The following is a 144,179-nucleotide window of genomic DNA, read 5'->3' as shown; positions in this document are numbered from 1 at the left end:
GCATTTTTCTTATAACTGTTAGATGCCGTTTTCATGACATTGAGTGCTATTGTATTTATGTTTGTTTTCAATATTGGCTTATTAATTCTGCTTCTTATTTTTCTTTCCTCATTATATTTGTTTTATGTGGTGTTTGTCTGTTCCTTGATGCAATTTAGTGTGAGTGAGGGCTCCAGCTTCAGACAGAGGGGACAATTCTTAAGGTACAAGTTAGCTTTTCCCCTTGGAGAGGCTTACATTCAGGGCTTGCTAGGGTAACACCCTGTGTGAATTGGAGGAATTCAGCACAACTTAATTTTTCCATATTTAATAATGCCTGATACACCCCAGCATTAAGTTTCTTTTTTTCTAGCATTGTCTTCTACTTGGAGGTTATGCTACAGTCAGCACCAATCATTACTTTAATAAACCCTGATGACCACGCTACATTAATGAGTGTTAACTACACAATATTCTCAAATCCATTTAATCTAATTAAAGCTTGTGAGTGTCCGCACCCTATTGCAGCAACTGCATCATTCACAAGGCTGGAACTTCCACCAAGGGATATGTCTGTAATAGTAGGGTGTTATACGGTGTTAGCAGTTATGGATGCAAAGAGAATTTCATCCTGCCTGAAGTAAAGGCCTTAGCTCTCCTTGAAAGCTTACATGTTGTAAACTGTTCAGTTAGCCAATAAAAGGTGTCATTTTGCTTGAGTTCACATTGCAGCAAGAGATATTAAATGGTTGCATTGGGCAGAAAAAGAGATTACCAACATTGCACTGGTGCAAGCATTGCATGCAGATGGGTCATGTAATCACAGAAAAATAAATGAAGAGAATTAATTTAAACTAAGAGTATTTATGTTTTTACCTAAAATGTAATGCTAATTCATTTGCTACAACTACTTTTTCAATTATATGGTGTAAGGGTCAGCTAGGAAATAGAAGGATGCTTCTTTAGGGCACTGCTTCCCCCAAGCTTCCTTCCCCCCAATGCTAGATGGCAGCTCCCCTGGATTGCAGCAGTGCCCCAGATTCCCACAGGACACCATGGGACATGGAGTTCTATATCTCAGCCTTGTTGGGTACCATGGGTGCCACCAGGGGGTGCTGTGAGAATGCTTGCAGATCACTTGGGCGGAGGAGCAGAAGCATGTCCGGGGTGGCCAATATAAAAGGATTTGCCAGCCTCACAGGAACATGCCAGAGTCGGGAGGTGGAGGACGAAGCTTGCAGGGAGGAGCGGAGGAGGCAAAGACCAGCTTGTGTTGTACTTGTGGCTGTGTTGGTGGGAAACACTTTATGAAGAGTTTTTCTCAAAATAAAAAGGCCCTTTTGTGTTTTAACTGGTGCCTTGTGTCTGTTTTGTCGGGTTTAAGGGAGTTGGAATGCCTCCTAGTGTCCACAATGGTCATGTGTAATAGTCTTCATTTATTTTTAGTTCCTAACTCATAATCAAATCAGTAACCAATGTAGGTGGCATTAAGTAGCATTCCACAACAAACACACATTCATAGCTGAGAATGTGCAAATAGAAGAAAAGTGAAAATTCAGATACAGTATACCGTTTTTATTACTTCATCTGTATGTAAAAAATCTGGAGACTATGGATTCAGGCAATGTAGGCAACATCCACAACTAAAATAATCCATTTTAATAATTGCAATTATTAGGTGTACGTTATCCACCAAATAGCTTGCAGGCACAACACAGTACTTTCTGATAATTATAGCAGTCAGATTGATTGAACATTAAAACACTTTTTTCTATAGCACCTTTAATTTTATTTCAGTTACATTAGCATCATGATATTGGTTGTGTGTGTATTTTCAGTCATTTAATCTGTCTATTTTGGAAAGGAAGGTGATAGCCTGTTAATTTTTGACTTGAGGTAGCTTATCTAATGCACATTCCTTCCTTGGTTAAAATGTTACACAAATATAATGTTGTGTTTTGCCTTCTCAGTGTTTCAAATCTTCCAGACACAACTGTTCTTTATTTATCAGTTGTCTTTCTCATTTCTGCAGGGCCTGTGAAAAAAAGAAACTCTTTCACATTTTAACTGTTTAAAATCTGCTCATGAACAAAGCTTGATTTTTTTTAAATCCTTTATATTGAATATGTTCATTTTTTTCATGAACATTTTATATTACAATCATTGAGATATATATATATATATATATATATATATATATATATATATATATATATATATATATATATATATATATATATATATATATATAATTTAGTCTCCTTTTACTTTTGCACTGACTTATTCAAACTTATTTACATTTTTTTGTTGCCATGTCATGTATTTATTTATTTATTTGTTCCTTTTTTTTCTTGCACCAGTTTCAAAACCATATCTAAATCTTAATAGTTGAAGCTGTGGGATTTAAATTTAGTGGTAATTTGAATTGACTGTGAAACCATCAGAACTTGAGGATTTCTGGATCTTTTTTTGGCCTATAAAAGGTTCCCAGTTTTACTTCATTTACAGAAATGTGAGCTTTTCTGCACTAAATGGACTGACATTTTAGTAACTAAAAACATGGGAAAGAAATCTAGGACATGTTTATTGCAATTGAATGGTGATGGGATATTTGGATGCTAACAAAATGGACTCCATATACTTTCCCAAATCGTGCATTTAAAGGAGGGTGTTAGCCTTTTTGCACTGTGCTCTTTTTCCCATTCTCATACAGTCTCCAATCACCACATGTTTTGTCTTGGTTAAGTATCATATTACTCTATTTTCCCCTTTTGTATTATTAATATGTAGCCTTTCTCAGAATGCCTCAAATCTCACTCTCCTCATCTTCCCTTCTACATCTAGAGTGGTGTGAAAAACTATTTGCCCCCTTCCTGATTTCTTATTCTTTTGCATGTTTGTCACACAAAATGTTTCTGATCATCAAGCACATTTAACCATTAGTCAAATATAACACAAGTCAACACAAAATGCAGTTTTTAAATGATGGTTTTTATTATTTAGGGAGAAAAAATCCAAACCTACATGGCCCTGTGTGAAAAAGTAATTACCCCCTTGTTAAAAAATAACCTAACTGTGGTGTATCACACCTGAGTTCAATTTTCGTAGCCACCCCCAGGCCTGATTACTGCCACACCTGTTTCAATCAAGAAATCACTTAAATAGGAGCTGCCTGACACAGAGAAGTAGACCAAAAGCACCTCAAAAGCTAGACATCATGCCAAGATCCAAAGAAATTCAGGAACAAATGAGCACAGAAGTAATTGAGATCTATCAGTCTGGTAAAGGTTATAAAGCCATTTCTAAAGCTTTGGGACTCCAGTGAACCACAGTGAGAGCCATTATCCACAAATGGCAAAAACGTGGAGCAGTGGTGAATGGAGTAGCCGGCCGACCAAAATTACCCCAAGAGCGCAGAGACGACTCATCCGAGAGGTCACAAAAGACTCCAGGACAACGTCTAAAGAACTGCAGGCCTCACTTGCCTCAATTAAGGTCAGTGTTCACGACTCCACCATAAGAAAGAGACTGGGCAAAAACAGCCTGCATGGCAGATTTCCAAGACGCAAACCACTGTTAAGCAAAAAGAACATTAGGGCTCGTCTCAATTTTGCTAAGAAACATCTCAATGATTGCCAAGACTTTTGGGAAAATACCTTGTGGACTGATGAGATAAAAGTTGAACTTTTTGGAAGGCAAATGTCCCGTTACATCTGGCGAAAAGGAACACAGCATTTCAGAAAAAGAACATCATACCAACAGTAAAATATGGTGGTAGTAGTGTGATGGTCTGGGGTTGTTTTGCTGCTTCAGGACCTGGAAGGCTTGCTGTGATAGATGGAACCATGAATTCTACTGTCTACCAAAAAATCCTGAAGGAGAATGTCCGGCCATCTGTTCGTCAACTCAAGCTGAAGCGATCTTGGGTGCTGCAACAGAACAATGACCCAAAACACACCAGCAAATCCACCACTGAATGGCTGAAGAAAAACAAAATGAAGACTTTGGAGTGGCCTAGTCAAAGTCCTGACCTGAATCCAATTGAGATGCTATGGCATGACCTTAAAAGGCGGTTCATGCTAGAAAACCTTCAAATAAAGCTGAATTACAACAATTCTGCAAAGATGAGTGGGCCAAAATTCCTCCAGAGCGCTGTAAAAGACTCATTGCAAGTTATCGCAAGCGCTTGATTGCAGTTATTGCTGCTAAGGGTGGCCCAACCAGTTATTAGGTTCAGGGGCAATTACTTTTTCACACAGGGCCATGTAGGTTTGGATTTTTTCTCCCTAAATAATAAAAACCATCATTTAAAAACTGCATTTTGTGTTTACTTGTGTTATATTTGACTAATGGTTAAATGTGTTTGATGATCAGAAACATTTTGTGTGACAAACATGCAAAAGAATAAGAAATCAGGAAGGGGGCAAATAGTTTTTCACACCACTGTATAACCTCAGGCAATTAGGTGTAGTAAAAGACAAGCAGGAGTTAAGTTACAATTTAAATAATATATTATTGATAATATTCATAAATAATAACAATATGCAAAATACATTTGAATATTGGCAACCATACAACCTGATAAATGGTGAAGTGTATTTTCAGGCAGCACACAGACTTGTTAGTTACTTAAAATGTCTCTAGTTAAGGCATCATTTTGTGGTCAGCTTTCTTCAGAACAGGCCACATGCCTGTTTCAATATGGCTGCTGAGCTGTGCTCTTCATTGTGTTGTCCTTTTCAGTCCATGGTGTGTGAGATGGTCTTTCATCAGTTTGGTAAGAGAGAGAGAGAGAGGGTGAGGTAAAGCAAGCAAATTTATAGGTTTTCTTTCCAACCTGCACAGCCAATAGGGTGTCATGGTACTTAAAGGCTTCTGATGCAAACCAGTTCCAAACAGCCATACTTCAGACCAATAGGGCAGAGAATACCTTCACACCTGCCCTCCAAACCTTATGTTAAGGTAAAGCTTGGCAGTTAGGCAGGCTGGCTTTCCTGTGGGGGTTGACTGAGAGACTTCAGCAGAGAAATATTAGCCAAACTTGTTTGAGGCACTTCCCAAAACCCAGTTGTAAAATTACAAAGAGACTCATTCCTAAAAGGGGGGTAAATATGAATGCTTCTCACTAATGTAACACTAATATAACATTGCTTTGCCTATGTTACAAATAAAGACGTACAAAATATTTTTCAACTTGTATGCAAAATTTCACATCACAACACCAAATTTTGACACAAATTTGGCATGCGGCTCTTGACTACTCCATACTGTGTCAGATGTCAGGCACACAGCACTATACAATAAGTATGTGACCTAAACCACAAAGACAATGATGCTTGTTTTAAAAGCCATGCTCACCTCCTTCTTAAAAATCACTTCAGCCTGTTTGTGAATCATAAGGGGAACTCAGCAGCAGACTCAGGCAGGTGGTGGAGATCAGGACCTGACAGAACTCCTCTACAATGTGATGCTTTAGGTTAATCTTGAAAAATGAATGTAAATCTGTCAGCTATGTATCATAGTACATTATTTTTTAATGTAGCACAAGGCTTTTAAGAGATGTACCAAAAAAACTAGTCAGACAGGAGAAGTTCAAAAGAAAAACAAAATGCTAAAATCATCACAGTGTCCAAAAGAGAATTAGTTTGATCTGCCTAGCTTTTAAAAACTTAACACTGAGGCTTAGCCTACAGAAATAGGCTTCAAAGCTCCAATGAGGCCTGTTGGTGAGGGGAGCCTCACCCTAAACTCCAGACACAGGTTTCTGGCTTGTGTATGCCCAATTAAAATGGGTAGACTATTTAAAGTAAAAAAAAAATCTGAAGCAGAAGAGGAGAACCACCAAAAATCCTTGCAAAACCATTTTATATTTAAAGACTTTATTTTCAAAAAGATGTTTATGTCAAAATGTCAACCGAAACCAAGTCCAAAATACAAATAGCAAATTCGTAATCAGGAACAGGTAATAAAAAAAAATAGTAAAAAGCAAATACACAAAATTTTCCAAATCCAGAAACAAGAACAGAAGCTAATAACAGAAGTATTACCTGATGCAATAACACAAATCTTATTGTTATGTTTCAGACAGAGTTTATTACCAGGCTTATGTGTATTCCCTGTTTTAGTATTGTTTCAGGTATTTTTTGTTTATTTTTATGTTTCTGAATCAGTTTTGTTATGTTTATTTATCAATAAAGAAACACTCATTTCATTTATTCTCACTCTGAAGAAAAACTAGGGTGGTGCAGTGGCCATGATGAGACTTTGCTAGAGCAGTAGGATGCCTTCTGTCTGTCATTAGGTCATTGGAAGATTTATATTATTACAAGACTACATAATGTACAGATGATTTTATGTAATTTCTGCTGCATTTTCCAGTTACTGCAGTTACTAAATGTTTGTCTTTTAATACCCTTGTGCTCACCTTAGTTCCTGTCTTATAAAAGGACATCTGTCAGAATGTAATTTCAGTTATTCCAATGGTTTCTGTCTGTAGAGTAACATATAGTTGATGGCATTCTCCTCTCGTTGAATCAAAGCGGTGTATGTCCATACACTTAAAACAAATTTATAAAAATGGACGATGTGTTTAGCTTAGATTTATTTATAAGTTTAAGTCCCAATTTTAGCTTCCTTAGCTAAACAGAATAAGCTACTTGTCTTTCCCCACTGTATGAGGGCTGCTCAGAGTGCAGTTGCAGGTCTGAATAGAAAAAAACACTACCTTGTACTTAATACAACAAGAAGCTATTACATTGGTTCTAAAAATGATGTTCTTTACCACAATGTGCAATTTATTCAAGAGAGAGTGGTACAGAGTTTTGGCTAAACATTTCATCAGTTCAGGAGGGTGACATCCACACTGAACAAGGTGAACAGCATCTTGTGGTCTGCAGGAACCTTCTCTGAGCCCTGCATGATAAATTATTTGTATTTACATTTCTCCCCAGAACTGGGAACTACCTTTGAGTAGCTTTAAGGGCTCATTTATACTTCACGCTCAGAACGCGTACACGTCCGCATCATGGCTGCCACGCGTCCCAGCGCTCATTTCATGCGCCCTCTGAGCAGGTCCTCAGAAATTAACGCGACGCTGCACGAAGTTGCAGTACCAGCAAAAGTCGGGGCGCAGTGTGCTAAAAGTCGGAACGTGACGTCAGAGTCTCTGTTTACTATCTACATGTGACAGCAAGCCTCTATGGAGATCCTTCGGGGATCGATGTGCGCGCTTTGCTGTTTGATGAATGGTTCAAAGTGTTGAAGCAAAATGTTGAAGCAAAGCATTTTGCTTCACCACATCGAAGCATCCATCCCGTAGGATCGGCATAGAGGCTTTCTGTCACATGTAGATAGTTCCCGAATGTAATGACACGATACATTTTAAAAGACTCACATACCATCTTTTGTGTCGCCTTTTTTAATTTTTTTATTCAGAAAAGCCAAACATGTTCTCACCACGATAATATCTCACACTGCCACCTGGTGGATTCCTCCAGATTTACGTAAAGAACGCGCGCAAGTATAAACACTACAACGCTTGCGTAGCAGGAGCGTCCGCTGCAGCATGCGTCGCGTGAAGTATAAATGAGCCCTTAGTCTTACTGAAGAGAAAAATGTTTTCCTCTGAACATTGTAAAATAAGCATACAAACACCATATACTGTAGAGCAGTTGAAAAGTAATAACGTCTTTACAAACTTGAGTTCAAAAAAGAACTGAGAAAAATGACAAAATGGTGGTTGTATATATAGTCAGCGGCAGGAAGTGATGTCATGGATGAATGGCATTCTGGAACAGGAAGTAACATCAAGATGGGGGCTGGGTCTTGAGGACTGGAACCGGAAGTGATGTTGTTTAAGGGCTGGAAGGGCTAGTTAAGCTGTGAATTCATTGGTTGTTCTGCAGCGAGAGAGGAGAAGTTAGAGGGCAGCACCAACTACTGGTTCCGTGGGTAAGTGCAACTATTTGAGCCCATAAACTGTCTCCCAAATGCACATGTGTGACAACATCAAACAATTTCAATAACATTCTCAAACCTACTTTATCAAGTTTAGGATTGCAGAGTTCAAGCTTCTCCAAACACCATCATTTTGTAAGGAAGGCATTATCCTTGAAGAAGGTTCCATCCCAATCATGAACACATCCGCACACAAATAGGTCTTATTTGGAACAGCTAGTTAATCTAACCAGCATGTCTTGGAGGGTGTGCAAGGAAAACCCACACAGACAAGAAGAGAATGTGAAAACTTCAGAGAGATATCAACATGAAGTGGAATTCAAACACAGGCTGCTAGACCCAGAATGCAGCAGAGCTAACCACTGTGCAAACTCGCCACTCAACTTTTTACAGCATGTTCATATATTTTGTTAATTTGCATGAGAGGTAGAAAAAAACTGGAACCCAACTTCTTGTACTTAGCAGCTGGACAAAGACTCTACTGGATAGAGGCTGAAAGAGCCACTGAGAGAATCTTAGATTCTTGATTTATGACAATCTACAATATTATTAGAACCTTAATTGTATTTTAGTTAAATTATTTGCATTTCATTTCACCTTTCTAAGAAGGTTTGGTAATATTAATTCACTCAGGCTTGCAGCAACTGCTAGTCTTACACTTGTAACCATACAACAGAGCAGGCATCCATTCCAGTACACTTAAAGACAAATTTCATTCATCATATCTGGCCTATGCACCACATTGGCCAGTTTGAAATGACAGAAAAAGGGCCAAATGGAGCAGGCAGGTAGCACATAGATAGGAACTTTCATAAAACACATCAAAGCTAACTATATGTAGCAAGTGCTTTCATTTCATATTTAGAATTCAGGCCTAGTGTGCCTGAGTCAATCCTACTCATGTTTGTCACCTAGATGGCACTGCACCTGATCCTTACTCTTTACCTTATGAATAGTTAGCTCAAATGACAGATCAGTGCATTTTTTTCAGGCATGGTTATGCTGCTTGTCAACCAAACCCTCACTGGTGAACAACCACTTCCAGGATGGAGTTCCAGAGTCCCTATTCAGGATGAAGCTCTATTTGATTTAATTATAGCATTCATAAGGTTCAGTTATGGATTGTTGTTTGCCTCATTCCCTTTTATTTATTTAGGGTAACTATATAGGTGCAAATATCTAAAGACAACAAAGCCCAAAGGAACAATGATGAGCACAAGCCCTGAACCCTGCCAAGATACTTTACATACACAGGGCTGCTTTGTCTGGATGCCATAGGAGTACAATCTGTGCTTCTTCTGCTGGAGTAGAGCTAGCTGAGGTGGCTTTTATAAAGTATGTAGTTAAGATGTTCCTTGCATTCCGATTATAAGTTTGTGTACAAGGTACCGACAATTTATAAAAGACTAATGTTCAGATCCAGGACATGCTGAAAGGTGGGGTTATAAGTTTTCACTGTCCTGGGCATTTTACAAAGGAAGTTGATAAGGATAGGGAGGCCTAGTCAGCTCAGCTTAGTGTGTTGCCACTGTGACCCTTACCAGAAAAACCAGAAAGAAGACGGTCATAACATATATTAAGCATTCAAAGCAAACACCACTGATTGATTTCATAATGATTTGAAATCATCCATTCTTTAAGTTGGGGATATTGTATAAGATTTAAGATTAAACAAAAAAAAAATAAAATAAAACAAGAATAAAGTGCACAAACATATTTCAGTAACAGAAAGTTAAAAACTCGTAAAATCCATACAAATTCCATGGAGTACTGCTGCCTTGATCTTGGAATTTAAAGCACTTTGGAGTTTGTGAAGTGTAAAGGCCATTCGAGGGCTAGACATTCTCGAGACTAGACAGGTATTCTAACATGAGGCATCTCAATAACAATTAAAGAATTTAGAAAAACAATCCTGTATTGACTTCCATGAGCACTTTGCACAAGGGCTGTGCAGTAGTCATAATGTGCTAAAAATGTAAAGAAAATTGGGGAAAGAATGAAAGGAAAAAATGGTATATTGTCGTTTCTCTTTGAAAACTCAGGCAAGAACATGGCTTTGTAAATGCAGCAGACTTTATCATGGATATCAATTTTCTAAAGTGTCAAAGTTAGGTTTTTCCACTTGTCTAAAAATGCACTGATACATTATAGCTCCTTGTAGACATGATTTCAAAAAAGTAGGTTTCAGGAAAAGAATGGACATGTGGGTTATGACAGAATGCAAAGTTAACTCACATCAAATATCAGCATCAAAATAAGTAACGCTAGACTCCATACACGGCGACACAGTGGCGCAGTGGTAGTGCTGCTGCCTTGCAGTAAGGAGACCTGGGTTCACTTCCTGGGTCCTCCCTGTGTGGAGTTTGCATGCTCTCACCGTGTCTGTGTGGGTTTCCTCCGGGTGCTCTGGTTTCTTCTCACAGTCCAAAGACATGCTGGTTAGGTGCATTGGCAATCCTAAATTGTCCCTAGTGTGTGCTTGGTGTATATGGGTGTGTGTGGGCTGGCGCCCTGCCCGGGGATTGTTCCTGCCTTGCGCCCTGTGCTGCCTGGGATTGGCTGCAGCAGACCCCGTGACCCTGTGTTAGGATATAGCGGGTTGGATGGATAGATAGACAGCTCTATATGAATTCCACCAATTCCAATATAGCCCTTGCAATTCACAATGAGTAGGGGCATAGGACCCCATGAATGCAAAAATCTGTGAATATGTTTTGGGCCTCCCGCCTCACCTCCTAATACTGTATTGTTAACCACAAGCCATACCAATAACATACAGCCGATTATTTAACACATTCTTGACAATACAGCACAGTTGTACATATAACATCAAAAGAAAAGCACAATATGTAATTATTGTACTATATATTGAATTCTACTGCAACAGTAACAAACAGTCTCTTTATGGCTTTCCTGCTCTATTTTATTGATATACCTTACTATCAACTTGTTAAAAAATTACTTAACTCAAGAACAATATTTTTTTAGAGTTTATTTAACCTATGTAGTTTGTAGTAGTGGCTGAGAAAAAATGTTAATGTCATCTTTAAATAAAGAAACTACATTTTGAAAATGCAAACTCAATAGTGCCTGGTTATGATTCTAGACAATGGAAAACATTGTGAAAAAATTCTCAAGTAGCTTCTGTTGCATAATTCACATGTCTAATATGCATTCGTATTGTCAAAACCTGCAAAATGGGTGTATTTGTGGCTAAATTATTATTAAAAATTACTTCCACAGTAAATAGGAAAGATGTCATTACAGCAATGCTGCACGTTTGACTTAAACATTTGCCTGTCCTCCTTATTCACTGGTCAGTCCTGTCTTTAATTCAAAGGTTCAGTATTATGGAAATAACATCTTTCCTGTTAACTACTTGCAAATGTGCATAATAATTTCCATTTAATTAGCAATAACAAACCCAAGAATAGGCAGATCCATGATTAATAAACTTGTGAAGGACCGACTGTAGATATATTTGAGAGATATATGTGAAGTAATAAGCATGTACAAATTATTAATAAATAAATTCCTGGCAATACCGAAATTCATGGCAATCTTCAAAGAAGTTCCATCTATCTTCTCATACCTGAATAATAAATGATTTCACAGTGTTTAGTTCTGAGCATAAAGCTTAGTCCAGAACAATGTTCTGTGTTAAAATTTCTTTTCAAGGAGGACTTCTTTGCAGCTGACCTTCACATACTTCAAGATGGATATGGAAATTCCTGAATAGTTGCTAGCAGTGTCAGATGAAGGGCAAACTCTTTAAAGACTGGGACACAGACTTTGCCGATCTCCCCAAGAATTGTTCTTTGGAAGGGAACAACAAAAAAAACTTATATGGTCTTCTGAGAGTATCAATAAGTGAAAAGCTTCTCAAAAGCTAGTCTTATTATACTTACTAAGTAGTATGGTCTGTCAAAGAAAGGAGGTGGTTCTAGGATCTGTGAGTTGCTATTTACACACAGATGGAACTCATTCATTTAGAAGGGCATTTTCAGAGTCCTAAAATAGTGGTAATGATTAAGATATGGATTTTGTAGAGAAATAAACAAAAGATATGTAATGATTTCCTATTTGCATCTTTATCATTTAACTTTCAATAAACCTTTCTGTTGTGCATCACAGTAGAAGATCAGGTCAGGTTGGGGAGCATGCACTGGTACAGCACCTTGCTGCACCCACCACATGACGGAACAGCTCAGGATCCTGGTTGGCAACCCCTCAAGCAGACACGTGGTCCAGTCCCACCCCCCAGAAATGACCTTCTATCTGCACCAGCCAGGTGTTACATGGGCGTCCCCTTGGCCTGGTCCAGCCACTCGGGTCCTCAACAATAAGGATCCTGCGAGCCGGATCACCCTTGGAGTACCGTAACTGATGCTCCCTCACAATGCAGGTAATGTGCCTAATTCGGAACTCCATAAGGAATCGCTCTTTCGACACAAAGTCAAACTAGCAGTATCCAAGGATTCTCCAAAGAGACACAGTACCAAAGGAGTCCAGTCTTCATCTCAGGTCACTGGATAACATCCATGTCTCAAAACCATATAGGAAGACAGGAAGCACCAGGGGCCTCATGTATAACGCCGTGCGTAGAACTCGCACTATAACATGGCGTAAGCACAGAAAAATCCAGATGCAGGAATCTGTGCGTACTCCAACTTCCACGTTCTTCTGCTACATAAATCCTGATCAGCGTGAAAACTAACGCCGTGCACGCCAAGATTATGTAACGCCCCAAATCCTCCCAGAATTACGCCTATTTGAATATGCAAATCAATATAAATCGCCTTTAAGCGCAGCCTTCTGTGAAAAGACAATGGGAAAAGCATGGGGAAAATATAAGAATTTCAGCGAATACCAAGTGGAGGCAAAGGAAAAACATACTATTTGTTCAAATAAGCTGTGGTATAATCAACAAAAGGAAGTTGATCGAGTGGCATAGCGTGTTGGAGAAACTTGAAAGCTCACATCCACAAAATCGCATAGTGCCGGAAATAAAAAAGAAGTCACATATCAAAGTCGCCGTGGAAAGCTGAGTTGTAAGCCCACTGTCTGAGTGTCATATGAAAACTTATTAGGGTACAGAGAAAAAAGCCACACGGTGGGGAAAAAGCACGAAATGTCCACTTCAATCTCGACATTTCCACTTTAATCACGTAGTTTATTTTGTCATTAAAGTAGAACATCATAAAATTCATCTTAAAATTGTTTAATTAACCAGTTTCTAAAATCACATCGTAATTAAAGTAGCACGTTAAATGCTTTGTTTTGTATTTGATTTTCTATGTGCTCTATGTGTGTGAATCACTACTTGCTTCTTGAACCGGCTCTCTTCCTCCAACTGGACACAGAGTCCATTAAATTCGTGATATTACAGCTCTCTGAATAACTAAAATACTGAGATGTATACGTGATGTCATTTTTATGATGATAGGAGTTAAAGAACGTTTGTGCTCATGACACAAGCATTTAACTTTTGCCGAAATTTGTCGCATGCTTTTAGCTGTGTTGTTATTTTATCTTTCTGTTTTATATTCAATATATATTGGCGTAGCCGCCACTGCAGTCAGTGCTTTTCTTTCCCAAGTAACCGACGCCATACAATCAGCTCTGTAATAGACGCGTTAAGCCATCTGTAAGCTTAGCCGATTCTTCAAAATGTTTAAAGAACATTGAAATATCTTCGTAGTACATGTTTAATTATTCTATCCTTAAAGACACTCCCAGTGAAGAATATAGATTATTTAAATGAAGTTAAAGTTTTATCTGTATAATTTAACAAACATATTTTGCTGCATTTCACCTTAAAAATGATATCGTCATCATATGTAAATACGCGCTTTACAAAGTGGCTCAGGTTGTGCGATATTATAACTATAGTGCAAGTTTACAGTGGGGTGATTGTACTTATAAGTACAAACAGTTCTACAAGGAGCACTTGACTGGCTGCATTTAAAGTACTTGGGATTAAACTGTTTTGAACCGCGAGGTCCGTACAGGAAAGGCTTTGAAATGTTTTGCCGTGGCAGAGACAGCGTGTGCTTAATGCCGTATACCGATAATTCTCTTTCCGATCAGCTGCTGCTGTGATTCACACTCAGATACAGTGATATAAATACTCCGAGTGGTGCAGTGAGAGAAATATGGAAAAAGATGATCCGCTGTGGCAACTCCTAACGGGAGGAGCTGAAAGAAGAAGAAGAAGAAGGAGAAGTGAGAGTAACAACACTAAAGCAGTTATGGCATTTGGAATACTATGGCTGTTCCCTGGACCATTATATTGTTACGAGTTAATTACAATCAGATGCATTACACTAATAAACAATATGCGGTTAGTTTCTGTGTATTTATAAAGCCGCGTCATGAATATAATGAGTAATCACACAAGTACAGTACCATTGCTTTGACGCTGGGTGTTGCCAGTTTGCAAAACCGAGCGGAGAACTTGCGTACGACAAGGCATGAGGTACCGTGGAAAAGTACTTACGCAACATTTCTGTGCGTATGCACCATTTATACATGAGGCCCCTGGACTCTAAAGACTTGGAGCACCACACACCAAAGTTATTATAGTTAACGAAAACTAAAATCAAAACTGAAACTATTATTAAAAAAACATTTTCGCAAACTGAAATAAAATAATTAACAAAACCGAAATGAAAAACTAAAACTAAATGAAACTATTAAAGTAGCTGGAAAGACTAACTGAAATAAAATAATAATTTACTAAAATATTTTTAGTTTTCGTTTTTAAATGAACATTCTTGCCGTTAGTCTTTAACCCTTGTAAGTTTTAACTCTAAAACAGAAAGTCATCCACCACGAGCCGCCTGTATATACTGTATTCATCCAGTGAAAGGAAGCTGGTGTTGGAGGGCGACTGTTCACACAGCATTTGCGGTGACAGAGCAAGCTGAGTGCAGGTGCGTAAAGCGTGAGAAATAGAAAGCGATTTGTGTGCTGCCTTTCTTAGTGCTTGTTGTATATCAAGATGTAATTCAAACGGCTGAATTCAGAATGTGCTGGTCAACAAAACATTTACCATATGGACAGAAAAATCACAAGTGAGTAACGTTTCAGTTTATTTCTCAGGTGTCTGCTTTTTGTTGACAGCAATTCACCTGCCACTTCGCACAGGGGACATTGTTTTTACTTTCTCATATAAGACGTATAGAGAAAGTATAGTAATCATAAAAAAATCCGACCTCGATATTTTGATGAATCTTGACGTTATAGACTAACCAGTGTCTGACAATACTGTTTTTTGGAATTGTGTGTGTACGCGGGCGCCTGTGTGTGTGTAAACACGATAACTCAAAAACGCAACTAGATAGATGGATGAAATTCGGCATGTGGTTGTTACACCACAATTATAGATCTGTATTAACTTTTGGGCCAAATCTATCACCCGGAAGTGGTACTTTATCTGAACACATACTCGATTTTTTTTTTTATTTATACAGCTGCAGGGTCCGATTTATTTAACTTTACTTTTATAATAATTGTTCAATATATTATTAATTAGATTTGTTGTTGATGGTTCCTTAATGAACATAATATAAAAATATAATCATTGTCTTGCGGTTTACTCCTCAAACATCCATCCTCATATCTGAGTATACAAGAAAGTCAAGGGGAGACCACTCCCATCCATCCATTTTCTAACCCGCTGAATCCGAACACAGGGTCATGGGGGTCTGCTGGAGCCAATCCCAGCCAACACAGGGCACAAGGCAGGAACCAATCCTGGGCAGGGTGCCAACCCACCGCAGGACACACACAAACACACCCACACACCAAGCACACACTAGGGCCAATTTAGAACCGCCAATCCACCTAACCTGCATGTCTTTGGATTGTGGGAGGAAACCGGAGTGCCCGGAGGAAACCCACGCGGGAGAACATGCAAACTCCACGCAGGGAGGACCCGGGAAGCGAACCCGGGTCTCCTAATTGCGAGGCAGCAGCGATACCACTGCGCCACCCTAGACCACTCCCAGTTTTTGAAAATAAAAAGGCACTGATCGAGAGACTGACTTGGTCTTCATACAAGATCAACATATTGTTTCTGACCAATCACTTTTGCTTTAAAAACATCATTTAACAATGAAGCGATACAAATAAAGGTAGAAGAGTCTGACAAGTGATGAAAAACTAAACATACTGGGCTTTTGTATTTATTCCATATTTATTAATTTATCTTTTTTAGTTCATATTCACAACTCAGAATAACTGCTATTATGAAAGTAATCCATTAACAGAATTATATTTTAACATATTTGTCTCCCTTTTTTCAATGTTTTTCTCACTCTCTCAAAATAGATAGTTGAAATATCATATTCTTTTTATTCTTGACATCAGCCTTATCATACATATTGCATACCAGGGATTTTTCCTGCCTTGCAACCAAACCTGCTGCAGTAGGCTCCAGGTTACCTGCGATCCTGCTCTGGATAAACAGGTTTAGATAATGTATATGTTGTTCTTAATCTCAGACGCTGTCTCTGTTGTTTGTGCCTGTCCATACTCTTATTACCTGCACTTGCCCTTCTCATTATGAGTTTACTGTTCTTATGGTGGGCTATTCAAGTCTTGACACTACATGCTTGTTGTTCTTTGTTTCCCTCAATACAGCGAGGTGGGGTCTGCACACCGATTCAAGTCTAAGAGTCCTGTTCTTCCTAAGCCTCTGTGATTTTCATGAGAAAATATTTTAAAAATTATAAACTTGTGTAAAATTATTCATATTCATTGTCTAGTTTTGATTATGCTTGTTTTGATCAGAAAAAAACAAAACCAGATGGTAAACCAGGCAGTGTAGTAAGCTTCCACTAACATTAAACTCATATCAAAATCTGTTAAGTATACAATTCTGTCTGATTGTGACACAAAACTAACTCCGTAGGCGCTCCACGCAATAATCACTAAAAATAAAACTGAAACTAATATATATATAAAAACTAAACTAAAACTAAACATACACGATGAAGGAAAACTAAAACTAAACTGAATTTCCAAGTAAGGTCAGAAGAAATATAGAAATAAAAACTAATATTAAAAGGCAAAAGTATAATAACCTTGCCACTCACCCATTTTCAGTGATCTCATGAGCCCCCATGCTCTCTCAATCCATCTATTGACTTCATAGAAAGAGTCACCAGAGACATGAATGTCACTGCCAAGGTAAGTAAACCTCCCGACAAGGTCAACACTCGCTCCACTGACAGACACACTGCTGATGACTGTGCCTAAGAGGTCATTAAAGGCCTAGATCTTGTTTTTTATCCAGGACACTCAGACTCCTCGCTTAGTCTCTCAAGAGCTCCTATCAGAGCCTCCATTGACTCCACGAAGATCACAGCATCATCTGGAAAGTCAAGATCAGTTAATCTTTCTTTACCAACAGATACCCCACAGCTGCTGGACCCCACAACCTTGCCTTCCTAGATAGACTAATTCACTGAATACTTAATAACATTTTCCAGCGTCTCCTGGTAAAATCCCAGATATTCATAGATCATTTAAGAGAAAATCTCTCCATTGCAGTTTGGGTTTGCCCTGGGTCTCTTCTCAATGGGCCTTGTGTTGTACATCTCCATTGGAGGCACCCTCAGGTCATTCCAACCATATACCCAGACTACTTCAATTGTCTACTCTTAAACTAGGAAACTAGAGCTTGTACTTCAGTGTACTTCGGTACTGCTAAACTCCTCACCTTATCATATAGAGTGAGCCGAGCAATCCTATGCATTTTGTCAAGTTTTACTGCTGATCTGATTCTTTCAGTCATAACTTAGTGTACTGACTCAAAGAAGAGAAGAATTTCTTTGAGAAATGACCAGGAGGTAGATGTAAGTCAAACTTTTGTGCCAGGTTCATTAACAGAAGAACAAAATGATTTTTGACAAAACTCAAAACTGACCTGAAAATCAAACAAAAAGTAAACAATGTTTGTCTTTTCCCACAAATGCTATAAAATTACACTCACACCGAAAGTAGTTTTATCCCCTTAAACTTCGATGATTATGGAGTGCTTGGCCTGACATTTAATCCATTTGAATAATAACGTCACTGAAGACACATTTTGGGGTTGGTTGCTTAGCAACATGGTGTCAACAGCTCAACATAATATGTAACCTTTAAAAACCAATATGGAATAGGAATGATGCAAAAATTATTCAGTTATAGTAAATATATGTTTCTTAAAGAAACTTTTAAGAAATTAAAAATGGCCATTTTCCAAAACAAAAAGTATCCCAAAACCAGAAAATGAATAAAATTACTTTAAAATCATATCATAACACCTGGAGGTTGTGGCCATAAGTGAGAAATAGATTCTAAACTGACTTCTAAATGAGATTTTTGCCACAGGACTCAACTCCTACTTCACCAACACGATTTGGTAGAACATCTGCAAAGCTGTAGCCATTGCATTGGTTCATCTGTTGATCACATGATCAAAATTCAATTTTCATGTGGGGCAGGTGTGCTCAACCATTAGTTATAGGGAACAAACCACTTGTGTCCTCAAATTTGGAAGTGGTAATTTTCATCCCAGCTGCATCCAAATCAGTTGTGGACTCGTCCAGGAACAGAAGAAATAATTTTCTGATAAGGATAAGAAGATAAGATCATCTGCAAACAGCAGAGATGGAACCCTATCATTCTAAAACTGGACATTATCCAAGCCCGGACTGCCCCCTGATATCCTATCTATGATAATCACAAACAGTATAGGAGACAAGACACAGTCAAACCTCCTCAATAAGTGGACTTAACACCAAACAACCATGAGAAACAACTCTTGCTCTTCGAAAACAGGGACTAATTGACATACCCTGGTTGCATCCTTCATAAGATACCACAGGATACACAGTCTCAAGCTTGTTTCCTGGTCCACAAAGAGCAACTCCAGAAAAGCAGCAAACTTTTATGACACCTAAAATATATTTGCAAGAGCTAGCCTTTGTTTTACTGCTACAGAGGGAATCTGCACTGGGGTCTCTGTTGCAGTATCCTAACATAAAACGAGAAGTGTCATTCCTCAGTAACTAGAATACACCCTCATATCTTTCTTTTTAAAATTTGTGTTTTTATGCTCGCTGCTTTTGGTGCCACCATCATATACTGTATGTATGTTTTGTATGCGGTTTCTGTTAGTGACTCAGTCAGGATCACATTGTTAATTAGTGGAATCAGAGCTACAACCTAGTGGTGCACAGTCCCACATTTTGGTCACTAGGTCACCTTATCTAAACCAGTCCTGCACTGATATTATTATTATTATTTGAAAAATACCCATGCATCTTGCATATTGTGACTCAGAAACAAAAATACATAGAAAGTCTTTGACCTGGAATTAATTACTGAAGCACTTACTAGTTAGGGGCAAAATAAAACCGAATAATCAAAGCTTGTAAAGTTGAAAGCTTCCAGTTTACTATACTATTTCAATTTTTTCTCAGATTTGCAGCCATTGGGCTTAGAACGCAATATGGCATGAATTCTTTGGAAACAGCTTCACATGAATACAATAACACCATTTAATCCACAGAGAGATTAAATCTGAGTGCTTCTAGTCAGACTTTTCCTTTCATTGAATGCAAACAATGAAATCTTTCCACTAAGCTGCTTCCTGCCCAACTTAAACATGGAATTCAGTTCTCACTAATTCCTTTTCATTTTGCACAGAACACGGAAACCTAAAACTGCAACGTATTTTTAGTCGCAGAACTACGTGTGCCTTTCCTACCTAATGTACCTCACTTTATATCATTTTTTTTTAAACTTTTTGGATACCAGCTGTCATTTATAAGGCACAAGGCAAAAGAGGCCACAAACAGGGAATAATTCCCAGAGTTATTGTGGTTTAATGAAGAGCCCTCTTACCTTTTAGGCACTGGCAGCATTGTGTGTTCTTTCAAAAAAAAGAATACGTAAAAATGCTGCTTGCTCTTCATTCAATAAACTTTAGTGCCTTTACTACATCAAATTGATTTTGGACCTAGGGTCTTTTTAAAAAAAAAAAACAGCTTGCCACAGAGAATACTTGAAATGCGGAAAAAAAGGTCTTTTCCCTGCTGTGCAGGAGCCTCCAGATGAAACTGAAGGCATTATGAAAGCCTTCACTTGAGCTGCTTTGTTTTGCAGGAAACAGATTGCTCTGTTCAAAGGGTGGGGTCTCTGTTTCTATAAACAGATTTGAAGGAAGAAAAAATACAGTTGCCAGAAAACCATATTAACCCTCAAGGTTTCCCCTGAGACATCTACTATGACGCTGCAAGTAGCCAATGGCAAAACTGTTGAAAGCTTTAAATGATGCCTTTAGAACACAACAAGTCAAAACACAAAACACAGACTAAATGGTGGAGGAGTTTGGCTTTGGGCTATTGCAGCATTTTAGGTCATCAGCCAGTCCTCTGTTTATTAGAGTCTAAAGTCACTAGCGGCTTAAAAAAACAACTGTCTAGGGAAGTGAAAAACCTAAATACTTTAGCATAATGTTTAATTCTGTATGAGCCATGGCTCTGTATGGGTTGCTGACGAGAACAGAAGGCAAAAGTAGCAGGACAAGTATTGCTCCTTAGCAGTGGTGTCTTGTTCGTGAATTAAAATGAGGTGTTAAAAAGATACAAAGCAAGCCTGGAGGGTAAAGTCTATGATGGTGGGAGGGTGTGATGTCAAGAATAATGTAGCCTAGTCTTTTAGCAGATAATATGATCTTACTGGTTTCATCAGGCTGTGACCTTAGTCACGCACTGGAGTGGTTTATAGCCATGTGTAAGGTGGCCAGAATGAGGATCAACACCTCAAAGTCCGAGATCATGGTTCTCAGCTGGAAAAGGGTGGAGTATCTTCTCTTGGTATGGTACAGGTTTCAGATGAGGAATTTAAATATCTCAGGGACTTCTTCACATATGTGGGAAGAAGGCAGTGGGAGATAGACAGATGGATCAGAGCAGCATCCGCATTCATGTGGAATGTGTACTGGTCATTTGTGGTGTTGATCTACCTCATCTATGGTCATGAGCTGTGGGCAGTGGCCAAAAGAACTAGTTCATGAATACAAATATTGGGAATAAAATTTCCTTTTGCATGGTGTCTGGGCTCAGTCTTAGAGGTAGGTATGAGGGGCAAAGACATTTAGTTGGAGATCAGAGTAGAGCTGCTGCCCCTCCACATTAAAAGGAATCAGCTGAGGTGGTTCAGCTTCTGATTTGGATTCCTCCTGGATGCTACCCTGGGGAGGAGTTTCAGGCATATCCATTCTGGAGGAGAACTCGGGGCAGGTCCTGGACACACTGGAGAGATTATGTCACTCAGTCTTCTTATATTTTACTAGGTAGTGTGCTCTTTCAAAGAAAGGAAGTGGTTCCAGGCAGCTGTGAGATGCTGAGAGATTATGCCAAGATTGGTAAAGCTTCAGCATCCCCCAGGAGGAATGGCAGGGAAAAGGGATGTCTGTGTGTCTTTGCTTAGACTGCTGCCCCCTCAGCCCAGACCTGGATAAGTAGCCAAAAATGAAGGGATGGATAGTGTAGCCTACTCACTAAGCAATATGACTGCAAAGTGTTCCATCATTGATTAAACACTACAACCATTCAGCCTCTTCCTGATTACTTACACAAGGAAATAATTTCAGGTTGAGGTACTGAACAGCTGGTCTAGTTAATGATTTTTGGTTAAAAGTGCACAAAAATATAAGGAAACAGATGCAGACTTACAAGTAAATTTCATTACATAGAGAACCATGGTATATGTTACCAAGTAGTGTGGTAAGCAGCAAAGATTTTAGGGACCTTCAAAACCCAAACTGAAGCTATAAGGACCGACAGTTTTGTAGACCTGAATGGCCAGTTCTTCTCAAAATTGTTTTAATGGTCTGCATCAATAGATTATAAGGGACTACAACATGAATGGTGTCACAGTGTTTTGTGGTGGCAGCAGGGAATAGTCCATCCATTATCCAACCTGTTATATCCTAACTACAGAGCCACGGGGGTCTGCTGGAGCCAATCCCAGCCAACACAGGGCACAAGGCAGGAAACAAACTCCGGGCAGGGAGCCAGCCCAATGCAGGGCGCACACACACACACACACACATACAGAAACACCTACCACACACTAGAGACAATTTAGAATCACCAATGCACCTAACCTGCATGTCTTTGGACTGTGGGAGGAAACCGGAGCCCCCGGAGGAAACCCACGCAGACACGGGAAGAACATGCAAACTCCATGCAGGGAGGACCCGGGATGCGAATGCAGGTCTCCTAACTGCGAGGCAGCAGCGCTACCCACTGCGCCACCATGCCACCCCACAGGGAATAGTGTTGAGGGGTTAAACAACTAACTAACTATCTAATGCTGATGATGCTATCAGTACATTTGGTAGTATCATTTTCTACTTTGCTTTTAACCTTTCCAATGAAATGAACTTTTCAAAAATCTCTTTAAAAAATGGACTATCTGCCAGAAAGACTACAGTTTGTGATGCTCAAGGACTGTCTCCAATAGGAAAGTGAGCAACCCTGGAACACCACAAGAAACAATCATGTCTCCTTTCCTCTTCATTCTGTACAGTATACCTCAGAGTATAAATACAACACCACGTCATGCCACTTGCATCTCATATAATTCTGCACAATTGGGTGTTTTGACAAATGGGATGAGGCAAACTATAGTAGTCAGGTTGAGAACTGGTGGAAAAAGAAGAGGCCCTCTGGATCAACAAGCTAATTAAGAAGGCACACTCAGTTATGGGATGTACTCTGGGCCCCCTGAAGGTTGTAGCAAAGGAGAGAATGAAAAGAAAACTGAGTGCGATTATGAACAATGTCACACATCCTCTCTCTGACACACTAACACTGAGTACTTTCAGCCAATGAATTATTCAGCAGAGGTGTGTCAGGAAACGATACAGGGGCAACTTTAAACCAACGGCAATATGCCTGCGTAGTATCTAATTGTAAGTGCCGAGTGAGATGTTTTCTCTCTTTTTAATCATTCTGGTGTGTATTTGAGAAATATTTGTTTGCTATTTATCATGATACAATATTTAAAATAAATTTGTTGTTAAGCTTTTGTAAAAAAGTCAAATTTCCCTCTGGGGGCAAGTCAAGTTCTATCTATCTATCTATCTATCTATCTATCTATCGTCACGCATGCGCGAGTAGGAGGCCGCGGACGGACCCGAAATCGCTTCGAAGGACGTTCGCCGGTAGGGAATGGCGGGGTGCTAACCTTTCTGCTCTCTCTTCCAGGAAAAAAGACGCTCCGCCATCCTAACCTGACCGCAGCACGTTCACTTCCGCCTTCCTCCGCCATCTTCCCTGACGCCAGGAATCCCGTCATCCCTCACGCCTCCTTCCCAGCATTCCTCCACTTCCGGCTCCTCCTATATAAAAATGGCCGCCAACGCATGTGAAGGCGTCGCGCATATGAACATTTGTTGTTTTTGTTTGTAAAAGTTGACCTTTGTTGAATACTTCTTTACAGTATACGGGGCCAGAAACCCCAACCCTTTACGCTGTCTTTTGTCCTTATTTTACAGTGGCGTAGTCGGCAGGATTTACTGCACCGAAGAAACAAGTATGACTGAAAGGCAGGACCTCAACACCGTGCTGCAGGGCATGAACGCCCAGATTCAGTCCCTGCAGCAAGCCCAGGCCACTACTACCCGGGAACTGGAGGCCGCGAAAGCGAAGCTCGCGGACGCCGAGAGGGTAAGGGCCGACCCGCCTCGTCCAAAACCTCCGTCCCTTGTCCCGATGACAGAGGCGGACGACATTGAATCCTATTTGGGGATCTTCGAGAGGACGGCCACCCGGAACGAGTGGCAGCGGTCCGAGTGGGCGTCCCTTCTGGCGCCCTACCTAAAGGGGCCAGCGCAGCCTATTATGACCTCCCTGAGGAGGAAGCCGCGGACTATAAGCTCCTGAAACAAGAGATCCTGGCACGCTACGGCATCACGCCGAGCCAGCAGGCGAGTGAATGGCGGAGTTGGCAGTTTGACCCCGAGAAGTCGGCCCGAGCACAGGCCTTCGACTTCTGTGGAAAAATGGAGCGCTGGCTGCGGCCCAAGGGCCCCCAAGCCCGGAAGGTCGTGGAACAGGTGGCCTGTGAGGGCCTGGTCAATGCACTGACCGGCTGCCTCGCCCAGCAGGTTCGGCGCCACCCCTATACGGACATGCCAGGACTCCTGGAAGTCCTGGAGCGCCAGCTCGCGGTTTTCCGAGCTGGGGGGACAGAAAGGCAAGTTCGGGAACCGGCCGGGACGGGCGGCCACCCCCGAGCCCTCTCGACACGCTGCGGAAGCGCCTCCCAGACCCCGTGAAAAGCCGGCCTCTCCGCGCTGTTACAAGTGCGGAGAGACCGGCCACCTGCTACCAACCTGTCCACTGTACCACCCCCATGGAGCCGATGCACCTGGGCCTCGACGGAAAGGTACTGTACTCCGCCGCACCCCTTGGCGAGTCCAAACACGGGAGTGGTGTTGGTTAACGGGCACTCAGTGGTGGCTCTCTTTGACTTCGGCAGCAACATAACCATTGTCGCTCGCCGTTATGTCTTACCGCGACAGTGGCTAAACAAACATTTACGAGTCACTTGTGTACACGGAGAGACCAGGGCTTACCGTTCCGCAGCATGCTATCTTTCCTGGAGGGGGGAATTGTCCAAAATGTTGGTCGCGGTGTTGCCCAAACTCCTTTCCAGTGATCCTGGGACAAGACTGGTCACAAAGAAAAAGCGGTAAGGCACGCACCGCTCCTGGGGCCTCACTGGGTCTGGTTATGGAAGGACAAGGCACCCTTCCCGCGGTCTCCACGCCATGCACTGAGGCAAGCCACAATGGCGGAGGCACAATGGGGGAGGTTTCTCAGGCGACGGACTCTGAACCGGGATCTCCCTCCGGCGAAGGGACGAGCCAAGGAACACCACCCCCCAACCTCTCACTAGATCCCCTGAGCAGCTTGGACCACCAATTTCGCTCCAGGCCCGCCTCATTTAAGAGAGAACAATGGAATGACGATTCCCTGCGGTTTGCCAGGAATGCGATTCCATGCCACGCGGGCCCTTCTTTGTCTTGGAGAATAATCTGTTGTATTGGGTGGCAAATCACGAGGGCGAGGTGCGGAAGTTGCTTCTAGTGCCGCGTACCTTCCGGCGGGAGGTATGCAAGCTAGCTCACGCACACCTCCTAGGCGCCCACCTCGGGGCCGAAAACATTGGAGAGAATCAAGCTCCGCTTTTACCAACGAGGAGGTCCGGCGCTTCTGTCAGTCCTGTCCGGACTGCCAGATTCGCCAGATTCCTAGGAGGGACCGTGCTCCTCTCGTCCCGATACCCCTGATAGATGTACCCTTTGACCGGATAGGGGTCGACTTAGTAGGACCCCTGGAACCCTCAAACCGTGGCCATAAGTATATATTGGTCATGGTTGATTATGCAACCCGGTACCCAGAGGCGGTTCCCTTGCGCTCTGCTACCACCAAAAACATCGCACGGGAACTGGTCAACCTCTTTTCAAGAGTGTTTATCCCTAAAGAAGTCCTCACGGACCAGGGTACTCCCTTCACTTCAGAAACGTTCAGGGAGGTTGCCAAATTACTGAGAATAAAGCACCTGAAGACGTCTGTCTACCACCCCCAAACAGACGGTCTGGTAGAACGCTTTAACCAGACGCTTAAACAGATGCTTCGCAAGGTAGTCAGCGCTGACGGCAGGAATTGGGACCAGCTCCTACCGCTCGTGCTCTTTGCCTACCGGGAGGTGCCCCAGGCCTCTACAGGCTTCTCCCCTTTTGAATTATTATATGGGCGACAGCCTCGGGGACTTTTGGACATTCTAAAAGAAGGCTGGGAGGCCGAGGCCCCCTCCTCCAATATATTGGAGTATGTAGCGCAACTGCGCGACAGGCTCACCAAAGTCAGGCCACTCCTCAAAGACCACGTGACTCGTGCGCAGGCCCGGTGTTACAACCGCAACTCTGTCCTCCGGGAGTTCCACCCGGGGGATCGAGTGATGGTACTCGTTCCCACCTCCCACTCCAAGCTACTAGCTCACTGGCTGGGGCCATACGAGGTTAAGGAAAGAAAGGGGCTCGTCGACTATTTAGTCAAGCAACCTAATCGTCGGCCGAGCGAGAGGATCTATCACGTTAATTTGTTAAATCCATGGAAGGACAGGGAGGAGACTCCCAAGACACATAGATCCCTCTCCCTATTCGCTAGCACGGCTGCCCTTAACCTCGGCGACGAGCTAACACCCGTACAGCGGCGGGAGATTACCCAATCTATCTACGCCATCCCCGAAGTGGTGAGCAAGTCACCAGGCCAGACCTCGCTGATTGCCCACGATATAGTCACGGAACCCGGAGTAGTCGTCCGGGAGAGGCCCTACAGACTCCCGGAGGCAAAACGTGCCGAAGTGGAACTGGAGGTACAGCGGATGCTGGACGCGGACATTATCGAGGAGAGTCATAGTCCCTGGTCCAGTCCGATTGTCCTCGTTCCTAAGCCGGACAGGCCCTGGAGATTCTGTAATGACTTTAGACGTCTAAACCAGGTCTCCAAGTTCGATGCCTACCCGATGCCCCGCATTGACGACTTGCTCGAGCGGCTGGGTGCGGCTCGATATCTGACTACTCTTAATATGACAAAAGGGTATTGGCAAATTCCCTTAACAGCATCTGCAAAAGAAAAAACTGCCTTTAGCACCCCTAGTGGACATTGGCAATACAAAGTCCTCCCATTTGGGCTGCACGGGGCCCCTGCAACCTTTCAACGTCTGGTGGATAGAGTGCTGAAGCCCCACCAGTCCTATTGTGCCACCTACCTGGATGACGTCGTCATCTATTCCGGCACCTGGGAGGAGCATCTATTGCAGCTCTCTGCTGTCCTCGCGACACTGGCTATAGCCGGTCTCCGCATTAACCCCCGTAAGTGTTTTTTTGGCTTGAAGGAGACCAAGTATTTAGGCTACCTTGTGGGACGAGGACAGGTGAGACCCCAATGTTCCAAAGTCAAAGACATCCTGGAATGGCCCCGTCCGAATACCAAGAGACAGGTGCAGGCTTTCTTGGGGCTAGCAGGGTACTACCGCCGGTTCGTACCCCTTTTCTCCGAAAGGGCAGCACCCTTGACTCGGCACCTGTATTACGGACCCCTGATTTTGGGCTACCCTTTATCCTCCAGACCGACGCTTCGGACACAGGCCTGGGCGCCGTGTTAAGCCAAAGCGTTGATGGTGTCGAGCACCCCGTGATGTACCTAAGCCGGAAACTGCTGGACTGGGAGGCCAGGTACGCGGCGGTGGAGAGGGAGGCCCTGGCCATTAAGTGGGCCGTGACTTATCTCCGGTATTACCTGTTGGGCCGCGAATTCACTCTGGTGACTGATCACGCTGCACTTCAGTGGATGTCCCTCCACAAAGAGTCGAATCCGCGGGTCACCAGGTGGTTCCTGGACTTGCAGCCCTATAAGTTCACGGTTACTTATCGCCGCGGCGGCCTTCAGGCCAACGCCGATGCCCTCTCTCGCGTCCACGACCTCTCGGTTAGGTCCGCCCGACTGGACGGTCACGTGTCACGCATGCGCGAGTAGGAGGCCGCGGACGGACCCGAAATCGCTTCGAAGGACGTTTGCCGGTAGGGAATGGCGGGGTACTAACCTTTCTGCTCTCTTCCAGGAAAAAAGACGCTCCGCCATCCTAACCTGACCGCAGCACGTTCACTTCCGCCCTTCCTCCGCCATCTTCCCTGACATCAGGAATCCCGTCTTCCCTCACGCCTCCTTTTCAGCATTCCTCCACTTCCGGCTCCTCCTATATAAAAATGGCCGCTGACGCATGTGAAGGCTTCGCGCATATGAACAATTGTTGTTTTTGTTTGTAAAAGTTGACCTTTGTTGAATACTTCTTTACAGTATACGGGGCTGGAAACCCCAACCCTTTACGCTGTCTTTTGTCCTTATTTTACACTATCTATCTATCTATCTATCTATCTATCTATCTATCTATCTATCTATCTATCTATCTATCTATCTATCTATTTGTTTTACTTAGCTTAGTATTTATTTGTACTAAACCCAAGACAGGCAACATAACATGGCTGTACAAGTGCTATATTTGCATCTTCCCTCTTTCTACTTTCTTTTCATTCTCTCTCTTCCACTATTGTAATTTGTTCCTATTTCTACTTCTAAATGTTTTCCCCACCTCACTTTTTATTTAATTATTTTAATGATGTGCATTCTTCAATTACTTGAAACTTGCAACTGATGACATAGTTAGCACAGGAAAAACGTCCCTGCAGTTTTGAATAATGCATCTACACTCCCACTAATATTAGATTTTATCATGTGTAAAAATAAAAGTTTTGCGTGTCACTTTTCAAAAATATTTGAACATATACTGTACTTATTCATATATTTTTATGTTGCGAAAGAATTAGACTCAACACACTTAAAAGGTTTGGGGCAGCCACCCATATAATTTCCCTGGCTGCAAAAAGGGTTTGAAAGTAGCCCTGCTGTGCATGTATTGGAGTCCATAACTGAACTGAGGATGCTTGTAAAAGATGGCGGTTTTAAATTTCCAGACAGGAAGTGGCATAGTGAACCCGGAAGTGATGTTCTTCTGGGGTTGCCACCGGAAGTGACATACTTCTGGGTGTTGGAACCTGAAAGTGAAGTGCTTCTGGGCACCTAAACTGGAAGTGACGTGCTTCTGGGCACCAGAACTGGGAGTGATGTCTTCAGAGTTGGACCAGACAGGTTTTCCCATTTTTTGTCTGCAGAGACAACAGAAGAAAGGTTAGCACAACCTGCCACCCCCTGGCCTGGCATTGAATTACCCTCAGTTGGTACTATATAGTTCTCTCCTATTCGCTCATAATGTATATGTGAAGAGGGATTGCAGATTGTAGACTGGAGTGGGAATGGAGGCTGGCCAGTGAGGGGTTCAACAAAACACAAGGCTCAGGATGGCTGCCAGTTTTGCAGACCCCCTTTAGATAGCTCTGACATCACATTTCAAGGGTGTACAAAAGGACTCTTAACAAGTTTTGCACAAAAGTGGGAGAGTTCATTGACAAAGCATCACTATAGCATGCAGCTCACTTTCGTAGCTACAGTATTGTTAACGATAATTCAGATAAACTTAGTAAAGTCTCTGGCAATGTGAAATGCTACATGTTTGAAGCAATGAGATAAATGATGGTTGAATTAATGAGATACTGAATAGAAGATGCAGCTCTACAAGAGGTGAAGTGGCAAGGAATAGGGTTTTGAATTTGTGATGCTTTATGACAGTGGAAAAAATAAATTAAAGTGTTTGGAATGGGTTTCATAATAGAAGGAATCATTAAATTGGCTGATATTGGCTTTGAACCAATAAGTAAGCAAGTGTCCACACTTAGACCGAGGGCACGTCCTAAAAAGACATAGCAACACTAGCAAAAGTCCAGAGAAGAGCAACTAGGCTGATTCTGGGACTAAGAGGTATGAGCTATGAGGAGAGATTGAAAGAGTTGAACTTTGTCAATTTAAGCAAACAAAGAAAAAGAGGGAGCATAATTGAATTACCGATTTTTTTTAACAGCCCACTCTTTCCTTTCTACTTTTGGTACATGTTTCCTTCCTTTCTTTCATTTATCATATGTTTTGAACTATATAAGCACTTTGTTTTTAAAGCTGTTTTGTAGAGCTGGCAGTGGCAGCTGTGCTGAAAGTTGTAGAATGTTTGCCAAAAATAACAGTGAAAGGGAAAGCATGCAAGAAAAGCTGGCTTCTCCAGCCAACTGTACAGACCTCCACGCCTGACAGAAAATACTGAGGTCTTTTCAATGACAGGTTTCATACCACATCATAGTTCTTGTGCCTGTCCAACCATACAAGGCACAGTTACACAGTCACTTAAGAAGCTTTCAGAAAGCATGGCAACTTTGCATAGGTCTTTGGAAGCAATTTAATTTGTGCTATGAACGTATACAGTTGTACAGTGGGAGCACAGTAAGTCACTGAAGTCAATCAAACCTAAAGTGCTGGACCTTCAGATCTGAACATTTAATATCAATCGACTGCAGGAACAGTAATAAGACAATTAAGAGTATATTTTCACAAAACATTATTCAGCTTAAAAATTGTATAGCAGTGCTGTAGATGTGGTGATTTTAAAGTATTAGTAGTAATAGAAGAAGGAGTAGTTAATATAGTCACATGTATGGAGTACATGTTTTTAAATAGATAATCAGCTTATCTTAGAGTGTTTGTGTAGGTGTTCTCAGTACATCTCCTCTGAAACCTTTGCTCTTTTTGCAGGTATGGGGCCAAGAACATTAGAAGTGAAAAGAAATTATTAGGACCAGAAATAATTATTGTTGTTATGTCTTTTATAGATATGTATACTGTTTCTTCTCCACAATGCACTTACACAGGGTATTCAAGAACCAATGACTTCATTTACATCTGCTGTTTTGTCTGAAGGATAGAGACTTTGTCTGTTGCATAAAGGTTTGTAGAAACAAATATTGTGGAAGCTTCTTACCTAGTTTTCTTTGCCTGAGGTTGCTTAGGGCTGCTGCCTCATTGCTGTCAAGAACTGGGTGGTGTGGCGAGTGGCTGGGGCTGCTACCCAGCCGGGACACCCAGGAGGACCAGAGAAGGGCTTGCGCCTCCTCCAGACCATGAGGGGGCGTCCCTGGTGGCTTTGGGGACTGAAGCTCAGCCCTGTACGGGCCAGTGGTCACTGCCAGGGGGTGCCCCACTGCCTTTGGAGCCCTGGACCTCAGTACTTCCACTACACCCGGAAGTGCTGGGGGGAAGAGGACCTGGGAAACCCAGAATGCTTCCGGGTGTGCAGCCTGCACTTCCGCCACACTGGGGAGTGCCAGAGGAAGATTGTTGGAATGCACATGGAGCACATACGGGTGATTATAAAGGGGGCCGCCTCCCTCCATACAATGGCTGGAGTTGGGAGAGAAGGAGACAAGGTCTTGGATGAGGCAAGGAGGCGGCCTGAAGAAGAAAAGGCATTTGTGTAATTGGCCTGGACTTGTGGGGACTTTTGGGGTTTGTGTGCACTTTTGTAAATAGCTGGAATGTATAATAAACGTGTTGTGGGTGAACCACGATGTCCGCCTGTCTGTGTTCGGGTCGGCTTCCACAATGGCATCCCAGATGGGACTTTCCGCCTGTTCCAAGACGGGGACCCGTCACAAATAATTTGGTGCGCACACACACGTGCCATGGAAGCAGTGTGCACACAGCCCCGAGAGAGAGAGACTTACCCCATGGACCCCCACCGGTCCACAGAAGGCTCTTTTTCTCCTGGTGCTGGAGAAAGACAACGGGTAGTGCAAGAGTGCAGCGGGCTCCTACGAGCACGCTGTCGCTAGAGGAACCCAGGATGTTATGTCGCCTACCAAGGCCACTCCAAGGAGGTCTCCTCAGATAGACAGGACCTGGGAGGTAAGTTCCCTACATGCCGGCAACCGGCCCTGGGAGGCCGCGTGTGTTTTGTGTTTCGCAGGCAGGGGCTGCCCAGATCCTCGTCGGTGGCAGGCTCTTGCCGGTCTGCAGGGCCTCAACAGTGTAGCGGCAGCAGGAGACGCTGTGAAGGAGGGGACGCTGCAGCTTAAAACAACACGAGCACGGCGTCCCACCAGGAAGAAGGAAAACAAAATGGCCGTGGACCGGAAGTCCCTCCCTGAGACAGGTACGGGATTGGAAGGTGTGTCTTGATTGGATGGAGGCGGGACCAAGGAATGTTTGTCTCGTGTCGGGGAAGGACCCTATTGGGCCAGACGAAAGGGCCTACAGGAAGCAGCCGGTGTGTGTCGCTGACGGACAGGTAAGCCCACCGTCGGCTGACTTTCTGTTCTTGCCAGCAGCTTTGCATGAGCTGGAGGTCTGCCTACAGCCCGCAGAGTAGAATTCGCAGGTGCTATATGCCCTCTGTGCAGAGTTGCAGCAGCTGGAGGGGAAGGCAGTTGCGTCACTGCAGGCGCTGTGTGCATCAACAGAATGGCGTGACACTGGATCCTTTGGCACTTCTGTAAATAGTTGGAATGTATAATAAACGTGTTGTGGGTGAACCAATGATGTCCGCCTGTCTGTGTCCAGGTCGGCTTCCACAGTGGTAAACATTGCCTTCCCGCTATCTATTTGAAGTCAGTTTTATGCTTGGGTCATGTTTCTTTTTGAATGCTTTCTGAATTCTGAGCCCATATTTATCAAACATCAGGAAATTACTCTTAGGAACTGAACTAAAAATCAGACTTGGATAAGAATTTGTCCTATGCAAGAAATGAATGTGAGAAGTTTTGAAGCAAACTACTCCCTGTCCCAGAAAGGTGTATAAGGCCGTGTCTGAAAATGAATATTCTCACCATTTTATGACACCATTTGCCATAAATTGCCACTCTTGATGATGTTTTGTAATTTTGTTATACTAATGCTAAGGACTTATCACAAATAACAATAATAATAGTAATAATAATAATAATAATAATATTCAAAGTTTAAGGACAAGAAGAAGAATAAAATATAATAAGGTAGGATACTGCGTAAACTGCTTTTGCCACACTAAAATAATGATCTTGTGAGTGTAGCAGGCTCACCACTTTTATGGGAACCCCTGCAGCTGGCACAAAAGCTGCTCATTTGAATAATGGAATTCCAGCTCATATTGCTGCTAATCCAGCAGTGATGTCATTCTCATTCCTACTTTTCATTTACTTATTTGGCTGACACCTTTATCCAAGGAAACTTACAACATTTATGATACAATTGAGTACAGAAAAGGCAGGACACGTGACTTGCTCATGGTCACACACTGTCAGCACCAGGATTTGAACCAACAAGTCCAAACTCTTAACTACTACACTACACAGTATTTCCTGACTAATGAAAGAATCAATGCCATTACAATATTTTCATCCAATGTATTGAGCTTTTAAACGATTAACAGGAAACATTTTAGTCTTTTGCACTAATTTGCAAGGCCTTTACTTTTTTCATACATTGCATTTTATCACACTTGATGTTTTATTATTATGTTGTGTCGTTTTGAAGACCACACTTACAGAGCAACTTAAATTCATGTTAATAGCAAAAGTTAAAGTGTTCTCCTTCCGAGAACAACCATTACAGCAGTGTACAATTCAGGAATGAAATGCTAAAAAACTGGGTATTGAGTGCTAATTGTGGCCAGCCACGCATTGATTGGAGGATAGTTCCAAGTGGCATATCTGCAGACCTTTTTAGTTCTTCTTATTTACTTCTCCTATGCCAAGCTACTGCTCCCCACACCAACATTATTATCCTTAACATTTTAAGGCAATTCTTCAGTTGTTTCTTACAGATCCTAGCCTATTCCTATACCATGAAAGAACAAACAGAATCTGACAAATTAAAGGAAACAATTCAGTCCATGAAGCTTGTTGATTCAGCTAATAACTGAGAGCTCCCATTTCTCATCCAGTTATTTTTTAACAAATTGTCAGCAGTTTAACATTAGCTGAATGACTCACTAATATGCGCTCAATTCCCACAACCTGCCTTAAATATTCTTCTCCTTAATATCCACCATCATCATCAAGTATGTGATTTACTATTTGAAGACATGGCTGAAATCCCACCAAAAACATCTATATTTCTTTAAGTGTGCCAGCTTTTCTGGTTGCAGTCTTACCCTGTATATCTGCACAAAGTTGTTATAAATAGCAGCAGAGTTGCCCAGATAAGTAACTTTAAGCTCTGGTCCTTTTGTCTGCTAGTATGGCTTCATGCTGTTCTGGTGTTCCACTTGCTCTGGACATCAGTCACACAGGTCAGCCACTAGGTGGCATTGTCCTTAAGACTAATTGTATAGGGTGGTCCAGATCTAATTATGCAATTTTCATTACGCTACAACTTATTAAGTTTATTATATAGAAAATCTCCCGAAAAATCAATTACCCATTGTAAAGTGTGCGAACTGACGAAATGAAGAATCATCTTCATGCCGAACTGGAATCGTCTCCACATAACTCAAAGTCATCCAGACGATTTGGATCTGCATAATTAGATCTGGACCACCCTGTAGTGAAAAGGAAAAGAAAAACAAGGTTACAAATGCGGGTTCCAAAGTAGTCTAGTATCTCCTTCTGACAAAGTAGGAAAGGTGTGCAAAATGTTGTTGAGATTGGACCAAGGGTGTGGGATTGTATAAAGAACACATACACACACATTGGGCTTTATACTGTATATAAGATTACCATACCAAATGTTCTTCAAGGGAGTAGTGTTCTGTGTTTTTAGCAAAGCCTTGCCAAGAAAATGAACTTTCTGTACTGTAAAGAGTATGAACTAGTAGAGGTAAACCTTTGTACTCTTCCTGTGTTTCAGACACTACATGGACTGTATGTGAAATGTTTGTGTTGAGCATAGCAATAAAACTTTAAAAATCAGGTTGCTAGAGAAGTAGAATTAACAGGCTGATTCAAGTCAATTCAGTTTATTTTCATATAGTGCGCTTCACTGAGTGTAGGCTCAGAGAACTAAAGCAAAATTACAAGTAAAACACAATTATAAGCTTTACAACTGATGAATTACACAATGCACATACGTAAAGGTGCAGATTAAACACACAGTGAAAAAGGCATTTTCAAAATGACATGAAAGAATACGTATGGACAGTTGACAGCAGAGGAGAAGAAAGCAAAAATTCCAGTCAGCAATGTCCCTTTTGATTGTTGATTATGAGAGATGCAAATTCAAAAATCAGGCATAGTTATGGTTTAGAAAACCTACAATAGGCCAGCTGGCTTCTCACTTTCACCTGAGCATTGTACAGTTTATGCCAGACAGTCTTAATAAAATGAATGGATCCTTGGATACTAATTATCCCAATATCTTTGGTGTCTTCCCCAGAGACTGGTGTAACTAAAAGACACAAGAGATCATAAAGAGTTGGGGCACCAGGTGGCGAGACCTGTATAATTGTTGGCAAAAAAACAAAGACGAATTACTAGCAATCACAATAACGTCTTCCTGGACACAAGTCCAAAACTGAATTGATGCAAGATGGCAGTGGAAGGGGTTATAAAACAGTGTGGCAGGAAGAGGCAGGCTCAGGTGGCTGCAAAGTGGAAGTGATATCAGAGGTCTTTGGGCCATCAATCTTCTGGCCTGTAGACAGGAGAAGAGGAGAGGCATTAAAAGGCAGCACCAACACTTTACTCAGGATGGGATTACCCTTTGATGAGCCCTGAACTTGTCTCTCACTCGCACATGAGTGACACAGGAAACAGCTTGTAAGTAGAGTAGTGCCACCAAGCACCTCAGTAGGATAACGAGAAAAGGAAAAGAATAGAAGAAGGTTAGCATCAATTCTTACTTATTGTAATACATTTTTTTAGAAATGACTAATAAACAGAGATGTGATAGCCATAGTTGTTCAGCAATGCTAAATCAAGGTATGCTAAGGTGGGATTTAAAGGAGCATCTCTAGATCATTCCACAGCTTGGGAGCCTTTGACTCTTTAGTAGACCTGCATCTTGAGATCTTAATGAATGCTCTGGTTTGTATGTAATGATAAGTTCAGAGTAAGATCATAGGTAAGTAGAGACTTGGCCTTTTATGACTCTGTTTGTAAGAAGGAGGCCTTTGAAATCAGCCCTAAACTTAACTGGACACCAGTGTAAAGACATAAGGCTAGGAGTTATGATGTCTTACTTTCTAGTCCTAGAAGTAATTCTAGCAGTAGCATTTTCAAGTAAGTGAAAGCTGCATATAGAAGGGTTTGAACAGTTCATGAATAATGTATTGCAGTAGTCAATGATACTTGAAATGAATGAAAAAATGTCTTTGTGTTTATCATATATAAAAACTGTCTTCATTTTCAAATATTTTTAAGATAGAACACAGGTTTAGATAGTGATCTTTCATCTATAAATACCTTCTTTATCACATATGCCTCATATGGAATTTTTGTGTTATCCATCTCATGTATTGTATCTTATAAGTTATTCCATTGTTGCTTTGGATGATTTGACTCATTTGATATTTTGTGAGGATTATTTTGACTGAATAAAATCACAGAGACTGCAACACAGTTATTTGCCGCATATAATACAGATGTTCACGTGCATTGTATTAATTATGACGATTATGAGAAGCTAACTTGCAACATACTATATTCCATATCTGAAGAGCAATTTACTAAAAGTAAAAATGCAGCAAACTGTGCATAAAAATAACATTCTCTGTATCTCACACATTGAAATCATTTGACGGTTCATCTAAACTAAAGTGTGCCCTTCATTGTTTATGTCAATTTTCCTTCTCATTTCATTGATAAGGGGTGGCTTATTGGCACAGTGGTTAGTGTTGCTGCCTCAGTGCCTTTTGTGTACAGTGTGCATATTCTCATTGTTTTTGCTAGGGTTTTCTTTTGTTTTCCTCCCTCATCCTAAAAGACTCATAATTTATGTTGAATGGCTACTGTAGGTAAGTCCAGTACGTGTTTAGTATGTGAAAAGCACCTTATTCAGGGTTGATGTACCCAAGAGAGATGGGATAGGCCACATCTGCTTGTAACTCAGTAATGGATATATATGGCTACCATAAATAATTGCTATTATTGTGACAATTCTGGGCTAGGGCCAATATTCAAAAATGTAAATTATTTTGATTGACACCAATTTTACATTTGCATTAATACTGCATAAGCTGCTGAAATATTTTATGGAGAATAAAATTCCTCTTTATGAATTGATTAAGTCAGTTTAAGAATGTATGTATGAACACATAACAATTAATAATATGAACTGCATAAAAAGGTTGCAGATCTAAATGCAGTATTATATGCTAAGAAATTACAACCAAATTTGACATGGATAATGAAAAAAATCTGTTTAGGCTTAGCAAGTGTGATCAGTAGGCCGCAATGGTGAATTAAGTGGGAATTTTTGCCAAAAGGTTTATTTCATTAACATTGGCTTATTTTAAGAGAAGAAACACCAGCATGTAATTCAGGGGACAGTTATGCTTGCAAATATCTACTGCATTTAATTAATAGAACATAATTACTGCACTTTAGCGGAATAAAAATATAAACAATTAAATTAACTGTGTTAAATGGCTGTATAATCCCATAGGATGTGCTTCCAGCTGTTAGGGGAAATTTGGCAAAAGCTGACTTCATGAAAAGAGGCACCGGTGGTAAGTGGATTGTACTGAAGTAGTTTCTTATGAGTTTCTTTTCTTGGTTCAAGTATGGTTAGAAAAGAGCTTTGTAAATGGACAGACACTGTAGGCACAATACTTTAGAATGAACTTATGTGTTTTCTTTTTACATACATTTTGATTCAAATGCCATTCAAATTTGATTGTTAGGGTGTTTATTTAATTTGCTTCCTGATATTTACCTAAAATATTTGGTGTTTTAGAGCTATGCCATTCAAGGTTGCCAGTTATGTTATGTCTTGTGTGTTTTATAAGTACTGAAAGAAATTGCAGTAATATTGTACCCCATACCCAGTGCCAGTGCTATGAAGGTTAAGTAGCCTTCCAATTACAGCCATGCAGATTTATTTATTTCAATTAGATTTTAAGGGTTAAAAGAGTAGGAATGTTTTAATAAACTTTATTTTAACAGGAAACAGGTCCATTGCAGAGCTCAGAGGGTAGGTAATAACATTAAAACCCCTGTCATGTAAATGGTATATTCTTAAAAGAAAAAGGGGCACATGTGTCTGGATTCGTTCTCAGTTCTGTAATGGTCACTGTGAGGTTAGGATTTTTTTTTCTTTTGGCCTCATTTTATTAATAATAAATATTGTTTTAAGATTTAAATGTAAATATATTTTGTATTACAGAGAATGCAGGTGATAAGACCCTCTAAATTTTTGTGTTGCAGGTTTGTCGTATTTAATGTTTTATAACTTTCTTTAAAAAAACTGTATTGGCTGCTGTGAGGGTATGCAGATTATCACACCCCATACATAATTCGTATTTTAGCGAAATTATAGACATGTTGGATGAACCCCTTTTTGTGACCTCTGTCTGAACATAAGCCACAACGCAGTGGGGAGTCTGAGACAGAAGTTACACTGGAACCACACAATATATTTTAATATTTAAAGGTATTCTCATATGTTATGTGTATCTTGAGCAATGCCATTCAAATTTGACTGCTTTGTCAAGGTATGAGGTTACAGAAATATTATTGAAAGAAAGTGCCACACACTACTCAATGGTGCACACCTAAAGTACAAGGCAAGTGGACTCTAATCATGGCAAAGAGGTCTCTGGTGTAAAATATCTGAGCTGTCTCAGGACACAAGACACTGCTTTGTCCCCAGGAAAGTCTTCAACGATGTCAAACTGTTTTTAGAAAGAGTCCATTCACAACAGTGCCACCAAAATTTGGCAGTTTCCACATTGTGTATTTTAAGTCTGACTAAGCATTTGTCATTGCCAAATCTGAGATTACACCTGTCACACACGAGCGAATAGGAGGCAGCTAAAGGGCTTAAATATTGGTAATACCATATCAGACCAGGGGGCGGCTGAGTGTACTGACTGTCTTTTTTCACTTCCTTGCAGACCGTTCCCAGGAAATCCCACCAGGTTCTGGTGCCATTGATGACATCACTTCAGGGCCTTTTGATGTTGTCATTTTTGGTCCCGACCCGATGACGTCACTTCCGGTTATGGCCCTTCTGATGATGTCACTTCCTCTCTGGGCCTTTAAAGCCGCCATCTTACCTCCACCTCTTCAGTTCTATTTTGGACTCAGTTGTGTGAACATCTCTGATCAAACTTTTGCAAACTTTTACCAATCTTTTATAATGTCTGAAGTCTTGTCTTTGTCATACACCATAAACCATTTCTATACCCTTGCCTGAATGCTGAAGCTTGGTGGACTGATGAAGGTACTTTAGCAATTTAGCATACAGAAATCTGTACTACTTACACCTTACTAATACATTATCTTCTTCTATTCAAAGTCAGTTGTACTCAACATTATCAAATCTCTCTATTATAAAAAAAAATCTTGGAAGCAGACAAGTCGTGATTGTCTCAGAGACACTTTTACATCCCGTGAGACGAGTCTTTGTGCTAAGCAATGTAACCACAGCTGGGGCCGAAAGCCCCGCGAAACAAAAGCTTATGCAAAGAGATTTGGAAAAGTCCTGCCTGGTTATGCCAGACACATTTCTTGTAGAGAGAAAGAAACAATATTCACTCACAGGCAGTTATATGTTGTGTTGTCACAATGTAATTCCAATCACAGAATCAAAATTCAATGCGATATTGATGAAAAGGTAAAAGCAAAAAGAGACTGAAAAGAGTTATATGAAAAAAGTTTGGGAACCCCTCTCAACCTGCATAATAATTTACTCTACTTTCAACCAGAAAGATAACAGTAGTATGTCTTCCATTTCCTAAGAACATCTGAGTACTAGGGTTTTTTCCGAACAAAGATTTTTAGTAAAGCAGTATTTAGTTGTATGAAATTAAATCAAATTTGAAAAACTGGCTATGCAAAAATGTGGGTCCCCTTGTAATTTTGCTGATCTGAATTAATGTAACTGCTCAATACTGATTACTTGCAACACCAAATTGGTTGGATCATTAAGCCTTGAACTTCATAGTCAGTTGTGTTCAATCATGAGTAAAGGTATTTAAGGTGGTCAATTGCAAGTTGTGCTTCCCTTTGACTCTCCTCTGAAGAGAGACAGCATGGGATCCTCAAAGCAACTATCAAAAGATCTGAAAACAAAGATTGTTCAGTATCATGGTTTAGGGGAATGCTACAAAAAGCTATCTCAGAGGTTTAAACTGTCAGTTTCAATTGTAAGGAATGTAATCAGGAAATGGAAGGCCGCAGGCACAGTTGCTGTTAAACCCAGCAGGTCTGGCAGGCCAAGAAAAATACAGGAGCGGCATATGTGCAGGATTGTGGGAATGGTTACAGATAACCCACAGATCACCTCCAAACACCTGGAAGAACATCTTGCTGCAGATGGTGTATCTGTACATCGTTCTACAATTCAGCGCAATTTGCACAAAGAACATCTGTATGGCAGGGTGATGAGAAAGAAGCCCTTTCTGCACTTACGCCACAAACAGAGTTGCTTGTATGCAAATGCTCATTAAGACAAGCCAGATTCATTTTGGAACAAAGTGCTTTGGACTGATGAGAAAAAAAATGAGTTATTTGGCCATAACAAAAAGCTCTTTGCATGGCGGAAGAAGAACACTGCATTCCAAGAAAAACACCTGCTACCTACTGTCAACTTTGGTAGAGGTTCCATCATGCTATGGGGCTGTGTGGATAGTTCAGGGACTGAGGCTCTTGTTAAAGTCAAGGGTCAGATGAATTCAACCCAATATCAACAAATTCTTCAGGATAATGTTCAAGCATCAGTCACAAAGTTGAAGTTATTCAGGGGTTGGATAGTCCAACAAGAAAATGAACCAAAACACAGTTAGAAATGTACAAATGCATCCATGCAGAGGGAGAAGTACAAGGTTCTGGAATGGTCATCACAGTCCCCTGATTTGAATATCATCGAAAATCTATGGGATGATTTGAAGCAGGCTGTCCATGCTCAGCAGCCATCACATTTAAATGAACTGGAGAAATTTTCTATGGAAAAATGGTCAAAAAAAACCTCCATCCAGAATCCAGACACTCATCAAAGGCTATAAGAAGCATCTAGAGGCTGTTATATTTGCAAAAGGAGGCTCAACTAAGTATTGATGTAATATCTCTGTTGGGGTGCCCAAATTTAGGCACCTGTCTAATTTTGTTATGATGCATATTGCATATTTTCTGTTAATCCAATAAACTTAATGTCACTGCTGAAATACCACTGTTTCCATAAGGCATGTCATATATTAAAAGAAAGCTGCTACTTTGAAAGCTCAGCCAATGATAAACAAAAATCCAAAGAATTAAGAGGGGGGTTCCCAGACTTTTTCACATGACCATATATGTACTGAGGTAATATGACAAAAGTTTGCCGCACAAAATGCAGATCACGTGGCACGGCAGCAGCAGCAAGCAAGCCAGCAGCTGACTGAGAAAAGAGGAGGTAAAAAAAAAAACTGTATGTGTTTCCCATTGTATCACCATTTTAGAGGGGGTGTCAGAGGAGCAAACACATCACATTGGGGTGCGTTCAGCCCCCCTCTTCACAACACATTGCAGAGACACAAAGTGGTTGGCGCGTAGCACGGTCAGGGCGGGAGAAGAGCAAAGTGAGCAGGGGGCAAAGCCCTCTAGTATTTTTATAAAACTTTTTATCAGTAGTTTGATATCTTAATTCAGACCAGGTTATAATGATCAAAGTTGTCTTACTGAGTTTAATTACATGCATCATTTCAGTACAAATGAGTTAGATAATAAAATCGGTAAGATGAAGCCAAGTTTTATTATTCACTAGCAAAATACCCGCGCTTTGCAGCGGAGAAGTAGTGTGTTAAAGAAGCAATGAAAAAGAAAAGGAAACATTTTGAAAATAACGTAACATGATTGTCAATGTAATTGTTTTGTCACTGTTGTGAGTGATGAGTGTTGTTGTCATATATATATATTTACACACACACATAAACATATATATATATACATATCTATACATATACACATATATATACACATATATACATACATATATACATACATACACACACACATATATAAACATATATATACATATACATACATATCTACATATATACACACACAGCTATTTCGTATCAGTGCAATACGCTGCTTGTTAAAATGGATAACTCCCGCTCTTACGTGCAAGTCTGCGTGGATATTATGAACTATCGTATTTGTTCAAGTTCTATTTAAATTTTAAATAGAAGGAATTTTTATTTAGTCGACAGAAATATCTTTGGTAGGAATGGTAAAAACAGACAGGAATATTATTCCTGAATAAATCAACTCAAACCTTAAACAACTTATAATATTTTGCTCTCCATAAAAATATATCCTGTCTAAATTATACAAGTTAGAAATAAAGTAAACATTAAAAGAACAAACATTCAAATTTCTTTACTCTTATGTAATTTTATATAAAAATAAACTTAGATTTTAAATATCCCAAAAGATTTTGCTCTCCATAAAAATATATCCTGTCAAAATTATACAAATTCAAATATGAACATGCTGCATAACAAAACCTGGAAATATAAATAAAATGTGTTCCTTTCAGCAATAACAAATCAAATCATTCAGTTGTCTTTGCTCATATGTCATTTTAGAGCTGGACGCCTGGCATCTTTTTGGCACAGGTTCGTTTCTGTTTGGTGTGAGGTTCTGTGTTGTGGAGATTCTCAGGATGGATTGCAGGTGCTCATCAGTGAGGCGACTCCTGTGTGCTGTTTTGTTAGTCTTTATCACTGAGAAGAGCTTCTCACACAGATATGTGCTACCAAACATGCACAAGGTTCGAGCCGCATGTAGACGGACTTTTTTTGTTCTTCAAAGTCACCAAAGCGCCGTGCAAACTCAGTGCGCTCAGTTTATCAGCAAAGTGCGTATTTGGGAACACCGTAGTGACGACTTGGTTTAACATTACTTGGCAACAGGGAAAGTGGGGAAAGTTGCACTGGTGCATTTGTGTCTCCCATAAAAGCAGCTTCACTTGAAATCACTTTGTGATTGTGCACGGGTAAAAACGTCCGCTGAAGTGTCAGATTCTTATTTAATTATTCTGCTTTCTGTATCTTCTGCATTGCATTCAGGTTACCCTGATGTTTTGTCTCATAGTGCCGTCTTAGATTAAATTCTGTAATTACAGCCACATTAGCTCCACAAATGAGACACACGGGTTCAGTAAACATATACTCAGCCTCCCATCGGTTTTAAAGGCTCTATTTTCAGAATCAACTTTTCTCTCAGCATCGCGTGAGCTAGCTTCGCAATAACTTGCAGCATCATAAGTAGACTTGATTAACGGTAAGTGTTCGCAAGGCAGCTGAAGCGCTGCATTATGGGATCTGTAGTTTATTGTGTTACCAGCGCTTCATATACCTGGGCCATTAATAACAATAATACAGTATATAAAATGATCTCGCGGGCGGATATAATTACGCCGGGCGGATGTGGCCCGGCCCTTGAGTTTGACACATATGGACTAAATAGAACTTGAAAAGATATATTTTTCAAATGTGATCGCGCAATTCAGATAGAGTTGACGCACTACAGCCTGCATGCCTCAATAAGTCATCCTCCCCTCGCTCTTACTTTTTACCGTTCATCTAATGAATACACTGAGTATGGCTTTACCAAAACAATCATTGATGGCGAATAAAGTATCCATTATTCGAGTATGTAGATCGGATATATATATACATATATATATATATACCCGTATCGCAGCGAGAAGTAGTGTGTTAAAAAGCTAGAAAAGAAAAGGGAACATTTTAAAAATAACGTAACATGACTGTCAATATACAGTATTTGTTTTGTGAGTGTTACTGAGTGTTGCTGTCATCAAGGATTTGATTATCATTATTTCTTTCAATCAGGTTCGTATTTGTAGGATGTGTTGTGTTCAAGTTACATTCCGTGTTTGTCAATCGTTGTAAAGATGACAGGTTTCATTCATCGATTCGTTTCTTACTGCATCAATAAACAGCTCGTCTTCTTCTTTATCTGAGACCTGACACACTGCATGCACGGTTTTTTACACTGTCTTCCTTTAGCGGGACATTGACTTTTTCCACGTGTGCTTTGTTTCCGCAGTAGCTGGATTTATGAATATGCTTATCAGGCGCTTCATATTTTTGCTGCCTTTTCAATTGTGTAATTGGTTTTGTTCAGCTCTTTGGAACTGTTGCTTTTTATCTGTGCACTGCGTCAGTTCACGTGAGCCGCTCGGTGTACATGCATCGAAGGTTCCCAGCTGTGCTGGTGCCATCTCGTGCTATGTCCATGGCTGTATTTAATGTTACCTTAGTCCTGGCACTTAAAACTTTCTCTCGCAGTTTCGCTGAGTTTGTGTCAAACACCACCCTGACCATCTCATCTTCCTCTCCATAAGCACAGTCCTTCACCCGTGAATATTTAGTGGAGTTTGCTATTGGATTGCGCTGACGGACGGCCTTATATGGGCAGGCACTAAATTACAAACGCCAGCGGCAGCCTGTCTATGAACTTAATTTAAAGCGTAGGTTTACATCGTGCTTTGTTTCAGTAGCAGAACTCATGAATATGGTTGTATATGTCACTTTCGCTTCGCTTCTTATTGTTTAGCTGCCTTCTCAATTATATAATGCATGTTTTCTTCAGCGCTTTTGGAGGTCTTCCTGGTTTTCTATGTACTGCGTGATTACGGGAGGCGTGATGATGTCACACGAAACTCCCCCCACGGCGTTCAAGCTCATCTCCATTACAGTAAATGGAGAAAAACAGCTTCCAGTTATGACCATTACGCGTAGAATTTCGATATAAAACCTGCCCAACTTTTGTAAGGAAGCTGTAAGGAATGAACCTGCCAAATTTCAGCCTTCCACCCACACGGGAAGTTGGAGAATTAGTGATGAGTCAGTGAGTGAGTGAGTGAGTGAGTGAGTGAGTGAGTGAGTGAGTGAGTGAGGGCTTTGCCTTTTATTAGTATAGATTCTGTGTGAACAAAATAAGACAACATAAAACAAGCTACCTCATTCCAGAAGGGAGAACAAAATTAAAGAGTACAGAGAAATATATCTATTACACAGTTTGTTTTATATACTTATTTCTCTTTCATGCATTTATAAGAATGATTTTTATTAGTTCAGAATAACCAGAATAATTGAAAGACTGTGCCTACTCAGAATTTAAAGTTGCAAATAACAATCAAATTCACAATGACAGGGAGCAAGTGAAATTTGTAACTATTGCCATATTTACTTTTTGCTTATTATGCACCATTTTGTGCTGTAACATACTTTATTTGAGCTTGTCACATCTGATTCTGCTTAAATACTGTTTTCCCTGACTACTTGGAACTGTTAATATCTTGTTCATTGAAAAATGTAATGGTTCTCAGTTCTTTGTTATTTTATGTTCAAGAGAACTTTATAAATAACTAAACAAGCTCAATTTCTTTATTTAGCAACCTTTCAACTGACAGACTCAGAATGAGCATTGTATTCTTTTAGAAATATTATTAAAATAAAACACAAAACATCATGATATATTATTTATACTGTATGTATTTATTATTCCTATTGTTGGAGAAAAACACTTAGAGACAAAGAAATGGTTGGAGAGACACCCACTTCTCATTTTTTTTAAACAGTTGACTTTAAGCAGGGTAACGTACATCGGTGTTGAACTAACTCTAGCGCTCTTATGGACAGCTATGTTTGATTGATAGCTATGACAATGAAGCCAGTTAACGCATCAATGTATCCTCTTGCCACCTTCTCTTCTGTCACTTTTTCCCTACCTCTATCTCTTTCAAGTCAGACAACATTCTAGTCATTCTTGACTTTTTTTAGAAGGCCCAGGGGTTGCATTTATGCATTTTTCCATAGTTGGGGATGATCTTCAATATTTTTTCACTGTGGAGAAACCAGACATGTGTGACAGATGGCCAGGCCATTACCCGGCTGGGACACCAGCTGGGTGGGAGGACCGAGGGAGACGCACGTTTGGGGCATTATCTTCCCTGGGACACTAGAGGCCAGCCCCCAGGTTGCTGCAGCACCATCATGCTGTGAGTTGAAGTTTGGAGCAGCCCTATTAGGTTTCGTGGGTGCCGCCAGGGGATGCTGCAGGTATGGCTGACTGCTTCTGCCATACCTGGAAGTGATGGCGGAAGAAGGTCGTGGAGCACTTGGGACGCTTCTGTGTGCCTATAAAAGGAGCCAGCTGCCACTACTCAAGGACCCAAAGTCAGGAGAATGTAGACAAAGCTTGCTGGAGGAAGAGTGGAGGCAAAGAGAGAAAGGAAAGACTGTGTATTGTGTTTGCTGCTTTGTGCTGTGCTGCTGTGGGGAGCAAGGAAAAGTGCTTCCCCAACATAATAAACGTGTAATGTGCTTGAAATTGTGTTTCTGCCTGTCTGTGTTGGGGTTGGGGTGACTGGAGCACCCCTGCTTTAAGTAATAATGCCCTTATGAACACAACTATTACAAGGCATATATTTTTATATAATACTAGCGACAGTACCTGTCAAAGACAACTAATAGGATCACACTAAGTATCATAGTTCACTTGCGGTACCGATTTATTCATGCAAATCCAACAGAGTGGCTGCAGGCCTAGAGGATGGGGAAGCGGGCAGGGCCCTCCTCATTTACGCGCCAGCCTCCATTCAAGTCGCTGTACCTCTCACCACGTGTTGGAGCGCACCTTGCCTCCGCTAAGCTAGCAATACCTGTTTGTTAAACAGACATTATCATCTACAGATTGTTAAGGAGTAACGTTTGACGTTTTTGAGAGTGAGATCAGAGTTACGTGTGTTTTAGAGGATAGCTGTTGATTGCCACAGATATCACAGCCACGTATTTTTCTCCCCACGCTGGTGACGCTCTCCCGTCAGAGCTGAACACGATCAGATACAGTGCCAACGTTTGACGTTAGAGGATACCTACCTTCCGCTTCACCACAATAGCCAGTTATTTATAAATGTATAACAGTTGTGGCAGGTGAACGGGTCCCATGCCCGGCCAGGACTTCCTTTCTGCATATGTTCCAGGAAAGCAGCCATGGACTCCTCATTACCGCCACCGGGACACTTGGTGGCAGCCTCCCTGGGTGACAATGGCGCCTCAGTTTCCCACAGGGCTCCATGGGAGATGGAGTTCTCCACAACCCTGTGGGGATCTGGCCGCCAGGGGGTGCTGCATGGATCCTGTATGGACACCTCTACAGCCCCGCCCGGAAGTGCAGTTAGCCACAGGTGATCAAGCACCTGGTGCACTTCTGGGTGGGCTATAAAAAGGGCCAGCATCCACCACTAACGAGCCAGAATCGGGAGGAAGAGGACGAGGTTGCCTGGGAGGAGTGGTAGTGTAAGTTGGAGAGTTGTTGGTGTTGTATTTACGTGCTTTTGCGACTGTGTATTGCCTGTGGGGTTCACGGAGAAGACGTGCACCGCAGGTGAAGAAAAATAAAAAGTGTACTTGTTTTTACACATGCCTCCGCATCAGTCTGTGCTGGGTCGAGCGCTATACAGCGCCTTTTACACAGTCTATAAGAGAAAAGGTGCAAATCTGATTACTGTCTGTGTAGAGTTTCTCTTCATACTCTCCATAAATCTCCAACATCCTAAAGACATGCAGGTCAGGTTGACCAGTAACTCTAAACTGGCCCAATGTTTATGTCATAGAATTGTGCCTTTTACTGGAATGTTTGCTACCTTGCATCAGATGTTGCTGGTGTTGGCTCAAACAGTCCAAATGCTGAACAAATCACACAGGATGAACAGATGGATGGATAAATGGATGGGTCATAACACAATACCCATGTCAGCTCAAATAAAAAAATAATGAAACATATGACTAAGCATGAACCAAACTATGCCTTATTCTGCCTCTTGAAATCCTGGAATAAAAGCAGGCAGAGACTGTAAACATCACATGCTTCCTCTTAAACAAAAAGCCTGTACACAAGGAAGTAGCTGCTGACATGCCACTGTATCACACGTTATTGGCCCCTGCATCAGGCATTGTAAAAAAAAAAAAAATCTGGAGGAGACTAAAAGTCTCTTATTTATCATATTTCCTCAGCTAATTCCGCTTCTGCAAGCAAACATCACATGACAGTAAAACAGCAAAAGGCCGATTAAAATGAGTAATTGTCTAAGTGCCAGCTTGCTCTGCACTCTCACTTTTTTCATTATTCCTCAAATGCAAAAATACGAGGTGACAGAAGATGCATTGAGTCAATGCCAACACCTGCCACCATTGCAAAAATGTGTCAGTGCCGAGTTCCGCGAGCTGTGTTTGGCTGCTCAGCTTTCATCTGTAAACTTCCTCCAGATGGTCCAGTGGAAAGTAAACTCTTGTTTCTTGTACATCCATCAGAGGCACAATTGCAGATAACACAGGGTAGGTGGACCTTTAAGGTATAAACGATAACAATAAACATTATTAAAAAAGAACTCATAAGTTATGCTTGCTGCACACTTTTAACATACTTAAAGCCATCTGGACAATTGGCCAGCTTACTCCACTGTAGTCCAGCTACATTATGTTTAGCATTGTTACAAATTTACTTCAGCAACATTCAATTTAGGAGCAGCATGGAGGCACAGTGATTAGTGCTGCTGCATCAAAGCTTCAGGAGACTAGTTCAAATCAGTTTGTGGGGGGGTTTGCATGTTCTTCCTATTATCTGCATGTGGTATAGCGGGTCCACAGCTCTGATCGATAAGGCCAGTTTTTAAATAGATAATCGCCGCACTCACGGTTTAAAGAGGGGGTGTGGTATTTTGGACGGAGGGGTTCCCAGGTCTTTCATGATATGGGCGTTCCTCGCTTATGTGCACAGGTGAGGAGTTGTCCGCATCCGTATTTGATGCCAGGAACTGCTAATCGCCACACCTGAACCACGTTCCCATTATAAATACTAGGAGCATGAGTGCGGAAAAGGAATAAAAGAAAAAGAAAGTGAACAGAGGTTAAAGGAGAAGAACAGGAAGGAGGTAGGAAGGAGAAAGCTGCTGCATGAGTGAGCAAAGGCACGCTCGCTGTCGAGAAGAGAAGGCAGCTGAGCAGTGAGCCCTAGCAGGGTGTTTGGCAGGCACCCGGTGGCAGTCAGTAGTGGTCACTCCCGTTGAGTGTTAGTGAGGAGTGGGAGTAATCGGAAGGAGGATGGCTCGCTCCAAAAGGCTGAGAAGGCAGCGGGAGTCTGAGACATGGGAAGTGAAAGCCCCTGGTCGCTGGGGAGCCCAAGTCATGGTCCGGTGGAGCCCACCAGAGCCGGGGAGACCAGCAAAAGGCAGAGAAGGTCAGCTGCAGGTAGGGTGACTCCCCTGGTGCATAGCCTGGATTGGAGAAGCAGGAGAGTCGCCAGTAGTAGAAGGCAACGGGCTTTGTTTTTAAAAGGACTGCTTCCAGCCATTGTTTTTAACCTCGTTTTAATGGAATTATTTATTGGATTTTAACCTCCACATTTTTCACTAGGTTTTAATGGATTATTTATTTAATGACTGTTTGCGACACTGCACTATTTATTTGGATACTGTTGATTTTGTTGTTGTAAATAAAAGCACCATTTTGCACCATCCCCTTGCTTCGTCATTGATGTCTTCATTGTCCAGCTCATCCGGTTACATTACCGAAGGTGTCGGGTTCAAGAGCTCCCAAACTGGAGACGGGAGCTTGGAGCAGAACCCGCATTTTCACACTGCATGGATCTTTCTCCTAAAGATATGTGGGTTAGTTTACCTTGTGTCTCTAAATTGGCCCATTGCGACTTTACATGCACCCTGCCTACATTAGGCCCAACACTTACCGAAGCTATAACGGTGTGACACAAGTGGTCAGTAAATAGATGCACAGTTCTAAAAGTTTGAGGTTGAGTAAGAAATCGAGGTGAAGCATTCATTTATTTTCTAGCTTGGTCAATTCAATGTGAGGTCACAGTGAGGTTGTAGCCTATCTTGTTAGGAGCTATCCCCCTACTACAGGACACACTTATTCATTCAGCCACAGTGGGCACAAGGAGAACGTACATAGTCTACACGTGACCAGAATTTGATCCCAGAACAGTGAGGCAACACCAAGAGCTAAACAGAGTTCACTAGTTCTCGTTCTGCACCTCCCTATTGTGATGCCCCATGAAGCTTGCAGATTGAGCAGACATTCTAGATGGCAGTGATATTTAGATGAAATGAGTCCAAGCCAACAAACAGACTGCGGTAAAGCTGAGTGGCATCCTTTCATAAGGCTGCATGCCACCACCACCCTAACAACTCCCCCAACACGACGTGTTTGCTGAACTTTTGGCTGTAAAATGGCACTATTGATTTCATCTCTTTTTCTTTTTTTTTTTTGAAGAAAACATTCATCAAAAGTGTTTTTGTTTTCATTTCTTTGCACTTATCTCTGACGAAAACAAGAGGTAGAATTACTTGACAAACTAGACGTGTAGTTAACTTCAAGAAATTCTGTGATAAATAAGTTAGACAAAACCTGGAGGAAAGGATTTCAGAAAATGATCTGAAATAGAGATCTGATATCAGTATCAGTCCAATTATATGAGAGGTACAGTCCTTCTACTAGCAATCCTGGGAAAAGACACAGCAGCCTTTGAGAGAAGCCTTGTATACCTGGAGAGCACAAGTAAGATCACAAGAATGGTAGAGTTTCTATATCTATGACCTACAGGAGCACTAATACTTTCTTTTCTCTTGCATTAACACATAATTCCCTTGTAAGTTGCTAGATAAAAAAATTAATTCAAAACTATGTTCTTTATTTAATCTTGCAAAGTAATATATTTTAAGAAGCATCCTACTGCTGCCGTATAATATTTCAGTTTGATTTAGCTTCAGTTTAACTGGTTATCACAGTGATGTAGTGATGGTGCTGCCTTGGGTTTAAATCCCATGCCCATTTGCTGTGTGTGTGGCATTTCCATGCTCTCTTCATGCTTGCATATTTTAATGTCTGTGGTCCATGGCTGGCTTTTTATCCCGGCCATGACCCCCAGACCGCCAGAGGCAGCCATCCCTACAACATGGAGATGCTTCAGATTCCAGCAGGGCATCATGGACTATGGAGTTTTCCTGTAAAACCCTGCTGGATAACATCAGGACCACCAGGGGTCGCTCCAAGGAGAACCAGGGACTGCAATTTGCCCTACGCCCCGGAAATACGTCCGAGTCATATGGACGGAAGGAATGACGTACTTCCGGGGTGAAGAAAAGGACTTTTTATCTGTCCCAGAAGTGATAAGGAAGTGATAAGGAATCATGGACTGAAGGATGAGAAACACTTCTGGGTCAGGGACTATATAAGAACTTTGGGAACTCCCAAAGGTAGGTGTCTGGGAGTGGTGGAGAGTTTATTGATTGTGTATTGTGATTGATCAATGAGTATTGTGGAGAGGAGGGTGCTTTGTGCACTGGGCAGAATTAATAAAGTCTACTTCTGGACTTTTATCTGGTGTTTGGCGTGGCACCTGAGGGTTCAAGGGAGCTGTAGCGCCCCCTACTGTCACAGTCACAAGTCCTAAATTGCGTGTGCTACTTGGGAGTGGGTGTATGCATGAAGAGGCCTTGCCCTGGATTAGTGACTCACTGACGATTAGTTTCAAATCCAGTCTTACTCTTTCCACTGTTCATCTGAACTGTGTTAATTGAATCTGAAGATGTTAGGCTTTCGACTATCACATAAGATTAATTATTAAGCTATTTCCACTTTCTAGGTGAAGTGCTTTTCAATGAAGCTCATTGTTTAGCATTCGGAATATGCTGTAAACTGTTTAACTCATGAATGGCCTTTCATCCTTTATTTTATAGATGTTTTCATTATTACACCACAACTGATTTATAACACATGTCAAAGATGAACCAAAAGAGTCACACAAAGGTTTGGTTTAATTTTTCCTGGCTACAAAAGTGTTGAGTAAAGAGTATATATGTGTACAGATTCAAGTTAAAAACAGAACTGACTTGAATAGGCAAAGATGGCAGCTTTAAGGGAGATTAGAGGAAGTGAGGTCATCAGGGCCAGAACCAGAAGTGAGGTCTTCAGGCCAGGAACCGGAAGTAAGGGCATCAGGCCCGAAAACAGAAGTGAGGTCATCAGGGCCAGAGCCAGAAGGGATGTCATCAGGAGCAGGCAGAATTTCCCGTAATCGGTCTGCAGTGGAAAAAGAGAAAGGATCAGTACACTCCGCCACCCCCTGGTCTGGCATGAAATTACGCTCTTTCGGGCCCTCCAGTGGGCTTCCTCCCATGTGCACGTGTGTGACAAACATTATCACAGAGGTACAGTGTCTTCACATTTTGTTATGATTCAATTGAAAATTGTTTACATTGTTTTTTCTGTAAAGCAAGCAACACCCAATACCCCAGAAAGACAAAAAAACAGGTATTTAGGATTTTTAGCAAATTAAAAATAAATTAATTATATCATATTGTCACAAGTATTCAGACCCTTTGCTATGACACTTGAAATTTGGCTCAGCTGCATCACATTCTCTTGATCATTGTTGAGGTGTTTGGAGTCCACGTGTGGTCAATTCAACTGATTGCATATGACTAGGAAAGTCAAACACCAGTCTATAGAAGGTTCCACAGGTGACAATGTGTATGAGAGTAAAAAAACAAGCCATGAGGTTGAAGGAATTGCCTGCAGAGCTTATATACAGGCCAGCAAAAATTCTGCAGCATTGAATATTCACAAGAACTTAAATGGAAGATGTTTGGACTATTCCTAGAGGTGCCAACCCAGCCAACCTGAGCGATCATGGGTTAAGAGCCATGGAAAGAGAGGTGATGAAGAACCAGATAATCACACAGCATGAGCTCCAGAGAACCTTTGTGGAAATGTGATAAACTTCCAGAAGGACAAACAACACTGCAACACTCCATCAATCTAGGCTTTATGACAAAATGGCAGCAAATGACACATGGAGTCCACTAGGATTCTACAAAAAGGCAACTAAAAGGATTGCAGACTGTGAGAAACAATACAATTTCAATGGTGAAACCAGGATGATGGCAGTAACATGTTGTGGGGTTGTTTTTCAGCAGGAACTGGGAGACTAGACAGAGTTGAGGGAAAGCTGAATGGAGCAAAGTACAAAGATATCCTTAATGAAAACCTGCTCCAAAGCACTGTGGCCCATAGACTAGGCTAAAGGTTCACCCTCCAACAGGACAATGACTCTAAGCACCAAGTAAAGACAACACAGGAGTGGCTAAGAGGCAACTCTGGGAAGGCCCTTGAGTTGCCCAGCCAGAGCCTGGATTTGAACCCAACCAACTCCAGGGAGACCTGAAAATAGCTGTCCAATAGCCTGACAGAGCTTGAGAGGATCTGCAGAGTAGAATGGCAGAAAATACCCAAATCCAGGTATGAGAAGTTTGTCAAACCCAAAAGATTCCAGGGTGTAATCACTCACAAAAGGGCTTTGACGAAGTACAGAGTTAAGGCCCTGAATACTTTTTTTTTTATTTTTAAGAAACTTTAAGAACAAAATTGTCTTCCTGGGGTATTGGGTTTTGTTTGATGAAGGAAAGAAATAAATAAATGATTTTGGCATAAGGCTGCAACATGACAGAATGTGTAAAATGTGAAGGGATCTGAATAGTGAATCTGAACTGAAGACACTCATTTTGAATCTGGATGGTTAAAAGTCCTTAATCACATACAGTAGTGTTTGAAACTTAAAACCTTTCCAGTTGACCTCTTTTACCAATAGGCCACATGACTTCCAGCTCAGACAATTAAAACTGAAAGTTAAAATTTGTTGTGTCAATTTATCATAAAGGCGGCACGGTGGCACAGTGGGTAGCGCTGCTGCCTCGCAGTTAGGAGACCCGGGTTTGCTTCCCGGGAGTTTGCATGTTCTCCCCATGTCTGCGTGGGTTTTTTCCGGGTGCGCCGGTTTCCACCCGCAGTCCAAAAACATGCAGGTTAGGTGCATTGGCAATTCTAAATTGTCCTTGGTGTGTGTGTGTGCGCCCTGTGGTGGGCTGGCGCCCTGCCTGGGGTTTGTTTCCTGCCATGTGTTGGCTGGGATTGGCTCCAGCAGACCCCCGTGATCCTTTAGTTAGGACATAGCAGGTTGGATGATGGATGGATGGAATTTATCATAAATGACCTAGTCTACACTTGTTAATATAAACTGCATCTTCAGTCAAATGTCTATTGGAGCAATATAATTTTTATACTGGAGTGACGAGAGAGTTTTTGGAGCTTTATTTTAATAAGGAAGTAACAATGGAGCATTAGGCATTTCCTGTGTTAGGTACTTTGTTATAGCTTATCCATAGGGGACAAAACATACAGTATCGTCAATTTTATCTGATACACCTCTCTTCAGTAGTACATGGCAAGACACTTTTTTTGCGTCCAGAAAAAAAAAATTCTATCAGATATGACATGCTAGTAACTGTCACTTATGATTTTGCCTCAATAACATTATACAGTTTCCCACACATTTTAACAACAAACTGTCAAGACTCCACTCTTTCCAAATGTTTTCTATAGGATTCAGAAGTAGGAACTTTGTAAAGTATTGGGGTAGAGTGAAGTCAAAGGTGTCAAGATTGTGGAATCACCTTGAGATAATATGTGCTTTGTAGTATGATGCATTATCCTGCAGAAAGTATCCATTTTGGAAGAGAGATTATACAGAAGTTATAAACTTGGTTAACGGCAATTCTTAGGCATATTGTGGAAAGAAAATGATGCTCATTCAGCATTGAGAAGCCCAATTGTGAGCCAAGAAAATATTCTTCACACCATTGCACTATCATTATCAGCCTATAGCATTGAAACATGGCAGTCTGGATCTTAGGAGTCCTCTTGCTTACATTTAATTCAACATGCTGCAGCAGGAATTAAGATTTGTCAAACCAAGTAATAGTTTTTCTATCATCATTCAATTTTGGTGGTAATGTGTTCACTGAGTGGTACTCAGTGCAGTTTTCCACAGTTGCTGCTACTGTTGTAGGCCTTTCACCTCAACATTCAACAAGTCATGTTTTCAGAGATACTCTTCAACAGGCCACTGTTGTAAAAACCTGCTATTCGGGTATTTGTTGTGTATAAGTTAGCTTCAACAAGCTCGGCCAATCTTCTCTGACCTATTTAACATGGTAGTTTCCCTCAGATACAGGTAACTGCCATTCACTGGATGTTTATTGTTTATCACACCATTCTTTGTAAAATTTTCTGTTGTGTGTGAAAATTATATGGGGGCAGCAATTTCTGAGATGTCTGGAATCAGCAATCATATCTTGCTCAAAGTCACCTAGATGACACGTATTGATGTTTCTAATGTTGGGTCAAACAACTAAACTGCTTGACCATGTTTGCATGATGTATATTTCTGGGTGGATTCAAAAAGTATTTAGATCCCTACACTTTCTGCAAACTTTATTGTGTTGCAAATTTAATTTATCAAGTTAGCTATTTTCACCCATAGGTCTACACTCGGTAAATAAGACAACATGAAAACATGCTTTCAAAAAAAATGTATTTAAAATCAAAATCTGAAATCTGTCATTCATTTAGGTTCAAACCCTTAATACAGTACTTAGTAGAAGCTCCTTTGGCAGCAATTACAGTTTCCTCTTGGGTAAGTCTCTATAAGCTTTGCACAACAGAATTTAGGCAGTTTATTCCATTCTCCTTGGCAGAAGTCACTCCAGCATCGTTTTAGCTGTATGTTTGTTGTACTGAAACGTATATGGTTGCCGCAGTCTGAGGTCATGTGCTCTCTGAAGCTGGTTTTCTTCATGGAACTCTCCATATTTGTTTGCAGTCAGCCTGCCGTTCATTCTGACCAGCCTCCCTGTTACTGCTGCTGAGAAGAACCCCATGGAATGATGCTGATAAGCAGGTGATAAGACAAAGTGGCTGTAGTTCTACCCTGAGAGTTCAATTTTAGTATCATAAGACCAAATAATCTTTTTCCTCATGCTCTCAGAGTCCTTTAAATGCCATTTGGAAAACTCTAAGTAGGCAGTCATATGCCTGTTATTCAAGAGTGGGTTCCATCTACTATAAACACCTGGTTGATGTATTTCTGTAAGATGGTCGTCCTTCTGGCAGGTTCTCCCATATCAGCAGAAGACTTATGATGATCTATTAGAGTAACCATTGGGTTCCTGGTTACCTCCTTGATCAAGTCCCTTCTTGCACAGCTGCTTAGTTTGGTTGGATGGACAACTCTAGGATGAGCCCTGGTGGTTCAGAAACTTCTTCTATTTCACAATTATTGAGGTCATTGTGCTCATGGAAACACTCAAAGGTTTACACATGGTTTTATACCCTTGCCCTGATCTGTGCCACAATTTGATCACAAAGGTCTAGAGAGAGTTTCTTGGACTTCACAGCATGGTTTCTATTCTGACATGCAGTGTGAATTGTGGGTCCTCATATATACAGGTGTGTGCCTTTCTAAATGATGTCCAATCAATTTAGTTTGCCCCAGGTGGATCTCGGTGACATTCTAGACACATCTTCAGGATAATTAAAGAAAGGGGGATGCAGCTGACCACAATTTAGAGTGCTACAACAAATGGTCTGAATACTCATATAAATGAGAGATTTCTGGTGTCAATTTTTAATTAATGTGAAAATATTTCAGAAACCATGTTTTTATTTTGCTATTATCGTTTATTGAGTGTAGAAATGAACAAGACTCTGTTTAAGCAAACTGAAATTAAGAGGTGACAGGTGTAAACGCCAGGGGTCACTGTTGCCCCTTTAACCCCAACAGACAGACGCTCAGGACACAAAGTAAAAGCACCAATAAGTTGTTTCATAAATATTTCTTCTTCTGCAGTGCTCCCAAAACAGCAACACCACAATAAACAAATAATCAACACAATAATAAATCACTATTCTCTCCTCCACACCTCCCAACAATATCTGTCCTCTACCTCCCAACTGCAGCTCACTTGCTTGGGTTCTCATCAGTCCTTAATATAGTCTTCAACCCGGAAGTGCTTCTGTCCTTGACTTGCTAGTACTTCAGGGTCTAATGAAGAACTGGGTTTTTTCTTCAGCCCGGAAGTACTTCTGGGCTTCCGTCCTCGTGACCATCTCATACTTCTGGGCTATAGGGAAAGGATGAGTCCCCAGGTCCTTTGACAGCTCCCCTTGGCAGCACCCACAGCACCCAACAGGGCTGTGCTGGAATCCAGGGCACTGCTACACTCCAGTGGAGCTGCCAACTAGCTTTTTGGGGGGCACAGCATCCCAAAATATCTGTCTTCCTCCATAACTGCTGGCCGTCCATCACACAGGACTGAATTGTTTAAAAATTATGAAGGTAATTGGTATAATGGATCCCAGGTGTTACATTGAAATTATCCTGATTTTCTGGAACTTTTTATTTATTCCTGAGCTTAATATATTTTTATGAATATTTTATTGCTTATCTAAATTTTTGGATCATGCTGATTTTAGTTTGACTTTCATGTATTTCCATTTTAATGTAGAACTTCTAACTTATTTTACGGTCATAGTTTTTGTTTTATCACATTGACATTTTTTTTAGGGGGCACCACTGTTTTAAGGAGTGGCTGCTAGGATGCTTGTATCCATTGCTAACATGGTGCTTCCCAGACAACAGTTAGACATCATCAGAATATGATATACAGTCAGGCCCATAAGTATTTGGCCAGTGACATAATTTTCACAAATTTGCCATACCAATGGACTTAAAATAAAGCAATCATTATGCGATTGAAGTGTAAACTTTCAGCTTTAATTTAAGGGGTTTACCAAATATATTGTATGAGATGTTTAGGAATGACAGTTTTTTTCTGCCTAGCCCTCCCATTTCCAGAGGCTCAAAAGTACTGTATTTGGAGACATTTGACTGACAAGCTGTTCCATAACCAGGCTGGAGCAGTTCCTTCATTATTTCATTAACTATTAAGCAAGTAGAAGATCTGGAATTGATTCCAAGTGTGGAATTTGCATTTGAAAGCTGTAACTGTGAACTCTTAATATGAGGTCCAAAGAGCTGTCCATGCATGTAAAAACAGTCCATCATTAGGCTAAGAAAGCAGAGCAAACTCTTTAGAGAGATAGCAGACACTCAAGGAGTGGTCAAATCAACCATTTGGTACATCTTAAAAAGAAGGAACACACTGATGACTAGAAGGTCTGGAGAACCACAGTAGACAACTAAGCTGAATGATTTTTCTACAATTGATCGTCTGTTAAACCCAGGAAACTCAAAGGAATGCCCCCAGAATACTTCCAGTGAAACCTGTGAGAACATTGCTGTATTTTTCAATCAAAAAATTAATGATATTAGAGATAACATAGTATATCTCCCCAACACTGCAGAACCTCCAAAGCCCCAGTACTCCATTATAAACAAATTAAATGCTTTTACCAGGATAGATTTACCTGAATTACTTAGTATAATCTCTCAACTGAAACCCTCCACCTGCGTCCTTGACCCAATACCAACCAGGTTTTTCAAAGAAATATCAGACGTGCTAATTGACAATATTCTGGACATAGTTAATTCGTCATTAGATACGGGGGTTTTTCCAGACTGTCTTAAGACTACTGTAGTTAAACCCCTGCTGAAGAAAAATAATCTTGACCCCTCTGCCTTTGAAAATTTTAGACCCATCTCTAACCTGCCCTTCTTAAGTAAAATTCTAGAGAAGGCAGTCATTATGCAGTTAAATGACCACCTCAATAAACATGCTATTCTTGATAAATTTCAGTCAGGTTTCAGAACAAATCACAGCACAGAAACTGCACTCGTTAAAGTAGTAAATGACTTGCGGGTAAATGCAGACAGAGGCCATTTATTTATCTGTTCTCATCCTCTTAGATCTGAGTGCCGTATTTGACACCACTGATCACAATATTCTTAGAAATCACCTTAGTCAATGGGTGGGCCTCTCTGGCAGTGTCTTAAATTGGTTTGAATCCTACATGGCAGGTAGAAAATTCTTTGTGAGTTGTGGTAATCACATCTCAAAGACACATGATATCCGATATGGTGCTCCACAAGGCTCTATCCTGGGTCCGCTGCTCTTCTCAATCTACATGCTTCCGTTAGGTCAGATCATCTCAGGCTACAACGTGAGTTACCACAGCTATGCTGATGACACACAGCTGTACTTATCAATAGCACCTGATGACTCCAACTCTTTCGATACACTAACACAATATCTTACTGGTATTTCTGAATGGATGAATAGTAATTTTCTCAAACTAAATAAAGAGAAAACTAAAATCTTAGTAATTGGCAATAATGGATTCAATGAGGTTATCAGAAATAAACTTGATGCACTAGGATTAAAAGTTAAGACGGAAGTAAAAAACTTAGGGGTAACTCTTGACTATAATCTGAATTTTAAATCGCATATTCATCAGACCACTAGGACAGCATTTTTTCACTTAAGAAACATAGCAAAAGTTAGACCTCTTATATCATTGAAAGATGCTGAGAAATTAATTCACGCTTTTGTTTTCAGTCGACTAGATTACTGTAACGCACTCCTCTCAGGACTACCCAAAAAAGACATAAATCACTTGCAACGAGTGCAGAATGCAGCTGCTAGAATCCTAACTAGGAAAAGAAAATCCGAACACATCTCTCCAGTTTTGATATCACTACACTGGTTGCCTGTGTCATTCAGGATTGACTTTAAAATACTGCTTATGGTTTATAAAGCCTTAAATAATCTCGCCCATCTTATATATGGAATGTCTGACACATTATATTCCAAATCGTAACCTTAGATCTTCAAATGAGTGTCTCCTTAGAATTCCAAAAGCTAAACTTAAAAGAAGTGGTGAGGCGGCCTTCTGCTGTTATGCACCTAAAATCTGGAATAGCCTGCAAATAGGAATTTGCCAGGCTAATACAGTGAAGCACTTTAAAAAAATGCTAAAAACTCATTACTTTAACATGGCCTTTTTATAACTTCACTTTAACTTAATACTGATACTCTGTATGTTCAATTCATCACAATAACTATTCATAGTGGCTCTAAAATATGTACTGACCCCAACTCTCTCTTCTGTTTCTTTTTCCGGTTTCTTTGTGGTGGCGGCCTGCGCCCCACCACCTACTCAAAGCATCATGATGCACCAACATTGATGGACTGAAAGCCAGAAGTCTACGTTACCATCATCATCAGGTCCTTCCATGAAAACCCTAAATACAAAGAGGACTGTTTGACTTATGTTAGGTAGATTGCCCAGAGGGGACTGGGTGGTCTCGTGGTCTGGAACCCCTACAGATTTTATTTTTTTTCTCCAGCTTTGGGAGTTTTTTTTGTTTTTTCTGTCCACCCTGGCCATCGGACCTTACTTATTCTATGTTAATTAATGTTGACTTATGTTTATTTTTTATTGTGTCTTCTATTTTTGTATTCATTTTGTAAAGCACTTTGAGCTACATTTTTTTGTATGAATATGTGCTATATAAATAAATGTTGATTGATTGATTGATTGAATGATTGCAGAATTCTGTCCTTGGTAAAGAAGATTCCCTTCACAACATTTAGCCAAAACAAGAACATTCTCTGGGAGATAGACCTATCATTGCAGAAGCCTACTGTCAAGAAAAGACTTCATGAAAGTAAAGGCAGAGGGTTTACCACAAGGTGCAAACCACTAATAAACCTCAAGCACAGGAAGGATATATTAAACTTTGCCAGGAAAAAAATTAAAGCCTGTCAAGTTCTGGAACAATTTGGACAAAGGAAACTAAGATCAATATATACCAGAATGGTAGTAAGAAAAGAGTATGAAGAAGAGAAGAAAAGGGTCATACTCTGATGAATACCACATCATATGTGAAACAAGGCAGAGGTAGTTTTATGGCATGATCATGCATTGCTGCGAATTGAAGTCAGTCACTAGTGTTTATTGATGATACGACTGCTGGCAGAAGTAGCAGGGTGAATTCTGAAATTCATAGAACTATACTATCTGCTCCGATTCAGTCAAGTGCTGCAAAACTGATAGGACAATGCTTCACAGTACAAATGGACAATGAGCCAAAACATCCTGCAAAAATAATACAAGTGCTTTTCAAGTGGAATATTCCTCAACTGACCCCAACTCAACTGGACATGCATTTCACTGATGGCAGAAAGGCCAATGAACAAGCAGCAAGTTAAGACAGCTGCAGTAAAGCCCTAACAAAGTAACACTAGAATGGAAACCCAACACTTGGAGATGGCCACGTTTTCTAGACTTCAGGCAGCCATTGACTGCAAAGGATTTTAAACCAAATATTGAAAATGATCATTATATTTATGATTATGTTAGTTTATCTGAACACTTTTGAGCCCCTGAAAATAGGATGACCGTGTATTAAAATGTCCGTCTTTTCTAAACAGTTCATACAAACTTTTTATTAAACTTTTTGAATTAAAGCTGAAAGTCTACACATCAATCATATAATGATTGCTTTAATTCAAATACATTTTGGTGGTGTACAGAGACAAAATTATGAAAATTGTGTCACTGTACATGTTCATATACTTATGGGCCTGATTGTATAAGCCAGCAAAATGTTTAGAACCAGGTCCAAATCTGTAAATAAAGAAAACAAAACTTTTGTGAATATCCCTTCTAATAGTTGTCTGGTTTTAAATTAAAGACTTTTAACTGTGTTATTCAGACTTTCAGATTATTTGACCTTCTGCTTTTGACTCACACTAATATTTTTATTATGATTTCATCAATGTCATCTCCTGGTCCTAATTCATACCCTTGTGACCTGCCAATTATACTTCCCATTTTGACAAAATGAAAATTAATTCTACAACAAGAACACAGATGAAAAAATGAAGAAAGTTTTTCTTTACACAGAGACACGTTAAATCAATTAGCAAGTTGGATGGTACAGAGCAGGGCTTTAGAGACCTTCAAATCTCGAGTCAATATTACTTTGGAAAAATTAGTTGAATATGATTGGCAAGCACGGTGGGTGAAATGGCCTGTTCTTCTCAAAATTGTTCTACTTTATTAAGTATGTAATATCATTTTCACTGTAAACTTCTAACAGCTATCCAAGCCTGCACTCAAGTCCATCTTGGCGGTGATCTCATCAGACCTGTCTCTACTACAAAGAATCTTGGTGTCATTTTTGATTCCTCCCTCTCTTATTCCACCCACATAAATCACATTAAGAAACTTTCTTACTTTCACCTTCGTAACATATCCAGTGTTCACTCCTTCCTCTCCTTTTCTAATGCTGAGAAACTTGTCCATGCTTTTATCACATCCCGCATCGATTATTGTAACTCGCTGCTGGCAGGTGCCCCTTCTAATCTTATATCACAGCTCCAGCTTATTCAAAACTCAGCTGCAAGAGTCCTTACTCGAACCAGCAGCAGGAAGCACATCACACCCATCCTTCTCCGCCTTCACTGGCTCCCTGTGTTTTATAGAGTCGAATATAAAATCCTACTAATAACCTACAAAGCCTTAAATAACCTCGTGCCAAACTACATCAGTGACCTTCTCCATCACTGTGTGCCTGCCCGCTCACTAAGGTCCTCTGACTCTGGCAATCTAGTTGCCCCACGCTAATCTACACTTTGTGGGTGACAGGGCCTTCAGCTGTATAGCACCCAGACTCTGGAATGACCTACCGAAATTAATTAGATCAGCGGACTCCATGAATTCTTTTAAAAAACAACTCAAAACTCATCTGTTCAGGAAGGCTTTTAGCTCTACTTGACTTCATTCCCTTCTCTCAGTTTACCTCTCTGTCAAAATGCTCATGTAACCTGTATGTACTGTATGTATACTATACCATCAATCATGTTGTCTGTTAGGATTTTTTTTCTCTGAATTCACTGTCATAATCTTCTTTACTTATTTATTTGGATTGTACAATGTTATATACTGTATACCCTGCCATTTTCTTATATTCTTGAGCATGGGAAAGGTGCTATATTAATAAAATGTATTATCCATCCATCCATCCATTTTCTAACCCGCTGAATCCGAATACAGGGTCACTGGGGTCTGCCAGAGCCAATCCCAGCCAACACAGGGCACAAGGCAGGAACCAATCCTGGGCAGGGTGCCAACCCACCACAGTAAAATGTATTATTATTATTATTAATGAAGAACACTGCACAACAATAAATGACACAGCTTGGCTTCCACTCACCCATAATTCCAGCTATAATTAGATAATTTGTAGATGGATGTATAGGTGAATAAATTACTTTCTCTTTTCTTTATCTCCTTAAAACTCATTTGCCTCCAGTGCTAACACTGAGGCATATCTTTTATACACTGGTGCACACCTTTAACAGATGAGTAACCAAAATTGACACTAAGTTGTCTCAAATTTCATGGTCTTTCAATGTTTATTGGTGCTGGATGTATGAAGCAGTCAACTGTTTCCTCACTTAAAAGCTGCTGCCCTTGTTGAATACTATGATAGACCCTGGTTCTCTACTTGGCCTGGAAGCCAAAATAAGGGATGTTCAGGAAAGGAGTAGCAATCTTCCCCCCTCTGTGCCAATAGATGGACAAAGAAGGACACTGCAGCAGCAGGAGCACCAGAGTTGGACTCCTGGTAGCCACAGATGGAAGTGTTGGCTGGGGAAGCAACTGGACAAGGGTGTTTGGCAGTCCCTTTTCAGGTCGGGAGACTAGATATATGGGACAGCAAGAGACTGCCTGCTATGTGCAAATTGTTCCCACATACACTGGGTGGCAGCTTATCCTCTGGTGGCTTCAGTATGGATCCCCACAGGGCAGCATTGGAGTTGTGGTCCCATATGGTTGTCCTGTTGGGCTCTGCGGCAGCCAGCAGGGCTAGTGGTCTGGAACTTAGGGACCAGAGTGGTCCTGCTTAATCCTGGGTCGGAAGTTACAAGATAGAGAGCACTACACTTGTCCCAGCAAGTCTGTATCAGGTGCGGAGAAGGGAACACTCGTCTTGGAGAAGTGAAAGATTAAAGTGTACAGTAGAAAGAGAATGAAGGAAAAAGAAAGGATTTGTTTGTGTCTGGAAAAGAAGCATCTGCAAAGGTACTTTGTTAAATTAAAACATTAATTGTTAAACTGGGACTTGTCTGTGCAATTGTGTCTGGGGTTTGGGGCTCAGTGGTGTCCCCCCAGAGGCTACGATACAGTTACAGTTCTTTTTAAAATGCTCCTATGAAATAATTAAATTACATCCCAGGCAGAAAAATTGGTAATGTGGAGTAGCTCTTACAGGGTTAACAAATTTCACTCCTTTCATGTGAAGCGCACATTATATTCAAGTTCTCCCTGTTCTGTCAGTTTGCCTTAGTATCACTATTATGGGATGTGTGGCAATGTCAAATACATCCTTACCAAACAGATATGTGTCCTTGCTTTCTAGGCAGTTCATAAATTTGAAATTAGCTTTTGGGAATTAATGAAGAAACAGGTTACTACTAGTCTGTTTTCTGTAATAAATATTTAAACGTTATAAACTTCCACCCTCATTTATAAGCTTCTGCACTTTTCCTGCCTGCATGAAAATAACTACTAATCAATAAATAATTTTATATGTCGTAGAAACATTAAATTATGCACTGTCAAACAGATTAGAAAATACTATCCTATTTAACATTTGAACACTACCACATTAAATAAAACCTGCATGGCAGAGTGATTACTGCTGTCAAACAGATCCAAAGTCCAGGGTTCAAATATCTACCAGAGCCTTGTCTCTGAGGAGTTGTATTGTTCTTCCTTTGTCCATGAAGGTATTCCAGTTTTCTCACAACATCTCAAATGTGTTAAGCTGAATGGCAGCTCTACCTTGGCATCACACGATGAAAATGAGTGTTTGAAATGAACTGGTGTTCCCTCCGAGGTTGATTCCTGGGGCTTTTAGGCTAAAATGTAGCCCCATGACCCTGATTTGGATTAAATGGATTTGATAATGGATGGATGAGCTGTACCACTGTAATGTTTGACTAATTCAATCCAATTTCTAGTATGGCAGGAAACGTCCCAGGATAGGATGCTGCTTTCTTTCAGGGCACACTAACACCGGGATGGCTTGAAATTCAACTTTACATTTACATTTATTTACTTAGCAGACTTTTTTTCCAAAGTGACTTAAAAAAAGATGTCAACATAATTGTGTAACATCAGTCTGGGGCAGGGTCACCAACTCCAGTCCTGGAGGACCACCGTGGCTGCAGATTTTCATTCTACAGGGTGGTCCAGATCTAATTATGCCAGTGGTTCTCAACCTGTAGGGCAGGCCCCCCTAGGGGGGCGTGAAGTAACAAAAAGGGGGGGGCGCAAAGATGTGAAAAAAAGAAAACAAGAATCAAAAATATGAAAAAAAATCTGTTGAAACCAAAACAAATTAACTTAAACTACATTCTGATACTAGAACAATAAATATAGAGTTAGATAAATGTCGATAAAAGTTAAGTAGGTATAATAAAATATGCATCTACATTTCAAAAAAATGTTAGGGAGGGCGTGATTAAAACTGTTATGAAAACTTGGGTCGCAAATACTTAAAGGTTGAGAAACGCTGAATTATGCAGATCCAGATCATCTGGATGAATTTGATTTTCCAGTTCGGCGCAAAGACGATTCTTCATGTTGTCAGTTCGCACACTTCTAGATGATCCGGGATTTTACAGGTGATTTTCTGTGTAATAAACTTAATAAGTTATAGAGTAATGAAAATTGCATAATTAGATCTGGACCACCCTATAATCATTTTCTTAATTAGTGACCTGGTTTTGCTGCTATTGAACTTCTTTTGAATTCATTTTAATTAACTTGCTCTTGAAGACTCAGACCCCTTAATTGTTTCTTTTTCCTTAATTAGCCGCCAAACAATAAAGAGATACAAAATGAGCCAAAACAGGAGCAGCAAACTGTGTCCATCATACAATATCTGAAAATAAGGAAAGATGAAGGTCTCAGGAATGTTGATCTGCTCAGGTCCACAAAACATTTTAACAGTGGTCTTAAAAAAGAGAAAATCAAAACTTTTGGAAATGTCTGCTATTGCACCATGAGAGCTGCAACAAGCCATGGAATTAAAGAAAGGGTTTAATTAACAACGAGAATCAGCACGTAATTAAGCAACTGCTTGGAGTTTGAGACACTGACTTAGTTGGTCTTCTGTTGGCTCACTCACTTCACATTTTATTCCTGCTTGGGTGCCATTTTAGGAAAGAAACAAAGCAATTCAGAGGAACAATGAAGAAATCCAGGGGAACAAATCTTAAAAAAACAAGTCAACTAAAATTAAGTCAAAAGAAGTTAATAGCAGCAAAAACAGGTCACTAATTAAGAAAAAGGTTAGAATGAAAACCTGCAGCTATGGGTGTCCCCCAGGACCTGAGTTGGCAACCCCTGGTCTAGTGGACTGTTGGGTAAGAAAAATGACAGGGGAAAAAGCAACACAATTCATCAACACAAGTGAAAAGCTCAGAACAAAATACAAGCTAGTTACAATACTTAGATTATAACAACCTAAAAGCTAATATTAGTTAGACAGAAAAAAACTAAACAAGATAGTCTTCATATTCTTCTTGAACACATTGAGGGAGTCATAAGAGAAGTCTTTTCACACATTCTGCCATCCAAGAGAAGATACTGCAGCATCAGAGCCAGATCTGCTAGGCTGCAGGTTTTTACCCCCAAGCTGTCAGACTCCTTAACATCCTGCTTCCCCCTGGGATCTTCCACACTACCTCAACCACCTCTAAAAACAGAACTTTTATACATGCAAGCCACTTAGTGTGCATGTCAAAAAGAACTGAAAATCTCATACTGACCATTAAGTATTTTGCACACTGCACTTTGACATTCTTTGATATCCTTCTGCTGTGAAACATTCTGACCTGTGATTGTTTACACATGTCTTAAACAATTATTATCATACACTGAGTCATGCAGCCATTTCTGTATTATCTCACACTGTGCTGTATTATCTATATCTATTATTTAGATAGATAGATAGATAGATACTTTATTAATCCCAAGGGGAAATTCACATAATCCAGCAGCAGTATACTGATACAAAGAAACAATATTAAATTAAATAGTAATAAAAATGAAAAAAATTAAAATAAAATTAATGTTAGCATTTACTCCCCCGGGTGGAATTGAAGAGTCGCATAGTGTGGGGAAGGAACGATCTCCTCAGTCTGTCAGTGGAGCAGGACAGTGACAAAAGTCTGTCACTGAAGCTACTCCTCTGCCTGGAAATGACACTGTTCAGTGGATGCAGTGGATTATTCATGATTGACAGGAATTTGCTTAATGCCCGTCGCTCTGCCACAGGTGTTAATTTCTTTATTTTAATTATCTTTAATTTCTTTAGATGTTATTTCTTTATAATATTACATATTTATTGACTATATTTATGTACAGCATCTAGATTGCACAATACCATACATTGCATCGATGTTCATATTGCTTACTACATGTCATATTGCTGCTACTTCTTTGTCTTGTCTTTGCACAATGTCTTGTCATGTTTGTGTTTTAATTTTAATTTTTAATTTTTGTTTGCACTTCATGTTGTTACACTGTGGACCCTGAGCTTCGCAATTTCGGCTATCTGCATACTTGTATATGGTTGAGATGACAATAAAGTTCACTTTGACTTTGAATGGAGGTGGGAAGCTCATTCAACTCAGCAAGGACTGAGATTTGATATCACACAGAGGTGGTATCACCAGACGCCATTCAACAGCAGATCTGTGAGATCAAGAAGTAGCACAGGGGACGCTCAGAAGTATCTCCATATTAATACAAAAGCATGCCTTTTGACTGGGAGGGGAAACGTAAAGCCCCAGAAGTCTACTTGAACAATTAAAGGGTCCCTCACTAGCCTAATACTGAGTCCATGCCAAAGAACTGTGATGTGACAACACAATTTGTGCCCCAGCAGCACATTTAGTAATATTAATTTGAATGAAAAATGCAAAAAAGATCAAAAGAAATAAGCTATATTAAAATGCATGTCATAACCAAAAGCACAGAGCAGTATAGTAAACATATCTAATCTGCTAAGCATTGCAGAATGTGTGGCATACTGTGTGAAAGTGTACTGAAACAGGTTATTCAAGTCAGCATAAAAGGCCTTTTCAGTTTCCAGTTTCCCCCTCCCATCAATTTGCAAAGAACAAGGAGAAACATTAATTGCCTTTTGGCACAAGATGAATGTGAAGTCCTCAACAACAGCTGCATAAGGAAAAACACAATAAATCAGCAGGAGCGGGTCCAAAATGTATAATCCTTTCTGTCTAATTTTCTGAATATTTAAATATGTCTTTTCATTTTCAAGTATGTGTATTTCACAGAAACAATGGGGCACAACCCTGAAATGCACAAGACAAAACAGAAACCAATTTGTGGCACAGGCAAAGAGGAAGAGAGACTTAGCTAACATGTCAGTGTTGAGGGGCACACTTAGTGTGTTTCACTTGGGCAGAGGAGGTTCTTTATTTTGTTCATTGGCAGTGTGTTGAATGAGACCATACTTCAAAGTGTTTGACTCAAAAGAAAACCACACCCTGAATGATGCCAAGGAGGTTTAAAGTCAGAGAAAAATTGTGTTTACTATAAAATAAAGCATAAGGTGTAACCAATGAAGATGTCTTTCCATGAAATAAGAGTGAGGTTTTGGTAGTTTGATTTATGCAGAAGTAAGAAAGTAAGCACTGGTATTGGAAATTATAATACAGGCAAGGTCAACTGATTGGGTAATACTTTAGACAAAACCTGAGATTGTTGTCAAAGTGGCAAAAAATGAAAACCAAAAATTCATCCATCCATCCATCTTCCAAAAAATATGTTTGATTTAATTCTGTTAGTTTTGCAGAGTCTGTCCTTTTTAACATCATGTACAGACAGTTAGTTTGTGTAGTCCTTTTCACTTACACAAGATGAATTATCACTTAAACATTATGAATTGAGGCACACACAGCAACTCCATTGCAATGGGAAAAGCATCCCTGGAAAGAAAAAAAACAAAGTGAAATTAAAAGAAATACAAGCAACAAAAAGCAATATATAAAATTACATGTCAAGGAAATGCACATTAAGAAATCAATCAAACAAAGCCCAGCTCAAATAAGGCATAAACAGAAGTAACAGAAAATAAAACTTGAACCCCGGCCTGTAAGTACCATATCTCAGGTTAGAGTTCTGGCCCCTGGCCTAACCCCACCTTTTCTTCATTTTAGGGCTTTTGTCATTTCCATGTTTCTTTACTGTCACTTGTCATCCGTTTGCCTCTTTAGTTTAATTCCCTAGTGGGCGGAGCCTCTAGTTATTCCATTTTTTTCTCAGATGCCAAGACAACCAATAGCAGGTTCACCTGACGGAGAATTTAGTTGTGATTTCTGCTGTAGCATTGCCTTTGCCACTCTTTGCACAAAATGTATTACTTAGGTGCTTTCCTTTCAGCTTAGCTTTGTTTGGATTTCCTTATTTATGTTACTTTCTCTACTTTAATTTGCTCTTTTAGCTTAGTGCTCCAGATTTCAGGAATTTAGCTTTTAATATTGTTTAAATATTTTGCTAATGGTTGTGGGCCTAGACTTTTTTTTCTGTTCATAGGTTATCATTTTTGAAATTACATTGGTGAGTTTTCCTTTTTAATTTTCTAATATTCATTCTTAGTTCTTTTCTTCAACATCTTTACTTTCCTGCTTTTGAGATAATTATTATTTCATTTTGTAGCACCCTTACAATTTCTTTCCTGAGCTTCCTTAAAATATTAATAGTTTATCTGAAATGATGTTGTTGTACTAGTAGTAAATTCCAGAATTCTAAAGAAGAACAATAAACAGTCAATTAAATACACAAAAACTGATCACACAGAATGCAATTTAAAACTTTTTAGAGCTTTACTAGACAAAAAATAACATACTTAAAAGTTAATATGAAACAATAATACAGAAATTTCAATGATCCTTTTCAAATTTTTTGACCAACTATTACACTTATAAAATAAAATCCCACTCTCTGAGTGGGCCCACTTTATGAATAAAACAGTTTACATCCTACCATTGCAGACCTGGGATGACACTTGGGTGTGGTGTGACAAAATTAATTTAACAATGTCTCTTTGCTGACATAAAGTAAGAAAAATAAAGAAGAAAAAAAATTTCACCACTGAAATAAACAAGATATAATACAGCTACTTGTGATGCTGTCTAGCAATGCTTCTTTTAATTCTCGTTGCAGCCAGCGTTCCTTCTTTTCTGTCAGTGTCTTTAGCCATGCCCCTCTTTTCAACTCCCATTTCTAGCGCCTTTTTATTCTAGCTTTATTTTATTGCAATGAGAGCACTAATAAAACAAAGAAAATGTTATTACCTCAAGACATCCCTGTCTCATCCTTTCTCTCTCTTCTTTTTTTTTTAACTTTCGCAGGAAAACCACTTCCCTACTATGTCCCTGCCTTTTTCCTTCATTCCCTTTATTTAAATATTTACCATGGGTTACAGTTTCTTCGTTCATCCTTATTTTGTAAATAATTAGTAGCTCCCAAAACTTCTTAGTTTTTGCATCATTATTCTAATTGTTATTATTTATTGAATTATTGACTAATGAACATATTCTTTAAAAACTTTTTGGAAAAATATCTTTGGAGACAGATGGTTTTGGACTTTTAATCAGTGTAAATCAGAATACCATAAAGTTTTCCCTTTCACTTACAGTACTTTTTGTAATTGCCGTTTTGTGTTTAATTTTCTCATGGGCTTTCTGTAAGTGTTTAAATTAAAGCATACAGCTTTCCTGGGGATTTGAATCCAAATAATTTATTTTTGATTTTGTTTTTTGTTAAAAAGCTCATAATGTTTTAGATCATCTTCTCTCCTCTTTCATTCAGTTAATATTTTTTTTTTTTGGGTTGGGGGAGACCTGTGCTTGGATCATTGGAAATAAAGAAAGAATATTTGGAGGCCATTTCTAAGTGTTACCTAGGAGTGGGATTAGTCCTTCAAAGCTGTTCCTTTCCTGGGAAGAAATCACCCAGAATTAAGGCTTTCATTCAGGTGTTCCACCCCTTCTGTGTCCCTGATAAATGTTTACCTATTGAATATTCCCATGACATTTGGTTTTAAGTTAGTTTAGTGCTTTGTCAACACAAAAATGACACCCACTGCAAGCAAATAAAGACAAAACAGCTGAAGTCGCTTAAAAAAGAGCTTTGTTAAATAGCACTTTGGTATGTAAACTAGTTTGTTCACACTGTAAAATATCAGCAACATAAAGAATGTCTTGAATTAAATGGAAATCTTTATCTTTCCCATGTATTCGTATTACTGATTTGATGTTACTTTTGACCCCATTTAGTACCATGTTGCTACGCTATTTTGTGTTGATAGGGGCGTGGTTATGAGCATGTGACATCATCATGGCCATCTGTATAAGGCCAGGCCACATGCAGTTCATCATCTAAACCTTTCTGGAGGTTCTTCATTTTGTTTCTTGTTTTTTTTTTTTTTTTTTGTCCGAACTTACAAGTTTGTCTTGTACTCTTGTTTTTAGTATCACTACTGATTTTGGCTTCACCTAACTCTTCTCTTCTAACCACTTGAAGTATCTCCACCTCACTTGTTTAAATTATAATCCTACCTCATTTCATTTGAAGAAAGATTATTTTGAGCACGATGAAGACAGATTTAAACATACTATACACACAAGAGACCATTGCTGCGTCACTTAAGGCCATGTTACATTATGCAAATTTTCAAAAACAATTTCATTGTATATGTCATTTACATAATCTTAGCGAGTTGAGGTCAGTCGGCGGTGCACTAGTAAAGCTAGTTGCTGAATGTGATGCACCCAACAGCTCACTCAAGCTAGTCTGTGATTTTCTCCAATAAAATCAAACAAGTCCAATTTTGTCTTTAGTTATAGGTGTGGGCTCTGTGTGCATGAGAGTTGATAACCAATGAATGCTCAGAGAATGTAGCGATAAGGAATAAGGAACATGGGTGTTTTAAACCTTGCAAACAGAAGAGACGTTTGTCTGAAGCCTCATGTTATATGTACCACAACAGAATGAAAAAAAGAAAAAAAAAGGCCAAGACTGTGGCTGAGCTTACCATACCTGTTAACCCTTCATACAGCGGCCTCTCTTTCAGGCAGTACATTATTGGCTGTCATAAAAAAGGAGACCATGACTGCACTTGAAGGTCAGCACATACAGTTAGCTCCATAAATATTTGGACAGAGGCAACTTTTTTCTAATTTTGGTTCTGTTCATTACCGTAATGAATTTTAAATGAAACAACTCAGATGCAGTTGAAGTGCAGACTTTCAGCTTTAATTCAGTGGGTTGAACAAAAAGATTGCATAAAAATGTGAGGCAGCTAAAGCATTTTTTAACACAATCACTTCATTTCAGGGACTCAAAAGTAATTGGACAAATTAAATAACTGGAAATAAAATGTTCATTTCTAATACTTGGTTGAAAACCCTTTGCTGGCAATGACAGCCTGAAGTCTTGAACTCATGGACATCACTATTTGTGTTTGCTGTTTGTTTGTGGGCCTTTCTGTCCGAAGTTTAGTCTTCAACAAGTGAAATGCATGCTCAATTGGTTTAAGATCAGGTGGCTGACTTGGCCATTCAAGAATTTTCCACTTCTTTGCTTTAATAAACTCCTGGGTTGCTTTGGCTGTATGTTTTGGGTCATTGTCCATCTGTATCATGGCGCCCAATCAATTTGACTGCATTTAGCTGGATTTGAGCAGACAGTATGTCTCTGAACACCTCAGAATTCATTCGGCTGCTTCTGTCCTGTGTCACATCATTAATAAACACTAGTGTCCCAGTGCCACTGGCAGCCATGAACGCCCAAGACATCACACTGCCTCCACCGTGTTTTACAGATGATGTGGTATGCTTTGGATAATCAGCTGTTCCACACCTTCTCCATACTTTTTTCTTGCCATCATTCTGGTAGAGGTTGATCTTGGTTCCATCTGTCCAAAGAATGTTTTCCAGAACTGTGCTGGCTTTTTAAAATGTTCTTTAGCAAAGTCCAATCTCACCTTTCTATTCTTGAGGCTTATGAGTGGCTTGCACTTTGAAGTGCACCCTCTGTATTTACTTTCATGCAGTCTTCTCTTTATGGTAGACTTGGATATTGATACGCCTACCCCCTGGAGAGTGTTGTTCACTTGGTTGGCTGTTGTGAAGGGGTTTCTCTTCACCATGGAAATGATTCTGCGATCATCCACCACTGTTGTCTTCCGTGGACATCAAGGTCTTTTTGCGTTGATGAGTTCACCAGTGCTTGCTTTCTTTCTCAGGATGTACCAAACTGTAGATTTTGCCACTCGTAATATTGTAGCAATTTCTCGGATGGGTTTTTTCTGTTTACGCAGCTTAAGGATAGCTTCTTTAACCTGCATGGAGAGCTCCTTTGACCGCATGTTGTCTGTTTACAGCCAAATCTTCCACATGCAAGCACCACACCTCAAATCAACTCCAGGCCTTTTATCTGCTTAATTGATATGACATAACGACGGACTTGCCCACACCTGCCCATGAAATAGCCTTTGAGTCAACTGTCCAATTACTTTTGAGCCACTGAAATAAAGGGATTGTGTTAAAAAAATGCTTTAGTTGCCTCACATTTTTATGCAATCTTTTTGTTCAACCCACTGAATTAAAGCTGAAAGTCTGCACTTCAACTGCATCTGAGTTGTTTCATTTAACATTCATTGCGGTAATGTACAGAACCAAAATTAGAAAAAAGTTGTCTCTGTCCAAATATTTATGGACCTAACTGTAGCCGGTAAATGTGACATAGGCAGCAATTTCAATCACGTAAATTAACATGGTCTGCAATGAGACCAGCAACTGCAGTCAGCAAATCTGATTTACCCCATGACTAGAATTCAAGTAATGTCACATAAGCTTTCCTGGATTAGTGTAATCCAGTTATAATGATTTCATTTTTTTGATTTCATTATAAAATACCAGAAATTCTACAGTAAAATCAAGTCCCAACTTATCCGCGGGAGAACTTATCCTCGAGTATATACAGTAATTAGTTTCTGGCCAACAGACCAGGGGCCTCATGTATAACGCGTAGAACTCGCACTATAACATGGCGTAAGAAAAAGCCGAAATGTGCTTACGCACAGAAAAATCCAGATGCAGGAATCTGTGTGTACTCCAACTTCCACGTTCTTCCGCTACATAAATCCCGATCAGCGTGAAAACTAACGCTCGTGCACGCGCTTTATGTAACGCCCCAACTCCTCCCAGAATTACGCCTCTTTGAATATGCAAAATAATATAAATCGCCCTTAAGCTCAGCCTTATGTGAAAAGACAATGCACGGAGGAAAATATAAGAATTTCAGCGAATACCAAGTGGAGGCAAAGGAAAAACATACAATTTGTTCAAATAAACCGTGGTATAATCAACAAAAGGAAGCTGATCGAGTGACATAGCGTGTTGGAGAAACTTGAAAGCTCACATCCACAAAATCGCACAGTGCCGGAAATAAAAAAGAAGTCACATATCAAAGTCGCTGTGGAAAGCCGAGTTGTAAGCCCACTGTCTGAGTGTCATATGAAAGCTTATTAGGGTACAGAGAAAAAAGGCACACGGTGGGGAAAAAGCACGAAATGTCAACTTCAATCTCGACATTTCCACTTTAATCACGTAGTTTATTTTGTCATTAAAGTAGAACATCATAAACTTCATCTTAAAATCGTTTAATTAACCAGTTTCTCAAATCACATCGTAATTAAAGTAGCACGTTAAATGCTTTGTTTTGTATTTGATCTTCTATGTGCTCTATGTGTGTGAATTACTACTTGCTTCTTAAACCGGCTCTCTTCCTCCAACTGGACACAGGGTCCATTACATTCGTGATATTACAGCTCTCTGAATAACTAAAATACTGAGATGTATACGTGATGTCATTTTCATGATGATAGGAGTTAAAGCACGTTATTAAACATGTGTTTAACTTCGATGAAATAATTTATTGCAGTACTACTCAGGGGCGGCTCTAAGCTTGTGGTGGCGCTGGGCAGAGGAAGAATCGGTGGCTCCTTCGCCGCTAATGTCATGCACGGTGGGTGGCCACGTCCGTTGCAGACACTGCATAGCCGCCTCATGCTCATGACACAAGCATTTAAGTTTTGTCGAAATTTGTTTGATTTCAGTTTTATATTCAATATAGCCTATATTGGCGTAGCCGTCACTGCAGTCAGTGCTTTTCTTTCCCCAAGTAACCGATCGCCATACAATCAGCTCTGTAATAGACATTAAGCCATCTGTAAGCTTAGCGCTGATTCTTCAAAACGTTTAAAGAACATTGAAATATCTTCGTAGTACATGTTTAATTATTCTATCCTTAACGACACTCCCAGTGAAGAATATAGATTATTTAAATGAAGTTAAAGTTTTATCTGTATAATTTAACAAACATATTTTGCTGCATTTCACCTTAAAAATGATATTGTCATCACGTGCTTTATAAAGTGACTCAGGTTGTGCGATATTATAACTGTAGTGCAAGTTTACAGTAGGGTGATTGTACTTATAAGTACAAACAGTTCTACAAGGAGCACTTGATTGACTGCATTTAAAGTTCTTGGGATTAAACTGTTTCTGAACCGCGAGGTCTGTACAGGAAAGGCTTTAAAACGTTTTGCAGTGGCTGAGACAGCGTGTCCTTGAAGCTGTATACCGATAATTCTCTTTCCGATCAGCTGCTGCTGTGATTCACACTCAGATACAGTGATATAAATACTCCGAGTGGTGCAGTGAGAGTAATATGGAAAAAGATGATCCGCTGTGGCAACTCCTAATGGGAGGAGCTGAAAGAAGAAGAAGAAAAATAAGAAGAAGAGGAAGGTGCAGTGAGATTAACAACGCTAAGGCAGTTATGGTATTTGGAATACTATGATGTTCCCTGGACCATTATATTGTTACAAGTTAACTACAATCAGATGCTTTACACTAATAAACAATATGCGGTTAGTTTCGGTGTATTTATAAAGCCGTGTCAGGAAAATAAAGAGTAACCACACAGGAACAGTAGCACTGCTTTGACGCTGGGTGCCGCCAGTCTGCAAAACCGAGCGGAGAACTTGCGTACGACAAGGCATGAGGTACCGTGGAAAAGTGTGTGGCTTTACGCCAAATGTAGGTTTTATACATCGTGATTTGAATGTGGAAAAGTTCTTACGCAACATTTCTGTGCGTACGCACCGTTTATACATGAGGCCCCAGGTCAGTTGACCGAAGAAGTGAGGTTAGGCATGTGCATCTGCTGAGTGATTCTGGGAGCAGGATTTTTGGCTTCTGTATATATTTTTCATTACAAATAATTTTTCAGCATATATTCCTAGTGCTTATTTATTGATGGAGGTAGGCACATATTGTGGATTTAGATAGATTTAGTGTTGGTGCAATTGTTTTGTTCTGTGCATACATACACACTTTATTTCCCTGTAAATATTTTTCTTCATTATTCTTCAAGGGACTTCCTGAACTGGGTTTGAAGGAGTAAGTTTGCCTTTTGTTCTTGACTGTTCACTTTTTCATTATAGTTTATTTCTGATTGCACTGTATATACTGTAAATATTCAACATTTTAGTTTTTGTCCTTTATGTCCTTCTTGCATTTATTTTTGATTATGTGTCAATGTAGAAGGACTGTGTAACAAAGCCCACCTGACACAAGATTATTCTTAGTATTCGGTAAATAAAGTCCAACATTTTTGTCTGTGTCTCATCTCTCCTCTGATCCTGTTCAGTCCATGAATTACAAGATTTCCAAAGTGTGGGTTAGCATCCCATCCCTGCTACACAGAATATCACACCATTACAGAAACATCAGGGGAAAAGAGGAAACCAGTCCTGGAAGAGATGCCAATTTGGATTTGAGATTTAAACCAGCATGAATATCTTTGAAAGAACATATTAGAATACACAGAAAAACAGCATGGACTCAATGGCAAGTGCAGATTACAAATAAAAATGACTATGCCTGTGTTTGCACCCATATTCTTTAATGTTGTGAGGCAGTAATACTAATCACTGCACCGCTAGGCTGCATAACAAGTCAAACAGAATCAGTTAATTCCATAATTTTTAAACAGACAGCAACACAGGCAAGTGTTTGCATGTGTACATAGAAATTAAGACACATAGAAATGATTTAGTATGTTTCTCTAAATTAAATCTTTGTTAGCATTCAGAATGCGTATGGTCTATGTTATGTTCCTCTTATATATATCTGCTGTTATTATACGTTGTTTAACAGGTTGCCCTATACCGGCCTTGGCACTTCTACAGCAGTTCAGGCTAGACAGTGGATTAAAGTTAATCTGGTTTGGTTTATGTGTGTGTGGTAGAGAGGGAAAAAAAATGAAGACGCACAATAACAGAAACAGCACAGCCCTTGTCTGTATGTCTATAAGGGGGGAAGGGGTGGATGGGCTGTTTAACTTAGCCATCCGTGTCTTTGGAGCTGTGAGGCAGCAGCAGTCACCACTGTGCCACCAAATCCATGCACTAGATAAACACTATGTTGAGCTGAAATAAATTATTAAACCTTAAGTGTAGTTACAAATATTTTGATCTACAATCAGTAATCACTATTTATTACTGAAGTTACTTCCCATATTTTATTACATCACATTGTAAAACCCACTTGAGAATTACAATCCAATTCAAGGATGGTTGTTGAAGAAAACACATTTTTTTTAAATGTTAAAGTACATAGAAGTGTTACAGCAAGTGCGTGTCACTATCTATCCTAGCAGCAGTGGGTGCAAGGCAGGAGACAATGCTATACAGAGTGCCAGTCCATGACATGGCCCCCTCAACCAAATACACATTCACACATATTGATTTTGTCTTTAAGAAAAAGCAGAGTGCCCAGAGGAAATGCAACGCAGACCAGGAAAGACCATGCAGACTGAATATGGACAATTAACAAATCCAGGACGCTAGATCTTTAAGGTAGCAGTGCTTACCACTGCAGTACCTCCTTCTCATATTTTATGTCTTCTGGATATATTCCAGAATTTAGAATTGGCAGAATAATATATGAGGCAAGCCTGAGCATTCTAGTCCCATGTATAAACCACACCAAAAGTGCAGTGTAGATTACCTATAATATCAATATTCCAAAAAAGCCTTAAAGTGATTTTACACCAGCATCAGACTAGAAAATTATTGTAGAACTTTCTTTCATCAAAGGGCACATGGATCCCTACCAAAACCCAAATAATGTACTACTTTCCTCATAATTAAGAAGTCTGACATACAGTAGCTGGTTGTGGTTTCTATGATCGCTTCCTTTATTTTGACTTCAAAAGTCTTCCTAAATTGCATGTAGTAACATGGATATGTTGCAGATAAAAGTCAAGGAAGCATTTGAGAAAAAACTATATGAAAATGAGAGCAGGATACATATGAGTTTTAACAAGTATCACCCCAGCATAAGTTTTAAGCAGTGGGAATCATGGGCAATTATTTCAAGAAAAGATTAAAAAAAGTTATTTCATAAAAGAGCCCTGCAGAATACCAAAAGAACTAGAGAAACAGAGTCAGATTTCAGGTAACATCCATGCAGCAACAGTGGAAACCATCATTTGCTTTATTAGACTGTTCGTGTTATGGCCTTTGAATGATCTGCTGAGGTAATACTGTAAAGGGTAAAATGTCATCCCCATGGAAATGCACGTTTGTAAAGTTTTATCATTGCTAGTAGAAAGTATCCTATCTGGTGGTTCCACAGCTTGCTACTTGTGGCAAGAAAGATCATTCAAATGCTTTAGATGTCTGCACATAAAAAGAAAAAGATTTAACTGGTCTTCAGCTGAAGTGTTTGATTTCCAAGGTTAACAAAATAAAGCCAACCACACTTTATGTGAGAGGATGTGCACATTGTTAGTGCTGCTGCTTCAGTCCAGGTTGTGAATCCCATGTCTGGTTGTTATCTGAATGGCGTTTGAAAATTGTCCCCATGTTTGTATGGGTTCTCCTCATGGTATCCCTTAAGAGGAGCATGTGAGTATGAGTGTGTGTAGTGCCTGAATGAGCCTTGAGATTGGCTGTCATCTGGCTTGGGATAGGCTCAAGTTATATATGACTCTCAGTTGTTTTAAGTTTATTTGAGACTATTACGTTACAACAAAAAGGTTACCCATCACCATGCACATCAAAGGCTGACAGCATCAACACACATCAGGTTCAATATCAGTTTTTATCCCAAAGCGGTATGCATTGGGAATAATGTGATCATCCTGACTGCATCACAATCATCTTTAATATAAAGACATAGTTAAATAATCTTGCGCTTGCCTGGATAATTTATATTTTCTGCTTTATCTTCTTATTGATCCTTCCTTCCATTTACTGAATTCCACACAGGGTTGGTTCCTGTCTTGCAGTCAATGCTGCTATGGCAGGATCTACTTCCCAAGACTGCTTTTATCTTATTATTACTCTGAAAAAAAATAAGATTCCAATGAACTAGTCACATACACAATAAAACCACGAATGAAAATGAACTTTGCATCAAAGCATTTCCCTTGAGTTCTTATTATTCTTATCATTTTTCTCAATAAACTGAATTTCAGTTTCATTCCATATTTGATGATCGTGTTAGGGTGATGGACAAACTTCCATTGGCCTTATATGGATTAGTGTGGATGAGTAAGAGTGCCCTAAGATAAACTGGCAATCCCCAACCAACCCTGGTCTGAATCAAGCGGTTAGTAAATGACAAGAATGTAGACGTGATTAGAGATTATCTAAACAGAAATGACATACATATAGTAATGAAGATTAAATATGCAAAATTACACAGTGAAATTAAATACACTCAATACTTTTACTGTCTAAATAAAACCAAAGCACATCATTTATACCCTTACCAGAGCTTGCCATTTTATGTACTGCCACATACATGAAACGTGCCCTTTCTGTAGCATGCAAAGTAATGCATCATTTTCGTGTACTCTTCTAATTATTAGATAATATGCATTCTACTCACAGAGCTGCATTTAGTAAAGAAACCATGTAAATAATGCAAACATGGTGGTACCCTAGTGCAACACTCTTTATGAAGATTTGTCCCAGGAAAAAATCGCTTCTGTGCAACAAATGAAGTGCATGGCACTTGACTGTTTATTGTTACTCTTTGTTCGCCTGAAATTTTGCTGCGTGAAATGCAACCAAAATAACTGGAGAAACAAAGTAACTAATCATTTTCACAAAGCAAATGAACTATAAGTCCGAAACCACCCTACAAGACCTTTCAGTGAGTATGCAAGCTGAGGCTTTCACATACACACTCAATACATAAGGTACTACGTGATGGGAGAGAAGAATGATGAAGCGGCTTTCTCCAAAAAAGTCTGTGCAAGATAAAGCGCAGCTTTAAAGGACATCTTAAATCTCATCTGGTTCATCTGGCTTTAAAGAATACTAGCACTCAAAGACAAGGACATGTATGCTTTATTTTTTTTAATTTATTATGTGTCATCCATTCATCTGTCCATCCATCTATTTTCTAACCTGCTTATCCTAACAGTGTAGGTTAGGGGAAAATCGCTCCTAAGAGCACACTCATCTAACAATATTTAAATTACGTATGTCTTTTAAACACTCTGAAATACTATTTATAAAAATACATTTGCATATTCCTAGCCCAGATCTATAGTATATATTTTACCTTATTTTATATTTTATATTACATCATTCAAAACTACTCAATTTTCAAATACTTTTATTGTTTGGAACTAACCCTGAATCCACTCGTGTCCACACCCTCATACATGTAGACTTGCCAATTAACCTAACATTCATTTATGTTATACATCCCTCCATCTGTTTTCTAAACCCACTTATTTCATTATCAGATTATGAAAACATTTATCCTGGCAGCACTGAGTGCAAGGCAAAAGCCGCGACTATTAAGAATTGCCAGTCTGTTGACAGTCTGAGATGGTTGCATTCATCTTAACCAGCATAAGCTCTTTCTCCGTGTGACCTTGTTCCAGGAAAAGCAGAAATTTCAATATATGCTTTGTAACTTTTATGTATTATTCTTAATATAGATTGTTACCTGGTGGCAACAAAATTGGCCTTGTGTGAGTCTGTGTGTGTACAGTTTTGCCCGTAAAAGACTGATGACTCATCAAAGGTTTGGTCTCTGTCTTATGCTCAATATAACTGAAAGAGGCGGCTTTGAAAATATGGAAATTTTGTCTAGTGAGTACAGTACAGTGATTGGGCACCAGATTTAGCTTGGCATAGGGTTTACCTATAATAACTGTACTGTAAATGAAGAACACAACAAAGCTTGACACCCATAGATACAGTAAACCCCCATTTAATTGCAAAGCAGAAACACCAGAAATGATTTAACATGTATTCCGAATAACGACCTGATAGACGCAAGTCTGTCACTAGACTGAGGCAAAATGGTGGTGGAGCAGGTTAATAGACAGGCAGGACAAAGGAGGAGGCAGCCTCAGGGGACTGGAATCCGAAAGTGGTGTTACTTGTCTTCGCTTCACTGATTGTCAGAAAGGTGGAAGGTGGAATTACCATTAGATAAGCCCTGTTGACTCCCACACGCATATATTTGACAAGACATAACAAAATTCCCTTTATTTCTTTACAAGAACAAGACTTTTCTTTCACTGCCCAAATGCAAGTCAATTCTTTTTTTAGTCTTGCGCATTTGCTTTATGTTATGTAGCTAGGTTCTGATCCAAAGAGTCTCTTACAGACAGGCAAGACTCTCACTTCACTTAAGAATTTTCATAAAATTAATGAGTGTATTGTTTTTTGTGTTCTTTATTTATTCAGGTTACTTACTCCATTTGGTGTAATCTTACAATAAATAAATATTTATTCTTTCATTTCCCAAACCCTCTTATGCCAGTGTAGGATTATGAGGAGGCAAAGCCTATCTTCAAAGAATCAAACACAAGCTGGGCCAAACTGTTATCAGGATAATAGTACACGAACGTGTACTGCAGATTCAGAAAGTATTTAGACCCCCTCACTTCCTACACACTTTATTATGTAGTAGATTTCATTTCAAATGGATTTGGTAATTTGTGTTTGTCACAAATTACTAAAATTCTGCAGCTTTTAGTTTGCTTCATAGGATGGTTCGGGAAACAGTGTGACATATGTTCAAATAAGTCCACAGACCAAGTATCTTCATTTTAAAGTTTTAGTAAAATTCAAAGCAATACAGTTCACTCATAAAATAGTGAAAAAAATTGATATTAAAGAAAAGAAAGGTTTTTTTGTTTAAGAAAATTTCTGTTTAAGGCTTATATACCGTATAAATTCTTGTTTAAGTTCTCCCGCGGATAAGTCGGAGCTTGATTACTGAATAACTTCTTGTAGTTTATAATGTCGATGATATAAGTCGAATGCAGAAAATTCACACTATTGGTCCAAGAGATTATGATATGCTAACACCCACCTGAGAGAGTAACCATGGAGCACACTGCCTTTTTTTCTATATATTCTGTCTACGTGACCACACAGTAATACCTAACTATTCCAAAGCAAAGTTTGCACTGTTTTGTGTTTTTTGTATCTCACACTTTCATACACCTTTATCGTGTGAGCATCCCTTATCTACGATAGAGCGTTCGATCAGAAGAAAATATGAAGCTGGTTTTAAATTAAAAGTCATTGAAGTGGTGAAAGAAATTGGTAAAATTCAGTGTGCCTGAGAAACTGGTGTGAGATTGAAGGAGGCAAGAAGATGTAAATAAAATATATATATATATAAGTGTCGCGTTTTTGAACGGGCGTATAAGTCAGGGTCTGATTTTATGATCGATTTTTCGGGTTTCATGACCCGACTTATAAGCGAATGTATACGGTATCTTGTTTCATTACTCTAAGTTTGGTCATACAGTCATACTTGAGGCACATTAAGCAAAGTTAAGCACACTAAGTATGGTTGGGAAAACTGTATGCCATCTACTATTTGCAAACATATCTACCAATCCATGCTAGGAGTGAGACTATTTCCTAACTGGCTCAATTAACACTCTGTTTTACAGATATAGCTAAGAAAATTCCATTTCATGTTAATTTACAGGGGCTAAAGGGCTATACCATATTCTAGGTAGCTATAAGAATATTATATTCTATCACACTTAAGCAAACAATTATATGAATTTAACATTAAACATTAACTTACTAGGATTGGCTGTTACAGGATTCATTTGTATTTTTCTCATAAATCTACAGTACAATTAATTACTCAAAAGGACAAAGTGAAAACATGTTTTCAGAAAATTTTGGTAATTCGTTAATAATCAACACCTGAAATCTCTTGTTTTATATAAGTACTCAGACCTGACACTGCAATTTGTGGTCAGGTGGTTTAATTCTTCTCAAAATGTGGTCGGAGATGCCTGGGGTGGCGACGCGGCCGGGACACCTAGGAAGACTGGAAGGAGGGGGATCATAGGTACAGAGCTTTGAAGCTCTACCCTGTAGGGGCTCGTGGTCACCGCCAGGGTGCACCCCTGTGCCTAGAGAGCCCTGGACCTCAGCACTTCTACTCAGCACTTCTACTACACCCAGAAGTGCTGTGGGGAAGAGGATCGGGGACAACCGGAGTGCTTCCGGGTACACAGCCGGTGCTTCCGCCACACAGGAGCATGTCACTGGAAGACACCTGGAGCACATCTGGGTGCATATAAAAGAGACCGCCTCCCTCCATTCAATGGCTGGAGTCAGTAGGAGAAGGAGATGACGTCTTAGGAGGAGGCAAAGAGGTGGCCTGAAGAAGGAAAGAGGCACTGTGTTGTGGCCAGGACTTTTGGGGCTTGCTGCACTTTTGTAAATATGGCACTTGTGAATAAACGTATTGTGGGTGACATTGACGTGTCCACCTGTTTGTGTCCAGGCCGGCTTCCACAGAGTCTAGAATTTGATTGGAGTCCACCCAGTTCCACTCAATGGAAATGATTGGACATTATTTATAACAACACAGTGCTTTGTTAATAAGGTCCGCAATTCAAACTGCATATCAGGGCAAGAACTGAGCCATGTAGTCCAAGTAAATCTTTCTGTAAACTTCCATGATCAAATTGTGGTGAAGCAAGAGTATAAAACTATTAATGAAGCTTTGAATGTTCACAGCAACACAGTGTCCTCAATAATTCTCAAATGGAAAAAGTTTGGAACCACCTGGACTCTTCCTAGAGTTAGCTTTTCTGAACTTTGCAAAAGGGCCTTGGTCAGGGAGATGATCAAGAACTCAATGCTCAATCTAACAAAGCTTTCAGAGCGAGAACCTGATAGAAGAATGACCATCTTGGATGCAATGCATCAACCAGGAGTTTATGGTAGAGTGGATAACTCCTGCTTGGAGTTTTCCAAAAAGCATTTAAAGGACTGTGGGATCATAAGGAAAAAAAAATTATGTGATCTGACAAGGCAAAAATTGAACTCTTTCAGCAGAACTCTAAGCACTAGGTACTCTCTCATTAACTGCCTAATACCATCTCTATGGTGAAGGATGATGGTGGCTGAATCATGATATGGGGGTGCTTTTCAGCAGCAGACTAAGATAAATTAAGACAAATTCAGAAAAATCTGTGAAGAAAACCTGCTTCAGAATGCAAGTGACCTCAGGCTGGGATGACAAAACAACTTTGAGCACAACAATGACATGAAGCACACAGCCAAAACAATGCTGAAGTGGCTTTGAAACATGTCTCTGAATGCCCTTGAGTGGCCCAGCTCAAGCCGAGACTTAAACCTTTGAACATCTGAGGAGAGACATGAAGATGGTAGTTTACTTACTATCCAGTCTAACACGGCTTGAGAAGATCTGCCAGGAAGAAGGTGATAAACTGCCCAAAACCAGGCAAGCAAAGCTTTTAGCTTTTTAATTGCTGCCAAAAAGGTTTCTACAAAGTAATGTATTAAGGGTCTGAATGCTTATATCAATAAAAGATTCAAAATTTAGATTTTTAATAAATTTGCAAACCACTCCTGAAAAAATATTTTCACTTTTTTATTTGGGTTATTGATAGGTAGGTGGGCAAAAGAGGAAAATGTATCCATTTCAAAGAAAATTACAACACAATAAAGTGCATAGAAAGTATAGGAATCTGAATAATTTCTGAATCCACTGTAATATTCATTTTATTTTAACATAGTATGTCTTTAATAGTTCAGGTCCTAGTTAACCTAACTATTTCAGCCTAGCAAACACGTCTCAGTCATAAGATCTCCTTGTTGCTAACTGTTTAAAACAGAAGTACTGGAGGTAACCTCATCCCTGAGATATTGGAGCCTGAAAAGTTTGATCAGTGGCTGTAAATGAACTTGATGCTAAATTACTTTCCTTGTTTGTGTTGTAACTGATTAACCTGAAAGAGGGTTCCAACACACTAGATTAGCAGATACAAATCAGGGAGCTTTTTGCTTTATGCTCTCTGTCCACACGTGTGAATGGGGAACAGTTTAAGGGCTTAAATATTGTTATTCGTCAGCCAGACCAGGGGTTGGCACTCTCACCTGATCCTCTGTCCTCTTGTTTCTCTGCAGTTCAGCCAATGGCCCTGCCTCTCAATGATGTCACAAAATGCCTCACCCACTGTTGATGTCACTTCCAGCAAACCTTGATGACTATCATTTCCGGTACCCAGAACTCACCTTCCTGCCACATCAGTTTCTGTTCCAGCCACCCTGACTCTACCTCTTCCTCCTACCCACCAAATGTATAGCGCAGAATCAATCTGTGAGTTCATTTGTGAACTCTGCTTCTGTAAAGATGTGTTTCTTTTCTTTTGCTGATTTTTCAGTTTATGGGGTGGCCTTCCTCAAACCTTTTTTGGTTTACTGCCTAATTTTTTTATCACACCTGCCATAATTCTAACTGACAGAGTGCACTGATCCTTTCTCTTTTTTCTCTGCAGACCATCCATGAGACGTTTTACCTAGGCTTGATGATGTCACTTCTAGTTCCAGACCCGATGATACCACTTCCGGTCCCGGGCTCGATGACACCACTTCTGGTCCCAGGCTCAATGAAGCCACTTCTGGTTACAGGCCCGATGACACAGCCTCCGGTTCCAGGCTTGATGGCATCACTTCTGGTTCCTCTCCAGATGATGTAATTTTCCCTTTCTGGCTTTAAATTCCGCAATATTCCTCCTGTTATCTCAGTTCTGTTCTGGATTGATATCTGTAAAAACCTATTGCTCAATTTTACCTTTTTTTCAGCCAAATTTCAAGTATACAGGGTGGCTGCCCCAAACTTTTTTGCTATGTCAAGGCATGTCATTTCCCACTGTTCATGCCATCTTCTCACTGCTGGCCATTGCACTGTCCTAAGTAGCTTCTCTAAAATCTTTTGGCCCTCTTTAGATTCCTGCTTGTGCCAACACAGCAACGTTTAACAAAGCCAGCTGCCAACAGAACTTTCTTCCATTTAAAAGAATCTTAATGTTTTCTTTCTGTGATAAGAAAGATGATTTAAGGGAGTATATTTAATGAAATCTAGATTAACATCAATCTTTACATTAAATGCATGTTTTACTCTTGCATTTTGAGTACATGGAGGATTTTGGTCCCTCTTTTACAATGTAGTCCAAAGTATTTTATTGGGAACCATTTAAAATTTAATAAATAACAAAGTTTTTTCTTTTCAACAATTATTTCAGTAACATGTATATATAGTACATATATGATATATATATCTGACTCCGTGAGAACTCTAACTACAAAGAGGACTATTTCATTTACAGTATGTTAGGCAGAATGCCCAGAGGGGACTGGGCAGTCCCGTGGCCTGGAACCTCTGCAAATTTTTTTTTTTTTCTCCAGCCGCCTGAAGTTTTGTTTTGTTTTTTCTGTCCACCCTGGCCATTAGACCTTACTCCTTTTCTATGTTAACTAATGTTGTCTTATTTTACTTTCTTATTTTGTCTTTTATTTTTCTTTTCTTCATTATATAAAGCACTTTGAGCTGCTTTTTGTATGAAAATGTGCTATACTGTATAAATAAATGTTGTTGTGGTTGTTGTTGTAGTAGCTTTGAATTATTATCTATATATTGTGATGTGGGGCACTCTTCACCTCTATTCCAATAAGGGTCATAAAAAGTCGTAAAAACTGCAAAGGGCAGTTTTATTACAAAACAGATGTAGGAGAATAAACACAAAGGAGCAAATAAACAACAGAAATATGGAAAAAATTAAAGAATCCTACCAGACGCACTGTGCCTTCCTAGACAGCATTCAAGCCTAAACGACTATATGGGAATCCTACCACACTAACCCACCACATATTACTACTATTTTCGCTTCTCTTTGGTCTTCCTTCATTCTCAGTAGCTGAACCCTTGCCAGCACTGTACCTCCCAACTCCAACGCCACTAGAATCAAGATAGGAAGGAGACTGTAATCTTTTTCCTGAAATTACATCTGGGAAGGTTAAACTCATGAAACACTTGTGAGATCAGGAGTATCCTTTAGATTTCCTTAGTCACTGTTGGGGCCCAGGTGTTGCTACAGTTTTGAACTCCAGTGTACAATACAAACAAAGACCAAATTAATGTAAGTAGCGGAAGGTCATGTGAAAGACAGCTTGTTTCCATACATCCATTAAGTGGTCTGGGGACTAATAACCTAACATGTAACTTGCACCATTATCCATCCATTATTATGCTGTCCCAAAAACAGTTCCTTATGAGGATAATTCCATTATTAATTATTCTAACAACCCTGAAAGGGCATCTTATTGGTGGCATCTTGTCCAGAACAGGCTAAAATTCGGTTCACCGACAAAAGCGCGATAGACATATGCGCCCCGACAAAACCATGATGGACAAATGAGCGCCGACAAACCCGCTAACTGCTTTTCGACAAATGCACGCTGTCAAAATCGGCAAAACAAAATCGCGAGAGAGGCCAAGAGAGTGGGATGCCCTTGCTGCAATTCTTCCTACATATGCAGGGCGTGATCTTAAGGACTATCTGCGTGCCGTGCTGATGGCATGCGCGTCTCATAATATTGACTTCTAAAATAAACATTATTATATATGCTTTAAACTAGTATTTCATATATATTTTTTTTTATTAATTTTATTACAATCCATACATAGCAAGTTTTTACAAAAAAAAGAATTATGTTAAGAACAGATCGATCCCCACCCCTGAGAGAGAGAGCAAGCCAAGCGTGTAAAATTTAAGGCTTGTAAAATACCTAAATTAATAAATTCTCTGTGCTTTATAAACTTATTTTAAAATATTACTGATTAGATCCTGCCATGTTTTGAAAAAGTCTGTACAGATCCTCTAACTGAGTATTTGATTTTTCCAATTTCAAATAATATAACACATCAGTTTCCCACTGACTTAAAGAGGAGAGTTTGGGTTCTTCCAGTTTATCACAATGAGTCTGTGTGCCAAGAGTGTAGTGTATGCAATCACAATTTGTTTGTCTTTCTCCACTTTAAACCCCTCTGGAAGAACCCCAAACACAGCTGTTAATGGGTTAGGAGGGATTGTGAGTCTAAGGCTGTCTGAAAGGTAATTAAAATTTTTGTCCAGAATAATGTTAATTTGGTGCAGGCCCAGAACATGTGACCCAGTGAGGCTGGGGCTTGGTTGCAACGTTCGCAGGTTGGATCATGCCCTGGAAACATTTTGAGAGTTTTAGTCGAGACAGATGTGCTCGATATATAATTTTGAGTTGTATAATTGTATGCTTTGCATATGGAGCTCGAGTGAATTCTCTGCATTGCTACTTTCCACTCCTTTTCTGATATATTAATTGAGAGGTCTTTTCCCAGTGTCCTCTTGGATCTTTGAAAGGAAGGGATTGTAAAATGATTTTATATATTGTAGAGATGGAGTCTAACTCCTTGAAATTGAGCAATATTTTTCCAGCGTGGATGAGGGTGCAAGATGAGGAAAATCTGGAAGGTTCTGTTTAACAAAGTTCCTGATTTGAAGATAGTGAAAGAAATGTGTAGCTGGAATGTTAAATTTGGAATGTAATTGTTCATAGGATGCAAAGACGTTGTCTATATAAAGATCTCTAAGCAAGTTAATTCCAAATTTTTCCAGATATTAAAACTGCATATGTTTGTGAAGGTTGAAAGAGGTGGTTCTCTTGCAGGGTGCCACAGATAGAAGCTTCTCCGTCTTAAAATGCTTTCTACATTGGTTCCAGATTCTAAGTGAGTGGAGCACAATTGGGTTATTAGTGTATTGCCGATAGCGTGTGTTTATTGGAGCAGAGCAAGGAATACAAAGAAGTACTGCAGGATTTTACTTCTATTGCGGTCCATGCCTGTGTATGTTCTTCTATTTGTGTCCAGGTTCTTATCGCCTGTATATTTGCCCCAGTAATAAAACTGGAAGTTAGGTAGAGCCATGCCGCATTCTGCCTTTTGTCTTTGTAGGGTCGCTCTTTAGATGCGTGGATGTTTTGAATTCCAAATAAATGAGGTTATTGTTGAATCTAATTGCTTAAAGAATGATTTATTAATGTATATTGGTATGTTTTGAAATAAAAAGGAGCTTAGGAAGAATATTCATCTTAACAGTGTTAATTCTTCCAGCTAGTGTGAGATGAAGGGTTGACCATCTATGCAAGTCTTGTTTAATTTTTTCCATGCAGGCGAAAATTTTGTTGATAAAGAGCTTTATGTTTACTTGTGATGTTTACCCCAGGTATTTAAACTGTTCTGCAATGATAAAAGGTAGGGTGTCTAATCTAATATTATATGCTTGAGAATTCACTGGAAAGAGTACACTTTTATTCAGATTAATTCTGAGACCAGAGATCTTTTGAAATTCTGTGAGTGCTGCTAAGACTGCAGGCACAGAATTTTCTGGGTCCATATATACAGTACCATGTCATCTGCATATAATGAGATTTTCTGTTCCAGTCCTTCTCTGCTAATCCCCTTTATCTGATCAGTATTTCGACAATGTATTGCCAGTGGTTCAATGGCAATTGCAAAACAGCGGTGACAAGGGCATCCTTGTCTTGTGCCACGTTCTAGTTTAAAGTAGTCTGAGCAAATGTTATTGATGCAAACTGAAGCTTCTGGGTTAGTATACAGTAATTTAATCCATGCACAAATGTTTGGGCCAAACCCAAACTTCTCCAAAATAGTAAAAGGTATTTCCATTCAATCATGTCGAATGCTTTTTCTGCATCCAATGATAATAATATTTCTGGGGTGTTTGATTTAGTTGGTGAGTATATTACATTAAACAGGCGTCGAAGATTTGAAGATAAGTGTCGGCCCCTAATAAATCCAGTTTGGTCTTGTGATATTACGAGGGGAGCACTTTCTCCATCCTTCTAGCTATGATTTTAGAGAGTATTTTAACGTCGTTATTCAGAAGTGAAATTGGTCTGTATGATGCACATTGTAATAAGTCCTTATTTTGTTTTGGAAAGACAGTGATTAGTGCTTGGCGAAAGGTTTGTGGAAGAGATTGGTTATCTCTGGCTTCTGTAAATGTTGCTAATAGGAGGGGAGCTAGCTGAGCGGAGAATTTCTTGTAAAACTCTGCAGGGTAGCCATCAGGGCCTGCTGCTTTTCCACCTTGGAGTGACTTTATAGCATCTAGCAATTCTGATAATGCAGAGGTTTATCAAGTTCCTCCACACTAAAAGCGTCAATTTGTGGTATCTGTAATGTATCCAGAAATGCATTAGATTGTATATTGTCTTCTTTAAACTCAGTAGTATATAGGGATTTATAGTAGTCTCTAAAGTGTGCATTATATTTTTGTGTTCGATGATTTTATATCCGTTCGTGTTAGTGATTACCGAGATTGCGTTGCGTACATCTTGCTTGTGAATTTGTTGAGCTAAAAGCTTATTAGCTTTCTCTCCATGTTCATAATAATGATGTCTGGATTTGTAAATTAGTTGTTCAGTTTCTTTAGTTGTCAAGAGGTTTAATTCTGAATGTAGAGCCTGCCTCCTCTATGTAGAGTCTCGCTTGGTAGTCTGGCATGTTCTTCATCTATTTTAGTAATTTCGCTTTTATCTCTGCTACTTTCTTCGCGGATTTATTTCTGTGGGAAAGATATGAGATAATCTGTCCTCTTAAGAAGGCCTTAAGAGTTTCCCAGAGTATTCCTGCAGAGATCTCAGGGGATGTATTTGTCTCTAGAAAGAATTTGATTTGTTTGGATATAAATTCAGTACAATTCTCGTCAGCTAATAGAAGCGGTTGAGGCCATCTGGGGTGAGTGTATGGGGCTTAGTAATTTCAGCTCCAAGATCATAGGAGCATGGTCTGAAATAACAATAGCATCGTATTTACAAGATTTAATCTTAGGCAAGAAGTTATTATCTATAAAGAAGTAATCAATCCTTGAGTAGCAATGATGTACTGGTGAGTAGAAAGAATATGTTCTTGAATTTGGGTTTAAAACCTCCAGGGATCTGATAAGTTGTGATCAGTTATAAACTTTGTAATTATCTTTGCGGTGTTCCCCCTGTGGAGGAAGTCCTATCTAAAAGTGGATTTAAAACACAATTAAAGTCCCCAGCCATTATAACTTTATGAGTGTTCAGATTGGGAATGGATGCAAATAAATTTTGTATAAATTCCTTATCATCAACATTAGGTGCATAAACATTTATCAAAATCATTTTACAGTTAGATAAGTCTCCCATGACCATTACATATCTCCCTTCAGGATCCAATACTACATCTGATGCTACAAATGGTACTGTTCTATGTATGAGAATTCCCACCCTCTAGTTTTCTTTGTAAAACTAGAATGGAACATTTGGCCAGTCCAGTCTTTTGCAGCGGAACTGATCCTTGCTTAGTAAGTGGGTTTCCTGTAAAAATACTATTTTAGCATTTAGACCTGTTAGGTGAGAAAGTACTTTCTTTCTCTTTAATTCGTGATTCAGGCCTTTAACATTCCAGCTTACGAGTTAACTGTCCCATCATGGAGACACTGATTCTGAGTTTTTGATGTCATTTTATAGTCTTAACTGGAAGTGAAATAGTTTAGGTCTTAATTTCCTATTCCCCAAGAGTTGTTGCCATGCAGCTTATTATTACGTTGATAGTTATAATTATAAAGATTGAGATGATAGATTAGGTATAGATCAAGCCTGCTCTCTTTCTCTCCCCTTAACCCCCACCCTTTTTGCCTCCCCAAGTGAGGCTAAAACCCACTTCACGCAGTCCCAGTCCTCTGACATACCCAGAGACAGAGCACGTCCAAAGCACAACAAGCCCCATGCAGTGGCGCTTTAGGTTAAAAGATAGAGATATCTGTTACCAATATAGTCTTTAAAAGAGAAAAAAAAAAAAAAAAAAGAATTTTGCACTTAAAATATATATATAGTCTTCAGCAATTTTAGTGCATTAAGATGATACCCCCAGATAATAAACCCAGGTGATGGTGTTAAAGATGTGTCCAAAATAAGCATAACAAGTCTTAATGCAGTAATAGCAATAACAGTAAACCAAGGGTATGATATTGAACAGTCTCATTTAGGGTACACATGAAATAATTAGAAAAGAAAAAGAAAAAAAAAGGAGGAAAAGTAATTAAGCACAATAAAACATAAACAGATAGCCCTAGTAATACTAAGTAATAATAAGAATATATGAGAATATATGCTGATAAAAACCCGTATTTTAAAACAAATAGATCAGACAGTAGATTATTAATCCTAGCTTTATCATTTACGCCATGACTCACTATTATGTATCAGAATAGTCCGGGATCAGCTTTCTTAATTCATTTTCTGCTTCTTCCTTGCTAGCGAAGACATAGAAATGACCCTGCCATTCCACTTTCAGTTTTGCTGGATACAGGAGGCCGTATTTGACACTGGATTGCCGTAGCCGCTGTTTAATATTATAGAAGGCTGCGTTTAATAGCTGTTGCTGGAGAGAAGTCAGGGAAGATACGAATGTGGTTATTTTCATATATAATATCTTCCTTGTTTCTGAGGAGTGCCATCACCTCTAGCTTAAATGATAATCGTTCAAAACGAACTATAAAAGATCTTGGTCGGGTCTGACGGTGTTTGATCAGCGTGACGTGTAAGCGCTGCTATCTCAGATTCTGCTTTAAAGTCGCCCCCGATTATTTTAGAAAAAAGTTCAGCTGCGAATTTCACAGGGTTTGAACTTTCTCAATTCTCCGGCAGACCTTCAATTCTGACATTATACCTTCTACTCCCATCTTCTAAAGCAGCCAGTCTGTCTCCAAGTTTTTCTCCGAGTTTTTTACATTCGGAACTGACATTTACTGCTCTTTCCTCGGCACTGGCAGCTAAATGTTCGGCCATTTTGATCCGATTCGTGAATGTCTTCTTAAGATACTCCAATTGATCAGCAAGCGTGCTCAGTTTAACCGAGTTTTCTGAATGCGCTCTTCAATTTTACCCAGCACCTGTCGAAGCTCGAGTTGTACCTCTTGACGCAGCCTTTCATTTGCCTGTTGGAATTCCTGTCGCAGCCTTTCATTTGCCTGTTGGAATTCATGTCGCAGCCATTCATTGTCCTGTTTCATAGTATTTCATATTTAATGAAATTTTCGCAATTTTGTCGGGGTGACTTTGTCAGCGCGATTTTGATGGCGCGTTTTAATCAGCGCTATTTTGTCAGCGCGCATATGTCTATCGCGCAAATGTCGGGTCACATACCATTTTTGTAATAATATAACATAAAGTTTACAAACCTTATTCTATTGCATGGTCTTGGAGGAAGGGTGCTGGAGCCTATTCTGGTAGCACTGAGCAGAGCCGGCCCTAGACAATTCCGGGCCCAAAGCAAACTGATATCGAAGGCCCCGTAAGGGGCTCGACTCCTGCAGCTAGGGGGTCCGGGGCAGAGCTCCGGCTGCAAAGTGATTTCCTGCATTCTGAGCTGCAGAAATGCGTTTTCCCGGCATCTACAACCATCACTTTTTGACGATATCCGTTTGACACTGACAACCGTAACCGTAACACACTGGCAGGAGCCAAATTTGCTGGCTGTCAGTGCTGACTGTCGTACAAGGCCCGGAGTGAAGGGTATGAGTGATGGAGATCGAAGTGGGCCTGCATAAATGTCTTTAGTGACGATACATTAACAGATAAAGCTACATTTTAGCCAGCTTTTGCTGTTTCTACCAGGCAGCACATGGAGATAAATAGCTAGGTCAAGCACTTTTTTTTTTGCTTTTCATATTTTTTATATTTTTTTTATTTTATGAAGATGAGATCCACATTATTTTGTTTTTACATTTTTATTTGGTTTTAAAGCATTTTTTCATACTTTCGAGATATTCAGATTTCTGTATAAAATAACTCACCAGCAGATATTGAAATCTATTTCACACAAAAGACACTTTTCGAACCTTGGCACTGGCAAACTCATGAATAAGTTCAGAATAATCAAGAGATTCGACTATCTCTGGCTCAATTGAAATCAATGCCAGACTATTCAGACGTTCGTGGCTCATGGAGCTTCGCAAGTAATTTTTGATAAGCTTGAGTTTTGAAAAACTCCTCTCTGCCGAAGATACCGTTATAGGCACAGTCAATGCTATTCTGGGAACCACAGCAACATTAGGCATGGCAGTTGTTAACTCCTTATCATACAGATATTCCAGTGCTTGCATGGCCGTTAAGTTGCTAGGAACTAAATTGGCAAACATGCGAATTTCACTGCATAGTACGTGTGGATCAATGTCTGATTCATTATTCTTCGAGTCAGTTAATGCAGTTTTCCAGTCCATAGAGTATTTAATCAAGGTATTATCATCCATGGATGATATTAACTGATAATTGTGCAGAAATCCAAAATTGTTGAAATGCTGTTTCATTTGATCAAACCTCTCATTCATGGAGATGATTGCTTGATCCAGAAGGACAAGAAAGAATTCTGTGCGAAACTTTTCCTTTGGATCAGTTATTAACTCATCCCGGACTTCAAAATCGAAATGGCAATTTGTTCGTCTCCTGCGTAAACTGGTTACTGCAGGAAATGCGACATCTTCGGAAGGCATCTCCAGTTCATTAGCAAGCTCTCTGGTTGTAGCTTCTGCTACAGTGTCATTTCCAGGCAGAGGAGTAGCTTCAGTGACAGACTTTTGTCACTGTCTTGCTCCACTGAAAGACTGAGGAGATCGTTCCTCACCCACACTATGCGACTCTTCAATTCCATCCGGGGGAGTAAATGCTAACATTATTTAAAGTTATTGTCTTCTTTTACATGCATTTTTATTACTATTTAATTTAATATTGTTTTTGTATCAGTATACTGCTGCTGGATTATGTGAATTTCCCCTTTGGGATTAATAAATTATCTATCTATCTATCTATCTATCTATCTATCTATCTATCTATCTATCTATCTATCTATCTATCTATCTATCTATCTAATTCTAGTCCATTTTCTCTGTATGAAACCAAATATTCAGAGACACTATTGATGCATTTGAGAGCAACATCATAGTGCATATTTTCATTTTGCAAAATTTTGCTGTCTACATTGATCTGTGAAAGAATGTCGTACCAAATCGCTAAGGAAACAAGAAACGGAAAATTTTTCAGCTGCTTGGCTAATGCAACAGCTTCAGTTCTAGCCTTAGGATCTTTAGAATCTTCAGAAACATCTACCGGCGCGTCATACACAGAGCCTATTTGGAATCTGACAGCTTTAATACTCTCAATCCTGCATTCCCATCTAGTGTCACAAATGCGCTTCAGAGTGAAATTATTGATGTGCTTCTCCAGAATCCGCCAGCGTACTGTAGAAGCACTAAACAGCAAATCGATCTGATGTAACGTTCCAAAAAATGACATAGCAGTTGGAGACATTTTAGCCATGTCTCCAACAAGCAAATTAAGGCTATGACAACAGCATGGGATGTAGAATGCTCGTGGATTTTTATCCAGTATTCGTTTTTGAACGCCACTGTGTTTGCCTTTCATATTGGAACCGTTATGATATCCCTGTCCCCTACAGTTACCTAGGTCCAATTTCAGCTCCGAGAGCATCCGTAAGCATTGGTCTGTGAGATTGTAGCCAGTGCTATCATCAACGGCTATGTACCCTTGAGGAGCCATGAATATGAACGATCCTTATTATCATCATCATCTGCTCTTCATGGCTTATATTAGGAGTGCAGTCAAGAATGATTGAGAAATACTTGGCCTTATGAATATGGGAAATTATTTTCTCTAACGTAGCATTACCCATCAACTGAATTATTTCATTTTGCACATTTTGGCCCAGATAATGATCTTGGATTTCATTGTAATGTGTGTCTGTAATCCTTCAAACATGCTCTTGCATGCACTGATAAAATTTGGCTAACAATTCCACTAACCCAAGAAAATTGCCATTATGCGGGGCAAATATACAATCGCTAGAACCTCGAAATGCCAGATTTCTTTCACCCAGAAGCTAAATAATAGCAATAATTCTTGTTAATACATTGCGGCAATGCTCAATTTCTCTTAGCAGAAGTTCTTGTGCACGCTTATCAATGGTACATCCTGCCTTTAAGCGATTTTGAAGTTCCAACCAATCCTTAAAGGCACGTTTATGGTTGGCAGATATTTCGTGACTGCACACGTCTCGGGACAAATTTCTCCAATCACTGCAACCATCAGTAGTCAATTTGATCTGGATATTCGAGAATAACTTGCAGCAGAAACAAAAAACTGCATTTTTGTTCTTTGAGTAAACAAGCCAGGGCCTGTCAACAAATTCCCCATTTGGTAAATTTCGGGAATAAAAGGAATCAGAAAAACGGTGCCCATCATCATTCGTCGGATATTGAATCCTGGTTTCGCGAAAGGGCCCCTTTTGGACTAGGAAGATACGTTCCTTGTCGGTGATTGCTGCACCCCACAAACCTGGATCTCCCCAACTAAAGGAATCAAAATCATTATCAGCCTCGTAGTGATCTTCATCTTTCTGGTTAGAAACCGAAACGGCTGGCAACGTTGCTGAACCTGACGAAAAACCCATGTCCATGTCATTCTTAACGTCATCGACTTCTGACTCCTCGGAGTCGGATACAGGTTTGTAGGGCTTGGACGGCGTTGCGGTATCTTCGACTAATGGAAGTTCAGTCCTGGTGCTACTGCTGCTGCTAGAGCTAACCGTTTTCATTAGGAAGCATTGCAAAGCGCCTTTTTGGGTAGCAAAGAATTCATCTTTCGCTGCTTTATCTTTACATTTTTGAGCACCTGATTTATATTTCTTTGGCATTGGAACTGAAGACATTTGGAATAAAATACAGTGTCAAACTGTGGAAATTCGGTAAGGCCTAACTATTATCTACAAGACGTTCTTTCTAACAAAATGGAAATATATTGATATGAAAGAAAGTGATATCTTTACGAAGAGAAGGGCCCCTTTTATGCTCTGTCGAGAATGCAGTGCGACGGAGCAGCCCTGACTGAAGCATAAGTGGCCGTCTACTGAGGACAGAGGCACAGATGAGCCATGGAGGCGGCAACAGGCGTGTGGGCCTGAGTGAAGCGTAATGAAGATTGGAGTGCCGAGTGGAGATGTCCACGTAGAGTAATTAGGTGATGGAATATGTTGCCCATGAATTATATATATAAAAAAATTAGCAATAGAGGTTGGAGTGAAGGAGTCTGTTGCTCCATTGGGCCCTCCGCAGCAGCGTCGCATCACAGGAAAAAAAAAAAAACCTTGGTCGCAGTGGGCCCCCTCCAGCTGTGGACCCGAAGCAGTCGCTTCGTTCGCTTTGCCCTAAGGAAGGCTCTGCACTGGGTGCAGCTCTTCATGGGGCAGCAGCCCATCATAGGGCTCACTCACATACACCATATCTGAATGCCTATACAGGGTCAATTTTGAATCACAAATCAACATTTACATTTACTTATTTGGCTGATACCTTTATCCAAGGTTACTTATAGCATTTATGATACAGTTGGTTACATCTCTTTTGATTTTCTAATTGGAGCACAGGCAGGTCAAGTGACTTGCTCATGGTCACACCTCGCCTCTTAATCTTCTTTTGCTTAAACTGAAAAGGCTCAACTCTTTTAATCTTTCTTCATAATTCATCCCCTGTAGCCCTGGAATGAGCTTAGTCACTCTTCTTTGGTCTTTTTCTTCTGCTGCTATGTCCTTTTTGTAGCCTGAAGACCAAAACTGCATACAGTACTTCAGATGAGGAATCACCAGTGCATTGTAAAGTTTGAGCATACCTTCCTTGGAGGTGTATTCTGCACAGCAGGTCACTATATAACCAAACATTCTGTTAGCCTTCTTAATGACTTCTGAGCACTGTCTTGCAGTTGAGAGTGCCAAGTCCTCTATAACTCCTAAATTCTTCTCATAAGGTTCACTTTCAATTTTCAGATCTCCCATTCTATATTTAAACCTAACGTTTTTACTTCCTATGTGTAATACTTTACAGTTACTGACATTCAATTTTATGTGCCACAAATCTGCTCAAGCCTGTATGCTGTCCAAGTCCCTCTGTACTGATTCAATTTATTCTAGATTATCTTCCAATCCACCTATCTAGGTTTCATCTACAAATATACCAGCTTGTTACTTCTATTCCTATCCAAATCATTTATATACTGTATATTAAAAATACGGCGGCACGGTGGCACAGTGAGTAGCACTGCTGCCTCGCAGTTAGGAGACCCTGGTTTGCTTCCCAGGTCCTCCCTGCATGGAGTTTGCATGTTCTCCCCGTGTGTGCCTGGGTTTCCTCCGGGTACTCCGGTTTCCTCCCACAGTCCAAAGACATGCAGGTTAGGTGCATTGGCGATTCTAAATTGTCCCAATTGTGTGCTTGGTGTGTGTGTGTGTGCCAGTGTTAGGCTGTCCCCCTGCACAGGGTTTGTTTCCTGCCTTGCGCCCAATGTTGGCTGGGATTGGCTCCAGCAGATCCCCGTGACCCTGTAGTTAGGATATAGTGAGTTGGATAATGGATGGATGGATATTAAAAATAGCAGTGGCCCTAGCACTGACCCCCTGTGGAACACCACACTTAACATAAGCCAATTCTGATAAGGTTCCTTGCACCATCACCCTCTGCTCCCTCTGTCTGAGCCAATTCTGTACCCTTCTACACCCTAAACTAACCACTTCTTTTAGTTTGATGCCCAACCTCTCATGTGGCACCTTATCAGATGCTTTCTGAAAGTTTAGTGATTAGTTTGATTTCAGTCTATTTAATCTGAGCAGTACTTCTCCCTCTACAATTTCCAAATCACTCAGTTTTGACCAGGTTCATTGTTTTCCATTTCAAAGACACACATACTTAGCAAACTGGTGGCTTCAGAATAGCCCCATTATGATAGTGTTCTGATATCCAGGATTAGTTTCTGATTTCTTCCTGAAACTGCTTGGATAGGCTCTGACCCTTTAAACCCAACAATTGAATTAAATGTGTTCAGTAAATGGATGGATGACTTTCTATAGTTATTTCTATCAGAAAGAGATAAAATTTATTGAGCAAGAAGACTTGGAACTGACAGTCAAACAAATCTCTACAATATTTAATAATACTGTTGGTGAAATGAGGGCAAAGACAATTCTGAAAGAGAGACAACAGAGGAAAACATTATATTTAAAATAAGTGTGGTGGGATCACTTATGTGCATTTTCCTTTTAAGAACTGTTTTTCATCTTGCTAATTGGTTTAGTGGTTAGTACTTATTTCCTTCTGCAGTGTTCTGTGGTTGTTCACAGCCTGGGATAAACATCATTGTAGAATTAACACATTTTACCCTGTAGGCGCAAGTGAAAGATTTCATACATCCATGTTGAAAGATGCCCTGAGGCCATTTTGTGTCCAGTCCTATGAAACATACTATAAAAGTGAAAGTTAAGGAAATTCACTAATTTTAAATAAAACCAGCTGTGACATATGGACTCCATTTGGGGTACTCAGTGGCTGTATACCAATCACCACCATCCTGTGCCAGATACATTCTTAGTGTGCAACTTGACAACTCCACTAAGTTTCTTTTGGCATGATTTCAAATACATTTTGCTAAGTGTTTATGGATCTCTGTATTACTTTTTAATTAGATAACTGTAAACATATACGTTAATGTTGCATGAGTATGTACCTTTCTGCTCTTTACATTTACATTGATCTGTTTTCAGATGCTTTTATCCAAAGCGACTTACTAAAGAGTTCAACATAATCAAGTGGAACCTCTACATTGTTCCTAGTATGGGTGAGTGTTGGCATGTGTGGCGTGTTTTCCTTGGGTGCTTTGTCCTGGGTTCTTTTCCACTTTGTGCCCAGTGATACCATGATAGATTCCAGCCCCTGGTGTTGTTAAATTGGACTAAGCAGGTTTGGTAAGGTATGTTGTACACTTATAAACTCTTATATTTAAATGAATAAATGTGGTTTTCATGAAGGTTCCTGTAAAAAGACAGATGTATTAACTGAACACTATACAAAGTACTTATCTTTGCTGTTAGAAGTTTTACTTCCTTTCTTCATTTCTTTTTATTTATATAAAGTGAGCAGTTTAAGTTATTGTTGTGATTTCAGGCAATTTCCTTTGCCCAAAATCTGTGTTTTCAGAATTGTGAAATTTGTGGTTAGTAGAAAAAAAGCAAATAAACCATGTGAAAATATTTTTTAATGTGCACGCCCTAGCAGCTGTTTCCATGAAATTGCTTTACTAGAAACTCTGGAGTTGTGTGTATAACACCCCTTCCCAGAATGGTTCCTACTTAGTGCCGATGCTGCTGGGAATGGCTTCAGTAACATTAAGAAGCTTCTTAAAATAGAGAAACCAGATAAGTGGCTTCATTTATTTTAATGCATTGCATTCTGCTCCTTGGTTTTATTAAAAAGAATCTTTAAAATGAATTACTGTTATCAATATTAATAATATCAGTACGTAATATAGAAAGAAACTGTCTGTCACCTAACAAGTAAATTATTAGCAGCCACTTTTACAATCTTGTCTTAACTCTTAAGTTTCCATCTGCTAAGTATTGTGAAGGCAAGGGGGTGACACAGTGCCCCAGACACGAACACTCAAACACAGTCCCGGATTCAAATAAAGTGATCTTTACTACAAATACCTTGAAATAAAATCAACACACAAGTGATATTCTTCCTTTTCTCTTTTCCTCTCTCTACTGCACTGATACTCCTCCATGGTGACTGTTTCCTGTCATTACTCCCAGCTCTAACTCCTGGACAAGGCAGCGTGGTCCCTTTTATAGAGGACCTTCTGGTGCCATTGATTGCACTTCTGGGTTTTATGGAAGTCCCAAATAGTAGGGAGTGTAACTCCCTGCAGTACCCCCTAGCGGCATCCACAGACCCCAGCATGGCTTCACTACTGGACTACAAATCCCAGCATTCCCTGTCAATGTCTCAATGATTCCAATGTCCAGGGCTTCTGCCATCTAGCATAAGAGAGAAGACAATAAGCAGGAATTATTGCTCTCCTCTGTCCTTCCATGTTATAGGCATTCCATCCAGGTAAGGACCCCAAACCAAATATGGCCAGGACACCGGTCCCAGCATGCTGCTCTTCACAGTATATAAAGTAAAGGTCAAGAGTACAAAATTAACAGGTAATCAGATCATACATTACAATGAAATATAAATATGAATCCACTACCAGGCATACTGGTATAATTTCACTGATATGAGTATGCTATAAATTAGTGAAAGAAAAAGATAAAATACAGCCTGTTCCAAACCATGTAAATCTGTGCATGCACAAAGAAATGAAAAATGCAAATTTATGTCGGTGTATGACTGTCTCAAAAGTAATGTCTTTAAGCATGGAGATAGGAGAAGCTAGGAGAACTTCTTGTTATAAGACAGACTAACCCATCAAGAATATTACCTAGAGCAGTGTTTCTTAAACTGTGTTTTGAGGAACCCTAGTGTTCCACGAAACCTCATAGCAGTTCCATGAGCCATCAGTCATAACACATTTTATCAGCTGTAGCCACTGGAAAAATTAGCGACGGTCAATGACAAGATAGAATTCAACGCAACACTTATCTGAGCTCATCCAGACCAGAAAGCAGAGGTTCTGCTATCTGTCATGATAGTTACTAAACATCTTTGTTGTTTAATATGTGCAGAGTTGAAGTATTAATATTACTATGGTTATTATTTATTTATTGATTTATTTTTACCTGTATAAGTAAACAACTCAAGATAGATTTGTTAATTTTTTATTATTATACACAGATGTTTGCTACAGTAGTTTTCATGAGGACAGATTTTGTAATGATCTGAGAGCAAATATTCATCTCAAACAAAAATTGTGACTTGTGAAGTTCCTTAAAGATACATATTGGACCCTGAAGTTATGTTACCTTACAGATGTACTTTGGCTTTTGAAAAACTTTAACTTATCACTTCAGGAAACACATAAAACAATATGTGACCATTCTAATAAAATAGAAGGACCCAAAGAAGAAAATTAAACTTTGGATATAAAGAATTGAAAGTCATTTTTTTTGTAACTTTTTTTGTAACTTCAAAACTTAACTGAACAAATGAATGAGGCAGAAAAGAGTAATTAAAATTTCAGTTTTAACCAGCTAAAACTTATTGTGATCATTCATTTACAAAATGTAAAGTTAAATTTGCACACTATTTTCCTAAAAGTCAGGACTCAAAGGAAAGTTTTTTTGTTGTTGTTGTTGATTCAACGAAAAATTACCTTTAATGACCTCTTGGACACAGATATTAGCAGTGTATCTGTTTGTGGAGAAAATCTCATCTAGAGGTTTACTTACCTAGGCAGCGACATTCATGTCTCTGGTGACTCTTCCTATGTAGTGTGAACTTGACCCGGACACAGACAGGCGGACATCTTGTTTAAAACACCACCACACGTTTATTATACAAAATATTTACAATAATAGGTCACTAAGACCCAGTTCAAAAGTGCACAATACCCCAAATAACACAGTCCTGGCCACAATGCCTTGTCTTCGGGCCGCCTCCACAGCTCCTCTTGCCTCGTCCTCCTTCCACCCGACTCTAGCCCCGAATGAATGGAGACGGCCCTTTATAGAGGACCCGGATGAGCCCCAGGTGTTCCCGCAATCTTCTTCTGGCCACGCCCCAGCGCATGGAAGTGCCGGCTGTTCTCCCGGCAGCTCTCCGGGTATCCTCCAAAGTCTTCCCCCCAGCACTTCCAGGTGTGGCGGGAGTGCTGGGGAAACAAATCCCCAAGGCATTGGGGCGCCTCCTGGCGGTGACCACGGGCCCCTACAGGGAAGGGCTTCCATGCCCTCGACCCGTGGCCCCCAAAGCAACCCGGAAGGCAAACCCCACGTGGTCCAGGCAGGGCTCTGACCCTCTTCCGGTCCCTCCTGGCGTCCCGGCCAGGTCATGGCCCCTGGCATCCCTGACAGTGCCCCACAGCCAGCGAAGACCACTCGTGGGTAAGAGCAACCCGTCCCGCGAGGGCAGCGGCACCCCGGGGCCTCCTCGATCGGCACCCCCTCCGAGACCTCCACGCCCCTTTGTTCCAAGCCACTCGTTCCCCCGTAGGCTCCTCCAGCTGTGAGCGCACCTGCACACCGGCAGAGAGATCATTCCACAGACGGCCCGACATCAGAGGGCTGTTCCGCCTGAAGGGCTCCTTCAGCTCGCCCGGGGTCCGTCCCTACAAAAGAGAACACAGGGGCAGAACCGCTGCCAAAGCACCCAGCTCGTGCCACGCACGGGCAGCGTTCCCCCCTCCAATCGCCCCGGCACTTGCCTGATCGGCACCCTCTCCGCGGCTTCCGTGTCCCTCTCGATGATGGAGCCGCCGGCACCGCCTGCTCTCTCCGCCGGCCTCAGGGATTCCCTCTGCTCCCCCAGAGGGCAGCCAGTCGTACGCGTGCACCCAGCAACGCTCTCACCATATTGGAGGAAGCGGCACCCAGCCGCTTAATCCTCCCTTCACTCTTGGACGCCTTGACGGTATGCGACTCGATAACCAACACGAGCCCTGTCCGTCTGCGTCCCCATCATATCGGAGGAATCGGCACCCAGCCCTTTATTCCTCCGTTCACTCTGGGACGCCATGACGGTTTGAGACTCCTTATGGAAGAAAAGGTCGCCTCTGTCCCGTCTGCGTCCCTATAGTGCGGCGCAAGACCGCAGCCGACTCGGGGCGGAGGGCGCTAGGACCCGGGGCACTTAGCAGCCCGTGTCCATTCAGCGTCCTCTCAGACTCCCCTCGCCCGCAAGATACAGCCGCGGCGCCGCACCTCCTGTCGGAGGGCTGCTTACTTCGGAACTGATCGTTATCATCACAGCCTTTTCAACAGACCCTCCCGCATGCTGTATGGAGTCGGCTGTACTCACCGTCTCCGCCGTACCTCTCCGGCTGGAGATTCCAGCGTCAGCGCCCGCCCCGTTGTTGATCGAAACGTTCTCAGCGCCGCGAGCGCCTTCCTCTCCAGTTCCAGCACCTCAGCCCGGAGGGCACGTAGCATCTGTAAGACACTCTGCTCCACGGGCTGAAGGGACGCCTCCAGCTCCGCCAGAGCAGCCGGCAAAGACAGGAAGTTAACCGACGCGAGCCTACCTGTCTGTCAGCCTCCAACGCCGCCACTTCCTGTGGGCCTCTCCTCCGCCCAATCGGTCTCCCCTGCCCGTGATGGACATTCCTTGGTCCCGCCTCTCTACAGTCATCGGCGGCACGCAAGACATACCGTCCAATCGCGTGCCTTTCAGGGGGAGGGACTTCTGGTCCGCGGCCATCTTGCCTCCCCTTCTGCGGTGTCGACGTGCCTGCCGGCAGCCTTGCTGTTGCCAGCGCCTCGACCTGCAGCCTCTCCTCCTCCGCAGCCCTCGCGGCTGCCGCTGTGCTGCCGGAGCCCCGCAGACCAGCATGCGCCTGCCACTGACGTGGATCCGGGAAGTCCCTGTCTGCAATAAAGAAAACACGCCCGGCCCCATGGGCGGCTGCCGCTAGGCAGGGAACTCACCTCCCCGGACTCGTCAAACCGAGGACACCTCCTCGGCGTGGCCTTTCTTGACGCCATGCCGCCCCGGCGCTCCAGCAACGGCGCCGCTGGAGACCGCTGCACTCGTTGTAGGCACGCCGCCCACCCGCATCAGGGAAATATGGCCTTCCTGCGGACCCCTGGCGGTACGTGGGTGGGGTCCCCTGCTGCACCGGGCCGTCCACAACAATATTTTTTTGATCAGGTCCCCGCCTTGAAACAGGCGGAGCATCCTGCCGACTACGCCAGATGTGAACTTGACCCGGACACAGACAGGCGGACATCTTGTTTAAAACACCACCACACGTTTATTATACAAAATATTTACAATAATAGGTCACTAAGACCCAGTTCAAAAGTGCACAATACCCCAAATAACACAGTCCTGGCCACAATGCCTTGTCTTCGGGCCACCTCCACAGCTCCTCTTGCCTCGTCCTCCTTCCACCCGACTCTAGCCCCGACTGAATGGAGACGGCCCCTTTTATAGAGGACCCGGATGAGCCCCAGGTGTTCCCGGCAATCTTCTTCTGGCCACGCCCCAGCGTGGCGGAAGTGCCGGCTGTTCTCCCGGCAGCTCTCCGGGTATCCTCCAAAGTCTTCCCCCCAGCACTTCCTGGTGTGGCGGGAGTGCTGGGGAAACAAATCCCCAAGGCATTGGGGCGCCTCCTGGCGGTGACCACGGGCCCCTACAGGGAAGGGCTTCCATGCCCTCGACCCGTGGCCCCCAAAGCAACCCGGAAGGCAAACCCCACGTGGTCCAGGCAGGGCTCTGACCCTCTTCCGGTCCCTCCTGGCGTCCCGGCCGGGTCATGGCCCCTGGCATCCCTGACAGTAGTCAGTAGACGGATTGGGAGTGGATAGCTGGTCATGAGGTCGCTGGAAAGGGGTGTGTGATAGCTATACTAAAGGACGTCTTTAGTGTCCTGGTGCTTCCTGTTTTGCTGTTTGGTTGCGAGACATGGATGCTATATAAAATCCAGACAGGATTCCTTCAGTACCGTGTCTCTTCGGAGAATCCTTGGCTAATACTGGTTTGACTTTGTGACGAACAAGCGGCTGCTCAAGGAGTCCTGAATGAGGCACATTACCTGCATTGTGAAGGAGTGTGAGTTACAGCACTATGGCCATGTGGCGCAATTCTCCAAGGGTGATCCTGCTCACAGGATCCTCATTGTTGAAGACCTGAATAGCTGGACCAAACGAAGGAGATGTCCACCTAATACCTTGGTGTAGCAAATAGATGGTCATTTGTGGAGGGTGGGACTGGACCGAGTGTCTGCCTGGGGGGATGCCAACCAAGATCCTGAACTGTTTTGTCGTGTGTTGGGTGCAGCAAAGTGCTGTACCAGTGCATGCTTCCCAACCTGACCTGATCTGTAAACAAATAAAAAATATACAAAGACTATACTGAATGGCCAGTTTGCCATTTTCTCCAAAACTGTGATGCTTTATCACCACTAGATAGAGTATGTCTTTTGCACGACTGACATAATTTCTGCAGTCCCAAAAAGTTTAAGAAACTTTGAGAAGTCAAGCAAAATGACACCTTTTATTGGCTAACTAACAAGATTACAATAAGCAAGCTTTCGAGGCAACTCAGGCCCCTTCTTCAGGCAAGATGTAAGGGGCCTGAGTTACCTCGAAAGCTTGCATATTGTAATCTTGTTAGTTAGCCAATGAAATGTGTCATTTTGCTTGACTTCTCACTATATTCATAATGGCTAACACGGTTCAACACCCTAGTACTAGAAACACTGACCTAGAGTGATGTATGGTTCAACCTAACTGGTCAGTGATTCTGTCTCTGGTTGCCACAATGCTACTTTGGATTTGCTAATGGATGCATGTAAAATGGCAAAAGAAGACAGTAAAAAGCCAGATCTTGTTCTGTGTTTGCTTGATGGAGAATACTTACTATAAAATACATTTGAGTAGCAGAGCATTAATAAACATTTTGTGCACAATTAATCATTAATACATTCATCATTTGTGTTAAAAATATGTTTCAGTCTGAAAAGTATATACAATAACAATATACTAGAATCTCTCAAAACTGTTTTGTGACTATAATGTCCTATACATTTTTGGCCTTATCGCCTGCTCCTTTGTCCAATCTAGAAAGGTCCATCTTAATTGCTGCCTACAACATATCGACATATGGACAGGTGCCACTTTTAGTCTTGCAGATAGGGATTGCATATAATATGGTGAAATAAATTGCACAAAGCAGTTACCCTTTTATTGACATGGATTTGTAGTTTCTCCTCATTTGTGTGTAGTAGGGATTATTTTCCCAAAGTTGAATTTGCAGCAAAACTCAGTGTTTGCTTTCAGGCAGTACTTTCATATCTGCCTCCCTGTCATTTAGTATTTAAAATAAAAAAAAATCATTGGAAGTGTTATTATCCTCAACTAGGATAAGGCATTTGCTACGTAATGGAGGCAGAAAGGACTGGCAGCGGTAACTTTTCATACAGTTAGGTTCATAACTATTTGGACAGAGACAACTTTTTTCTAATTTTGGTTCTGTACATTACCACAATGAATTTTAAATGAAACAACTCAGATGCAGTTGAAGTGCAGACTTTCAGCTTTAATTCAGTGAGTTGAACAAAAAGATTGCATAAAAATGCAAGGCAACTAAAGCATTTTTTAACACAATCCCTTCATTTCAGGGGCTCAAAAGTAATTGGACAATTGACTCAAAGGCTATTTCATGGGCAGGTGTGGGCAACTCCATCATTATGTCATATCAATTAAGCAGATAAAAGGTCTGGAGTTGATTTGAGGTGTGGTGCTTGCATGTGGAAGATTTTGCTGTGAACAGACAACATGCGGTCAATGGAGCTCTCCATGCAGGTGAAAGAAGCCATCCTTAAGCTCTGAAAACAGAAAAAACCCATTGGAGAAATTGCTACAATATTACGAATGGTAAAATCTACAGTTTGGTACATCCTGAGAAAGAAAGCAAGCACTGGTGAACTCAGCAACGCAAAAAGACCTGGACGTCCACGGAAGATAACAGTGGTGGATGATCGCAGAATCATTTCAATGGTGAAGAGAAACCCCTTCACAACAACCAACCAAGTGAACAACACTCTCCAGAGGTAGGCGTATCGATATCCAAGTCTACCATTAAGAGAAGACTGCATGAAAGTAAATACAGAGAGTGCACTGCAAGGTGCAAGCCACTCATAAGCCTCAAGAATAGAAAGGCTAGATTGGACGTTGCTAAAGAACATCTAAAAAAGCCAGCACAGTTCTGGAAAAACATTCTTTGAAACCAAGATCAACCTCTACCAGAATGATGGCAAGAAAAAAGTATCAAGAAGGTGCGTAACAGCTCATTATCCAAAGCATGCCACATCATCTGTAAAACACGGTGGAGGCAGTGTGATAGCTTGGGCGTGCATGGCTGCCAGTGGCCCTGGGACACTAGTGTTTATTGATGATGTGACACAGGACAGAAGCAGCCGAATGAATTCTGAGGTGTTCAGAGACATACTGTCTGTTCAAATCCAGCTAAATGCAATGAAAATGATTGGGCGGCGTTTCATGATACAGATGGACAATGACCCAAAACATACAGCCAAAGCAACCCAGGAGTTTATTAAAGCAAAGAAGTGGAAAATTCTTGAATGGCCAAGTCAGCCACCTGATCTTAAACCAATTGAGCATGCATTTCACTTGTTGAAGACTAAACTTCGGACAGAAAGGCCAACAAACAAACAGCAACTGAAAGCCGCTGCAGTAAAGGCCTGGCAGAGCATTAAAAAGGAGGAAACCCAGCATCTGGTGATGTCCAGGATTTCAAGACTTCAGGCTGTCATTGCCAGCAAAGGGTTTTCAACCAAGTATTAGAAATGAACATTTTATTTCCAGTCATTTAATTTGTCCAATTACTTTTGAGCCCCTGAAATGAAGGGATTGTGTTAAAAAGTGCTTTAGTTGCCTCACATTTTTATGCAATCGTTTTGTTCAACCCACTGAATTAAAGCTGAAAGTCTGCACTTCAACTGCATCTGAGTTGTTTCATTTAAAATTCACTGTGGTAATGTACAGAACCAAAATTAGAAACAAGTTGTCTCTGTCCTAATATTTATGGACCTAACTGTATACTAAGTTTTCCAGTGGAGAAAACATAGTAATGTGAGTCTTAGTATGACTTTGTGTGGAAATATGCAGCATGTCACATTTTTAAAAACATTCTGCAATTTTTGCAGTGATGTGAATGAAAGACATCAGCAGAATTTACTTTATCAGTGTAGTTCAGGTTTACACAGCAGCAGAAAAGAATACAGGTAAACACTTTAGGAAGCAGAATTCCTGGTTTTGCACCTTTCTTCTTGTGTTATATGGTTTGTTTTAAGTTGCAATGTGTAATTTGTAGCATGCAGATTGGCCTTGTAACATAATTACAGACTTCATGTTGTCTTGGTGTGAATTACTATTGGTGTGTTTGTGTATCCTTGACAGTAAACTGAATTAAGGGGTTCAATATAGAAGGAAGGATGAAAATGTGTAACATATTGTCTATTTAAATGCTGTTCTCATTAGTTCAAGAGGAAATGATTTTAAATAATGATTTTGATAGGAGCATCATTTTCAAGAAATTCAGTTCCTTTGCAAATATGGATATTTCTGAAAAGTATTGGTATAGTCACACAACCAAAAACCCAAACGTGGCCAATTTAGCAATGCAATACCATGCAGATTTTGAGGAAGAGTTAGGAAAACCAGAACACCTGGAGCAAAGCCCCACATAAACATATGCAAACTCTACACTGAGAGCAACAAGATGTTGGACTGAAATTCAGGAATGGATCCATGAGACATTGGTGCTAACTTACTGAACCTTTGTCTTTTTCTTAATTAAAAAATTCATGAAATTTCAATACAATAAATCTAGCGAGACTTTGATAGAGTGACTTTATAGCCATCTGGTAAGCAATTCACTACATGTTTTGATTGATTGGTGTGAATTTCCTCTAGGGATTAATAAAGTATCTATATATCTATCTATCTCTATCTACAAGCCTGCGGTGGGCTGGCACCCTGCCCGGGGTTTGTTTGCTTGCACCCTGTGGTTGCTGGGATTGGCTCCAGCAGACCCCCGTGACCCTGTAGTTAGGATATGGTGGGTTGGATAATGGATAGGATGGATGCATGTGTACATGTTTGCAGATCTCCTTTCCCCTATGGTTTCTATGTCACCTCTTCACTATTTATTAATGCCCTTTTAAATATTCCCAGATTTGCTTAAACAAAAAGCATAATCAGTTCAGACTTGAATGATTCATTTTGCTCACATTGGCTTTTCCAGTATTGTCCAGTTTCTGTCAGATCTGTAGTACAAATTACAAAGCAGATCAATACTTGCTGCAAAACCATTTTGGTTCAGGCGAAAAAACTGTGGCAGCATGCACTCAACAGAGTGCAGTGGAGCATCAAAACCTCAGAGCTAACAGGCTGCTGAAATCCTACCAGTCCAGCTTGACTATAGCCACTAGTCATTATCCGGGTCACAGCACCACTGTTATGTGGAGGGGAAAGGTCAGTATTAACAGTGAATCATTCTGCTGGGGCGTGAACCTGCAGCAGCACCCACTCTTAGCTTTCCTGGCCTCAACTGAATAGTGCTAACTGAACTGGAAGGTTAGTCTCCCATCCCCGAAGGCCTGTGTCAAGTTATGGTGACATGATTTACAAGCAGGCACTACCTGAGCCTGCCACACAGTTAGGTAAGTTCAAGGGAGAGGGAAAGCTGCACTGTTTGTATTGACAAAAGGACTCAGTGTCCATGATCATCATGTTCTGGGTGGGGATGATGCATAAATGCAGCTCTTTCTGGGATACTGCATAGATTATAGAGAAGCCAAGACAAAAAAAGGAGCGCATTAGAATGTATCTTTTGATAGTGAATTGGAAGCAGGCTTCTTTTCTATTTTGAAAAACCCAAAAACCATTTTGTAAAAGAAACCTATTAATGTTTTTATTAATTTTTCTGTTTTTTTTTATTTTGGATAAATGTAAATATATTGCCTTATGCAAAGGTATTGACAATAGTTATTGAATCAAAAGGTGTCAAATTTAGCATTGTTAATTGGTGGCCAATGTGGACGAGTGTGACTCCTGCCTTTCACCTAATGCTACTGGTATATAATTCAAAATAAGTAGGTTCAGAAAATAGAAGGACTGTATGATGGATCCTCATTGCTATAATTACTTCTGTTTTCTGCTGTGCTATCATGTAACTGAGACCATTGTACTGTAACTTAGCTAAAAAATATACTTTCTGAGGTGCATTGCTTTCACTTTTCAAAGTGTAATAAAGTGGGTACTGGATCCACTAATTATTTAATTGATTTATACCTAAATTAACAAAAACATTACATTTTAATTTCTTGATATGCTGAAACACATTTTTATGCAGTTTAATATGCTTTTCTGTTTTCACTTTTCTCTGAGATGACTTCTTGGCTGGGGCAGCATTGTAAGTTAGTGTTGCAATCGCACCGTTCTAGAGTTCAAAGTTCAAATCCAAGCCTAGACACTCGAATGTGGAGATGTGTGCATGTTTTTCTTAAAACTTATGTAGTTTTAGGTTAATTACAGATTCTGTATTGGACCCCTGACTGTTGTTTTCATTATATATTTATTATTAATGTGTACCTGGTGCATAGCTTACAAGATCAGTACTCATTATAACTGTTTTCTATTGAAGTACAGGCAGATTAATTGGCTTTCACACAACCTGAGTTTTAAAGTCCATGACATTAGCCCCTATATCATATTGTCCTGAGTGCACTGGCACTCCTTCCAAGGATGTTTCCCACTTTGTTCCAAGGACTGCCTAGATACACACTAACTCCTTATGACCCTGGATGGGATACGCAGATCAGAAAACGGATGGATGTTTCCACCAATTTATACTTCAGAGGTCTAGTCCTACCTTTAACTAATCCTTCAGTATACCAAATAGCAATTCCAAAATTCCTAATTTTATTCCTTTAGGGTTTTATTTTTTTATCAGGATTCTGTTATTGAAGTTTAATTTGAGTTGTGATTTGTTTTGGAAAAGTTTTAGTTTACCATGTCTGGTTTTGCATTGTTTATGCAATGTGTGTTGAATGTGTCTCTGTTCTTCAATTGGTAAATATCATTCTTGAAATCTTTATTATAGAGTAATTAGCTTCACTTCTAAGTAAGCAATTGGTTTTATTTTGAATCACAGTTCTCAACTTTTCCTTCTGTTCTGTTCATCCCTGGCTCAGGTGTGGTTTCATTTAATTTAACCATTTTCTTCTTTAATTTTTAAAATTATAGGTGTGTTCCCTAGTTTAGTTTTATGTTCATAATGACTATTTTGTTTAACGTTATTGTCCAAGTTATTATGTGCTTCTTTTGTTTTGTGTCTTGCCCTTTATATGTGGAGCTGGAGGGGCATCTGATATTGCAGCTGGAGATCCACCCCCTGCCGTGTTTAAGGGCCATCATCTCCTCAAATGGCTGCATTGACAGTGATATTGTTCATGTTTCTTAGCTTTTGTTTGCTTTCTAGATTTATCATTCACCAAATACTTTCTTCAGTTTCTTGACAATTTAGTCCTGCTTAAGGTTTTGATTTTAGGATTCTGGACTTGCTTTGTTAGCCTTTGGTTTGCTTCTTGTTGAAGATACTCTTTTTGATATTTATTGTTTTAGTTTTATTTTTAAGGTTCTATCTTTTTGTTAATAAATCTTTACTTCTTAACATTTTTTTCGCATAACCCAACCTTTCCCTTCTTAGTGTCTTTGAGTCCCAGTCCATGATGACCATCTTATTGTTGGTTTCCCCTTGGTGAGTCACCACCGACAGTCATAGCTTCCCCCTTTGAGATTCGCCTGCATCAATCATAGCAGAGCAAAGTTGATTGCTTAAAGAAATGATTTGTTTGGCAAACCATTGAAACTCATTCCCATGGAATACAATGGTGTGTCAACTCAATGGCATCAACCCTCAAACCAACCCAAAATTTTAAGAAATTATGGCTTAAAGGATTATTGTGCTTTTGTTTGGGCCAATTTTTTTTATGGTTTTCTTCTTTTCCAATTTGGGTATTTTTTGACTTTTAAAGCCTTTTCTATATAATTAGGCCTTTGCAGGCTGTAAGCCTGTTCCTTAATTTGAGGTCAGTCTGATTTGGAGAGGTGAGACTTCAAACTTTTTTTTGTTCAGGCCTGTGTTTGAGTACAGATAAGATTTTTGTCTGTGAGGTTTGCAATGTTGTACTTTACTTAATTAGTTAAGGAGATGGATTCTAGTTAGTTAAATAACTCAGCTACTGTATTTTTACCCTAACACAAAACCTGTGTTAGGTTTTGTATTTTATTTGCTGGTTCTAAAGAACTTTTTGACTCAGACCTCCGCCACTTCCCCTTGTTTATTCACTCTGCTTTGACCGTCTGTCCAGTTTTATTTTCTTCCTGTACTAGAGAAAGGCATTTTTACATGACGAGAGACCAGAAGTTGAAGTGTAACCAAGACAGAAACCTGATTCAGAAGCCTGATTCTTTCATCAAAACTAAAATTGTAAATCCAAAGATTAATGTCCATGTAACTATGCAAAGCTTCTTTACCAAAATTTGTTATAAATAAAAAAATAATCAAACGAACAAGGTTTTGTTTCTTATCTAATCTTGGATGATATGGAAAATATTGGGACAGATCTTTATGTGGTCACATAACTAACATCAAGTTTCATGCTTTCTGAATGGATATCCATGTCAACCAGCCCAAAAGGTGGAGTCAGAAAAGACATGAAAAATATTTAATGTCCTACAAAACGACTCCAAAAATACCTGAAGTATAGAAATAAATTCTGTATATTTTTAATCCTAATAGGAAAGTTAATCATCTTCTTCTTTTGGTTGCTCCCATTAGGGGTTGTCACAGCAGATCATCTTTTTCCATATCGTCCTGTCCTCTACACCTTCCTCTGTGACACCCAGCACCTACATGTCCTCTCTCACCACATCCATAGAACTCCTCTTAGGCCTTCCTCTTTTTAAAATGCAATATAAAAATAAAAATCTGAACTATAAAATTTTGAACTGCAATTTTTCAATCATTTGGTCATTATAGTACTACAGTTTCTTCTCACATTCTTAAAATGCATATATTAGGTGATTTAATAATGCTATGTTGCCTTGTTTCCAACGACCTCAGGTGAATGTGGGTGTCCTGTCATCAACTGATGTCCCATCTATGATTGATTCCTACCTTGTGCCATTTGCTGCCACTGGATTAGACTTTTGCTGGTGCAGAAAATGGACAGCTAATATCTGATGTTCAGAATTACTGTGAAGCGGATACTACCAAAGTGTTAAATAAAATGCATGCACGTTACTCTTACATTAAACATAAATGCACAAATATATAAGAGATTCTAAAATTTAAAAAAATTGTTTTAAGTATAAAAAGAAATTTTCAAAAACCATGACATAGACATGTGCTTAACATGTTCAGTTATGCTCTTTACTCCCTCACGTCCCCAACTGCACAAAGTTCTCTTATCACTCACTGCATGCTGGTTCATCTTTATACCCAGGAATCCACGTTTCCTAGGATAATGAAACAATTAATGTATTGCATGTAAGCCTGATAAAAACAGGGACCTTATGGAGCCCCTTTTTATATAGAGCAGCGACCTCTGTTAAAGTGCTCCCTATCTCCCTGTCCCTCTCTCCAGTACTCATATTTCAAGTGAGTTTTCTTGAGAATTTACTTTGTTTCCACCATCACAAAGTTTCAATGATAGTGAATGTGTTTGTGAGTATGTCTAAGTTGCTACAAATAAGGAAAATTACCCATTTCACACAATGGAAAAAATATTAAATATGTTAATTCTTTGAACCTGCTTGTTCTCCTATTGATGGCAAAAAGATGAAGACCAGTGTGGTCAATGAGGCACTGTTAGACACAAATTTAAAAAAAATAGGAGTGGGAACCCAAAAATCCCCAGAATCAGTAAATAGAACTTCTTCTTCTTTTGACTGCTCCCGTTGGCAGTCACCACAACGGATCAACTTTTTCCATATCTTCCTGTCCTCTGCATCTTGCTCTGTTAAACAAATTACTTGCATATCCCCTCTCACCACATCCTAAAACCTTATCTTAGGTCTTCCTCTTTTCCTCTTCCCCGTCAACTCTATCTTTAACATTCTTTTCCCAATATATCCAGCATCTCTCCTCTGCTCATGTCCAAACTAACGCAATCTCGCCTTTCTGACTTTGTCTCCCAACCTTTCAACCTGAACTGACCCTCTAATGTACTCATTTCTAATCTTGTCCATCCTCATCACACCCAATGCAAATCTTAGCATCTTTAACTTTTCCACCTCCAGCTCTGTCTCCTACTTTCTGGTCAGTGCCACCATCTATAACCCATAAAACAAAGATGGTCTCACTACCGTCCTGTAGACCTTCCCTTTCGCTCTTGCTGATACCCGTCTGTCACAAATCACTCCTGACACTCTTCTCCACCCATTCCACCATGCCTTCACTCTCTTCTTCACCTCTCTTCCATAATCCCCATTACTCTGTACTGTTGATCCCAAGTATTTAAACTCATACACCTTCACCAACTCTACTCCCTGCATCCTCACCATTCCACTGACCTCCCTCTCATTTACACACATGTATTCTGTCTTGTTCCTACTGACCTTCATTCCTCTCCTTTCTAGAGCATATCTCCACCTCTCCAGGGTCTCCTCAACCTGCTCCCTAATCTCACTACTTAACATTTGAGATACAATTGGTTACATTCCTTTTTTGTTTTTACCAATTGAGCAGAGGCAGGTGAAGTGACTTGCTCAGGGTCAACACAGTATCAGTTTGGGGGGATTCAAAGCACAACCTCAGGGTTTTAAGTCCAAAGCCCTAACCACCACGACACAGGAGTGAGACATAGTTAGTGACTATGCCGCTAGGTGTCATTTGCAGTCTTGTTAATACGTCCATCCAGCTGTTTTAATCAAGTGCATATTTATGGAATTTAATCTTCAATCGTTTGCTTGACTTTGGCAGTATTTTTTCCCCCAGGTTGAAAAAAGCACACCATGTCTCAGAGAACATCAAAACAACAATGATCGTGTTTTTTGGCATTAATGGACTTGTTAATACAGAGTTTGTTTCCTGTTAACAGTTAATCAGCAACATTATACTGAACCTTTAAGGCATCAAACCAGAATTCAAAGCCAGCCCGAGAGAGAGGCGAGCTAACATCAAGAGCAAATCTTTAAAAACAACAAAGAAAGGAGAATGTCCCTTTCTCTTATATAAATGCTTATTTTAAAATTGTATCAATTAGATCTTGTCATATTTTTAAAAAGTTTTGAACAGATCCTCAGTGAGAAATTATTTTTTCCAAATGAGGCACTTGTGCTAATCGCTGGAGACTTTAACCATGTAACGCTGGATAAAACATTACCTGCCTTCTTCCAGTATGTGAATTGTAAAACTCGGGGAAACAGGACTATTGACCTACTATATGCAAACGTTAAAGACGCATACAGCGCCACCCCACTGCCTGCGCTTGGGAAAGCAGATCATAACCTGGTTCTGCTTCAGCCTCAATACAAACCAAGAGTGAGGGCGCTACCTACAACCACACGCTCATTCAGGAAGTGGTCCCCTGAGGCAGAGCAGGCTCTGAGAGACTGCTTTGGAACTACAGACTGGGATATATTGCTTGGGTCACATAGTGAGAACATTGAAGAGGCTGTTGAATGCACAACTGATTACATCAACTTCTGTATGGACATTGTAGTTCCAGTAAGAACAGTACGCTGCTATGCTAACAACAAGCCATGGATTACAAGTGACATCAAGGGCCTTTTGAACCAGAAGAAAAGGGCTTTTAAAGGTGGTGATAAGCATGAGCTGAAGTGCGTGCAGAAGGAACTCCGAGTCCAGCTCAGGGCGAAAGAGCAGTACAGGAGAAAGCTGGAGCAGAAGTTGCAGAAAAACAGTATGAAGGAAGTGTGGGATGGGATGAAGATTATCACTGGCTGCAGCTCGAAGCGGGGGGCCGCAATCAAGACAGACGTGGAGAGAGCAAACCAAATGAACAACTTCTTTAATAGGTTTGATCACAGTAACCCACGCTCACCTCGGAGTACTGCATCCTCCAACCATCCTTCTGCTGATACCAGCATAGGTGAGACATCCCCACCCACAATTACAGCAGCCCAGGTGAGCAGAGAGCTGAAAAGACTTTGTGCCAGCAAAGCAGCGGGTCCAGATGGTGTATCACCAAGATTGCTGAAGGCCTGTGCGTTGGAACTGGGGAGTCCTCTACAGCGCATCTTCAACCTGAGCCTGGAACAGGGAGAGTCCCAGGCTTTGGAAAACATCTTGTATCACTCCTGTCCCAAAGGTATCACGTCCTAGTGAGCTGAATGACTTCCGGCCTGTTGCTCTGACGTCACATCTGATGAAGACCATGGAGCGGCTGCTGCTTCACCACCTGAGGCCACAGGTCCGTCACGCCCTAGACCCTCTGCAGTTCGCATACCAGGAGAAGGTGGGAGCAGAGGATGCCATCATCTATATGCTTCATCGATCCCTCTCCCACCTGGACAGAGGCAGTGGTGCTGTAAGAATTATGTTTTTGGACTTCTCTAGCGCCTTCAACCTCTGCTCCTTAGGGATAAGCTGACTGAGATGGGAGTAGATTCACACCTTGTGGCATGGATTGTGGACTATCTTACAGACAGACCTCAATATGTGCGTCTTGGGAACTGCAGGTCTGACATCGTGTGCAGCAATACAGGGGCGCCGCAGGGGACTGTACACATATATATATACATCAGACTTCCAATATGACTCGGAGTCCTGCCACGTGCAAAAGTTCGCTGATGACACTGCTATTGTGGGCTGCATCAGGAGTGGGCAGGAGGAGGAGTACAGAAAGTTAATCAAAGACTTTGTTAAATGGTGCGACTCAAACCACTTACACCTTAACACCAGCAAGACCAAGGAGCTGGTGGTGGATTTTAGGAGGCCCAGGCCCCTCATGGACCCTGTGATCATCAGAGGTGACTGTGTGCAGAGGGTGCATACCTATAAATATCTGGGAGTGCAGCTGGATGACAAATTGGACTGGACTGCCAATACTGATGCTCTATGTAAGAAAGCTCAGAGCAGAATATACTTTCTGAGAAGGTTGGCATCCTTCAACATCTGCAGTAAGATGCTGCAGATGTTCTACCAGACGGTTGTGGCGAGTGCCCTCTTCTACGCGGTGGTGTGCTGGGGTGGCAGCATAAAGATGAAAGACGCCTCACGCCTGGACAAACTTGTTAAGAAGGCAGGCTCCATTGTAGGATTAAAGTTGGACAGTTTAACATCTGTGGCAGAAGACGGGCACTAAGCAAACTCCTGTCAATCATGAAGAATCCACTGCATCCACTTAACAGTGTCATCTCCAGACAGAGGAGTAGCTTCAGTGACAGACTTTTGTCACTGTCCTGTTCCACTGACAGACTGAGGAGATCGTTCCTCCCCCACACTATGCGACTCTTCAATTCCACCCGGGGGAGTAAATGCGAACATTAATTTTATTTTAATTCTTTTCATTTTATTACTATTTAATTTAATATTGTTTCTTTGTATCAGTATACTGCTGCTGGATTATGTGAATTTCCCCTTGGGATTAATAAAGTATCTATCTATCTATCTATCTAAATAGTATAAAACAGAGGTGCCCAATGCGTCGATCGCGATCGACTGGTAGATCGCAAAGGTAGTGCAGGTAGATCACATTGCATTCAAAAAATTTTTTTTCAAACATTAGTCTATCATATATCATCCCTATGGCATTTGCCACTTGATTGACATACAGGGTGGCCTGTCTGAGAACTCTCTTCTTCTCACACACTGGTCATCCCGCATGCACGATCAAACACGCGAGCTATTGCAAAACTCCGGCTGTGATCTAGTTAGCCTTCCAATTTATATCGACTAAAGAAGGGATTTAAAAAAAAATATTGTTTGGAGAGGGTATGGGCTGGATGTGGAATTGGAAGAGGATTTTTCTCACAATGTCACAATCGGCGCGTTTGTCTGATCTGTCAATCTATCATTGCTATTCCAAAGAAGGAAAATTTGGAAAGGCACTTTCAAAATGTTCATAAAAACTACGAAACTGACGTCCTTCCAAAAAGCAATCTGAGAAAGAGAAAGGAGAGGAAACTAAAATTGCAGTTAATCGGACAGCCGTCATTTTTCACTCGGCTGAATTCAAAAGCTCCTTAACTGCATTATTCGGCTCTAATTATTTATGCGAGTCAGCCCTTTCCCACATGACGATTATTAAATCCAAATACTGTCGTGACCATAAATGTATTGAATTGTTATTGTGCCATAAAGGTTATTCAGTTATGCAAGGTACAACAACATACTGTACATTTTATGTATAAAGTATACTCAGTATATATATATATATATATATATATATATATATATATATATACACTAGGAAAATACTCGCGCAACGCAGCGGTGAAGTACTGCCTTAAAATTTTTATTAAGAAGAAAATTAAACCGTTTTAAACTGAGGGAAAATATACCAATAATTATTTGTTAAGGATCTCTTTGTATACCACATTGTGAGTTCGGCCCCCCGGTTGTAATATGACCAAGCTGTGAGCTGAGCTTACTCTTGAGCATGCAACATACAGTTGGCCATGTGAAAAGTAATCTTGTTTCAGATCTCACAGCTTGGATTGCTGCTGTCATAATCGGTATGAGTTTCATGGTTTGTTTCAATTACGACAGTATTTGCAGGACTTGTGTTGAAGTGACATTCGGCATCTGTCAAGCATTGTAATTATACAACCAGTTTCATCGATAACTTCACATCCAGCTTTTGAGAATTTAAACATTAATAAACATCAAAGTGTCCACTACTGAAATCGTCACCTGTCAATCTAAGATGTTTAAGAGGCATTGGCGGTTGTCGAAAGGTGTAAAATACTTGGCCATTTCGGTACACTTGAAAGCGACAACCGAGCAATTCAGCGGCAGCCATCAACTCACATGCAGATCCATAGGCGAAGGGCTTAAGCATTTCACTCTTCTAGTGCTCCTGTGTAGTATAATTATCTCCTGTACTGTCATCAGTCCACACCTTGAACCTGTCCTAGTCATTCAATACATAAGACACAATGTTCCTACGGATATCAAGAGTGAGCCTAATATGGCCGTGCAATATGTAACAAAGAGAATGGAAAAGGCAGGTGCCATCTCTGGGCATGGAATGACAGTTCTTTGATCGATGGTGATCACCTCGATAGACATGGTAATGGGGGTACGGTTGGAATGATAAATGAAATGGGTACCTGAACAATGTAAAGTAAGTCTAAAATACCTAAACAATAACTATAATCGTAATAAATGAACAATAAAACAGCGGAGAAGCCGTGGATTAAATAAAAAGGCTGTAGTTATCAGCAGGGAGACGTGAATCCCATGGCGAAGCAAGGAAGGGAATGTAGAAACTGGACGGCCTTATATAGGCAGGCAGCCAACAACGTGGCAGGCATTGGGATGGGGGATCCAACTCCGCCTCACACGGTGACCGAGCTGCAAGCTATGGACATATATATGTACGTAAGTAGGATTCAGTTAGCGTTGGGAACCCGCGTACCAAATTTCTTGAAGATGGGCCCATAAGTAACAAAGACCGTTGAAAAGTTCAATATGGCGGCCGATAGTGGCATCATAACAATGAAATAAGTACCAAATTTCAGCCTTTTACCTACATGGGAAGTTGGAAAATTAGTGACGTTGGAAAGTTCAATATAGCGGCCAACAGTGGTGTCATGCCATCGAAATAAGTATATACATCGGTTTCGGTTAGCGCAGGGAAGCCACCTACCAAATTTCGTGAAGATGGGGCCATAAATAAGAAAGTTCAACATGGCGGACGTTGTTGACCGTTATCGACCATTATGACCGTTACTTGTAGAATTTTTAAATTAAACCTGCTTAACTTTTGTAAGTAAGCTGTAAGGAATAAGCCTGCCAAATTTCAGCCTTCTACCTACAGGGGAAGTTGGAGAATTAGTGATGAGTCAGTGAGTCAGTGAGTGAGTCAGTGAGTGAGTGAGTGAGGGCTTTGCCTTTTATTAGTATAGATATAGCATTTTTAATGTAGGTAGATCATTTCGACCTGGTCATTTTAAAAGTAGCTCGCAAGCTGAAAAAGTGTGGACACCCCTGGTATAAAACATCAGTTGCACACTGACTTATAACAGGATGGTTGGGATTCTTCCAGTTGTGCAAGTTAAGTCTTCATTCTTTAGTGTGGCAAAAAAGCAATTACAGTCAATCAATTTGTCCTTCTCCACTTTAGGCCCACCTCAGAGTACAGCAGACACAGCTGTTAATGGGTTAGGAGTGATCGTGACACCAGAATGATGTTAATTTGGTGCACACATAAGACATATGGCCCAATTGGCCTGGATATATTTTGGACAATTATAAATGAGATAAACATGCTCAATAAAATATTTTAAGTTGAATAATTGTATGCTTTGCGCAAATGGAGCTAGAGTGTATTCCATGCCAGGCTGCCTTTCACTTTTTTTCAGAGATGTTAAATAAAAGATCCTTTCCCCATTGTGCCCTGAGATCTTTTAAAAGAGGGGATTTTAAAATATTTTTATAAATGGCAGAGATGCTATCTGAGTCTTGAAGACTGATTAATATTTCTTCTGGAATAGAAATGGGTGGGAGCTGTGGAAAATTGGGCAGCTTCTTTTCTGATTTAAAAGAAGTGGAAATAATGTTTTTATGGGAACATAAATTTGAAGCATAATTGTTCATAAGATACAAAAACATTATCTATATACAATTTTCTAAATGTTTTAATCCTGGATGTTTTACAAACATTAAGTACTGTGTAGGTTTGAGAGAGCAGAAAAAGGAGATTGTTGTGTAAAGGTGCAACAGATAAAAGCTTCTCTGTCTTAAAGTGCTTCCTACATATTCCTTCCATATTCCGAATGATTGATGGAAAATTGCATTATTAGGATATTGATGATAATTTGTATTTCCTGGGGCACAAAGCAGGGCATATTAAGAAATACAGTATGATTTTATTTGTACTACAGACTAAGCTTGTGAATGTTCACCAATTGGTGTTAATTTTCAGGGTTTTATAGCTTGTATATTTACTGCCCAGTAATAACATTGTCATGCATTTTTTTTTACTTCCAAGGGAAATATTTTGATAGTGACTAGAACTGAATTACTATAAGATGTATAATAAAATTTTGTTGTTTTTAATCAATTCCAGAAATTTTGGATACCCCCTAGTATATTGTTGGAAATGTGACATATGCATAAATTGTTTCCAAAATATGAGAGGGTGATGAAAAAGAAGAACTTTTTGGGGTGTAAACCCTGTGAACCCTGCCTGATTACCTGCAAGAAAAGGTAAGGAAGCAGCCCTATGGTCAAGGTGACACGAGCTTGCTTCACGCATTTGGCATTTCAGAAACAAGGAATAAGTGATTACCTAAATTACAAAAAAAACACAAACTGACAGAGATAACAATAAGACCAAGAAAACTGCCAGTGTGACTGCAGACCTCAGCTACGTTTATATGAATAATGTTTGCTAACCACAGTTTTGGTATGAGGTTCTTATTCTCAATAGCATTTTTAGGTATAGGCCAGGGATGACATTTGCCACTACAGACAAGAACATTTTGGTTATCTCTGTCTACATATTTAGCATGCAGCTAAACTTCAGTAGCTGGCACTTAATGCAGAAACACTACTGATTGTGTTACAATGGTCACTACATTATATTATGTCACGAATTATTGGTATTTAGAACTTGAACTTTAATCTATACTAATAAAAGGCAAAGCCCTCACTCACTCACTCACTCACTCACTCACTCACTCACTCATCACTAATTCTCCAACTTCCCGTGTGGGTGGAAGGCTGAAATTTGGCAGGTTCATTCCTTACAGCTTCCTTACAAAAGTTGGGCAGGTTTTATATCGAAATTCTACGCGTAATGGTCATAACTGAAAGCTGTTTTTCTCCATTTACTGTAATGGAGATGAGCTTCAACGCCGTGGGGGCGGAGTTTCGTGTGACATCATCACGCCTCCCACGTAATCACGCAGTACATAGAAAACCAGGAAGACCTCGAAAAAGCGCTGAAGAAAACATGCATTATATAATTGAGAAGGCAGCGAAACAATAAGAAGCGAGCGAGTGACATATACTACCATATTCATGAGTTCTGCTACTTCGGAAACAAAGCACGATGTAAACCTACACTTTAAATTAAGTTCATAGACAGGCTGCCGCTGGCGTTTGTAATTTAGTGCCCACCCATATAAGGCCGTCCGTCAGCGGCAATCCAATAGCAAACTGCCACGGGTAAATATTCACGGGTGAAGGACTGTGCTTATGGAGAGGAAGATGAGATGGTCAGGGTGGTGTTTGACACAAACTCAGCGAAACTGCGAGAGAAAGTTTTAAGTGCCAGGACTAAGGTAACATTAAATACAGCCATGGACATAGCACGAGATGGCACCAGCACAGCTGGGAACCTTAGATGCATGTACACCGAAGCGGCTCCGTGAACTGGCGAGTGCACAGATAAAAAGCAACAGTTCCAAAGAGCGCTGAACAAAAACCGAATTACACAATTGAAAAGGCAGCAAAAAATATGAAGCGTCTGATAAGCATATTCATAAATGCAGCTACTGCGGAAACAAAGCACACGGTGGAAAAAGTCAATGTCCCGATAAAGGAAGACAGTGTAAAAAAAACCCGTGCATGCAGTGTGTCAGGTCTCAGATAAAGAAGAAGACGAGCTGTTTATTGATGCAGTAAGAAACGAATCGATGAATGAAACCTGTCATCTTTACAACGATTGACAAACACGGAATATAACTTGAACACAACACATCTTGTATAATTTAGACAGGATATATTTTTATGGAGAGCAAAATATTATAAATTGTTTAAGGTTTGAGTTGATTTATTCACGAATAATATTCCTGTCTGTTTTTACCATTCCTACCAAAGATATTTCTGTCGTCTAAATAAAAATTCCTGCTATTTAAAATTTAAATAGAACTTGAACAAATACGATAGTTCATAATATCCACGCAGACTTGCACGTAAGAGCGGGAGTCATCCGTTTAACAAATGCAGCGTATTGCACTGATACGAAATAGCTGTGTGTGTATATATGTAGATATGTATGTATATGTATATGTTTATATATGTGTGTGTGTATAGATATGTATATATATATATATGTTTATGTGTGTGTGTGTAAATATATATATATATATATATATATATATATATATGACAACAACACTCATCACTCACAACAGTGACAAAACAATTACATTGACAATCATGTTACGTTATTTTCAAAATGTTTCCTTTTCTTTTTCATTGCTTCTTTAACACTACTTCTCCGCTGCGAAGCGCGGGTATTTTGCTAGTCTATACTAATAAAAGGCAAAGCCCTCACTGACTGACTGACTGACTGACTCACTCACTCACTCACTCATTCACTCACTCACTGACTCATCACTAATTCTCCAACTTCCCGTGTAGGTAGAAGGCTGAAATGTGGCAGGCTCATTCCTTACAGCTTATTTACAAAAGTTGGGCAGGTTTCATTTCGAAATTCTACACGTAATGGTCATAACTGGAACCTATTTTTCTCCATATACTGTAATGGACGTTAGCTCGATAGCCGTGGGGGTGGAGCTGCGTGTGACATCATCACGCCTCCCACGTAATCATGTGAACTGACTCTGACCGCAGTATGTAGAAAAGAAGGAAGAGCTCCCAAAGAGTGCTGAAGAAAAACGCAGAATACTTTATTCGCGAGTTACAAGTTTAATGAGAAGACACGAGGTATAAACGAGACTTTGGATCACTTTGTAACGGAGTTAAAATTGCTGTAGCGAGAAACTTTTAAGTGCCGGGTCTTATCTAACATTAAATAAAGCCGTGAACATCGCAACATCACACAAGAGAGCAGCTCACGTGAACTGACTGAACATAGTAAGAGTGATCACTTCCATGCATCAAACCTGTTCAAAAAACACATTACACAATTGACAAGGTAGGAAAAGAATATGCTCCGAGTTGAGCTCCACAGCTAACGCTGTCTTACGGAAGCAACTTAGTCCACGCTGCCACCAAATACTCACAGAAAAATCCACAAGTTAATAGACACACTGTCTCTAAAGTTTCTCCACACTCAATGTATTCCTCGCATCCCCTTTATACCCTCTGATCTCCCATTTCAATTCAGATGCCTCCAATTTCCAGTAAGGCTCTGCTGCACAATGACAAGTAATAAGTCTCAGGGACAGACCCTACAAAAGGATGCCATTGATTTCAGGCAAGATTGCTTTTCTCCTGGACAACTATATGTTGCATTCTCAAGAGTGAGCTCAGAGCTTCAGTCATATTACAACGGAGTGCAGCCAGAAGCGTTTAAGTGCCGGGTCTTAGCTAACATTAAATAAAGCTGTGGACATCGCAACATCACACAAGAGAGCAGCTCATGTGAACTGACTGAACGCAGTACGAGAGATCACTTCCATGCATAAAACCTGTTCAAAAAATGCATTACACAATTGACAAGGTGGGAAAAGAATATGCTCCGAGCTGAGCTCCACAGCTAACGCTGGGTCTATGGAAGCAACTTCGTCCACGTTGCACCAAATACTCACAGAAAAATCCACAAGTAAATACACACGCTGTCTCTAGAGTTTCTCCACACTCAATGTATTCCTCACATCCCCGTTATACCCTCTGATCTCCCATTTCAATTCAGATGCCTCCAATTTCCAGTAAGGCTCTGCTTCGTGATGACAATTAAGTCTCAGGGACACACCCTACAAAAGGTTGCCATTGATTTGAGGCAACATTGCTTTCCTCCTGGACAAAACGTTGCATTCTCAAAAGTAATCTCAGTGCACAGCTTCGTCATATTACAACCGGACTGCTGAACTGACAACGTGGTATACAAAGAGATCTTTAACAGATAGTTATTGGTATATTTTCCCTCAGTTTAAAAAGGTTTTCTTTTCATCTTAAAAATTTAAAAGCAGTACTTTGTCGCTGCAAAGCGCGGGGATTTTGCTATATACAGTATATATATATGTAGATATATATGTATATATGTATGTGTACTGTATATATATATATGTAGATATGTATATATATGTGTATATATATGTGGATATGTATATATGTGTCTGTGTGTATATATATATATGCGTGTGTGTATGTATGTATGTATGTATGTGTTTATATATATATATATATATATTGTCACAAAACGAGTCAAAGACAGAAAAAGGTTTGGGGCAGCCACCCATGTAATTTGGTATCCTGGCTGCAACGTCGTTTTCTTTTCAAATACCAGCACTGAAGTGCTTACAACAGAGTCCAAAACAAGACTGACACAGAAGGGAAAAGGGAAGGCTTTTAAAGGGGAGACAGGAAGTGAGGTCATAAGGATCGGGCACGTGTTCATCTTTCATTGGTTTAGTCCCGGATGTGACATCAGGGGCCGGAGCTGGCAAGGTCTGTCTCCATTGGCTCGGTCCCAGAAGTGACGTCCAGAGAGACAGGTGGAACCTCCCGGGTTAGGTCTACAGGGAAGTGAGAAAGAGAGTTAGTGCGCTCTGCCACATCCCGGCATGGCTCAGAACTGCCTTCACTCGAGCCCTTTAGCTGCCTCCCATGCGCTGCAGTGTGACAAGGCCCCCTCAGCCCAGACCCGCCGGGTCGGGCGACCCTAACCGAGAGGTCGTGAACCCGAGAGAGAGCATCAGCGCTGGCATGGAGAGCACCCGACGATGAACGAGCGAAAACTTGTACGGCTGCAGGTCAAGAAACCACCGGGTGACCCGCGGATTCGACTCCTTGTGCAGGGCCATCCACTGTAGAGGTGCATGGTCCGTGACAAGGGTGAACTCACGCCCAACAGGTAGTACCTCAGCTGAGTGATCGCCCATTTAATCGCCAGAGCCTCCCTCTCCACCGCCGCATACCTGGTCTCCCGGTCCAACAGTTTCCGCTCAGGAACATGACGGGTGTTCACACCATCGACACTTTGGCTCAGCACGGCTCCCAGGCCTGTGTCCGGCGTCCGCCTGGAGGATGAAAGGCAAAGAAAAGTTAGGTGCCATCAAAATAGGTGCGGACGTAAGGGCCTTCTTCAAGTCACCAAATGCAGTGTCTGTTTTGCAGTCCATACCACAATGTTCGGGCCCTCTTCTTTGTTAAATCAGTCAAGGCGCCGCTTTCTCAAAACCGGGTACAAACCGGCGGTAGTACCCGCTAACCCGAAAGGCTTGGACCTGCCGCTTGGTTCATGGACGGGCCATTTCAGAATGGCATCAATTTTGGAGCACTGTGGCCTTACGGTACCCCACCCACCAGGTAGCCTAAATATTTGGCCTCGCTTAATCCAAAGAAACATTTCTTGGGATTAATCCGAGCCCGCCTCACCAAGTGTCCGTAATACCGCTTGGACATGCTGTAGGTGTTCCTTCCATGTGCTGGAATAGATGACCACGCCATCTAGGTAGGCAGCACTGTATGAGTTATGAGGTCAAGCACTTTGTCCACCAGACGCTGAAAGGTTGCTGGAGCCCCGTAACCCAAATGGAAGGACACGATACTGCCAGTGTCCGCTAGGGGTACTAAACGCGTTTTTCCTTCAGGAGTCCGTTAAAGGAACCTGCCAGTACCCTTTGTCATGTCAAGTGTGGTCAGGTATTGAGCCTGTCCAAGCCTCTCGAGGAGGTCGCCCACGCGTGGCATTGGATAGGCATCAAATTGGGAGACTTGGTTGCCGACGGAAGTCATTGCAGAACCTCCAACTCCGCCAGGCTTACCGACGAGCACAATGGGGCTGGACCAGGGACTATAACTTTCCTCAATACACCTAGTTCCAGCATGCGCTTGATCTCAAGCTCCACTTCAGCCTTTTTTGCCTCGGGAAGACGGTACGGGCGTTCTCGGACAACAACCCCGGGCTCTGTCACAATGTTGTGCTCAATCAGAGAGGTCCTTCCGGGGTGTTCACTGACTACCTCAACGGTCCGGATAACTGTTTCCAGCTCCTGCCGCTGCCTGGGTCTCAAGTCTGTGCCAAAGTTAAGGTCGTGTGTGTGAGCGAAGAGTGAGCGGGCTGGCCGGAGGAGGGATCGGGTCCCTGTCCTTCCACGGTTTCAGCAGGTTCACATGATAAACCCGCTCCTTTGGCCGACGCATTGGGTTGACTCACCAAATAGTCGACCAGTCCCTTCCTCTCCTTAACTTCAGAGGGGCCCTGCCAGTGGGCAAGCAACTTAGAGTGGGAGGTAGGCACTAGGACCATGACCCGATCTCCGGGTGGAACTCCCAAGAGACGTGCGCGTTGTAGTAGCGAACCTGTGCTGCTTGAGCCTCCTCCATGTGACTTTTAAGGACAGGCCGAATCTTTCCAAATCTATCGCAGAACGCGCGATATACTCCAGTATGTTAGTGGTGGGAAGAGCCTCTTCTTCCCAGCCTTCTTTCAAAATATCCAATATGCCCCGAGGTTGTCGCCCATACAGTAGTTCAAAGGGGAGAACCCCGTGGAGGCTTGTGGGACTTCCGATAGGCAAAAAGGACGAGGGGGAGGAGCTGATCCCAGTTCCTTCCATCCTCGCTGACCACCTTACGCAGCATTTGCTTGAGAGTTTGATTAAACCTCTCTACTAATACGCCGGTTTGAGGATGATACACCGAGGTTTTAAATGCTTTATTTTCAGTAATCTGGCAGTCTCCTTGAACGTCTCCGAGGTGAAGGGGGTCCCCTGGTCTGTCAAGACTTCTTTGGGGATCCCCACGCGCACGAATACCCCTAGTAATTCCCCGCGATGGCTTTAGAGGTAGCTGAGCGCAACGGAACAGCTTCGGGTATCGTAGCATAATCCACGAGGACTAAAATGTACTTGTGTCCTCGGGCTGAGGGCTCTAGAGGTCCCACCAGGTCGACCCCGATTCTGTGGAAGGGAACGTCAATCAATGGAATAGGAACAAGAGGAGCACGGTCCCTCCTAGGAATCTGTCGCAGTTGACACTCCGGGCAGGAAGCGCCAAAGCGCATTTAACCTCCTCATTAATTCCTGGCCAGTAAAACCGGAGCTTGATCCGCTCCAGAATTTTTTCGGTGCCCAGGTGGCCACCTAGGAGGTGGGCGTGTGCTAGCTCGCAGACCTGCCGCCGGAAGGTACGCTGCACTAGCAGCAGCCTCGCCTCCTGCCCGTCATGCATTGCTACACGGTAAAGGAGGTCATTATCTAGCACAAAGTAGGGGCCCTGTGGCATCGACTGACTAGTGCGCTGGCCATTGACAAGGACCACTGCATTTTTTACAAACTTCAGGGAGTCGTCATTCCATTGCTCCCTTTGAAAGAAGCCGGCGTCTTTTTAAATTGAAACCGCAACACGGAGAGAGGGTCAGCGCCGACCTCAATGGGCGTGGTTTCCTCCCGCTCCGCCGCGACGGTTCTGCTCTCCCAGAGTGTGAGGCCGCCCTCTGTGTTTCCAGAAGCTCTATGAGCCCTGACATGTTCGTAGAACTGCACGCCCCAGACCGGCTGGGTGAAGCCCTGGGGAAGTGCTTTCAGGAGCAGATAGCAAGCTACCTGCTCAATTACCTGGTAGGGCTTGTTTTCTAAGGGCCGTAGCCACTGCCATACCTTTGCCCATAAGGACCAGGCTTGTTTACTGGTCGGCCTCTCAGGGTCCAACCTCCACTTTGTTATTTCACTCACCTGCCAGTCTGGGGCACCCCTAGGTGGTAAATGGGGCTGTGGTTTCACTGGGGGGCAGGCACTCTCCCCCAAGAGAGCATACTGAGTCCCTCTCGTCTCCAGGGCAGCCCAATTCGGTGAGCCCCACCTGCACACTCCCTGGCCTCTCTAGATGGCCTAGTTCTGCGTGCCGGGAGCCGGAGCCCGCACCGGGTCGCGCCGAACCACGGGCACCCTCCCCACCTGAATACTCGGCCCCGGTACGCTCCCACCTGGGTGTGTTGCAGGTCCTGTCCCCTTCTCTTCTGGGACTTCTCCATCCTGCCGGCTACGCCACTGTCACAAAACGAGACAAAGACAGAAAAAGGTTTGGGGCAGCCACCCATGTAATTTGGTATCCTGGCTGCAACGTCGTTTTCTTTTTCAAATACCAGCACTGAAGTGCTTACAACAGAGTCCAAAACAAGACTGTCAGAGAAGGGAAAAGGGAAGGCTTTTAAAGGGGGAGGCAGGAAGTGAGGTCATAAGGATCGGGCACGTGTTCATCTTTCATTGGTTTAGTCCCGGATGTGACATCAGGGGGGCCGGAGCTGGCAAGGTCTGTCTCCATTGGCTCGGTCCCAGAAGTGACGTCCAGAGAGACAGGTGGAACCTCCCGGGTTAGGTCTACAGGGAAGTGAGAAAGAGAGTTAGTGCGCTCTGCCACATCCCGGCATGGCTCAGAACTGCCTTCACTCGAGCCCTTTAGCTGCCTCCCATGCGCGCGTGTGTGACAATATATATGTATGTGTGTATATATGTATATTTATCTGTATGTATGTATGTATATATGTATATGTGTGTGTGTATGTATGTATGTATGTATATGTATGTGTATATATATATGTTGATATGTGTATACAGTATATGTATATATATGTAGATGTGTATATGTATATATATAGATATGTGTATGTGTACATATGTGTATATGTAGATATGTTTATATGTATATATGTATATGTATATATGTTTATATGTGTGTGTGTGTGTGTGTGTGTATATGACAGCAACACTCATAACAGTGACAAAACAATTATATTGACAATCATGTTACGTTATTTTTAAAATGTTTCTGTTTCTTTTTCATAACTTCTTTAACACAATACTTCTCTGCTGCGAAGCGCGGGTATTTTGCTAGTGTATGTATAAATATACACTTCATTATTCTGCTTGTCGGTTAATGATAAGTATGTTCTGAGATTTCCCAGGTGAAAAAGACAGAAGTTTCAAGTTAAGGAGAGTGGTAACGTGTTTCATGTTGATTACTGTACTCTGTGCATATCACAGTAATGGCCCTATAAACCTGTAAAGAACCAGTAATTAGCATGTGCATATTGAACATATTAATGCCGGGTGGCTGCACTTACCAGTGAGTATAAGACTGCAGTGTTGACATCATCACAGTAGGTAACAGGCAGAGGTGACAGCAGGGATTCAATCAGCAAAGCACACAAATAAAACATACATGGACTGGTTATGCAACCTGACAGGCACAGGGCAGGAGCCAACCTTGTATGGGATGCCTGTCAATTGAAGAAGCATACTGTTACAGTGAAGTGGTGTTTGTCCTATCCTTCACAGTAGTCTTTATGCACTGGGATTTATAAGAATCAGTGTTTTATTTTTGTAATGATCCTATTACTTGTTAACAAATGCCAAAAAAAACTTTTAGAAATAATAATGTAACACTTTGCAAGACCGGAGGAATTCACAATGGGGTAGCAGTCGCATTTCAAATTCGTCCTTTTATTTGTACCTCTTCTAGTAATTACAAAGGTATGTGAAAGAGATGCTCCTAATAAATCCAAGAAAACAAAATAGAGGAAAAGATTAGGGTAATAATTGTAACAAGAAATAGTCTGGGGAAATACTGTTGAGTGAGTGGTGATGTCATGCTACAGAAATAACAGAGCTCCACCATTCCATATATTTCATGTTGTAAACAAGACCAGATGTAGATGCACAGATTTCTTCTCCCTGTGGGTTATTTTCTCCCCAGGTGCTCTGCTAGTCCTGGTCTCTGCATTCACACCATGCAGGTATCTCTGCCTGAGTTTAAAAGGCTACAGTACAATGATATCAAGCAACTGTCTGGAAAAAGGTGCAAGCAATCTCTCTTTTCATGGCCTTCTCTATTCTCCTTGCCAATGCTACTTAGCACCACTGTGCTGCCATCTGACAGACTTTGATTGGGGAGGCTGTACTTTGAGAGAGTGTGGTATCACCTCAGCTAGCCTACCCTGCAAGGCTCCATTATGCATACATCCATTTAGCTGATTAGGAATTTGTGCAGAACTCAGCAGTATGACCTGCAGCTCTCCAAAAGTGGTCTTCAGCCTTATTTTTACAGCTGAAAACAATGTCAACTTTAAGTAGATTATGGGCACACTTGTTTATTTATGTGTTTTACTGTTTAGACTTTAGTGCAGCCTCTTGTGAATATCTGCTCTCTGTTAAAATGTGTGAACTGCTGTAACGCAGCAATTCCACTTGGTGATCAATATCTATCTATCTATCTATCTATCTATCTATCTATCTATCTATCTATCTATCTATCTATCTATCTAGTATTTTATAGTGTCTATCTAGCTGTCTATCGATCGATCTATTATTTTGTAGTGTCTTTATCTATCTATCTATTATTTTATAGTGTCTATCTAGCTGTCTATTATTTTATAGTGTCTTATCTATCTATCTATCTATCTATCTATCTATCTATCAAATTAGGAATTGTGTTCAGCAACCTCATTTATATTTTTAGAATGACTGTATCAAGAAAATATGAAAAGGAATGTTTACTTAGCCATTTTTTTGTCAGGCCAAGCTAAGATGGAATTTTTTAAAACAAGAAGAAGCTATGCAAACCAATGATGCTTTATTAATGTTTACTGTAAAGTACTCCTTCAAAGGAGATTGAAGGTTGAATTAGCATACTATAAACTAATTCATCAATTAGATATATTTTGTGAAATTTGGGGTGTAAATGATATCATATGTTCCACAGAAAATGAATGTCTAATACTAAAGTATGAGTAGAAAAACATGCATGTTATATAACTATGTCTGTTAATATAACTATAATTATGTTTTAATTGTTAATAAAGGTCTGTTTAAAATTCTATCCATCTATCATCATGATATGATGTTGAGGACTGTGATAGTTAACTTTAATGATGATAATAATAATATTGATGAAAAATATTTAAACATGATGAAAAGATAAAAAGGTTAAAGAATGTTTAAACTGAAAGCTCTGTGGTATGTTTGTCTAAACCACATAAAATAGGAAATGTTAATAAACAGGGGAATTTCTGCTGAGAAAGCAAGTTCACAAAGTAGACACTTCCCACTGCAAAAGGGCAGTCTAGCAAAAAGAAAGGTCAAAACTTTAAAAATGGTAAAGATGTTCATTTTCTGGACTTTCCATAGGTGTACAAAGTGAGGCCATTGATTCATTGGATATTATCACTGTAATCTGTATCATATACTGATATGGTCTGTCAAAATGACACTGGACAGAGAGGGGTTGGGGTGTACACCTTGGTATTGACAAACTTTAAAAGGCCAGCAGCTTCAAGCAGGAAGAAGGAGAAGGGGAAGAAGAAACAGAACAGGAAGAACACAAACACTAAGAAGCCCCATTTAGTGAGACATCTGAGCTACTGCAATGTAACCTTAAGAAACTGAACATCAATATAAATTGAGTGTGTTGGTCAGCATTGTCTATGACAGCTGCTGAAACATTCAGATTGTACAGTGTGACTTTGCCACATTTGCTTCTACTTTTGTGTTTGGCATATTAAGTATGTTAAATCTATAATGTGTGAATAAACGTTTATACCTGCTCCCTGCTTGCCTTATTTGCTCTTTTTTACCACTGGTAACTTGGAGAATAAGAGAAGATGTCTCCAGCATGGAAACTGAAGTACAGTAGCAGTCAACTCTAGATGAAGTTGGACACTATTGTGAGTGCACTGTGACTTCTTTACAGAATGGTGAATGCAAGGATAAGAGGACAAAAGTTGGGGTGGATGGTATACGTTTAGGTTGACATAACAAAGAATCTGGCTGTGAGAATAAAAGATCTGTGTTTTAGGATAGGGTCTCCTAAAAATCCTTCCATGATAAAACAGATGGGACTTTGTTTAAACAAAGCCAAATATATAACTCGAGAATAACTTATTATTGAGAGCTCACGTTGATGCAGGGAGTTGCTCCTATTGGTGAATAGCTGCGCTCTGCAGACTGGGCTATGTGCCCTTTCCTGCCACTGTGATGGCAGAGTTGAATCAAGTTTAGCTGTGCATCATAGCCAGATGTCAACTGTGAGATTAACTCTGCTATCTTGGCCCTCTTCAAACCTTTCATTGTAGCCAACTGCCCTTCCACTTTCAGAATTTGTTGCAAGAATCAAGCCAGGATCATTATGGGCACACTCCATAATATACCTATACTTCATCATTTGGGGAACATTTTCAGCTGACAATTAATGTAACCTGAATGTCTCTGGAATATGTCTGGAAATCTGGAGTGCCTAGAACTAGGGAAACTCCCTCTGAACAAATGGTGAAGGCCAAAGAATATTCCAGTAATTCTGGAAAGGACAGAAGTTATGATGGTGTAGCACAGGCTCAATAAAAGTCATCAGGTGCAGCAACATTAAGCTCTTTCACATTTTTCACGATTATAAATTGTTCAAGTAATTATTCCAGGCCAACTGGTCATTTTGGCAAGCACAGTGGTTTTTACATTTTTAATTTTTATTTTTGTTTAGTTAAATTAAGCTTTATCCAAACAATATGTAAGTTAACTGTGTTTATGTGTTCAGTAAGGGTGGTCTAAGTGGGAATTACCTTGTAGTAAAAAATAGCACTTCTGAAACAAAGTTGGCCATCTTTGTTTAGTCTGTCTTTTCTTTGGATCAAATTAATGTGAATTAATGTGAGAAATGGCCTAAATAGCTTGAAAGTATTTGAAACAGTGAATGAACTGACTCACAATATATTAAACTTATTTTAAACATAATGTATCAGGATAAGAATCCTCTTTTGGCATCTCTATCTGTTTAGAACAATATTAGAGACCCAAAAAGTACACAAAAATAATAGGTTTATTAAAATTACTACACCTAAAAGATGGATCAATAGGCAGAACTCAAAATATAAAGGCATTAAAAAAATGATGTTGCTCTAAGCAGTTGCTTCTGTGTACCAGCTATGATGGCTGACCTCCTCGATCATCTTCAAAGTGCCAGACAAACACTTCCTTATCTCTCTCTTCCAAGCACACACATATTCATGACACTGGCCTCTTCCTATTGCCTCTGAGCCTTCAATAAACTCTTCTTCCATTTGTATATTCAATTTAACCTTTAGGCCCAGGCGTCCTTAAACTCTCTCTTATTCTGAATTTCTGTGAAGGACCAGAAATCATTCTTGGGATCAAGGGAAACCCAGTTTTGAATTTGGCTACAAGAATACCAGTCCCTTTGCTCCCAGTATCCTTACAACCCAGAGCCATCAGCGGCCTTTTAAGGGTCAGGGAAGGGTGTCTTAAAGCCAGCTCTTATAAATCTTTGTCGAGGACTGTATGATGATCCCCAACAACCTGGCCTATTGTCCTCTCACCTGGCAGACAAGAGGTCATGTGGAGAACTATATACACAGGAAAATTGCCGTTTAAAGTATGTATTTATAGAAGTTTCAATATAATCATTTTAAAAACGACTCGATCACTATTCGATCTCTTTAACAAAGGCCATTTTGCTGTGTGGCCTCTTTTACTGTCTGTGTAGAAGGTCAGGTGAACCACTAGCTTACTGTGGTAATGTTTCAGGCTTTTCTCCCTGTATGCAACTTTGTCTCTCTATTCTGTTTTGGTGCTCCTGTCCCATACTGTAGTCCTCGAAGGTGCCATCCATGAAAAGATCTCCGGTCTACTGGCAGTTTGCACTTCATATCCTGGAATGTCAAGTTGCTTCAGTGTGTGTGTGTGTGTGTGTTACCAATGAAAATGTCATAGTATAAACAACAGCATGTCACTAATGTTTTATTTATGTTATTTCATCAGTGGCAGAATTAAGAAATACTATAGAAACTATTCACCTTCTTGAAAATGTTCATATTTGATTGTCCTACCCAATCAAATCACAGTGGATTTAATTTGGCCTTTCTAACACTGATAAACAGGAAAAGACTTTTATGTCAAAATAAAAAGAAATCTGTGCAAAGAGGTCTAAATTAAACACAAATATAAAATAATGCCAGAAGTGATTCCACTCTGCTCGACCCTTGAACAAGGCTGCAATTGATTCATCCTGGGTATGAGGTTAACCTGCATCCAGCCCTGCAAGTCAGTCCTCAAAGTTGCAGGGGTTGGTGTCAGCACTGGCACTCCATCCACTGTAAATAAACCTCACACTGTTGATATAGTGTGGTGTTGACATGTTGCCTGTTCCATGGCTGCACTCAGATCCTAATTTGAGATCTTGAGGTGGTTCGTCGTGTGGTAGGTACAGCAATGCGTTGTATCACTGCATGCTCCCAAGTGTCAAAAGAGCCAAATCAAAACCACTGTAACATAATGTTGTGTAATAAAAAAATGTGAAAACTACCAAGGGGGTCAATAATTTGTCTAGGCACTGTAATTCAGAATTGGAAGACATGCAAGGGACAATCAATCAGGCAATGTAAAACCAGAAATCACTGTTGCAGAAACATGGAATTAATACCAGAAGTCCCATCCAAGAATAAACAAAGTCTGTACTGTGCTTTGGCTCCATATTTGAAACATCATGAACTGACACATCTGTAGTGACAATCTGCAAAAAAGAACCATCTCTGGATGCAAAATTGTCTTGGCAAACATGCACTTGGGAGTTAACTTCAGGGTTCATCAAATGGTAATTCCACCCCAAGGTAGACAATGGTGCCTTTGCCTAATGCCTCTTCACTCCTTTCTTCTGCAGAACTGACAACCAGCAACGAGAAGATGAGTGACATCTCTTCTGAGTTCTTGTCCACTGAGCCGACCTGTTCCACCCTACCTGCCCCTTAATTGACTTTGCCATCATGGAGTCAGTCTAGTCTCAGACTTGTGTCTGTGAAGACATTATTGAAAACCACACAATAGTTTTGTTCTTGTTATTTTGATCTACAATTGTACGAGATTTGCCTGAGGGTGCCCCAAACCTTATATGCAAGAAAGGCAGCTAGAAGAACCAAAAGAAGGTAATTCCACACCAGGCCACGGGGTGCCGGGGTGCATTAAACCTTTCTCTTTAATCTCTGCAGACCAGACACGGGAAATTCTGCTTTATTCCTATGACATCATTTCCGGTTCTGGTCAGGAAAAGGTCACTTCCAGTTCTGGGCACAAAGATGTCACTTCCGCTTCTGACATCCACAAAGACACAACTTCCGGTTCCGGTCTAATTTCATCACTACCGGTTCTGGCCTCCATGACATAATTTCTGACGAAATTGCCATAAAACCCAGACCACTTCCTGCATGAGCTCAGGTCTGTCTTGGACTCAGTTCTGTATACACCTCTGCTTATAATTTGCCTTTTTGCAGCCAGGATTAAAGTATACGGGTGGCTGCTCTGAACCTTTTTTTGTGTGTCAAGGCTGTTCATTTCACTATATATATATTATTTTATAACATTTTGCATCATGCTTCATTTACAACATCATCAAGACAATCAACACAACAAGAAGAAAGGAACAGAAAAACTGAATAAAAATAAATTTTAAAGAAATATAATGTGGTAAATTTTCCTGAAGCACTGAATTACATTTAAACCCCAGAATATTCTGACATCATGCTTGTGAGCCTCAATTGTTTTCTGTTCTTGGTGGTATCCACTGACTTAAGGACTATTTTCTGGTTTTCCAATTAGAACTAATAAAAAATTACACACCAAAATAATGTTGTTCTTAAAAGTTCTATTAATTTTGTGCCAGACGGCTGGGGACCCCACCCAGCCGGACGCCTGGATGGTCCACGAGAGGGACGATACCTTCCCTGGGCCATGAGAGGGCAGCCGCCCTGGTCTGCTTGGGGGCCACTGGAACAGAGCTGGGAAGCTCATCCCTATGGAAGGACGTGCCCCCCGCCAGGGGGCGCCTGGACAGATATGAAACCCTGGATGGCAGCACTTCCGCCACACCAGGAAGTGCTGCAGGAAGAAATCGCAGGGGCACCCGGAGTGTTTCCGAGTGCTCATCTGACACTTCCGCCACACCGGGAAGTGTCGTCAGACGGAGCACCTGGAGTCCACCCGGGTTGTTATAAAAGGGGCCGCCTCCCTCCAGTAGATGAGCCAGAGTTGACAGGAAGGACACAGAGATTGTGAGGAGGGGAGTGGAGGTCAGAGAAGGAGAAAGGGGAAGGAGAAGGAGGAGGAGAAAGAGAGACAAGAGACAGTTGTTGGTGATAAGGCATTGTGCTTAAAGAATAATAAACGTGTGTGGTTTGGACATTCTGGTGACTGGCTGTCTGTGTCCGGGGGCTGGCTTTCCACAATGTACAGAATTTTAAATTAATTTTAGACATGTTAGAGACAGACTGTCCCCCACTGCTTCTAGCCTATGAAACAGCCTGCGTGATACCAGATCTTAGTGTAAATCTGACTCCTTCACAAGTATCAAATGTACAGCACCTGAAGAGTTAGTGACAGCTTAGTGCAAAGTCAATAATTTAATACTTTCCTTCAGAAGATTGGCTAACTAGGCATCAGAAGCTTCCCCAAGGGTGATTTTAAGCTGACAAGATAAATACTCATGGAGTCTTATTATAAAAGTTGAAGTTTATAGCCAGTTCTTAACAGAAGCCATGTAGCTTTAGAAAAAAAAACCATAAATACATTGTAATAAATATAAGGTAGAAATTATGATTTTATAATATTAAAGGTGGATTAACTATATTATAGTTGTAAATAAGTACAGTGTTATTACAAATCTAATTCAGATTTACTTATAGGCAAATACAAGCTCAAATTTTTATTGTGTATACAAAAAATAACATTTTGCAATTAACTTAACAATCAAACTAACCATTAATTATATAATTATTGTGGCAGTGGGCCCAGTCAGAGCCAGGACTGACAGTATTTGAAGGTGGAATCGAAAGGGGAAAAGTTTGTACAAGGCGGCAGAAGTTAGCATGTCAGCATATCAGCTTGCTACCTCCATATTATTGTATGTTTTGTGAGTATGTCCTACTCTGGAAGGGCTATACCAAGAGCACCATCAGGGTGGAATGGAAGTGTGTTAGAGGATACGCCATATGATACTGGGCAATACTACCTGACCCTCTAATAAATGGTCAGGACGCCCATGTAGGTCTTAGGTGTAGAGATACCAGGGGATGCAAGATAGAGTTCTAATATGAAACAGATGGACATAAGCAAATAAGTAAACCACCTCAATGGCAGTTAGTTACAGAAGATCTTTGTACTGTGTGCTTGGAAGTAGTTGTTTTTTAAAAATGGAATTAGAAGGTAGCGTAAAGTTTGGGAAAGCAAGCTAAAGCTGTAACCAGGTGAGCAAGAATCTAATAAAGTAAGGCCAGAAAAGCTCAAAAAAATCATAGTGAAAGATGGGAGCAAGAAAATAGAAAGCCACAGAACCAGACCAAAACAAACCACGTAATTCACAATCAGGAACAGAAAAGATTTTCGAAACCATAGAGCCTTTCAAATAACCAGAAAAACAGAACACTGGGTCTTTTTAGTGACTCCAAACTTGGACAACCAGAATGACCTTTATATCCCTTGACCTGTGATGTTACGCCATCTGTGACCCCTGATGTCACCCATGACAACCACATAGCAACTGTCCCAAAATGGCAGTGCCCATAGAAAAAAACAAAATAGTGTTGCAGGTTAACGCAAAAATAATTAGCATAAGAAAAGATGCGTTGAAACAAGAAAAATAAATGTGAATAAACCCAAAAAGATATATAGAGCTCCTGGAACAATTAAAAAAATAATTTAAATGAGAGTCAGAAATCATGACAGTCTGAATTAGAAAGCTCCCATGTGAAGTTATTTGTTACTCATTTTTTTTAAATAAATGTACTCCTCCTTCATATTTTTTTTCTGGGTGGAGAATCACTACCCCACCTACTATTCAAAATTACTTATACCACTGGTGCCCCAACAACCTCTTCTTCCAAACACTCTGTCATGTGGCTGCAACTCAATATACAGTATTTAGCATAAAGACATTGTCAAAAGTTCTAGTTGCTGTATGATGAACATTACGATGGACAGGTCACGGGATTTAAAATACTTTGTATGTAGTATGATCGCTGGTGCCAGATATGGTGGTCTTAGCATCTCAGAAAGAGCTGACCTCCTGGAGTTTCCACACAATACAGTTTCTAGAACTAACAAGGAATGGTGCAATGAACCATAAAATGGCACTTCTGTAGATGAAAACACCTTGTTAATGAGAAGAGAAGAGTGTCTAGAGCCATTTAAGCTAATAGAAAGACCACAAATACTCAACAGCTCTTTATTAAAGTGGTTTGCTGAAGGGCATCTCTGAATGCAAAGACCTTGAAGAGAATGAGCAGCAGCAGCAAAAGTTCCACTTTGTCAGCAAAGCATATTAAAATGACATTGAAATGGGCACATGACAATTAAAACTAAATGACCAAAGACTGGAAAAATGTTTAATTTCTGTGACATGCAAGTTATAGGATCTGAATGGATCCAGCCTGCTTTGTATCAGTGATACAGGTTAGTGGTGGTAGTAGTTTAATAGTGTGAGAATGTTCTCATGTTAGGTCACCTAAGGCCTATTTAACGTCATTTCATTGGTCTAAGCATTACTGCTAATCATATGATGTCATTTTATAGACACTGTCTACCCTTTTCAAATATTTATTTACAGCAAGATAATGTGTTATGTCACAATGTATATACTTCATCTTAAGCTGCTTCTACAAATGTAACAGTGACTTTGGTTTACTCCCCCTAGCCCTCTAGATTTCAATCCAACAGAGCACATTTGGACTGAGATGAAACAGGAGGTTTGCAACATAAGTGTGTTGCAGTTAAATCAGTAGGAACTGAGTGATGCTATAAGGTTAGCATGGATCAAAATCCATTAGAAATATTTCCAGCACCTATTTGAATCTACATCTCAAACAATTCAGGCTTTTATGGAGACAACTGGAGTCCTATTCAGTTTTAGATAGGTGTGTCTAATAAATCGGTAACTAAATATATAAAGCTAAACATCCATCCATACATCCATTATCCAACCCGATATATCCTAACTACGGGGTCACGGGGGTCTGCTGGAGCCATTCCCAGCCAACACAAGGAGGAAGGCAAGGCAGGAACAAATCCTGGGCAGGGTGCCAGCCCACCGCAGTAAAGCTAAACATGATGAAGGTAATTAATTGTTTTTTGAATGTAAACATCTTTAATAAAAGTTAATGCTTGTACATTAAGATGATAATTAATAGTTTTTTTGAATGTAAGCAACTTTACAAAAGAAATGAATACGTACTATAAACCAAATTATTATGAAAAATGATGAAAATATAATTTTAAAAAGCTAAATTAAAAAGAGTGATGTGGATATGGATATTGTCACACATACATGCCTGGGAGACAATTTAATGGCTTACAGTGCATCCGGAAAGTATTCACAGCGCATCACTTTTCCACATTTTGTTATGTTACAGCCAGATTCCAAAATGGATTAAATTCAATTTTCCTCAGAATTCTACACACAACACCCCATAATGACAACGTGAAAAAAGTTTACTTTACATTTTTGCAAATTTATTAAAAATAAAAAAACTGAGAAAGCACATGTACATAAGTATTCACATCCTTTGCCGTGAAGCTCAAAATTGAGCTCAGGTGCATCCTCTTTCCCCTGATCATCCTTGAGATGTTTCTGCAGCTTAATTGGAGTCCACCTGTGGTAAATTCAGTTGATTGGACATCATTTGGAAAGACACACACCTGTCTATATAAGGTCCTACAGTTGACAGTTCATGTCAGAGCACAAACCAAGCATGAAGTCAAAGGAATTGTCTGTAGACCTCCAAGACAGGATTGTCTCGAGGCATAAATCTGGGGAAGGTTGCAGAAAAATTTCTGCTGCCTTGAAGGTCCCAATGAGCACAGTGGCCTCCATCATCCTTAAGTGGAAGAAGTTCGAAACCACCAGGACTTTTCCTAGAGCTGGCCAGCCATCTAAACTGAGCGATCGGGGTAGAAGGGCCTTAGTCAGGGAGATGACAACATGAAAAAAATAGATATATCATAGATATATTGAATTCTAAGAATATATTGAATTCTTAGAGTACAGTGACTTGTTTAAAAAAGCCACACAGTATTGGGTTTTTGCAAACAAAGTGACTTGAAATACAGATAGAATAAGCAGTAAATGGAGAATTAGAAACAAGTGAACAGATTCAAAAGAGAGGGGAGGCCAGCATACCTCACAGTGTTCAGCATCTTGCAGGATATACATCTGGAATTAGTGATCAACATACAGTTCCATGCCCGCACTTTCATGCTACGTAGACCCACCTAATTACTGCATAGGTTTCATTCAGCCTGATTCCACTTCTAACAGCAGTTATGCAGAATAAGTGAGCCTCTTACCACGGTCATACTTTTACTTCAAGATCCTTTCATTTCCAATACACTCACTGAAGAACAAATACAGAAAAATAGATATGACACGTCAACTACCACCTGGGGGTTGGAGAGTTTGTAATATACTCCCAACTGTGCATATACTGACTGCATTAATGGCTGAATCCATTTTGATTTCAATTATATTGTAATAATTAACCTGTGTTTTTCATTCCTGCCATAGCTATTGCTAATAATTCACTGCAGCTGGAATCCAGATTAAACGCTAAGCTGAGGTGGCCTATGCATAGGCGTCCTTTTCATCCTGTGTTTAAATGGTTTTCTTCCACACTTCACCTACCTGGCTTCTTAAATCTTACTGGAGTTTTTAGCTGTGGTCATTTGCCTCCTATGATCTTATGCATTGCACGGGGGAGAAGGACCTTAGTCAGGGAGGTGACTAAGAACCCGATGGTCACTCTGTCAGAGCTCCAGAGGTCCTCTGTGGAGAAAGGAGAACCTTCCAGAAGGACAACCATCTCTGCAACAATCCACCAATCAGGCCTGTATGGTAGAGTGGCCAGACGGAAGCCACTCCTTAGTAAAAGGCACATGGCAGCCCGCCTGGAGTTTGCCAAAAGGCATCTGAAGGTCTCTCAGACCATGAGAAACAAAATTCTCTGGTCTGATGAGACAAAGATTGAACTGTTTGGTGTGAATGCCAGGCGTCACGTTTGGAGGAAACCAGGCACCGCTCATCACCAGGCCAATACAATCCCTATAGTGAAGCATGGTGGTGGCAGCATAATGCTGTGGGGATGTTTTTCAGCAGCAGGAACTGGGAGACTAGTCAGGATAAAGAGAAAGATGACTGCAGCAATGTACAGAGAAATCCTGGATGAAAACCTACTCCAGAGCGCTCCTGACCTCAGACTGGGGCGATGGTTCATCTTTCAGCAGGACAACAACCCTAAGCACACAGCCAAGATATCAAAGGAATGGCTTCAGGACAACTCTGTGAATTTCCTTGAGTGGCCCAGCCAGAGCCCAGACTTGAATCCGATTGAACATCTCTGGAGAGATCTTAAAATGGCTGTGCACCGATGCTTCCCATCCAACCTGATGGAGCTTGAGAGGTGCTGCAAAGAGGAATGGGCGAAACTGGCCAAGGATAGGTGTGCCAAGCTTGTGGCATCATATTCAAAAAGACTTGAGGCTGTAATTGCTGCCAAAGGTGCATCGACAAAGTATTGAGCAAAGGCTGTGAATACTTATGTACATGTGATTTCTCAGTTTTTTTATTTTTTAAATTTGAAAAAACCTCAAGTAAACTTTTTTCATGTTGTCATTATGGGGTGTTGTGTGTAGTATTCTGAGGAAAAAAATGAATTTAATCCATTTTGGAATAAGGCTGTAACATAAAATGTGGAAAAAGTGATGTGCTGTTAATACTTTCCGGATGCACTGTATCGACTTGTAATTCTACCCTGAACCATGGGTTGGCACTACCTTATAAAGTGTCTCCTCTCTTTCCTCCTGCAGATCTGGAAATCAACACATTGAGGGCAAATGACATCACTTCCAGTTCCTGGGCTCTTGGACCTGCCCCTTCCACCTCACTGCCTTCATAACCATCACCACTGCCATTTTTCTTCAGTCTAATGATCAACTCTCATCTATAAAGATGTTTCTCGCATCACACGTTAATTTTGTGTTTAATTATTTTGTCTTATAGTTTATAGGATTTGCCTAAGGGTGCTCCAAACCTTTCTGTTTGTGCTTTACTTTGTTTACAACATCTACAGTATATGCAAATCTGTGTTGCATTTTATGTATCAATTTGACTGTATTTTAGGGTTATGAGAAGTCTTTGCCAGCAGCAGAGGCGGCCTTAGGGGTTTCAACCCCTCTCAGGACCGGTTACATCAAACGCTGTTACTGGTATGTGTGGACTGTATAAATTTGCACGTGAATTTAATAAAACAACATTAACATACACTGGATTTTCTCATTACAGTATTCAGCTAAATTTTTGCAAGATAACACACAGACTTTATCAAAATATAACTGGAGAATATAACTTGACGAATCTGCTCGAACGGGACGTGC

Source organism: Polypterus senegalus, chromosome 7 (genome assembly GCF_016835505.1).
Source record: "Polypterus senegalus isolate Bchr_013 chromosome 7, ASM1683550v1, whole genome shotgun sequence".
Lineage (NCBI taxonomy): Eukaryota > Metazoa > Chordata > Cladistia > Polypteriformes > Polypteridae > Polypterus > Polypterus senegalus.
The sequence above is the reverse complement of the archived record's forward strand: the minus strand, read 5'-3'. Positions refer to the sequence as shown.